Source organism: Eumetopias jubatus, unplaced genomic scaffold (genome assembly GCF_037043125.1).
Source record: "Eumetopias jubatus isolate StellerSeaLion01/CBP00866 unplaced genomic scaffold, mEumJub1_p1.0 scaffold_2, whole genome shotgun sequence".
Taxonomy (NCBI): domain Eukaryota; kingdom Metazoa; phylum Chordata; class Mammalia; order Carnivora; family Otariidae; genus Eumetopias; species Eumetopias jubatus.
This window is the reverse complement of record NW_028274808.1, coordinates 50,026,312-50,148,207: the sequence shown is the minus strand read 5'-3', so window position 1 is coordinate 50,148,207 and position 121,896 is coordinate 50,026,312. Positions and strand designations below refer to the sequence as shown.

The window sequence follows — 121,896 nt, the reverse complement described above, 5'->3', positions numbered from 1 at the left end:
TATAGCAGGATTTCTCAACAGTGGTACTCCTGACATTTTAGACCAAGTAATTTGTTGTGTGGGGCTGTCTTGGGCATTGCAGGATGTTTTTAGCAGCATAGTTAGATACTAGTAGCACTTCTCCCCTCCTCTGTAAACCACCGCCCCCCCCTTGTGTCCAGACGTTGCTAATGTCTCCTGGGGGCAAAATCGCCCCCAGTTGAAAACGTTATGTCCTATAAGAATTTGGTTCTATTTTGATATTCTTCTTATGTAACTAATGGTGAGAGAAGAGGGAAAGGAAACAATATTTATTGCTTATTTGGTATGAGCTAGGCACTATACCTATGCTTTCTATTTCATCTTACAGATAAAGAAGCTGAGGTTCAGAGAGATAAAAATCTGCTAGCACAAAGATAAGGCAGTAAAATCAGGATTGCAAACCAGGCTTGTCTGACTGCAAAGTTTAGTCCTTTCCAGAACACACCCCACTGCCTCTCTGCAAGAAAAACAGCATACCTCAAGTTGAAGAAGTGCAACAAGTATGTCCAAAACTATTTAAAACTTTTGGGGGGAGGGGAATTATTGCTTCTATTCCTTACATTTACTTGAATATAAATGTATATTACCCATACCTATAGACACTGGGGCCCCTCACTACCGTTGTAACTCTGTGGTCTTATCTCTGAAAAACATAGAGCAACACAATGGAACAGCTTCAATTCTCCTTGTTACAAATTATACAAAAGCCAGAGCCTAACGGTGCCAAAAGCAACTGGTATCGTTTACATAAGGGCTGAAAGCTAATAGTTAACTTTCTTTCATTTAATTCCAGAAAGAGTAAATAACACCTCACTTTACAACTACGAACGGGTAAAAATCGAGTAAAATGTCATAAAATGGAGAAGAAAACATTAACCCAAAAAGAAGATGGAAAGGTTGGTTCCAACGCTCCCTCCCTCTCGCGCTTTCGCTTGCGCTCGGAGCGGGTGCCGGCTGCGCGGCCTGGGTCTCTATCGCCCCCGCCAAACTCCCGTCCTTGGCGCCCAGAGCTCTCTGGCTTCTTTTCCCGCCCTGGGGCGAGCTCGGCCTCTCTCGGAGAAGCCCATCCCAGAGCCAGGCCTGGAAGAACAACAGCAAGAAACTTTGGCTCGGTTTGCGGGTCAGTGAAAAAAGGCAAACACTCAAGTTTGGTTTGGGGCTGCAGCCACCGGTTCCGATTTTGGGGTGGGGGTGGGGGAGTGTCACAACTCGGTCAGGTTCAAGTGCGCATGTGCGTGAGGAGTCGCTCGGGCACTTATTGAGCGCCCACTGTCTACGAGCGGCCGGGGGTGTGTATCCCCGGCGCGCGGTGGGTGTGTGAGGAGGCCGCGGGGGCGCGAGGCGGGCGGGGGCGCGCAGGCCGCGTGCGCGCGCGGCGCCTGTGGCTGGGGAGGGGGCCGGGCGGGCGGGGGTGTGTCCCCGAGGCTCGCTCGTTCGCTCGCTGGCTGGCGCGCTCCTCCGCTCCCTTCCCGGGCGGGGAATCCGGGCCGGGTTGTGGCCGCGGCCGCGTACGTGAGCGCAGTGTCCCGGAGAGGGAGGGCAGGCCGGCCAGGTGGGCGCGAACGGAGCCTCGGCGGGCGGGCGGCCGGAGCGGAGCGGGGCGGTGGGCCGCGCCGGGTGGGCGGGCAGGGGCCGCGGCAGCTGCAGCCCCGAGCCAAGCCGAGCTGTCCGAGCGGGAGCTGCCCGGCCCGCGCTGCTGCTCGTGGCGGGGCGAGGTGAGCTGCGCGGGGACCTCGCGGCGCTGCAGCCCGGGGACGGGGGCGGCCCGGGAACTTCCCACGCTCCGCACGCCCGCGGGGGCCGGACCGGCGGCCTGAGGGCCCGGGAGGCGGGCGCCGCCGGGTTAGCGGCCGGTCGGGGCGCGGGGGTGCTGCGGCAGTGCCAGTGCCCGCGCTGGCTGGGTGGGGGGTGGCCGCCCGCTCTCCCGTGCGCCGCCTTGTTTATCTTGCCCGCCGCGGGCGCTCGCAGAGGCACCCCCTCCCCAACTTCGAGCGCTTGTCCGGAGTCGCCTCTCCGACGGAGACTGACCTGCCCCCTCCCTGACCTTTTCCGGCTGGGCCGGCAGCCCAGCCCTCCCGGCGCCCCGCGCGTTCCTGCCCACTCCACCGAGCGAGCGAGCGAGCGAGTGCCGGGCTCCGGGACGCGCGGCGCGACACACCCTCCATCTCGGGGGGCTGCCCCCCCCACCCTTTCTGCCCCTTTTGTCCACCCCCACTTCCTTCCAGGCGGTTTAATCCTGCCTTTCCTCACTGGTGGCCCCTGGCCCTCCTTGGAAGCGGCACTGTGGGCATGTGGGGTGCTCGGGTGGGGGGCCTGGATGGGAGTTTGTCATGTGCAAACAATTTCAAAGGCAGAATCTTCTTCCCTGTTTTGGAGTTAAGGGCTCAGCGCCTTCACTTTAGGATTGACTCCGAAATCTAAAGCCCACCTGCCAGGCGGTGGGGGTGCCACTGCCTCCTTGATTTCAGGCAGTCCTGGGCACTTCTCCGTGGCTTTGGAACATTTCCACCAGGCAGGCGTTTTCGTGATGTCAGGCCTCCAGGCGCAGGGTTACCTACAGGCCACCACTCTCTTCTTTACACTCTTCTTTCTAGAAAAGTGTCTCTGGTGCAGTTTGCCTGAAAGTGAGTGATCAACAGGTATTGAAGGCTTTTTTGACACCCTCCTGAGGTGTTGTGTAAACAGAGGTTCCGGGTCTCAAGGAACTTGAAACACAGGGAAACTGCAGTTAAGTTCAACTCCACAGGTACTTTTGAGGGGCTGCTGCGTTCTCAGCACCGTGCCGGGCTCTCAGGGAGAGATGATAAGAGGCACACAAGAAATCTAAGGCCTCAGAAATCCTACCGACCGGGTGGAAGTGATTTGAGAGCTCAAGTTCAAATTAATGTGCTATGGCTGCATTAATTACTGTAAATGCTGGGGGGGGGGGGAGGAGGAGGAATATCAAAGGAAAGGTTAGAATTGGGGAATGGATTGAGGGTACTAAGTTACGAAATAAGTTAGGCACTTGGAGAATAACTCACTGGCCAAGGCCCAAAGGCAAGAGAGGGAGAATTGACAGGTGCCAGAGGAGACTGGTTCCAACAGTTTATCTCGGTGAGGGAGGATGCAAAAGATACCTGAAATGATTCCTTCCAGGGTTTATAATCTCGTGAAGGAGACAGAAAGCCTTGCGCATGTGAAATAAGACCTCAAGATAAGGCACAATTAACTGTCAGAATTCGAGGTGTAGAAGAGATGCTGTTGAAACTCAGAGAAGAGGTCTATGGGCAGGAATCACCAGCACTGTATTCCTGGAGGATGAGACCCTCGAGATGGGTCCTGAGGTGCGATTTGAACATGGCTTTCCTGAGAGACAGGAGATGGGCTTAGCCAGGCGAGGGAACGTTTCCTGAGCAGGAGATAAAGATGGAGAGGAACAATGGCTAAGATTGTGAAAGTCCTAGAAAGCCAGACTGGGGAATTGCACTTTACCCTGTGTGTACTGGGGAGACATGAAAGGTTTTTGAGCCAGAGAGTGACGTAAGGAAAGGGTGTTTGGAAAGGTTTGTAAAAGTAATGTTCGGAGACAGATCAGTCGACTGTTAGAATTGTGGAGTGCTCAGAGCTTGGACTGGGATAACTGGAAATGGAAAAGAGGGTGGATTTTAGAAGCATTACTGTTGAAATAATCTGTTGACAGGGGCAGGGTGAAGGAAGGAGATGAATGGAAATTAATTCTTTGTGGAAATTGATTACACGCCAGGGCCCTGGAACTGCTGTAGTTGGTAACCCGAGAAATCGGAAATGTGTGTTTTGGAGAGAAGCAATTGACAAGCTGCAGAGGTTTCTCTGTATTTGCCAAGACGTCCAAACATAGGTGTCTTGCAAGCAGCTGAAGCTCTGAGATTGGTGGGAAACCGGGCTGCCAAAGCTGGGAGAGGGAAGGCACTCTGCGTGGGATGATTTCTTGGTCATAGGTCCTAGCAGTAGAGGACGCTAGTGAGTGGCACCGAGGGTCTGAATTGGAAGACTCTGTTCTGTATTGCCGTTCAGATGACATTGCCAGGTCCTGAACCTGAAGTTGGCAAAGCAACTGGGGATTTGGAGATGGGAGGGAAGAACGGAATTTGCTAAATGCAGAAATTGTTGGGCTTTGAAACAAGTTGAATGATGCTCTCCACTGAGACCTGCAAGCTAGTCCTGGTGTCCCTTTATAGGTGTGCGGGGAGGAAGCCACAAGATGGGGGAGCAGCAAGGTGACCAGCAAGGAGGGTATTTGGGACCTAGCGAGACTGCCTGTCCCAGGGCGAGGTCTGTCCTAACCCGTGCCATTGCTGGTTCCCAGGAACCAAGCGACCTGCAGTGGGGAGCTGGCGCCGGTTTCTTCCTGAGCTCTGAATTCCGCTTTCTTGTTGCAAGGGTGACTTAGGGTGACTTGCTGAGCAAATTCCCCAAGCCTCAACTTGCAACATCTGAGGGCTGGTGAATTTGGAGGATGATTGCAAAAAGTTGCAGTATGGAGTGGAGAATGTACTTAACAGTTCCTGAGCCTCCTTGTTTCTCTGAGGTGCAGGATCAGTGAACTAGCAGGGGAAGCTGCCTTGCATGGGCAGAGGCGTCCATCAGATATTTTTCCTTTATAGGGAATATATGACTGTCAAAAAAATTCCACGGAGCAGTGGTTGAGCTAATAATTTACTCTTTAAAAAGTAGTTTTTGTTTTTTGTTTTTTTGCACTGTTTTTGTGACCTATATTAAGAAATAAAATTTACATCATGACCTAGGTACATTAAATCGTGTATATAAAAATCTAATTTAAATTCCTGAAGTATTCCTTTCTTTTGCTTGGTGCAGTCTCCTTTGGTTCTTTATTTTCCATTCTTTTATTTTTCATTTAAAAGTGCTTACTGTCTCTTGCTAAGTTGACTTAACCACTCTGTCATGGATGTAACCCACAGTTTGAAAAACACAGTTACAGTTTTCACATCTAGTAAGTGTTTATTAAGCTGCTTGTGTGCAGGGCTCCCCTTACCAGTGCTGTAAGTGGTAGTAAGCATAAGGCAGAGATTGAACATTTACAGGCTAGTTGGAGAGAGAAGGTATACCTATGATTAAGGAACAGGCAAGATGATTAAATGCCAAAGTGAAAAATAAGTTCCTGTAGGACTCATAGGAGGGGGCAAGCAGCTTGTGCTGGAGTGGCTTGGGAACACTTTTGGGGATAGGGAAGGAAGTCTGGGATGAACTCGGGGTGTCACATGGTGCCGCACAGGTCGGGGGTGTGTGTACCATGTGCACAGTGTGTGTAAGAGTGAATAAAAGAGGGTTCTTATTAAGAGAGTGGGGAGAAGCTGGTCTGGAAAGGTGGGTTAGGATCAAAGTGTAGGGGTTGTAAACCAGTGACCCAAAGAATGTGTTCTGCCTACAGCAATGTTACAATTTGGAGTACACAAGGGTTTTAAAAAATTGGGAACAATCCAGAAAACCTCTGGATTGGGGACTCTTAAAGAATCAGATCAGGCAGTGAGTAGTGGTGGCCCCCTGTGGACAGGAGACAGGCCTTGTGGTCCCGTTATCATAGCCCCGGCACTCGCTCTGCATGAGTGCAGTCTCTTTACATTCCCTGTTTAGTCTGCAGGCCTTTGGGTTTGTGACCCGATCTTTGAAGAGACTTAAATGCCAACCGAGGGAATTTGGGATGGCTGTCCTGGCTCTGGGTGGCTGGGAGTGTGACATGATGGAATCTGAGGTATTTGTGTGCGAGTGATTTGTTTTAGGCAAGTCAGCGGCACTTTCTGAGTTGCTGCTGGTTAGGACTTTGAAATATTTTTTCTGATTGGACTGGTACTAACTAGGGAGGGCTTTGAGGCTCTATTCTGTATCGTGAGGCCAATTTCTAGTGACCCCAAGATCTCTCAAGCGCTCCTGTTTTCTGCTTCTGGCTGGCATGGGTAGATGGTGGCTCCTGGCACGTATCTTCTGAGAATGATGTTGGGGTAATAATTTGGTAAGATGTGAGTCACTACTGTCAAATGCCATATGACATTAGAGTCTCAGGATCTTTGGTTATATGAGTCAGTAATAAAGGAACAGCAAAGAGAGGGGCTCTGTCATTTCTTACTTCCCTATTCCTAGGATACCCCCAAGGGGGAGGCCTCTAGGGTCCAGAGATTCATAATCCAGGATTCAAAATGACCACAGAATTATTGGTTCAAACCCAGGTGTTAGTGCAAACGACCCCTGGAAAACTAGGCTTATTTTGGGACCAGCTGAAATGAGTAAATTCAGGTCTGTGTGGTCTAGGGACAGTTTGGTTTACCCTGCAAGACCATAACCACCAGTGATTCCGAGCATTTCCCCAGGTGAGCTACAGGTGAGCGGGACCGAATAGTCGTCACCCTGCTTTATGCAGCTTGCACAAGCTGATTACTTAAAATGTTGCTGTTATGACATTAACAGAAGTCAAAGGTGAAGGGCTCTTTGCTTAAAAACGTGTGGCTGTAGGATGTCAGGATAAACCAGAAGTCAGCCTAATGGTATCAAATTGAACTCATTTCCTGTTTTATAGGGTGGTTCATTACTAGAACAGAGAGATGAGGGAATAGCTATGGTGCACTATGGCTTTAGTGAAGTATTTAACAGTTTCTTAAGATATGATGGTCCATATTAAATAAGCAGTGGAATGTGGGCTGGATGGTGTTATTAATTTGACAGTCATATGCAGAAGCTGTTAATTAGTGGCACTGAGTCAGCTTGGAAGAGGGTCTGAAGAGTGTCACAGGGTTCTATTCTTGGCCTTGAGCTGTTCAGGCTTTTCTCCAGTGTTGTGGACGGCGGCACAGAGGTGTGTCAGCTTTGTTGATGGTACAGAGGTGGGATGGATTGCTTATTTAGTAGCTAGATCAAGGTTCACAGTCCTTCAGAATGAAGGCCCAAATTAAAGAAATTCAGTAAGGGATAAATATAAAGTCTGATTTAGCTTTTACAATTTGAATTGTTCATACGTTCTGTAAGTTAATTCCACTTCTGGAAGTACAGCAAAGACCAGATCCAAAATGTAGATGATGTTTACGCACAGAGACTATTCGAAGTTTTTTCTTTTTTAAAACTCTAGTGAAAAATTAGAAACAGCCTAAATATCCAGGGGTGTGACTGGACTGGAAGTAATCTCTAAGTGATTCTGATGGATAGGTCTTTATGATAACGATACGATGAAGCCATTAAAAATAATGTTTAGGGGGTGCCTGGGTGGTGGGTGGCTCAATCAGTTAAGTGACCGATTCTTGCTTTTGGCTTTAAGTTGTGATCTCAGGGTCGTGAGACTGAGCCCCACATTGGGCTCAGCGCTCAATGCAGAGTCTTCTTGAGATTCTCTCCCTCTTCTTCTGCCCCTCCCGTTCACCTGCTCTCTGTCTCTGCTTAAAATAAATAAATCTTAAAAAAATAATATTTAGGAATAGCTTTAAAATAACATGGACGAATGTTTCTGCTAAAAGTTAAGGTGCCTCTACAGGAAGATTTCAAATCTTAAAGAAACAAAGTGCATAGAAAATGGCTGGAAGTAAATGTACTAATAATTCTGATACAAAATTACTAATACTGGAAGGGTGGATGGAGTTGAGTGACTTTTTTTTACATTTTAAATTTATTATTTGTATTTTCTATAATGTGTATTTATAGCACAGTGGGGGAAAACACTGCTATATATTTTTTAATGTATTTTTTTAGAGCAGTTCTGGGTTTACAGCAAAATTGAGACGGTATAGAGATTTCCCATTTACCCCCTGTCCCCCCAATGCATAACTTCCCCACCAGAGTGGTACATTTGTTGCAATTGATGAACCCATATTGACATGTCTAATCACCCAAAGAGCATAGTTTACATTAGGGTTTACTGTTGGTGTTGTAAGTTCTGTGAGTTTGGACAAATATATAATGACATGTATCCACCATTAAGTATCATACAGAGTACTTTTATGCCCTAAAATCCTCTGTGCTTTGCCTACTTATCTCTCCTTCCCCCCCAACCCACGGCAACCACGTTTACTTCTTACTATGGACAGTTTCGCTTTTTTCAGGATGTCATATAGTTGGAATCGTACAGCATATAGTCTTTTCAGATTGGCTACTTTTGCTTAGTAATATGCAATTAAACATCCTCCATGTCATTTAATGGTCTGATAGCTCATTTCTTTATAGCAGTGAAGAATACTCCATTGTCTGGATGTGCCACAGTTTATGTATCCATTCACCTCCTGAAGGGCATCTTGGTTTCTTCCAAGTTTTGGCACTTTTTATGACTAAAACTGCTGTAGACGTCTGCAGCTACTGTAGGTTTTCATGTGGACATACGTTTTGAACTCCTTTGGATAAATACCAAGGAGTGTGATTGCCAGATCATATGATAAGGGTATGTTTAGTTTTGTAAGGAACTTCCAAACTGTCTTCCAAAGTGGCTGTATCATTTTGCATTCCCACCAGCAATGCATGAGAGTTCCTATTGCTCCACATCCTCACCAGCATTTGGTGTTGTCATGGCTCTGGATTTTGGCCATTCTCATAGGTGTGTAGTGGTATCTCGTTTTAATTTGCACTTACCTAGTGACATGTCATGACATCTTTTCATGTGCTTTTTTGCCATCTGTGTATCTTCTTTGGTGAGGTGTCTGTTAAGATCTTTGATGCATTTGTTAATCGAATTGTTGGTTTTCTTATTGAGTTTTTTTTTTTTAAGATTTTATTTATTTATTTGACAGAGAGAGACAGTGAGAGAGGGAACACAAGCAGGGGGAGTGGGAGAGGGAGAAGCAGGTTTCCCACCAAGCAGGGAGCCCGATGTGCGGGGCTCGATCCCAGGACGCTGGGATCATGACCTGAGCCGAAGGCAGATGCGTAACGACTGAGCCACCCAGGCGCCCCTATTGTTGAGTTTTTAGAGTTCTTTGTATATTACGGATAACCGTCCTTTATCAGATGTGTCTTTTGCAACTATTTTTTTCCGCAGTCCGTGGTTTGTCTTTTCATTTTCTTGATCACTGCTATTAAAACAAAACAAAACATTTTGTTGTTCAAGGACAGGATAGGGTAAAGGTAGGTGGTTTATTCAGTGACTGAACTTGAGTACCTCCCTACTATATGTCAAGCACTGGTTTAGTCACTGGAGTCACAAAATAAGACTCAGCCCCTGACCTGAAGCTGGTGATCTAATTGAAAGAGAGAGATCAACAGATGAATAGACAAGCACACTGTAGCCCTCATGGTACTCCATGCCTACGGAGGAGGGGCAAATCATGTGGGAAAAAAGTTTTGAGATTGTTCTATTGTTCATGGCTTAATGTGAGCCCTGAGTGGGGTGAGGCTTTTAGAAAATTGAATCTAGTTCATAACTGGATTGGAAATTCATCAATCCAATCACAGGATCTATTTTTAATGACTTCTGGTCATTTGACCTTTGGGCCGTGAGTGGGTCGGGGAGGCATGACTTAAGGGAAGCACGAGCAAGCAAGACTGTCCTCGGGAGGGACACAAGGATGATATAGGATCAGGAATGACTGGAGTGCGTACGCTCATGCGGTGGGTACATAACAGTGCTTTCATGATTATCATCAGGTATCGGAAAGAGTAGATTTACTCACTTTTGCTCCCAGTGTTGGAATATGACCAGTGGATAGAACAATTGCTTTATCCCCTCTAGTTTCCGATCTCTCATCTGTAGAATGATTATACATTACAGAATTCCTTATCTGTACGATGATTACACCGAACCGGCTGAGCTGTAGGTTTCCTTTTAACCCTAAATACAGGGAGAACAGCCTTCAGTTCACTATGAAAACGGGTTTTGTAGCTGGCAGGGCTGTCCAGCAACGGAAATGTCTGCCCATGGAGTAGTGAGCTTCCCGTTGTCGGAGGTGTTCATTTTGGGCTGAATGCTGTTGAATGCTGTAAGAGAGAAGGACAGGAATTAGGCTGACCTCCAAAGTCCTTTCCAGTTCTTAGGGCTATTATGTGACTTGTCAACGCTGAAAGATAATGTGGAATAGGGGATATACCTCTAGTTGCATAGTATTTGAGTCAGCGTCATCATGTAAGCTCTTTTAAAAATGTTTATAAATGAGGGACGCCTGGGTGGCTCAGTCGTTAAGCGTCTGCCTTTGGCTCAGGTCATGATCCCAGGGTCCTGGGATCGAGTCCCACATTGGGCTCCTTGCTCGGCGGGGAGCCTGCTTCTCCCTCTCCCTCTCCCCCTGCTTGTGCTCTCTCTCTTTCTCTGACAAATAAAATCTTGTTAAAAAAATGTTTATAAATGAGTCCCCACACTTTTGAGAGACCCTTCTGGGGTCATTTTTAGAAAAGATGAGGAGAACTATTTCATGGTTGGTCAGGGTTGTGGGCCCAGGGCTGTTGAAAACTGAATTTGGTCTTTCAGAAAAGCAAGAAAGTGGGGGCGGGGTGGAAGTGGCAAATAATAAAATAGATGAACGTGTCGAAGACCAGTGTGTTTATTGGCCAGTTTTATTCAGTGTAACAAATGAATGAAGATGGGGCTCTTTAATTGAATGATGGATCCTCCGCTTGGCTGTGGAGGACCTGGGAATGCCCTTGATCACATCATCTCCTTTCTGTTTCATCTCCCATATCACCAGCTAGAGCACATTAAAAACTATCCTGACAGCAGGGATAAGACTGAGCCTCGTGATGGCTCTCTAGGTTTAGGGACAAAGAACAAGGGGCAAATTTAAAGAAACTTTGGAGTGGGGTCTTCCAGGAATGCACATATTTGGTTTACATCAGACCATAAGTTTGTGGTTTGAGTTAAAAATGTTTACTTTTTCAATTTATTAATAGCTTACACATAGAAAATAAAATTTCTATTTCTATAAAATTGGATTTAGTTTACTTTTGCCTAAATTTTACTTGCCTGTTTGGAATCTACTGTGATTATTTAAAATTTTTAGATTTTCTTCCTGATATTTTTGGATTACTTTTTGTTAGCTGGGGGCAGGGGGTGGGGTGGGCAGTGCTAGGGCTAAATCCCGTAGCACAATTTCTTAGTTCTGCAGAGAGAATGGAGACTTATCTTTGGAGAATGTCACAAGATGATTTCTGTGTCCCCGTGATCCAGCCTTACATTTTGGCACATGAAAAATCAGTATTTGGCAAGAAAGTGCTCTCTTTACATGGAGTAAAGCAATTTGGGGGTGCAGGAAGTAGGGAACGACAGCTTTAGATGTATGTAAAAATACAGGCAGAACTTAGTTATTTAGAACTATAGTTGGAAATGTTTGTGCCCTTAATGATGAAGAAGGGCCCGGGTCTCCTTTATCTCAGTATCATTTGGGCCTCATAGAGTATGGCCCATCAGCTGGGTTTGTTGAATTGGTCTGTCCTGGTTCCTTGGGCCACTTACCGGAGGTATGGGAAACACTTAGACTATCATACGCTTTTTTTTTGTTTTAAAGCAAAGTGTGATAAGAAATAACCGTTCACAGCCTTTTTTGTCCTTTTGAGTATAGGGAAGCCATAAAACTCTTTTAGTAAAACAACCACTTTCAGTGGCTGTTTTTTTCAGTGCTGGCGGAATGAAAAACTCCCTCTCCTCTTTCTATTTTTCTTCTGCTGGAAATGAATTGCTCTTGGTGTGCCGTTCTTAAATTCATGTGTCCTCTATCCATTTTAATCTTGTTATCTATTTTTATGGTGACTGTCGCCATGGTACTCGAGCTCTTTACATAGCACAACAGAGATTTCAGATGTCTGATAGGACAGCTCGAAGTTCTGCTGCAGCCAGCAGAGAAACAGTGTTTGAGTACCTTTTTTTTTTAATTGAGGTATAATTTGCATACAGTGGAATGCTTAGATCTTAAGTAAAGCTTAAGATCTTTAATCAGTTTTGACACAGAACATTTCTATCACCCCAGACATGTTCCTTGTGACCATCTCCAGTTTATCACCCTCCCGCTCCCAGAAGTACTACAACTCTGATTTCTATCACCCCAGGTTCGTTTTGCCTCCTAGGTTCTTAATTTTAAAATGTTGTGTTTCTGAGTAGGGCTTTGAAGAGGCGGAAATTAGTATTCTATATGGTTAGGTGGCCTTGGTAAGTAAATAATTTTTGGTGCTTGTCTGCTCGTGTGGACAGATTTTTCCTTCTCTTTAGTCCATGGGATCCAGATTAATGTTAGGAATTCTGATACGAAGAGCCTGAGGCACAGACACCTAGGCCTAGGGTGGGATACATGTAGTTGGGTAAAGGCTGCCCCTCTTGGCAGGTGTGTGTGAGCTGGTTGGGTTGGAGAGCTAGAACGCTCAACGAGAAGAACTGCAGTTGCTCCTAGCACATCCCGTTGGATTTCCCAGAAAGCCCCCTGACATACTTTTCTCTTCCTGCCTCTTCCTTCAACTAGCATATAAACTTAATGATCCACAGAGTTACAGTGTTGGGCTTGTAATATTGTAACACGATCTGTGTTGCAAAGCCCCCTCTCTGCACTGCTGAGCTCTCAGCCTCCTGGAAAGCATGTGTCAGATTCAGCTAGAAATTGCCCCCAACGCGTTTTTGAAACATATTGAACAGGGTCAATTCCTTCCGTCCTTCCTTCCTTCCTTCCTTCCTTCCTTCCTAAAAAACTTAAAACAGTTAAATGAAATTTTCATTACCAAAGTAGTGCATGAATACATTCTCTGTAGGAAAAAAAAAATCCAAGCGCAAACTTTCCAGAGGAAACAAAATCTTCCTTGACAACCACTCCTAATCCCAGTCCTTCTCCAGAGGTTAATTTCTGTTAGGAGTTTGTTGGTATTCAGGTGCTTTACATACTTGTGTTTATACCTATAGAACTTGGAACAGGTTCAGTGCATTGTACTGCGTATGTGCTGTTCCTACCCTGGCCCCCCACAACGGGACATCTTGGTGATTGCTTCCTGTCTGTACGCCTGGGACTTCTTGATTCTAACTCCTGCATGGCCTTCCTGAGAACTTTCCCCTAATTGATGGGCATTTAAGTTATTTCTAAATCCTCTACTGTTACAAAAGCTGTTACAGTAAACTTGGCTGCACATGCCTCTTTGCAGTGCATGTGAGTATTTCTCGAGGGTAGATACTGAGCAGAAGCAATGGCTGGGTAATAGGGTGGTACGATTTGAAATCTTCAGGAAGATACATTACAAGGTCAGTTCCTAGCTTAGACCTAATGTAGGCCAGAGCACACTTGAAGTGTGCTCAGACATGAAGCAATTGTTCCCTCCCTCCCTCCCCCCCCATTCTCTCCTTTTCCCTTCTTATTGATGACAATGTTAAATTAGTTTCAGGTATGCAACATAGTGATTCAGCAACTCTATAAAGTGTAGCTGCCGTCTGTCACCATACATTGCCATTACAGTACCATCAACTCTATGCCCTTTGCCGTACCTTTCATCCCCATGACTTCTTCATTCCATAGCTGGAAGCCTCTGTCTCTCACTCCCCTTCATTCATTGTGCCTGTCCCCCTGCCCCTGTCCCCTCTGGCAACCAGCAGTTCCACATTTTTATGAGTCTGATTCTGAGTGCTTTTTGTTTATTTGCTTTGTTTCTTAGATTCCACGGAGGAATCATATGGTGTTTGTCTCATATAGCATAATACCCTCTAGGTCTGTCCATGTTGTCACAAATGGCAAGATCTGATATATATATATATATATATATATATTTTAAATATTTTATTTATTTATTCATGAGAGACAGAGAGAGAGAGAAGCAGAGGGAGAAGCAGGCTCCCCGCAGGGAGCCCGATGTGGGACTCGATCCCAGGACCCTGGAACCATGACCTGAGCCGAAGGCAGATGCTTAACTATCTGAGCCACCCAGGCGCCCTGATATATATATTTTTAATGGCTGAGTAATATTCCATTGTATATGTACCCTGCATCATTTTTATCCATCTGTGGACACTGGGTTGCTTCCATATGTTGACTACTATAAATCATGCTGCAGTGAATATAGGGGTGCACATATCTTTTCTAATTAGTGTTTTCATTTTCTTTGGGTAAATACCCAGTAGTGGAATCAGATGGTATTTCTATTTTTAATTGTTTTGAGGAACCTCCATACTGTTTTCACAGTGGCTGCACCAGTTTGCCTTCCTACCCACAGTGCATGAGAGTTCCTTTTTCTCCACATCCTTGCCAACATTTGTGATTTCTTATTTTAAATTTTTAAAATTTCTTTTTGATTTTAGCCATTCTGACAGGTGCGAAGTGATAGCTCATCGTGGTTTTGATTAGCATTTCCCTGATGATTCGTGGTATTGAGCATCTTTTCATGTGTCTGTTGGTCAGCTGTATGTCTTCTTGGGGAAATGTCTATTCAGTTTCTCTGCCCAATTTTAATCAGATTATTTATTTTGGGGTGTTGAGTTATATAAATTCTTCATATATTTTGGATACTAACCCCTAATTGGCTATGTCATTTGCAAATATTTTCTCCCATTCAGTAGAGTTGCCTTTCTATTTTGTCGATGGTTTCCTTCATTGTGCAAAAACATTTATTTTGATGTAGTCCCAATAGTTTATTTTTGCTTTTGTTTCCCTTGCCTCAGGAGACAAATCTAGAAAAATGTTGCTAAGGCCAATGTCAAGGAAATTACTGCCCATGTTCTCTTCTAGGACTTTTATGGCTTCAGGTCTCACATTTAGGTCTTTAATGCTTTTTGAGTTTCTTTTTGTGTTTGGTGTAAGACAGTGGTCATTCTTTTACATATAGCTGTCCCTTCTTCCCAGCACCATTTATTGAAGAGATGGTCTCTTTTCCCTATTATGTATTCTTGCCTCCTTTGTCATAGATTGACCATATAAGCATGGGTTTATTTCTGGGCTCTCTTCTGTTCTACTGATCTATGTGTGTGTTTTTGTGTCAGTACCATACTGTTTTGTCTATTGCAGCTTTGTAGCATATCTTGAAATCTGGGATTATGATACATCCAACTTTGTTCTTTCTCAAGACTGCTTTGGTGTTCACGGCCTTTTATGGTTCCATACAAATTTTAGTATTGTTTGTTTTAGGTGTGTGAAAAATGCTGTTGGTATTTTGATAGGGTTTGCATCAGACCTGCAGATTGCTTTGGGTAGTATGGGCATTTTAACAATATTAATTCTTCCAATCCATGAGCATGGAATATCTTTCCATTTGTTTGTGTCATCCTCAATTTCTTTGATTGATATTTTATAGTTTTCATTGTACAGGCCTTTCACATCCTTGGTTAAGTTTATACCTAGGTATTTCACTCTTTTTGGTATGGCTGTAAATGGAATTGTTTTCTTAATTTTTCTCTCTACTTCATTATTGGTGTGTAGAAATACACCTGATTTCTGGGTATTAATTTTGTATCCTGCAACTGTACTGAATCCATTTATAACTTCTAATAGTTTTTTGATGGAGTCTTAAGGGTTTTCTGTGTATAGTATTATGTCCTGCAAATAGTGACAGTTTAACCTCTTTCTTACCAGTATGGGTGCTTTTTTTCCCTCTCATGTCTGATTGCTCTGGCTCAGATGAAGCAGTTGTTTTCTAATACTAGGGCAGGGTTTAGGTTGTGCTAGGTGTGTGCCCCCCATAAGTCAGGGCTGATTGGCTACAACAGTTGGTATCGGGAAGAGCCCCTCTGAGCCCCATCATTCATTCTGTCTGGTCACCCTAAGGACTTTGGTCTGCATGTTGGTGGTGATGTGGAGAAGAATCACAGGATAGATGAGTAGCACATTGAGGACTCTGGATGGCAAATTCTAAATCCAGTTCACTTCCAAACTGGAGACCTTTAGTGCATCTGTAATTGTTCTCTGTGACATCTTTAGAATTCCAAGTGTGGCTTAAATGCTCAAGCCAAGGGTGAGGCACATTTGGAAGCATTTTAGTGTTCTTAAAAAAAAAAAATCTAGAGCACTGTCATGTTACTTTTATTAACAGTTTCATTTTATTTGGAGAAGGATGATGTGTGTCTCTCTGTATTTACACTTCTTGCCATCATCTCTGGATTTCCGAGAACTCCTAGAAATCATGAAAATTCATCATGTCAGGCCAAATCCATACCTTTAGGAGCCAGTGTGGCAAGGAAGCACTTGGCTGTGTCTCTCTTGAAGGCACATGCTGGGGCTGCTGGTCACTTCACTGGTGAGAGAGGCAGGGCCCTTTTGCAGCCATAATTATTACACATGTATTTGCCTTCAGATCCCTTATGTAGACGTTAATGCAGACTGTTCTGGTTCTGACCCCAGGGGGACCCCCCTGCCGCCCCGGTTGCATTAAAACTCTTGTCTGAACCCGGTGATGCATTTACATAGCCTTCTTTTGGGGCTGTTGAGGCATCTCCTCCTCTGGTCTCCCTTGAGCATCAACAGACGGTACCTCTTCTGTCATTTCAGGATTTGGTGACAAAGTTGGCACCCTGCCTTATCTCCGGGCCCTCCTGGCCTTGGTCTTTCTGGCCTTCTTAGCATGCCCTGCCCATCACACAACCCATTTAGGTGGCTGACCTCTGGTTTTACAAGTTGTCTTTCTTGGTGGACAGCAGCCAGTGTTCTCAGTGTAGACGAATCTCTAATTTTATGGGGGGCGGGGGATAGGTGGGCAGTGTGTTCGTTTTTAGTACTCTTGCAGTGGTGCTGGACAAAACGGTTTGTCCGTCTTGTCTTTTGGCCTTTGTGACCACAGCAGTATGACAGTCTGACATACAGTGACATCGAGGTCCTTTTATGGGGTTCTGACTGTTGCCCCAGGGCTTTGACATGGTTTTGATTGTTTCTCCTTAAATGTATTATATTGCCCATGCTATTGTTACAATTTACTGGCTGCTTTTCCTCCTGTTTGTTCAGTTTCCCTTGTAGTCTTCCCATAAGTTTAGCTTATCACTACTCAGAGTTTAGTCCCTTTTTTCTTTTTTTAAGATATTTACTTATTTATTTATTTATTTAAAAGATTTTATTTATTTGAGAGAGAGAATGAGAGATAGAGAGCACGAGAGGGAAGAGGGTCAGAGGGAGAAGCAGACTCCCTGCCGAGCAGGGAGCCCGATGCGGGACTCGATCCCGGAGCTCCAGGATCATGACCTGAGCCGAAGGCAGTCGCTTAACCAACTGAGCCACCCAGGCGCCCTAAATAAGAACAATTTTAGTCCTGACCCTGGGTGAGCCCCACGCTTGATACTTTGCTCTCACAATGCCCATTTCATTTCCTCTTCCGTGCCCAAACCACCACCACCACCACCACATTAACCTCTCGATGACTCGAGTTTTCACTAACAAGGAGCCTGTGAAAGGTCATTTAGTTTAGCCTCTTCCTCCTCTTCCTCGATGCATAGGTTTCCTGCATAATATAGTAGAAAGAGTGTATAGCTTCTGGAATCAGATCTGAGCTCACGTCTCAGTTCTGTCACTTTCTGCTCTGTGGCCTCGGGTATATGACTCAATGTCTGTGAGCCTGAGTGTCCTCCTCTATAAAATGGGGAAGATGATGGTCCTCCTCTCGTGGGATTATTGTGAGGGATGAAATGTGCTATTGTACGTGAAATGCTCAGCAAGTGATGGGCACATAAGTCTTTGGCAAATAATGGCTATTGGAACTTTCCTGAAGGAACATCAGTCTTTGAAAGGCTGTTTTTTACAGAGAAGATCCCCTATTTTTCTCTTGGTTTATTCTGTAGCAGTTCTAATGAAGTAGTTAGATGCAGTTTTGTTTCCTGTGCACACGGAAGTGCCTTTTTCCTCAAAAGGTTCTAGTCTGCTGTTGGCCCCAAACTAAGTACAGTCTACCTGCCAGCCTGACACGTGGGCGGCCTCCTTGATTGTCCTTGAGGCCGGCAGGAGCTCACTGGTGCCGGGTAACCATGGCCTGTGTGTCTTGGCCTACTGAGCGCTGATTTCATCCTTCACTTCTCTCCAAACTCAGGAGCGTGAGCCATCTGGTCTCTGTGATTGATCCACATTTATTTTGTCACTTTGGCTTAGAACATCCTCACCAGTGAGCACTCTCTGCCCGATGCCATTAGCCTGTCCATTTCAGGGAAGACATTCAAGAGTGGACACCCTTATGTCCTGGGCCAAGACTGGGGTAATTCATTCAGCCAGTTCCCCGTCGCTGTTTTGTCTTTGAACTCAGCCTCGGCCGCACAAGCCTCGGCCGCACAATTGTTGGGGCATGAAGATTCCCAAAACAGCCTTCTCCTGAGAAAGGTACTTACTCCCTTAGTGGCTGTGCTTAGGGCCAGCCCCTCCCCCACGGTGTTCGTTTTTCACTGTATATTTAAACAGTCTTCCTTTAAGGTGTCTCCACTCTCTTCACTTAGGCAGACTTTCTGTTTTCTGGGGAAATGTGTCTGTCTCTCTCACCCTCCAGTCACCCAGCAGATTTTTTTTTTTTTTTTAGATTCACAACATACTTTATTTCGGCTTAATTAACTTATGTCAAACACTTAAAAATTTTAACATGCATATTCATTTAGTTTTGTGAGCTTCATCCTGAAAACCATCTTTTTATCAGGCTTCCGTGTCAGAGTGCTGGATGTTTTTTTGCCTTTTCCTGAAAGAAGCAAATTCTGATTCATTCATCTAATTATACAGCACAAATACATAAATGTAGCTCTGGAGCATATTAAGTGCTTTTAGAAGCATGTGCTGGATGTGTAATCCAGGTGGGAGCTCAGTTCGGCCTGACGTTCTTTAAAGGCAGGGGCTGAAGCTTAGCCTTCTTAATTATTCTGGTCAGTTCGTCGGTAAGAGCCTGGCACCTGTGTGGGAATATCAGCAGGTTTTTAAAAACTCTGTTTTTGTTCTGGGGTACCCCTCTCTTTGGGTCTCTGGTGAGTCAGTGCCGAATTGTTTCCCGTGAGGGCTGCGCTATTTGGGCCTGGTTCGGATCTGGGATAGCTGGAATCTGAGACCGAGGTGTCTGTGGGTGGGGTACAGATTTGGGAGGCTGCCACTGGAGGGTGCTCACAGAGGCTGGTCAGGTTCCGCCTCAGGGAGCCTTGGCAGCAGGCCGTGAACCACCCTGGGCAGGGCACCAAGGGAGATTTTGGCCTGGGGGAGCGGAGCAGGATTGGGGCCTGTGTGCGAGCAGGGCCCAGGTCAGGTGGGCGACGGGCAGTGGCCCGGGGCCTGACTTTGAACTGCAGGGGTAGAGCTGTCTGGCTGGGTGTTGAACTCTAAGCACTGATCCCTGGGGTTGATTCACTGTGGCCAACAGGCCTCCAAATGGATTCACTGTTGGACTTCTCAGTTCCCCTGATCCTGCTGAAATCAGTTTTGTTGTGATTTCCATTAATTAGTGGCTCACCCGTGGTTTACTTGTTGATTTCCTTCGGAGTCAGTAGTTGTGTTACTGGTTCTGGTTGAATATCCTTTGCTAAGTGGGATTCCCAGATGCCAGGGTGACAGTGGCCACTGAGCATTCAGAGTGACCTATTGTGTTACGTAGAGATCTGGCACCCATCTAGAGTAAGGGAATAGGGCAAGGGAACACATCTGTCGAGTGCCTTCCAGACGCTGGGTATGTTTCTCATTTTTCACAGGTGAGGCAGGAAATTGAGGCTCCAGTATGGTGGCTGAGTGTCACAAGTCACACAGGTGGAGGGGACCGGCTCACATCCCTATCTACAGTCTGTTCTTTCCCTAGAGAAGTGCCCTCTGCACGGAGTGTGCCATGGCTTAGCTTCTCCTGCATGGGCTGGCTGTCCGTTTTCAGCCAGGTTCAGCCCCCTTCCCATCATCCAGCCTTTCCCCCTCTCAGCCATGGCATTCCTGGGGGATTGGAAGCATTCCCGTTGGTTTTGGAGGACTGCTACCCTCTCAGAGCAGAGTCTCCCAGGAGAAGATGATAGAGCGACAGGGTGAGGGACTGCCCCCCATCTGGAAACAGAAAACACCCTGGTCCCTTTGCTCACCTGTTTACCTTTCTTGGTTAGGTGTCTCCAAGTTGACCAATCTTGTCTGCATGTGCATGGTTTCTTATCTTTAATTTGGGGTCTCACACTGCTGGCCCACCCCCCTGACCAGGTGGCACCTCTCTTGGGCACCCGAAGCCCTGTGTGCTCTGATTACCCACCACAGGAGGGGTCTGCTGCCCTTTTATTAACCTGCTGATTCCAGCCAGGCAAGCCAGCAGATGGCTCTCACCTTCCTTACAAGTCCCACTGTCTGTTTATTTAGCATTGTCAAAAAATGTGATTATTATTTTTTCCAGTTTTATTGAGAAACAGTTGACGTACATCACTGCATAAGTTTAAAGCATACAGCGTGTTTGGTTGATTTACATATTTTGTGAAATGATTATTACAACAGATTCAGCTAACATCTATCTTCTCATACTGGTTCAATAAAAAGAAAGAAGAAAGGGAGAAAAGTGTTCTTGTGGTGAGTACTCTCAGGATTTACTCTCTTCATGCCTTTGCTATAGACCACACAGCAGTGGTAGCTCTAGTCATCATGTTGGACATCACATCCCGCATACTTATTTGTCTTATCACTGGAACTGTGTGTCTTTTGGCCACCTTCCTCTGATTCTCCGCCCTGCCATCCCCCTGCCCCTGGTAGCCACAGGTCTGATCTCTTTCTATGAGTTTTTGTTTGCTTGTTTGTTTTGCTTTTGTTTTTGTTTGTTTTTTAGATTCCACATGTGAGATCGTGCAGTATTTATCTTTCTCTGACTTATTTCACTTAGCAGAATGCCTTCAGGGTCTGTCCATATTGTTGTGGGGGATTTCCTTGTTTTTCATGGCTGAATAATATTCCACGGTATACACATAACTCTCCTTTATTCATCAGTCGATGGACACTTAGGCTGTTTCCATGTCTTAACTATTATAAAATATTGCTGCTGTGAACATGAGGGTGCAGATATCTGTTTGAGTTAATGTTTTCTTGACCTTTGGATACATTCCCAGCAGTGGAATTCCTGGATCATAGGGTAGTTCTGTTTGTAATTTGTGAGGATCCTCCACAGGGTCTTCCGCAGCGGCTACACCAGTTTGCATTCCCACCAACAGTGCACGAGGACTCCCTTTTCTCCCCATCCTGGCCAGCACTTGTTACCTCTTGTCATTTTGAGGCTGGCTCTTCTGACAGGAGTGAGGTGATATCTCATCGTGGTTTTACTTTGCATTTCCTTGATGATGAGCAACGTTGAGCATCTTTTCATGTACCCATTGGCCTTCCAGATACCTTCTTTGGAGAAATGTCTATTTGGATCCTTTGCTCATTTTTAATTGGGTAATTTGAGGATTTATTTTGTTTGCTTGTTCTTGAGTTGTATGAGTTCTTTTTTTTTTCTTTTTTTGACAGAAAGAGAGAGGGAGCACAAGCAGTGGGGAGGGGCAGAGGGAGAGGGAGAAGCAGGTGCCCTGCTGAGCAGGGAGCCCAACTTGGGTGGGGCTCGATTCCAGGACCCTGGGATCATGACCTGAGCCGAAGACAGACGCTTAACCGACTGAGCCACCCAGGCCCCCGAGTTGTATGAGTTCTTTATATGTTTTGGATATTAACCCCTTATCTGATACATGGTTTGCAAATTTTTTTTTCCCATTCTGTAGGACTTTAGGGAGTATAATTATTCATTCAAATGACTGTTGAATTCCAAATAGTTTCTACTTTAACCACTTAAATGAAAAAAAAATATAGAGAGTATATTTCTCTGCCGTCCTAAGGGAGAACATCAGAAAGCCTTTTTTGTTGTTGTTGTTGTTGTTTTTTGTTTCAGGATTGGCACCTTGGGCATCATTACTGCACAGACTTACCTTTCTGGCATGTGTGCTACTCAGGGCCTTATGCTGATGGATTGTTAGGCTTTTTAAATTCTCACCTCCATGTTTTATATTTTTGGAGATGGTTGTTTTGTTGCCAGCTTTGTGCTTTTCGTTACCGTAAGTGCTTCTGATAGATCCCTTCTTCCCAATGAAACTCACACTTTCTTCCTCACAGTCCTTGGAGGATCAGACAAGGCCATGGGAAGGTACGGGGGCTGTAAACTCCAGAGCCCTCCATCCTGAGCCCCCGTCCTGCTGCTGGGTCTCCACTTGTGGAAAAAACATAACTACTTCAGAGAGGATCCAGGAAAACTGCAAATGCCACAGCTTGTTAGCTTGGGTAAAAAAATGACCTTGAGGAACCTCAGTTTTCTTAGCTGTAAAATGGGGATTATATTGTCCCTCCATATTTTCTCGAGTTGCCATGAGGTCAGGAGGAAAAGGAAGTCCCCAAATGTGTGTATTAAAGTGAGTGTGTAAACCTAAGTGCCATTCAAACAGCCTTTGGTGGTGTGAGTTAATGAGTAGGTCTCTTGTGTGCTTTCTTTAAAAAACTGCTGGAGAGAACTGTTAGTTCTCTGGGCTCGATCTCCGGGAGATACTCAGTTCCTGGTTTCCTCCCTCCACTGGGCTCTGGGTAAAATGCCGAGTCAGCAATCACTCATCTCCCCACCTCCTTCTGGAACGCTCGCATAGTTTGAGCACAGTTCAGATCAGGTTTAACCACAGTGCACGCACATATGTACACATGTGTATGCATGCTCTCCCTTCCCCCCGTGCATATACAAAAACATGCTCCACAAACTCTACCTCACACGGCACATTTGTAACCATATTTTTACCTCTGCCTGCTTCCTTATATAGAATTCCCTGCCTGTTTTCATGAAAACACTACAGTCTCAGAACTGAGTTTGAACACTGAAACTCTACCTTTGCTTTTGATAACCTATCTTCATTTTAGGGCAAGCAGCAGGTATTATTTCTTAGAACACATTATTTTTGGAATCTGGGGCTCTCTTCCCCATAGGGATATCATCATTTAAAATCCTAAATCTAAAAAAAAAAAAAAAATCCTCAATCTGATGGGAGAAGCAAGATTTGGTCTGTGTCCTCAAAGGGCTTACAGTCTAAGGGAGATGCAGTCCTCCTGGCACGAGTGGACCCATGTGCCAAGCACTGGCCTAAGAATTGTCTTGCTTACTGCAAGAGCAGCGTATGCAGGATAGAGCAATGCATAAAGGGCACCGCAGTGGCTTTGAAAGCAAATGGGGAGCTAGGTGCTAAGGAAGGGGAAGTGCACTTGTTCCTGGGTAGAACTGTGAAAGCAGCCTTCCTTCCCTGCCGGCAGTGCAAACAGAGTGGTTTCTTTTACTTGACTGAGTGTTGGTTGTGCAGTCAGACCAACAAACGTGTTTGCTGATCAGGGTCATTGAGTATTTGCTGGAGAAAACTCACTGTAACCAGATCAGATGACCTATTTCTATGGCCCCCGTCTGCTGAAATATGAAAGTAGCACTGCTATTTGGGACCTTTATTTTTTCCTTCCATTACTCTGTTACATCTATTACTCCCAGTAGTGGGAAGGCTGGGTGCTCACTGATAGGGGGTGCTGAGGAGAGGGTTCCAGCCCTGGATGGCAGATGGGCAATCGTTAAGGTCCCTGTGGATCTTGATAGTCAGTAATTCTAATTTTACTGGTAGCCTAAACCATTATACATGGATGCAGCGTAATCCAGCTTTTAAAAACCTACAGAAAAAGATGATAATTAGAAGGCCTGAGAATCCAAATAGTCATTTTTCGAACAGCTGAATAAGAAAGGTTGGTATTGAGTCAATCACCAACATGCTCAGTGCTGTATATCTTGAGCTTGTATTGCGAAAATCTAAAACGCACACCATACATTTTGAAATGGTGTAATAGGGCCTGGTAAATAATTTGATGTTTTGTCCTTGGCCACTCTTCAGGGGTTTCTGTCAAAAGCCAGGCTGGGCAGAGGCTTCTGGGAAGAAAGGTCAATGTATGCCCAGTGAAGTGAGTACTTTTTTACTTTTTCTGAAGCAGGCATTCCAGAAAAAAGAAAAAATAATAAAGCTTGAGAACCACCAGGCAGCACTGGGTGGTGATAACATATGGGTATGGCAACTTGCTTCTGCCAGGGTTGAAATGGTGACCTGCAAACTAAGAGGACCACAGACATATTTGCATATAATCATAAATATAATGTAAATACACATGGCATCTCTCAAGAGAGATCATCCCTGGCTAAGCATTGCTGAAAAATGAATTATTTGGGAATCCTATACCCTGATGAGTTCTGTTGTAAAATAATAGATGTGGTTCGCTACAATATTTTGACCTTTGGATGAGCTTAGACAATCACACTGAAAAAATTTTTCAGGTTAAAACTTTTATAGATTTATGGGATGCCTGGATAGCTCAGCCAGTTGGGCGGCTGCCTTTGGCTCAGGTCATGATCCTGAGGTCCTGGGCTGAGTCCCACATCGGGCTCCTTGCTCAGCAGGGAGCCTGCTTCTCCCTCTGCCTGCCACTCCCCTGCTTGTGCTCTCTCTCTCTCTCTGATTAAAAAATAAAAATAAAAAAATAAAAAAACTTTATAGATTTAAAAGAAAAAATTAGCTTTTTTAAAAAAGATTTTATTTTTATTTATTTATTTGAGAGAGAGAATGAGAGAGAGAGCGCACATGAGAGGAGAGAGGGTTAGAGGGAGAAGCAGACTCCCCGCTGAGCAGGGAGCCCGATGCGGGACTCGATCCCGGAACTCCAGGATCATGACCTGAGCCGAAGGCAGTCGCTTAACCAACTGAGCCACCCAGGCGCCCCAGATTTTATTTATTTTTTGACAGAGACACAGCGAGAGAGGGAACACAAGCAGGGGGAGTGGGAGAGGGAGAAGCAGGCTTCCCGCGGAGCAGGGAGCCCGACGTGGGGCTCGATCCCAGGACCCCGGGATCATGACCTGAGCCGAAGGCAGACGCTTAACGACTGAGCCACCCAGGCGCCCCAAAATTAGCTTTCTGATAAGAGATTAAGAAGGGTATGTAAGGGGTGCCTGGGTGGCTCAGACGGTTAAGTGTCTGCCTTCGGCTCAGGTCATGGTCCCAGGGTCGTGGGATCGAGCCCCACGTCAGGCTCCCTGCTCAGTGGGGAGGCTGCTTCTCCCTCTCACTTTGCCTGCTGCTCCCCCTGCTTATACTCTCTCTCTATCTCTGTCAAATAAAAAAAAAAAATCTTAAAAAAAAGGATATGCAAAATATTAGCCAAAGAACTAAAAACTCAAAACTGTCGTTCTATGTAGTAGTTACCCAGTGGAGATCATAAAATGGAAAGCTGAGGTTCAGTAGGGGACCCGAAACTCCTCGCAGAGGGTTGGTGTCTCTCCCCATGATCCATAAATTGTTCATTAGAGAGGCAGCAACCCAAGATTTAGCAAATGGGAGTCTTATTCCAAACTTCACTCTCCTTCAACGACAACAACACCCCCCAAGAAACCTCATTAGGTGTGTATTGAATCAGGTTGACTTATGACCTGCCTCCTGGAAGTGCTGCTAGGTGATGTCCTGGCTTGCTGCTGTGTCCTTGGGTGGGAGGAGAGAGCAGCCATTGTGCATGAGCACGTGCGCGCTAAGACAGGTGGTTGTCCAGCAATAGTCACATGTCACATAGCAATTTGCAACTCAGAACCACAGAAAGGGGTTGTTTTCCTATTCTGTCTGTTCCAGTTACTTAACTGATGACAGATGTCCTCATGAAGGGCTATTAGTACATCAGAAGATGTTTGCTGAGGTTAACCCCTTTTGGACATTGACCAAAATACAAGGGCAGCCACCCCACCTATTAGTGACAACAGCAGGGGTGAGAAGAACAGGAAGAAGGCTCAGGATCCCCTTAAAACTGTCCATCAGCTGGGAAGGCTTTTTTAGCCTAGTTTGTGCTTCGATCAAGGAATTCCATAAGTGAGTTCCTAAAGTGGGATTGGGCTACATGTTGAAACACTGTTACTGTTACCCTGAAATAGAGGTTTCTTGATTTCTCTTGGCTGCACTGGAATGCTGTAGCAAATTAGGGCATGGCTGTTTATATGGACCACTGAGAGCTCCCAAGAAAGAAACCAAATGGGGAATGCATAGAAGTAGAGATGAGGAAAGAGGGGTTTGAAGGAGGCTATAGTAAGACTGATAGAAGCATGCTAGGAGGGAGGGTGGGACCCTCCACCGGAGATGTAAATTAACAGGCGATCCTGGCAAGTCACTCTGGGTTCGGAGTTACCCTGGTCCCTTCACACCTGCGTGACAGACGTCTGTGGGTGCTAGGTTCATTTCTGAATCCCTGAAGGACTCTGTTGATTATGTTGTGCATTAAGCCATGTCCATAAAATAATGAGTATACCGATGAACACAAGAGAGGCATCAGCTCACCCCTGGCGATGCTGCCCAGTCTATATTGTCTGGATTTGTATTCTTCACGTCCATGCTAGCAGTCCCCAGTATAAACTTAGCTAAAATTTTCCTTAACTTTTGGGATTGCCACGTTATCTCTTTGTGCCCCCTGAGAGGGCAATATATGTGTAAAGGTCTTCCTGAACCACTAAATGATTAACAGTGGCTTGGACTGTTTAACAGGGTCGTGCTAAGGCATTGACCTTTATTTTGTAGGTCAGAGGCTAAGTGGAGAAGAGATTTTCAAGTAAAGAAAGTGCACAAAGAAATGGAAAAGAGACTTGTAGGATTGGGAGCTAGTTTTTTCTATTGAGGTTCATTGACATAGGAAAAAAAATAACCATGTAGATAAAAAGCAGCTTAATTGTTATATTTTGAGAGATCCCACACATACTAGAAATCCCCCACCTGGAACGCTGGTTCCTATTTGTGTAGCCTCCCCAAGCTAACCTCCCTGGGGCTCAGTTTCCTCCTCAGAAATAGAAGATTTGTTGCTCTCAAGTCGTTTCTGAGGATTTCATTAAGTACAATCTATGAAAGCTGGTGCCTGCTCAGTACTTAATAAAGGCAGTTTCCCTTCCTTTTTTCTCTTCTGCTTTTAAAAATTAAGATGTGGGCATCCTATAAATAAATCAAATAATAAAATGCATTTCAGTGGAATTGGGCCAATTATAGGAGAAGGGCCAGAGAATGAAAGCAAATGCATGTGAGGACGAGCTGGGAGTTCACCAACTTCGCACAGATCCAGCAGGCTTTGGAGGGCGTGGGATTCACAGACCAAGGGAAAAGTATTTAAATTTAAAAAGAGGGTGCCTGGGTGGCTCAGTGGGTCAAGTGTCTGCCTTTGGCTCAGGTCGTGGTCCCAGGGTCCTGAGATCAAGTCCCGCATTGGGCTCTGTACTCAGTGGGGAGCCTGCTTCTCCCTCTCCCACTCCCACTGCTTGTGCTCGTGCTCTCTGTCAAATAAGTAAATAAAATCTTAAAAAAAAAAGTCTTGCAAAAACACCGTCAGAGTCTGTTAGCCAAATATTTCAGGCCCCATCTGAAGACTGGAAGCCCAGGAATTTTGGAAAATTATCCTTTCTTCATTTTCTGTGGTAGAAACCTCAAACTTCCTGCTGTGGAAAGTGGGAGTGGCCACTGTTTTTTTTGGTCAAGAAAAGGGGTGGTTTTCTCCTTTTCTTCTCTGGATGAGTGCTGCCATCTGATGTCTTCAAGTGGCATTGCAGCTTCGCCTCTAGCTCTTAGGAGCCCACTGAAATTAACCTGAAAGTCCCAGGTCTTGTTTCTGGCTGGAGGCTCCAAGGATGAAGGTAGGCGACTGAGTTTCTGAAACTGAGTTAGCTTGGAGATATATATATATATATATATATATATATATATATATATATATATTTTTTTTTTTTTTTTAGTGGTAAAGAATTTACTCCTTACATGTTTCTTCCTTTTTTGTGTTAAAGCTTCCCAATAGTGTTACTGAATGTAAAGTCACCAGACAGCTGAACAGGAACTCAATAGGATGCTGTTACTCTGACCTTTTCTTATCTGTTCTTTGCTTTCTAGGGAAATCACGGTGAGGATACCATGCTATCTGATTTCCATCTGATTCTGATACCATGCTATCTGAAGCTTGGAGTAAAAAATACTTGTAAAAACGAGCCAAACACTTTTTCTCAATATTTGCAACTCTAAAGATTTTACTTATTTATTTAGAGTTGGGGGAGGGGCAAAGGGAGAGAATCTGAAGCAGACTCTGTGCTGAGTGTGAAGCCTGACGCGGGGCTGCATCCCTGAGATCACGACCTGAGCCAAAATCAAGAGTCGGATGTTCAGCGGACTGAGCCCCCCAATATTTGCAACTTTATTATTATCTTTTAAGTTTATTTTCCCTGTTTGTATTTTGTTACTGTAGAGATGTTTGCTTAGCATAATTTGCAGGAATGGTTGAAAAGAGGCCAGGATTGAGAGATGTGGAGATAGCATGAGACCCAAACAAAGCCCCAAGGCACTTTGGGACAAGGGTTAAAAAGCAGAGAAAGTTTGTGGAACAGTTCAAAACAAGTCTGAATTCATAGCTATGGTTTTCTTGTGGTGTGAGGGTGGCCGGGGGAAAAGAGGTGGGAGGGAGGAGAAATGTGACTGGAAAAGTCTCTTGAAATGACAAGCTTAATAGACAGGGGTGGAGGTAGCCTGGTGGGACATTCCAGGTGGAGAAATGGCATTGGTATAGAGGTACATGAATATCTTTGTATTTTATACTTATCACAGCACTGGGGAATGTGCTTTGTACATTTCAATTCCTCAGCTAGATACTAACTAAATCAATGAGTAGGAGGGAACAGAGGACCTAGAACAGTGGAGATTAGGAATGTGCTAGGCGCCCCAAAGGATATGAACCACAGGATGGCTGAAGAATCAGTGCTGTAGAGAAGGAGGGCAGCGTGAGTTTGCAAAGTGCTGGGTCTGATTCTTCCTCTTCTGCCAGGAGATGGGAGGCCTGAGAGCAGCTAGGCCCCCTGGTAGGCACCTGCCCCTAGAACCCTGTGCAGGAGCAAAGGATTCATGTTTGTGGTGATGAAGGGACTGCAAAGGTCTGCCATTTGTTAGGTGACTAATGGAAGTCAGTTCTCGGGAGTTGGTGAGAAGGGCAGCTGGTAGGCTGGGGGAGCCAAGAAGGAGGATGTGGTTGGGGACTGTGAGCACAAAGCTTGCCCCTTTGGAATTGGACAGTACCTTCTGAAGCCAGTTCATGACATAGGTGGTGGAGATGGAGGTCAGTGGAGTCAAAGGAGATGAGGAATAGAGAGGTAGAGGCTCTAGGTCATGGGTCCTACCCAAAGTATATTTGGAAACAGGAGGGGGAGCATGGTGTACTCCTAAGAAACAGACTTTGAAGTCGGCAGGTTCTGGGATCTCTGACTTGGCCTTAACCCCCTTTGACCTTGGTGATACCTCAATCTCTCTGAGCCTTTGGGTTTTTTTTGAGAGCAGAACAGGGATGATGAAAATGGTACCTGCAGAGAAAAGAATGCCAGTACAGCACCTAGGATAGGGTCCAGCACATGGGAAGTGCTCATAAGCACTAGGTATGAATGTAATGTCTATGTATATACGAGAGGTATTCAGAGGTGAGCTGTCCAGATGACCTAGGGGTTTAGGACTTGTTACCCAATGGGAAAAAAATGGGACCATTCATCATCATTTTAAGAATATGAAAGTTAAGTCTATTACAGAATTACGTAGACGTCTGTGTCCAAAATGTTCATTTCCCTGAATCTGGAACTAGCCCAGACTTCATCATCATAACAATGCTACTTTGTATTTCTGTCACACTTTGGGCACAGACTTCATCATAACAATGCTACTTTGTATTTCTGTCACACTTTGCAGGTTGTGAAAAGCTTCTACAGGAACATTCTCATGTGCTCCTCCAAGATGTTGGTGAGGGGAGTATTAGTGTTATGATTTGTAGATGAGGACCCACAGGCTCTGAGTGGGTACTGCCCGTGGGGCCTGAGGGCAGCTCTGTGTTTTCCCTGCATCTCACTTAGCAGGGAGGCTGCAGGTCAGGGGAAGGATTTCCTGACTCAGCTTGTTGACTGATGCTGCTTACTGAGGGATCTGGAAGATAGAGTTCTTGTTTTCTGGAATGGTGTAGGTGCATCAAGGTCAAGGAGTGGCCCAAAGAACTCCTGAGGGTCTCCCCCCAGCCCTGGGGCTCACTGAGGGCCAGGGTGTGTAGAACCCCTCCTCTCACGCAGGAGGATTTTGACTAGTGAAACATGAGTTTCAATCTCCTTCCTAGCTTTTCCCTCTCTAAAGTGCCAAAGGCAGGTGCTACCCAGTTCCCTGCTTTCTGCAGTGTGATAAATGGGGGTACAGGGATGCCTCGGAGTATCCTGAAATGACACGTGCCATTTTTCACAACAGCTCCTGTTTATCCTGGGATGAACCTGCCAAGGCCTGGAATAGTCTTCCTCGGTCCGTGTCAGGGGTGTGGTCCTACGGTTCCATCACCTCTTAGCGCATTAGTAGTCTGACACCAGGTGCTGTTGCAGAGAGTGTGCAGGCCACTCTGATTGAGTGAGGAGACCTGGATTTGGAGTTGGGAAACCAGATCTCCTTCAGGCTCTGGCACCGACCACTTTTCCTGCTGCGAACAAGTCACTTAAGCTCTCAGCGTTAGTTTCTTCAAGTGTAAAATGAGGAGAGGAGAGTTGGCGTTTCATTTCTGTGACTCTTTGCAACTTTGAAGCCAACTAAGCTAGAGAATCTGCAAGTCTCTGACAAATGTCATCATGCTCTGACTTAGCGATGTCATATATAGGAACCTGACCTAAGGAAGCATCCTTGGTATGTGTGTGCAGAGGTTGAGCTCAGAGGATGCTCCCTGCAGGCAGAGCAGCTTAAACAGCACCACGAGGAACCTAGCCCTCAGGTACAATAATAAAGGATTTGTTAAGTTAGCAATGATGCATCTGCCTAGGAAAATACTGCATGGTTTCTAAAAGGGTTTTTATTGTTTTTACTGAATAACATTTAGTGATAGAGTAAAACTTACACATGCTGTTGAGAATTCAGTTTACCTAACCATGATCCCATTTTTGTATAAATAGAAGTATGTAAATATATACATATTGAAGAAAGCATGGACTGTTCTGTAGGAAGATTGGGTAGCTCTGGGAGGCAGCATCGTGAGTGATTTGTTTTTCTTTGTGCTTACCAGTATTTTGTAAATGTCCTACTAGGAATGGCTGTTACTTGTGTAAAAAGAAAAGGAATTGTAGAAGTTACTTTAAAATTGTTTCATCTACGTTAATGGATACTTACAGACTCCTGCTGCAGGGCCTTGTAGTAAAAACTTCCTGATCCCTCCAGATAATAGGTAAAGGACTCTCTGTCCCCTTTGCCTCCCCAGGAAAGGCAGCAGCATGGCCAGCGTCCTGTCCCGGCGCCTTGGGAAGCGGTCCCTCCTGGGAGCCCGGGTGTTGGGGCCCCCCGGGGCTGCCCCACCCTCAGAGCCTCAGACTGAGCTGCTGGAAGGGGCGGCTCCCCAGCACTTCCTCGCCTCCAAGGACACATCCTGTCAGGAGCAGCCCAAGGAAATCCTCAAGCCTCCTGGCACCTCAGGCCTCCAGCAAGTGGCCTTTCAGCCTGGGCAGAAGGTAGGTTGATCCCTGTGTGGACAGGTGTCTGATCTCTCCAGGCTTGGGGCTGGCAGGCCAGCAGTGCCCTGAGTGGCAGACCAGAAACTCACTGGGCACCAGTTTGTGCACAGACCTTTTACTTGCAGCTGTGGGGCCATTGGGAAGCAGGCTTCCCTAGAGTGTGAGCCATCATTAGCAGACCCAGGGTTCCTCCATGACAGTGCTGTCTGGCATCTGTTAATTCAGACTTAGGCCTACTCAAAGCCTCAGTTCCAAGCGTGACAAGGGCTCAGTTTCTCAATCTGCCTCCGTTTCCAGCTTGACCAAACAAGAATCTTAGGCTTGTAAGAGACAGATAATATTGCGTCTTTGAATTGCCTTTATTTTTTTTAAAAGATTTTATTTATTTATTTGAGAGAGAGAGAATGAGAGAGAGAGAAAGCACATGAGATGGGGGGAGGGTCAGAGGGAGAAACAGACTCCCCGCCGAGCAGGGAGCCCGATGCGGGACTCGATCCAGGGACTCCAGGATCATGACCTGAGCCGAAGGCAGTCGCTTAACCAACTGAGCCACCCAGGCGCCCCTTGAATTGCCTTTAGACATTTTCAAGAGACAAAGGTGTTTAGTCAGAATGACATTTGGATTTCCTTTTCCAGTGTTCCCTCCCCTTGTGGCAGGGCCCAGTCGTCCCCTGTACCTGATCTAATCACTAGGTCCAAGTGCATTGCCTTCTCAAGGGCCCATAGAGACTCTACTTTCTGTCTCCTGCTGAGGCTTGTGTTGTCCAGGCCTTTATTCCCATGATATAAGGTGACCTGACAATTGCTAGGCACCCCTTGAGAGTAGGCAGCTTACTTCTCCACCCCTACCGTCTTGGCCCCAGGTAGACTTTAGAATTCTCTGAAGGGAAAAATGCAGGGTTAATCTATTCAGGGTCATAGTCGGGGATATATACAGGCAGCCGATACATAGGACTTCAAGGGCAAGACAGAGCAAGTCATCAGGAGGGTGGATATAGATTCCAAATTCATTTGGTTAGAGAATTTAATCCATTTACATTTAAAGTAATTATTGACAGGTAAGTACTTCCTATTTTGCTAATTGTTTTCTGACTGTTTTGTAGTTCCTTTGTTCCTTTCTTCCTCTCTTACTGTCTTTCCTTGTGAGTTGTTGATTTTTTTTTTTTGGTAGTCCTATGCTTTGATTTTTTTCTCTTTATCTTTTGTGTATCTGCTAGAGGTTTTTTCTCTCTGGTTACCATGAAGCTTACAGAAAACATCTTTTGATTGTAACAGTCTGTTTCAAGATGTTAACAGCTTAACTTTAATTGTACACAGATTCCAAGATGACTGGCACGTTTGCTCTGTCTAGAGAGTTTATAAGGCTCTGTTTTGGGAAGAACTGATCCACTGTGGCTAATTTGGGTGCTCAGGTGGGAAGCAGGTACCTGGGAGCATCTGCTTGAATCAAAAATGAGTCAGAGACGCAGGTGGATCCTGGCTCTCAGAACTGGGGCATATGATGTAAGAACTACCACGTACTGACCACTGGTTGCTCTTTTTCTCCCCCACAGGTTTATGTGTGGTATGGGGGTCAGGAGAGCACAGGACTGGTGGAGCAGCATAGTTGGGCGGAGGATAAGGTGACTGTCTGGCTTTTGGATCAGAAGTTACAAATCTGCTGTAAAGCGGAGGAGGTGTGGCTGGCCGAGCTGCAGGGCCCTGTGCCCCAGGCACCTCCTCCTGAGCAGGGAACCCAGGCACCAGCCTACAGGCCTGTTTCCAGGAACATCGATGTCCCAAAGAGGTTTGTGTGGGAGCACCTGGGCTCTGGGCTCTGAAAGTTGTGTCGGTGGTGAGGTATGGGGTTGTGGGCTGGCTTGTGATGGAGAAGGAACATGAAGGACCTAGGTGTCTAGTTGTCAAGATACTGGGCAAATGGGATACAGAGAGGGGGGCATCCTTTAAAAACAAAAAACCCAGAATGGGATCTTTTCTTCCCTGTAGCTCTATTATGGGTGGTACATCTTTGGTGTGGCCAAGGGCTATTATCCCTTTCATCCTTAAATTAAAATTAGTAGTTTTTCATGATGAGAGACAGGAAGAAATGGCTTCGATCAGGAGTCCGCAAACTTGTTCTGAGCAGGCCAGACAGTAAGTCACGTTGTTTCGTGAGCTAGTCAGTCTTTGTCCTGGCAGCTCAGCTCCGCCGTGGCAGTGTCAGAGCCACAGACGACACATAAACACGGGGCACGCTTGCGCCCCAACAAAACGTTCCTTATGGACACGTAGATTGTAATTTTATATAATATTCACGTGTCATGTATCAAGAGATTCTTTTTGATTTTTAAAACCATATAAAAATCATGCCGTTCTTCGCTTATGAGCCATGTAAAAACGGGCAGCAGGGCGTGTTGGCCCACAACCCACAGATTGCTGACCCCTGACTTAGGTATTCAAAACCGTCGATGATTGAAGAATGTATATATTGCTTTAGAATTTTATGATACAATGTTTCCCTGAGAATATATATCTGCCTCCTAATTTCTATATTATGTACTATAGTGTACATTGATCTTTTTAGATCAAGAGGGAAAATGAGGATGTGCAAGCAGTTAGGCCCCATTCCACCTCTCCTTCTGTGTTCATGGGTACTACTGATACAGTATATCCAGGGTCTTCAGACCAGACCGGACCAGAGCAATGATTTTTGATTGTGAATTCAGTGGAGTGCCGGCAAAGAAATTGTTTTGCTGTTCTATGGAAATAAGTATTCAAAGGTCACACAAAAAAGGGGATGCTAATTTGTTTAGTATATTACTAGTCTTGGTTTAACTTCTTCCGACCCAGTCGCATATTTCAGTGGATCTGAATAGTGAAGAATGAATTAATACAACCCTTTGAAGTAGATGAGCCACCTAGAAATTTATTTCAGAACAACTTTTCATACTTTAGTGGTAATTTACAGACAGCTCTAAGTTTACGTCCACATAATGTAACTTTATATGGGTTTAAAAAAAATTATATGTAAAATTTTATAGAACTCTGCTGTGGAAAGCATTAAGATTTACACCAGGAGATTTATTTTAGTGTTTCTGGTTTACTTGCTCATTGGCTTGTGTACTAGGTTCAGAAGCCATCAGAATACCTCATCATTTTTCTTAGGGGAGGGGAAAGGAACTGGTTAGTGTAATTGCTCCCTCTTCAATTTAAATAGAAGACGGGGAAAGGAAGGTAATTTTAGTGCTTTTGAATTCCAGCAGGCATCTTTTATGCCCATGGTTGATTTTATGGCTTCTGCTCTTCTTTTCCCCTGAATAAAGTTCTGACTTTAAGCCCCAGTGAGAGGTCCGATGTGAATGTAGGGGAGAATGGAGCTGCCTCCAGGTGTCCGCAGTGGCCTGGGACTGACCTGCTTGCACCCGGGTTGACTGATAGTAGAAACGCAATTCCGAATGGGTATTTTTCATGAAGAACGAGGAGAGACCTTCATGCTTTATTTAGCACGCACACTAGCTGATTGGAGTGGGGGCATGGAGGGGACAGTCCAGAAGTGTGAGCCGATCATGTGCCCCGCTGTGTCAGGAAGTAACTTTTGGCACTCACCCACTTGAATCCAGGAAGTCCGACGCAGTGGAAATGGATGAGATGATGGCGGCCATGGTGCTGACGTCCCTGTCCTGCAGCCCCGTCGTGCAGAGCCCTCCTGGGGCCGAGGCCAACTTCTCTGGTGAGGAAGGGGGCCCCCTGGCGGCTACTGGGTGTGGCGCAGGCCCACCCCTCGCGGCCTCTGCTTTGACCAGCCCGTTGCCTGGCAGTAGGATTGCCGGGGTCTCTTCTCACTAGCTCCTCAGACTGGCTGAGTGACACTGAGTTAGAGGCTTCCATTCTTTTTCTTCAGCTTCCTCAGCTGGAGAGGAGTTTCCTGGTGCATTGTGAAGATGATTGAGCACGAGGCTGAGCCACACTGGCCGCTCGAGTAAGTTCTTCTATGGGAGTAAGTGAGCGAGGCACTTTGGTGGGGGCCTGAACAAGGCCAGTCGAGGAATATTTAGTTCATGAAGGGGAAGCTAACAAATGGTCCCCTGGTGGCCTCGGAAGATTCATGCCCCCGTTCCAAGTGCCTACTTCAGCCTTGTAAATCAGTGCGGGCCTACAGGCCAAGGACCTGGAATGCACGAGCTGAAGTCTGTCTAACAAATCGAACTGCTTAATGCAAAGCGATAGTACGACTTCACAGCAGACTTCTCAATTAAAAGAAAATCCTTCTGGCGCGATGCCCAAAATACATTATCCGTAACACAGGAGGAAGAGGGGTTGCTGGATGCCAGTAGTTTGACGAGACCGGTAGTGAACCTGAAGTTCTTTCAAAATTCATTACAGGGCTGGCCTAACTTACTCCCAGGGAATAACTTTGTCTCCATTGGTGACGTCTAACTGAATTGCGAGCTACCTAAAAGCTTAGGGGAAAATACGAGTTCGCTCAGAGCACGTGCCAGGAGGAAGGTGGCCTTTGCAGGTTTCCCTCATGAGGAATTGCCCTGGATGGATGGTGAATTTAAAGGAGCAATGAGGCAGGCTTCCTGTCTTCACCCAGAGCCTGTGGTCAGTGCCAAGGCTGCTCGGGTGAGTTGAGGCAGTTGGGCGGCACCGAGTTGGCAGAGCTCAGCATCGCACGCCTGCTCCAGTTAGTGCTTGGGAGCTGCACAAGTAGAACGGGGAGGGAAAGAGTCAGTTTTATGTTTTCAGGAAATTCTACAAGTTTAGAAGACCCAGGAGGTTTGTCAGCAGGAGGAAGGTCAGGAAAGTGTCATAAAGGGAAAATCATTGACTCCAGTTCGCATCAGGGTGTGTGCGATACATGTATGTGTCATACATAAATACTTGTTCACACACAGCCCGACACCAGCATATGCACAGCTGACTGATAATATGCCTGATCCTGATAGCATAGGTCCCTGTTGGACAAGCATTTTTAATCATCTATTAAAGATTTTTTTCCTATGACAGTATATTTCCGATCTTATGGTCGAAGTCAGTGGAAAAATAAGGCTTTCTTGGCCGCTAATGGTATTGAAGTATTTTGCAAGGTGAGGTCTGTACCTTGCTGTAGTCTTGGGTACTGTTTGCACAGAAACCACCTATTTTCTTTGTTCTCTGTATTGTTAGGCTGGCTGTGTGTGTGTGTGTGTGTGTGTGTGTGTAGAACAGGGGAGATTATAAATATTTCTTAGAAATTCACTGTAAACTCTCATAGCTCTGCATTTGCAGTACGAATGGTGTAGAATACCATTTAACCTTGCCGTAGAAGATCTTGTTGATCTAAGGTAGAGTCATTTATGTTTATCTTATAACTTAGAGATTAACTTACGATACTAAGTGTTTCGTTTTTTTAAATTTTTCTTCCTTTGTAAGTCAGTTTGCCAGTTTCAGCATTTGAGCCATTCGAACGGTTCTTCTGTGGAAGGCTGCTGTATTGTAGGGTTGGCCTGCTGTTTGACCTACCCTTTTTCTCTAGAGTCCTGATCGCACTAGGTGTAGCATTCTGCTCCCTGACCCTTCTTTCCCCAAAGGGTTTCCTGAGTAGATGTGTGTGGGCCCTGGACCCGTTGGCCTGTTGGTGACTCCTGAGTTCTTCTCTGAAGGGCTACCCTGTTTTTTATCTTTCCCTTAAGATTTATTTATTTGTTTTAGAGAGCGAGAAAGAGAGTGAGCTCGGGGGGTGGGGAGGGGCCGAGGGAGGCGGGGAGAGAGAATCTCAAGCAGACTCCCCGTCAAGCATGGAGCCTGACATGGGGCTTGATCCCAGGACCCTGAGATCATGACCTGAGCTGAAACCAAGAGTCGGACGCTTAACTGACTGAGCCATCCAGGCGCCCCGAAGGGCTCTCCTGTGTTAAGCCCTATGTGTACATATTGAAATTGTGGGTTAAGAAGTCTGAGCTTTGAGACTTGACAGTGATACTTAGGGAGGGAAGAGTTCCTCCATCCCATTCTGTTTGGGTGGGCTTCTCCTCACATGGAGGAGAGCCTGCGTTGGAAACCTGTAATGCTCAGAGTCTATTTCAGATGTCTAGATGGGCCTAGAAGCAGTTGGGGATCTGGAGCAGGATGAGAGAAAAGCAGTAGGATTTTTATGCTGCCTCGGGGGATGTGGTAGTCGGTCTCAGAATCCAGGGTAGGGCAGCTCCTTGGAACACCTGTCCTTGTTGGCAGTTGGGGCTTCGGGGGATGTGGCCACCATACCTACATATGTCACAGGCTTTGCCCGCCCTTCTCTTGCATCAGAATTTCAGATTACTATCAATCTGGATTTATGGCCTAGGCAGGGAGAGTCTGGGTCAGGCCTAAAGCAGCCTGGAGACAGGCTGTATAGAAGCTGAGAATTTCACCCGTGTCCTTGTCCAGACGCACTTCTGGGAGCAGGGTGGTGGGTGCAGGGCCGTGTCGGGTGGAAGGGCCTCCACGTCAGCTCGTGATCAGTCCAAGTTACTCTCAGAGTTTGTCTTGCCTTCTCCGGCTGCGGGACTTGTGGGTGAGGGCAGGACTCACCGGGCTGTAGCTAGCTAGTGGGATTGTCTTCCACACGCAGGTTTTGATGTCCTTGCCTGGGTTTTAATTACCAAAAGGCATTTTTCAAGAAAGCCTGGCCACGGAGCCCTCAAGTCGGCCTTTCCACCTGACTCTGCTGTTGGGAAAGGGTCCCAAGGGAGACGCCACACGCTCCTCTGTGCAAGTTCTCACCTACGCTCTAGGCCCAGATGCAGGTGGAGGGACTTTCCCCTCCCTACACCCCACACCCCACACCCCACACCCTACTCTCCCCTGCTTGTTTGTTTGTTTTTTTTTGTAGCATACAAAGTGAGAAATACATTTCAATGAGGTTGTCTTTCTATTAATAATCTATAAAACAAAGTTGCAGTGTGTGTGTGTGTTGGTTAATGATCATCAGCGTGGCTGTGGTGGGAAGTGTCTGCTAGCGCAGAGCAGGGCTACTTCAGGGAAGCTCAGAAAGGAGAGGTTTTGGGGGGGGTCTTACCCCCTCTGCCGCCCACCATGGAGTGGCAGAGCCAGGCAGAGCCAGAGCCAGGGATTGGATTCAGGAACCCAGACTCCAGACTTGCACTTCATGGTTCCCGACGGGGGCTGCTGGTTCGAATCTGGCGGCCGGGGGACGGCCTGTGAGCGCCGCCTGTCTTCTCTCCGCTCAGCTTCACGAGCCGCCTGTGACCCGTGGAAGGAGAGCGGGGACGTGTCTGACAGCGGCAGCAGCACCACCAGCGGGCACTGGAGCGCCGGCAGTGGCCTCTCCACTCCCTCGCCCCCCCATCCTCAGGCCAGCCCCAAGTATTTGGGGGATGCCTTCGGTTCTCCCCAGACTGATAATGGATTTGAGACCGACCCGGATGCTTTCCTGTTGGATGAACCGGCTCCACGCAAAAGAAAGGTATGTGGTAGGGTGCGGGGCCGACTTCAGCTTGCGGCCGGCGGTGGCACGGCGGGGACCCCACAGGTCGTCCGTGCTCCCAGGCTCCATCCCATTTTCATTTCCCGGTGCTCCCGCGTTCGCGCGTGCTGTCCGCAGGGGCCCGCTCGTCCCCGCTGTCGTGCCCGTTCTGCTCACCTCTGCCCCATCCCTGCCTTCCTCGCGGCACTCCCATAGGGAGCCCATAAGACCTCCCGTGGGGTCTTAACCGTAGCACCACGTGCTGCTGCTGACGCCAGGACCATCTCCTGGGTCCCGGCTCTCTGCCCCTGCCTGTCCGTGTCTCTGGTCCCAGACAGTCCCTTCCCTAGAGCCTTTTGTTGGGCTCTGTTGGAAGGCAGCCGAGGTCCCCGCGGGGTGAGGCTGAAGAGCCTCTCCCAACGATCCCATCTTCCTTTCTCCTAGAACTCTGTGAAGGTGATGTACAAGTGCCTGTGGCCAAACTGTGGCAAAGTTCTGCGCTCAATTGTGGGCATCAAACGACACGTCAAAGCCCTCCACCTGGGGTAGGTCTTGGGCCCAGGGCCCGTTTGCCTGGGACCCACTCAGGCGTTCCTCCGCCCTTCCCCATGACCTGGAGCCGAGAATGGTTCGAAGAAAATGACTTGCTGAGAACACCACCTGGTGCCTCTCCCGACCCCTGTCTGTGCCCGGCAGAAGAGTGTGTTGGAAAGGGATCTTTGCTGGGAAGGAAGGGCCCTCCTCTTGTGGTGAATGGTGATGCTGTTCCTGGGAAGGGTGCTCTGTCCATCTTGTGGACATGTCTTCCCGCCTCACCATAGGAAGCAAGAGGTTTTAGCTCTGGGTAGAATTTGGGTAGTCTGGGGAGACCTCACTGTGGGCTCTGCACCTGCTTCCCCTCAGGGAGCTGGGGCTCCATTAGCTCTGACTCCCTGGAGCCAGGGCTGCTCATGGCCGTGGAAACGGACCCACAGGACAGAGAGGTGTGACCACAAGCGGAGTGGGGGGGGCCCAGAGAGGACCCGTGGCAGAGCCAGATGACTGCGGCAGGAGGGGGTGTGCACGTGTCATGTGCGAGGAGGAGCCTTCGGTGCCGGGAAAGACAATGCCCATTGATGTGCAGGCATACCCTCTTCTGTGACGCCGCACCGGCAGTGGGGCCCCTGGGTGAACGTTCTCGTGGGCCCCTTCCCTGACGCGGCCGGGTTGGCCTGGGCAAGCACTGTCCCTCTTGGGCCACGGTGTCCCCTGTGTCAGAACTGACCATCACCGCATCTCCCTCCCTCACAGGGACACTGTAGACTCGGACCAGTTCAAGCGGGAGGAGGATTTCTACTACACGGAGGTGCAGATGAAGGAGGAAGCTGCTGCTGCCGGCGTGCCTACAGCTGACCCAGCTCCCGCCCCCGGCATGACCAGCCCGCCCCTTGCTCTCCTTCCGCCTCCTCCTCCCAAAACCCAGTCCTCAGGCCCAGAACACCCTGGCCTGGAGTCTTACCTGCCTTCGGGTGCAGCTCTCAGCAAGTCAGCTCCTGGCTCCTTCTGGCACATTCAGGCCGACCATGCGTACCAGGTATGGGGCTCGGGCACACCTGGGGGCTCAGCCTTGTGGCCGTGAGGTTGTTCCGTGTCTGACCTGTCACTGGCCAGCCTGATCACAGGCCACCGACCGCCCTGGTTGGAGGCTGAGGCCTTCCGCTGAAATGCTAATCTCTAACTTCTACAGAGAAGAAAAGGAAAATGACTTCACAATAAATGTGGGAATTCCAGAGTTCTACATCGGTGGCTGTCATGAGTAGTGACTAGAAATCTGGCTGAATCCCTGAGTAGCCGGGCGAATTGTTATGTCACTGGTTGTACGAGGGCATGGAGTCGTGTAGTTGGGCTTCCCACAGTAAATCCTAGCTCCTAAAGTTGCGTGACATTAACAAACAACCTGGCTCCCATTTTTTTTTTTTTTTTGAATGCCTACTGTGTGTCAGGCATTGGGCTTAGCTTTTCAAATAGAATAAGACATAGTTCCTGACCTTGTGAAGTGCGTGGTTTAGCTGGAGAGAGAAATGAATATATAAGTCTGATTAATTACAATAGAGCACCTTACGAGAGGCAGGAGAAATTGTTGTGGGTACAGGAAGAACCAAGCTGTTGTGCCCGTGTGGCTGGGCACGTCATGGAGGGGGTGACCTGTAGGGTGACCTTGACCACACATAGGTGGTACTCAGGGAACGCACAGCCCGCTTTGTGCCATTTTTTAAAAAAGAAATCCTTTTCTGCCTACAGCTTGGTTTTATCAGATTCTAGGCAGACTTACAAGCCAGTAAGTAAAAAGCAGTGCTTTCAGTCAGAAAGCCTTTACACGATGAGCCAGCTCTCCTTCTCATTAGAATGAGTGGCTGTGGGCTAGTTCACGTGTGGCCAACTTCAGGGGGCCGTTGGTGCAGCTGGCTGAGCCTCGAGCTGGGACCTAGAGAGGGCGGCTGGTGCTTTCACGAACAGACCTAAACCCGGACATCCAGGAGCGTGTTGCTCCTTCCGGGGACACCATAAACTTTGTGCGGCAATACCGCCCATGCTCAGAAAGCGTGCAGACTTCTTTTGGGCACTCCTATAGCGTGTTCTTGGTGGGTGAGCCAGCGGAGACGCTGGTCCACGCTGATGATTCAGTCCTGAGGCCGGCACAAAGACCCGCTCTGAGAGAAGGGATCCAAAAAGAGCTTGGAGCCTGGGACTAAGGAGAGTAGCTCTCAGACTTGGGCTTGCTAGTATCTCTCTCTCTCGGGCAGAACGTTCGAGTGCGTCCCGGTATCATCTGCTCGGAGGCCGGTACTCTGCTGTGGCCCGTGAAGTTAGAGGGAGTGTGGGTGGACTTGAACGCTGCCCAAGTGGGCCCGAGGCTGACCTGTTCTTGTCTCCGACAGGCCCTGCCGTCCTTCCAGATCCCCGTGTCGCCACACATCTACACCAGTATTAGCTGGGCTGCCGCCCCCTCCACGGCCTCCTCCCTCTCCCCGGTGAGTGTGCCTGTCTCTGAGCACGTGGGCACCCTTGGGGGTCCCGGAGCAAGCCTGAGGCTCTTCCACACAGTACCGGTGCTGGAGGCCATCCCCTCTCTGCGCCCCCCCCACCTCCCCCCTTGCCTCCAGCGCCCAGACTTCTTGAAGGCCTCCTCTTCCCCTGCCTCGCACTCCCCAGCTGCTCACGGCCCCTCTTAGGAGGTGCAAGGCTGGTGTGTGCACAGGAGAACCCAGATCAAGCACCGTTCACTGCTAGGGAAGTCACTGGGCGAGTCTGGGGTCAGTGCCCTGCTGAGCCCTGGGTATCTGTGGGTGCTTGTTAAAGTTTCCGTGTGCAGGGGAGAAGAAGGGAGAGAATGTGGGGAAGCTGGGGAGGATGAAGGTAACCAAGACAGAAGATGAGAGCTTGTAGGAGCCCTGCGTGGGGTGGACTGTGGCCTTAGGTTCCTTGCCTCTGAGCTAGTATCAATCCCAAGTCCTTCTGGGCCTCCCCTAGTGGGTCGTGGTCTTCAGTTATCTCCTACGGGAAGGTCTTACACACTGTGGAACCTGAGTGCCTGAAAGTGCCTCGGAAGCAGTGCAGTCCCTCCTTTGTTCTTCGTGTGGTGACTCCATCTAAATCTGCAGGGAGCAGCCCGCCAGGTGGCCAGTAAAGAGGCTCCCCTGCCCAGGGCACCTACTCTATCGAAAAAGACCTGCCCCTCACTCTGCCCACCTCCACCTGGAATATCTTACCAGAGAAGGCGTCCTGCCCTCTGGGCACCAAGAAGGGCTCGGCAGGTGTGGCTGACTGCCTTGCGGGATGGTTCTCTCCCCTTTCACTCCTGCCCTCCGGTCCCGGGCCTGTGCTTACGGCCCCTCTCGCTGTGCCCAGGTCCGGAGCCGCTCGTTAAGCTTCAGCGAGCCCCAGCAGCCGCCGCCCGCAGGGAAATCTCACCTGATGGTTACTTCCCCGCCTCGGGCCCAGAGCGGTGCCAGGTGAGTGAGACCGTTGGATCCCGAGGCCTCCCCGCTGGCTTTCGTCCTCACCCTGCCCGCTGCCAGTGCAGGCCCTGAGCCCACCGACCGACCGGAGTCTCCAGGGTTCCTTCCCTGTGTAGGGGAGGCGGCGGGGCGGGGGGGAGGACACACTGGGTGCGGGGGAGGCTTTGGCTTCTCCCAGCTTTCCAGCCCCTGCCCGGTTCGCTCAGTCTCACACCGCCGGCCGGCCACGCCCCAAGCCCCCCCCCTCCCCCCGCCAGGGCGTGTCTGTACCCTCCTGACTCTTGTGTGACAGGAAAGCCCGCGGGGAGGCTAAGAAGTGCCGGAAGGTGTACGGCATCGAGCACCGGGACCAGTGGTGCACGGCCTGCCGCTGGAAGAAGGCCTGTCAGCGCTTCCTGGACTGAACCTGTCCCGCCGGCCCGTCCTCTTCGCGCCCCGCCCTGCAGCCAGATGACAAGACAGCCGCGGCACAAGCCCTCCGCAGAAACCTAAAAGATAAAGAGTGGACATTGGCAGTTTGGGCTCTGTTGGCTAACGTTCAATAGTTAAAGCATTTCCCCCTCCCTTTTGGGGAACATTTTAGTTCTTAAAAGAAGAAAGGAAAATACTCCCCCCCACCCCCGAAAAATAGGAGAGAGCCAAAACTGACCAAGGGTATTCTGCAGTGAACCAGAGACCAAAGAATTAACTACCCTCCCTTTCCCACGTCTCTCTCTAGGGGATTAGTTTGCATGTATCAAAAGACGGAACAGCTCGTTCTGTTTCCTGCTGAGTTGGTGAATTCTTTGCTTTCTCAACTCTTCCAGAAGGGACTGTGAGCAAGATGAATTTACTTAAAAAAAAAAAAAAAGTTTCTGGCTGATGAGTCCGAGAGCAGGACCTGCCTTGGGTAGGGTGGGAAGAGTGGGGGGGATCTGTGCACTTTTTAAGGTGCAGCCGGCCCCTCTTCTCCACCCGAATCCAGGAGAAGGGAGAGCCTGTTCTCACCGTGCAGCTTCTGTGGAAGTAAAAGGAAAGCCCTTTCTTGATGACAACGATTTGTACCTGGGGTCCCTCAGCTGTTGGGTTGCATCCCAACAAATATTGTATGGCTTCTTCTCAAAGCCCAGACTAGTAGGTTTTTAAAGACTGTCCCCAAATAGCTGAGCCAAAAGGCTATATGAATTCACTTTTTGAAAATGTGGCAGTTAAACACTACCTTGACCATTTCCCCCTCTTTCTTTGAGGAAAAGCTGGAGGGTTTTAGTCTCTGTGGAAGCCCTCTGCTGTTACCTGAGTAAATAAACTCCCTCTTGATGTTCCTCCCTCCAGTTATGGACATGACACCTCTAAAACACTTTGTGTTCTTTCCCCGTGTTTTCAGAGAAGCCTTTTATGGAAGTTCCCTTCCACTTGGGTGAGAGCCCCCCCTCGGCGCGCCCTGCGCAGGTCCCTCTGTCTCTAGTTTTACCAGTCCCTTTCCCTCCTGAGGCTGCAGTTAGGGCTGGTGCGGGGGAACCGGGGAGAGAGAGGCAAGAAGAGATAGAAAGGTAAGTGGGAGCTTGTCCCTGTGATGGAGATGGAGTTGGCAGGTTCCCCATTGTTCTGTTGGCTCTGAGGGTCCCGGGAGAATCCGGTCTTCCTACTGAGGTGACCGGTAAGACAGGACTCTTCCATCAGTGTCAGTGGCCTCTGGGTTTTTATCCGTGTCAGTCTGGTCCCCGTGATGGGAAGGTCAGTTTGATGCTGAGGAACCTTCTCAGGGATCTGCTGAGCAGCGTTTCCGGCCTGCAGGCAGCCGGGGGCGGGGGGGGGGGGGGCAGGGTGCGGTGTAAGAGAGCCATGAGGAGCTCCTGTGAGGAGGGGTCAGATCAGCAGCTCCTGGCACTTCAGCCCTTGTTGTTTCTGGAGCCCTCAGGGATCAAGGGGGGCCGGGAGTGGGGATTGAGTTGCTCGGGAAGGAAATCAGCAAAGTTATTCTGGCTGATGAGAAGGGAGATGTGGGTGGGTTGTTTAGTGCCCTGCCCATCTGTGCTGAATTGAGACCAGGCCAGCTGAGCCCTCAGGGGAGGGCACGTCTTGTTTTGGAGCTGCCCTTCATTTTAAGACTTGTTTGGGAGTTCCTCAGGCCTGCAGGAGCATGGCCGAGTGTCCACCTGGGCACCAGCGCTGCGCCTACATCCCAGAGGTCGGGGGCTCAGGAATCCCACCAAGCCCCCTACCCTGGGGCTGGGCAGCAGCGTCCACCCCCTGGCTGTCACTGAGGCCGCCCTCTTATTCCCAGGTGGAAATGCCGGGCTCTCGAGGCTCCTTTGGCCACTTTGTGTGGGAATTGTGCAGGTGCTTGTCAATCTATGACACCCTGAGTGTAAGAAAACCCACCAGCCTTAGATGTGTGTGACGGGTGATCGTGCCCTGGTTTGGTGACGGAGGGAAGGTGGTGATGGGGTGTATTTTTATAACTTAGTTAAAAAAAAAATACGTGGGATCTGTCCCTAAAGCCCAAAACCAGGCCAGCAAGAGGTGGCCCAGGGTTCTCCTTCCGCTCCCTTCCACCTCCGCGAGCATTAAAAGCTGACAGCAGGTTGTTGCTTCCCTCATTGTCCATCTTCAGATCTTATTGGGGGAGGGGAGGGAGCTTTTGAGATGGGAGGACTCTGCCTAGCAGCGTCTTCCGCTCCCTTCTTAATCACAGCTCTTGCTGAATCTCTAGAAAAGCCGTTTTCATTTTCCCCCTCAGTTTGTACCATGGAGCTCTAACTGGCTATAAAGATTTCCTCTAAGTGAGGTAGGCTTCTCCTGTCATTGGTACCCAGGGCAGCAAAGGAAGAGAGAAAGAAGAAGTGGATGAAACAGTTTAAAAACTGAGGGTTTTTTTTTTTTTAATGTTTTTAATGTTTTATTTTGGCGCAGCTTTCCCTCTATCTGCTCCTCGCTCCTTTTTGGTGGTGGTGGCCGCCTCTGGCCTCCGCCCTCCCGCTCCTTCATCTTGTGGCCGTTGTGTTGGTCCTTGACACGTGGTCTGTCCTTGGGGTTGCCCCAGTTGTTTCTTTTTGGAGGGTGGGGGTGCCTTGTGAACTGATCAGCGATTTTGCCTGTTTTCTTCATCTCCGTGTCTCTCCCTACTTCCCAGCCCACCTGGGCAGCAGAATCCGACAGGAGGGAAGGTGCCCCACAGGTGAGCATTTGAAACTAACAGGACTGATTTTCAAAAGAAGTGGTTTGGGGAAACCGTTTATTCCAGGGATGTTACCCCTATTCAAAGTATTTCTTGGAATGACCTTTGGAGTCTGTGGTGCCTGTTTTGGACAGCTGAACCCATGCTCATTCAGTGCAGAGACCGGTGAGTGATGTCTCTGGTCAAGTGAGATCACAGGGGCAAAGCTCATGGACTGACTAGCGAGGAAAATAGCTTGGATTGAATTATGTGGCTTTTAAGCTGGCTGTGAAAGCAATTTTGTAATTTCAGAGAGTGTCTTGTGCGATATCCACATTGTGGTAGTAAGCCTATAGCTTGACTCCTTGGAGGACATTATTAATTTGGATGTGGAAAACTTTCATTTGCTGGAAGAAATCTGTCCTGTTACTTTCTGGGCCTCCCAGGTTCTGACCTTACCAGGCCCCCCCCCCGCCCCCCCAAAAAAGGAGAAGAGGGAGATAAATCCCATCTGTGAATTTGTCTTATTGGCGCCTTTTCCCCCAGCTGTCTTCCAAGTATTATTTTTACTGTTAAGAAAATTTTTTTAAAAATGTGAAATGTAATGTTTTTACAGCAACAATATGAAATATATTTTATAAGGAATAAAATGGTACATTGTCTCATTTAATGTGTGCCTGTCCCTCTACCCCCTCCCCCTATAAAGGATAAGATTACTGTTGGTGGTGGTGATAAACAAATGATGGCATTTGGGCCAGGCGTACACATTCATTAGCTTATAATAATAGGGACCATTACCGGGGGGCCAGGCCGAGTCCTCACATGAATAACCAAGTGCTTACCTAAATAACCTCATGAAAGAGTTACTACTATTATTCCCATTTTACAGATGAGAAGAGGGAGGCACAGAGGTTAAAGAACTTACCTGAGGTCATAGACTGGGAGATGAGGGCCCTAAGATTTGTAAGCCAGGCAGTAAGCATTTTTCTGTACTGTATATGGACAGTGGGGAGCATGTTCTTGGCTATATTCCTGAATTTGCTGAGGAGTTGGCAGATGATTTAGGAAAAAGTCATACTCTGCTTATGGGATGGGTTCTGACTACAGGGAGCGACACGGGGCACTCCCTGAGTTCATTGATTCCATGTCCCGTGACGGCCCAAAGGGCTAGATAAAGCTGGTCTGGGTGGGAAGCAGGAAGTAACACCCTATTCTTGCTGTACCAGAACTGCTGTATGCAATTTTAGCTTCCGGGACCGCAGGCATCTCTGGGAGTGGGACCTAGGGACCCCTAACGGAGCCTGGCGGAGAGAGTGATACGCCCCCGGACCCCAGGGCTGGATTACATCCACTCAAGCCCAGCAGCTGGTAAAGCTGGCATGGGGGTGCTCTTCTGGCCTTTTCCGTTACCTTGTGGTAGAGCAGAGGGCTTCTTTCTGCCCCTTTTTCCTTGCCCCCATCCCCCGCCCCCGCCCCCAAGAAAAGTCCCAGTAGAATCCACGGCTAAGCTACAGTCTGCCCAAGCCGTTCTACGTCGGTTGTGACTTCGGGCTGCACATTCTCCATTTGCACCTCCCAGGCTCACCTCAGTGGCTGCATGCATGCACCCTTAACTTGCCAGCTTCCAGTTGGATCTGATCAACAGGTGAGACCAGATTGGGGTCTAAAGGGCCGGAGGAGAGAGAAGTTGGGATATTGTGTCTCCTGGCCCTTCCTGCACCACACAGTGTCTGAATGGCTACCGTTTCCCTACTGAGAGCTACGGGGCCGGGGGGGGGGGGGAGCTACAGTTCTCCCTGGGTTCCAGTAGTAACTCCCCCTCACCAGGACTCCCCGGAAGAGCTCCTTACCCTCTCTTACTGATTTCCCATCATCCCGTCTACACTGTAGACGGTTGACTCTCCTCATTTACCCTGTCTGGGTGCACCATATGTTTCTTGGCCTGACAATTACACCTTAACGTGTTTCATGTTAAATTGGGAGATAAGAATGACACTGCCCTTTTCCTCATGTCTCCATCCAGTGGTTCCAAACCAGCAAGATCTGCGTCACCTGGAACTTGTTAAAAATGCAAATTCCTCCAGAGTCAGAAACTGGGGGTGGAGCCCAGCGAGCTGCCCAAGCTGGGGTGCTGATGGGCACTGGGAGGTTCCGAGCACCCTGCCCGCCCCCTCATCCATTCACACACTTGGATCTGGAGACATAGCACAATCGGGGTATTTATGCTCACATATTCTTTTTTTTTTTTTTTTTTTAGATTTTATTTATTTATTTGAGAGAGAGAATGAGAGAGAGCACGAGAAGGAAGAGGGTCAGAGGGAGAAGCAGACTCCCTGCTGAGCAGGGAGCCCAATGTGGGACTCGATCCCCGGACTCCAGAATCATGACCTGAGCCGAAGGCAGTCGCTTAACCAACTGAGCCATCCAGGCGCCCTATGCTCACATATTCTTGCCTGTCGTGCTTTATAGCAAGCAGAGCCATGTGCTTTTTGCCTCTGCTTCCCAAGAGAGCAGCTCTGATGGCCCAGTTCTCAGTTACCTCACTTAAAAATAGCCAACCAGTTTATTAACCATTTGCTCAGTAGAAGTTTAATGGAGAAATATCTGTTTAAAACAATCAGTCCAAAAGAACAGCTCTTTTACAAACAAGTTATGGCAGTGACAAGTCAAAACCCCAGGCTTGGTTTCCTGTTGCTTTGACCCCCCCCCAAGAAGAAAGGGGAGTGAGAAGGAAAAATGGGGCTGTTTCTATGTTAGCTGGAGGAATTACAAAAATACACTCTGATGTAGCAACAAGGTTGTCATGAAACATGCCATGGGGGTGGGGCGGGGGAATGGGGAGGGAAAGACAATTGGACAGGGAGCGTCTCTGCCCTGGGGGGCAGAGACCTGGAGGCAAAGCCTGCCTCAGTGCCTTGGGGAAGAAGGAGTCCCGATTCCCAGCCGGCAGGTCTGGGGCTGGAGACATGCTGTTTTGGGGATCACCCGGACACCTGGGGAGACAGAAATGATTAAAATGGCAAACCCAATAATTTTTCTGACCTTTCAATCCCGTTTGCCTGAGCAACAGTAGGGAGGCAATGACAAGCTTATCAACTGCATGAAGAGCTCCTGAAGCCGCAAGTAGGGTTCCCTAACGTCCCCTATGTCCCTGCTCTTTCTGGCCTCAAGTCTACTGGCAGGACTCGGAATAAAGAGGAGGTCTGTGGGCTGAGACTTGAGAGGCATAATAGGCCCTGTGCCCAGAAACAGCTCTCTTAGCCCTAATATTTGGAATCCATGTGCAATAATTCATTTCTTGAGGCTAAATAGTGTCCTCATTTATGGCTCTCTTATATATCTCTTTAAACCTGATTTCACCAATTCCTCACGATGAATGAATCTGCTCACACTTTGCACCGTCGGGAAGGGTCAAGGCGTGGGGCAGAAGATAGAGAAGAATAGGGACAGGGAAAGGGACAGGAGGTGGACACCCCTTTGCACAGTTCTGTCGAGGACTGTCCCTGCACCTCAATGTCCCTCCTTCCTAACACATTACACCTTCTAAATAGGGTTCTTACCCATTTTGGTGTTAGGAAGCCCCACTTCCTGCAGCCTTGCAAGTATAGTTTGGTATTGGGTATCTCAGAAGTCCAGAACAGCCCGGCAACAGGATCCGCCCCCCGCCCCCCGCCCATGGAGACACCTCGGGAGTGTGTGGGGCTGGTTGGGGTGTGTGTAGGTGAGTGAAGACAGGGTTTAAGCTGCTTGGGGTGGACTCGTAAGTACACATCCCTACTGGAACTCAGCCACCATGAACGTGTGCAAAAAAGGAAACAGAGAGATGGTTGCAGAAAGAGGAAGGAGAGCAATCAATAATACACCCAAATGAGCTGGTTAACGTTTCCAATGGTTCCATCAAGAACTTTATGTCTTGAGCAAAGCAGCAGACAGAAGCTAGTTACCAGTTATGTTTCAGTGCCTCTCAGCTGGAAGCTTAATAGAAAACTAGCAGAATCAATTGTCTCAATAGGGGCCCAAATAGTTTTGTTTTTTTTTTTTTAATGAATTGATTCCTGCTAATGTGACTGATTTTAAACTGTCTTAAGGTAAAGAAAATAATTGTGGTTCAGAATTAGACAAGAGCCTCAGTGTCCCTTAAGAGCCACTTTAAGAATAAATGTCTAAGATTTGAAAGAATTCAGTCCATGCCACTTCTGAAAGATATACTGTATTAGGTACTGTGCAAATATGGCTTAGGAAGAAATAGGATGCTTGTTAAGGATCCAAGAGTATGACTTCAAAAACGGTGCGGGTTAATTCAGGGCCTTTGGAGATTAGTCATTCTGCTAAAATACACATGGCAGCCTTCTCCTCACAAGTTAATACCGACGTCTGTATTTGGCAATGGGCCTTTTGCAAACCCGCTTACCGGCAAAGAGCTACGTGGGCTGCCCCCATGCTGAAGTGTGGCTGCCAAAGATTAACCTTTGTATTAACACGCTTTGAATGAATATTATTAATGATCTGGCTACCTTTGACATATGGAAAGCAAAATAAAACAGCACATGTAGACTTTTTTCTTTTTTTTTTTTTAATGCCCCTGAGTTAGATTTCGGAAAAGTCCCGCTTGGGTAATGTTTGGGGAATGTTTCTGGCCAACTGATTAGTTCTTTCCGTTAAGGTGAGTTTCTAGACTGTTAAAGAAGAGGTACGAGGCTTTGTAGATAGTCAGATTCCCATACATGAATTAAGGCACATATGCCTGATGGGTGAGATTTTCTTAGATTTTCAGAAAATTCCACTGTGCTAGTGGAATAGGAATTCCTATGCCACTTGAAGTTCTGTACAGGTTGATGGGCTGCGGAGAGTGGAGTTTGTAACGACTGGGCAATAAATTAGGGGTTTTGATTGTTTATTATCTGATTTGTAATATAGTACGTGTATAAGCATTCCCACGGGGGGAAGGACAGGAGGGAGAGAGGAGTAAAAGCAAGCAAGCGAGCAAACAAAAACAAAAATGGCTCTCAGGAAGAAGCGGAAGTGAGGAAAGATGATGATCTGTTAGTCTCTATTCTAAAACTACTTGGTCAGGTGGGCCAGATTCTCCAAGCCTTGCTCAGGGATGATGCCATTGACTTCAGGGAATCAGTCCATCTCTGGCAAAGTGGCAGGATGGACAAATGAGGAGTGGAAGGAAGAAGGGCTGAAAGTGTAACTCCTGGTCCTAACAAGAACTCCTTGACGGGGAGAGTGGGAAAGGGTTTCTGTGCAATCCAGTCCCCTCGAGATACAGAGGGTAGGGGAGGAGAGAGCTAAGCTGTCTTCGAAGGTGAAATAGCAACATCATGGCCACAGAAATCAGACTGCAAATGGCTAGAGGTAGGTCCAGCTATGGGTTCTTAGAGACAGACTCTGAGGAAAGGTGAACTGAATGGTTGCTATGGCAACTGGTTAGGCAGATTGGTCCACTTAACTGTCCCCATAGTAACTGAGCTCCTGGAGAGCTATAGAGGAATTAGTTATCTTAACATGCTACTATTATCCCCATGGTAACCAATCTCTAAATGGCAGTGGTCAGCCTTAAGGAACAAGCCTAGGAAAATCTTTGCTCCCTAGAGAAAGGGTGGGTAGGAGGTGGGGGAGGTGAATATATACCTCCCCGGCCTCCCAGGAGCTGAACACCTTGAGGTGGTGTGGGGTGTGTGTTTATGTATTTGGGGGCTAATGTGCTTCCAGGCCCAGGAGGAAGGCTAAGACAGTTGGGTATATAAGGTTTCTTTTCACCCCCAGCTCATTTGTGCCCAACTCACTCATGGGTTGAAGTGGACGGTGCAGCTGGGAGGGGCTCCCCTTCCAGCTACACATTACCATTCTGATGCAAGGTGCGCCGGCGCTGGCTGGACTGCATGCTCAGGACCAGGTACTGCCTCATAAACTCACTGAACCGCTTCTGGTTGGCCAACTTCCGGGCCGACTTCCGGGCCCCGGTGAAGCCACCGAACCTCTTCTGCAGCTGCTTCTGCTCCATCTCTCCAGCCTCATCCATGCCAGGCTCTGTCCCTTTCTGGGCTTGGATTAGGCTCCTGATGCGAGGCATGCGCTTCAGTTGCATCTCGGAGGCGCTTGGCTGGTAAAGGGCAGCTGCCACGTGCTCTGGGTCAGCAGGGCTGAGCTGCCAGGAGCCCCTGGTCATGACCTTGGTGCACGGAGTCCAGAGAGGCCTGCTGAAGACCTTCCCTTCACACTCAAGGATGCACACCTGCAAAGATAGAGGCCGGAGAAAGGAGAAGGATTGGGAATGTCTGTTAGTCCAAGGCAATGACATAAAGTCTTTCTATTGGATACCAAATCCACATCGGTACCAATGCAAGTGACTCTGAAGCATCTCTTTATTAAGGACCATGTAGCAGTTTTACATGTAGTTACTCAGGTTCATAGAATTTCAGAGTTGCAGAGACACAGAAAACTATCTGTCCCAGCTCCGTCATTTCACAAATGAAGAAACTCAGGGCTCAGAGGTGAGATTAATTTACCCCAGGTGACGCAGAAAGTCAACGCAGAATGAGTGCCCTAAACTACACCCAGTTAGAGCCCTAGCTGAGTTTTTGGAGCCAAACACAACTCACGAGGGTCACCCATAAAGAAGGATTTTATTTTGTTCTCTTATCAGGCTTGAGAGAGGTCAGATTGGTTTAAGAAGTTGCAGACGTCAAAGCATGTACTTATATCTGCGTGGCCATTTTAAGGTCACCATGTTAAGAGGAACCTTAGTGGTGTTCATTTTTCATCCCACATACACTAGTTATCACTATCTGTGCATCAGTTATAGAAAACGAGGGTCAAGACCCTTTGGAATGTAGGCAGACTGGCAATCGGGTTCAGGTGGGGAAGAGGGACCATCAGATGCTATCCAGTGGACCTGCCAGCCCCTGGGAACTTCTGATGCTGCTCTGTCTCTTCAGGTGTCTCCCACTTCTAGTCTAGACTGAGAGCCTGGCCATGATGTTTCCACAGCCCTCCTGAATGGTCCTGGCCTTGCCCCTACCTCCCACTTTCCTATCTCTGATTGGGTCTTTTGGAAGTGTCTAACCTCCAACTTCTCTTACTATCTGCTGTTTTGGCTTCACCCCGACTGCTTCTCTGTGTTTCTGTGCTCAGCCAGATGAAAATCCCTCTTCAACCTGGCCTTGCCATCATGGTCAGTGGGCAGCCGTGGAGCCCTTCATCAAACTTGGAGATCTTGCCTGGCTAATGGGGCATCAAGAGTTACTGCTCTGTCTGGACAGCTGCAGGACATCAGAAGACTGGTGTGTGTGCCCGATATCCCCTTTCTGGGGATTGAAACCCTGCCCCCCGTGTTCAGAGTGGAAAAGATACCAATATGGGCAAAGTTCCCAACCTGAACCCTAACCAAGGAGTGCGATGTGCATGCAGCTAAATCACACACCTTACAGCTGTCCCACCAGACCTGAAAAAATGGTTCTTCCAGTCCTGCTTCTCCTGCAACCCTCTGCCACCCCTGACCCTGACCCTCTTTTGTCCCCGCCAAGCTTCTCCAAGATGTGGTCTGCATTCATGCCACCATCTCAGCATCTTCCATTTTTGCCTCATCTCCTTGAAATCTGCTTCCCGCCCTCATCTTCCACGAACTGCCTTCTCGAGGACCACCGGTGAATTCCCGGTCACCGGATCCAATCAGCCCTCATTCTCACAGACTGTGCCGCCTTTGGCAATGCAGACCACACCCTCCTGAAAATTCTCTGATGTTGCACTTGCCTCTCAGACTGTTTGTGCTCCTTCCTCCCGTGTTCCTAAGGTTCTATCTTTAAGATTCTTCTCATCTCTCTTTACAATCTGCCCCTTGGTGACTGTTCATTTCTGTGATTTTGGTCATTTCTTTCAGGGCATCCCATGTCTGTATGTCCAGCACCTGACACGGAACTCCCAACACTTCTCTGACCTCTGGTATCTCCATCAAAGTGTCTGACTAGCACTTTAAATGCAATTTGTTAAGAATTCCCTCTGGGGCAGAGACTGCCAGTTGTCCATTCCATACTCATCTCCCCTCTTCCTTCCTAACAGAACACTTGTTTTCTTCCTTCAGGAAGAAAGGCCACACATATGTTTCTCAAACTCCTTTGTAGCCAGAGACAGCCAATGACATATAAACGGAAGTAACCAGGTGGGGCTTCCAGGAAAGCAGGAGGCTGACTTATCTGGGGAGAGCATCTTTTTTTCCCTTCTTTCTCCCCTTCCTCCAGCCTCCTGCTTAGAATGTGGGCATTTTGGCTGGTGCTCAATTGGCTATCTTGAAGCTGTGAAGTGACTGAGGGGACGGAAGCCGTGTGAGAGTGGCACCCGTATACAGGTAAAGTAGAAAGAGAAGGAGCCTGGGACATTGGTGATGTGGCAGAACTGCCATACCGGCCCCGTACTGTCTACCTCCCAACTTCCTTATGAGGAATCAAATCTCTGTCTTATTTAAGCCGCTGTTCCTTTAGGTCTTTCTTACTGGCAGGTGAATTTAATTATCTAATATACTTTCCCCACCTTAAGTCTGCTCTTCTGCTTGGTCTGGGTGTGAATCCAGATCATCTCAGGAATTATTTGAGAGTGAGAGTGAGAGCGAGAGTGAGAGAGAGAGAGCAGGGGCAGGGAGGGACAGAGGGAGAGAAGAAGAGCCCGACATGGGGCTCGATCCCATGACCCTGAGATCATGAGTCGGACGCTTAACCAACTGAGCCACCCAGGTGCCCCTCAGAACTTTTAAAAAGACAGAATTCAAAAGCTGGTTAAATTCCCGAGGAATAGAATCAGGATTTAAACTTACTTTTACAAAGCTCAGGTAATTCTGGTATCTGCCTAGGTTTGGTAACCACTGACATAGTCCATGTTCCCATGTTATGATGAGGTTCAGTAATGTGTCCAAAACTGCACCATTAGACAAGATATTACCTGAACAAGAACCCAAATGTCTCAAGTTCCAACCCAGGACATCTCCTATTCAATGAGCTCTGTGTGTTGCAATGCAAATTGGTGCAAGTGAGTACAAGAGTAGGTAAGGATCTTTCGAGACTAAAAGGTAAAGTTCTGATGAGAAAATTGCTCATTTTCGGCTGGGCCAGAGAGGAGAAAGAGACAGTAGCCAGTGGGAGTGCCGCTCATCTTCACTGATGCAGTTTCCGAGGTGCAGCCTTTGCCGAGTCCGCCCCCTCCCCCACCCCTACTGGCCAGAGGTAGTTACGGTGGTCCCTGCTGATACACAAGTCACGGGCATGTCTTTTTCATTTAGATTTTCTGCAGAGATGCTGATAGAACTAATATTATCGGTGCCAACTCAGCAGAGATACATAGAGAAATCACTTTTTCACACCCCAGTGTCACTGGGTATGAAAGCAACTTCTACATAGGTGGGAAGGGCAGATTTTAACACACTAGTAGCTACAAACCTGAGTGTTCTTTAAGACTTGCTACTGGTTTGTTAGAATGCAGGTCCTTAGCCTTTACTCCTGGAGATGTTCATCTAGTAAGTCAAGGGTGAGGCCTCGGAATCTGCATTTTTAGCAAACACCCAGGTGATTCTGAGGCTGGACTGTACTTTGAGAAATCCTGCTTTGGAACTTGCCCTGAGGAGGAAGGTGTCATCACGGAATACAGTGGTCAGAGCATCCCTCAGAGAAAGGGTTACTTGGGTCTGTATTTAGCTTGCTCCTGAAATACTTTGAAGTAAACCAGGTAGAAAAACTTGTAGTACGATCTTTCAGATCGTAGTCCTATTGGGTGATTCCTCTATAGCAGTGGGTGTCTAGTGGGGGCAATTTTGTCCCCAGGGGACATTGGGCAATGTCTGGAGACATTTATGGTTGTTACACGGTGGTGGGGGGCGGGGAGATGCCACTGCTAACCTATGAGCAGAGGCCAGGGAGGCTGGCAAACACCCCACAATGCACCGGACAGCCCCCCATGACAAATAATTTCCCAGCCTAAAATGTCCACAGTGGTGAGTGTGAGGAATCCTACTCTGCAGGGTCAGGGGAAAACAGGAAAGCATGGGGAGTACTGGGAAATCCAGCAGAAATGTACAACTTTGGAGCTAACATGGACTTGGAGCAGACTTGGTCCACTCCTCGCAGAATAGGAGCCCCAAATGCTTTTTGAATGATTCTGCTCCTTCCATTTACAAGAACAGGTGGAGGTTGTTAAACCTAGAGGCTATTAGATCTTCTGTGAGCCCCTGGGTTGCTATGCCCAGATGGTAATTAGATTAGGTGTCAATCAGACAAAATACAATTCTATGATCAAACCAGATGCATAGGCTGTACAGAGACTCAACATACTGTTAGATGAATTAGCTACTAACAAAATCATCTCAACTCTCGATTTAGGAGAAGGTTTTGGGCAAATGTGAGGAATCCAAATTCACAACAGCATTTGTAGCACCAGATGGGCAGATGAGCTTAATGCCTAACGCTCTGGTCTAAGGGACCCACTGGCCTCTTTCCAGAGATTGGTTAATGGCCTATTAAGTGAGTTGGACACATTTTCACAGCCCATGCTGATGACATTGCTATAGTAAGCCAGAGTGTGAATGAGCATCTGGAAAGTCTCAGACTGGCGCCAAATTGATCTGTAAAGCTGGGTTTGTGGGGAAACTGAGCAAAGGGCCATTTGGAGGTCTGGGATCAAACATTAGGGAAATAGAGGCACATGAACCCATTGGAAGGAAAATAAGAGGCTCATTGAGATTGTCAAGTTTCTGCCACTAAAGAATCAAATCACCTCTGACCAAGAGACATTTGGGAGCTACTTGCTTTAGGAGGTTCTGCTAGAATATCTGAGGGCTAACACTAGTAGGCAAGCAGACGAATAGTGCAAGAGAAAAACATATTAGGAACTCTTACTGCAAATCAACGAGTAAGAGTTTTCATGTATTGAAGGATAGAAAGCACTGGAAGTTAGTTTCTTTTGCTATTAATCAAGTTTCAGGAGGTTGTAAATAAATTTCCCCAGACCTTGAGGGTTACCTTCTTGTTTGTCTCTGAAACAACTCAGTGAATCTAGTTTTTTCTTTTTTCCTTTTTTTTAAGATCTTATTTCTTTATTTGAGAGAGAGAGAGAATGAGAGGTAGAAAGCACGAGAGGGAAGAGGGTCAGAGGGAGAAGCAGACTCCCTGCTGAGCAGGAAGCCCGATGTGGGACTTGATCCCGGGACTCCAGGATCATGACCCGAGCCGAAGGCAGTCGCTTAACCAGCTGAGCCACCCGGGTGCCCGAATCCAGTTTTTTCTATGTAAGCTGATGGAGTAAGTACCATTCATAATTAGGTGGAAGCGCAAGACATTGCATTGGGTTTGGGTGTAGAGTCATTTACTGACCCAAATTATAGTCTAACAAAAAGCCAGCCACATTTGGACCATTGATCTGGAGTGAGAAATACAGAACTTCTTGATAAAGCTGAGGATTTAGGGAGTCCTGAGAATAGCTCAGTATTACATAATTTAGTGTAGGAATTGGGAAGATGATCCTTGCTGAAATATCTAAGTTCCCCCAGCCCCCATTAATTCACAGAGTTGGAAAAGGGTTGCAAGATTTGGAATGAGATGTGGTTGCCAACATTCTAGGCATTTCACCAAACTTTTCAAAATAGGTTAAACGTGAATACAAACTAGAAACACAACAACCAGGCAGTCAGGTCCTCTGAGGGTCAGGAAGCACTTTGAAAGATTTATCCCTCACTGTGAGGCTCTAACTGGCCATATTCTAACTTGTTTCAAAGAAGTATCTAGCAGCGTCGTCTGGACCCCAGAGATTTAAGATGCAAGGGAGGGATGGAAGCGTGCTCCAAATTCTTTACTGGCTTTGGAAGACACCAGTGTAAAAACTCTGCAGCCTCTGCAGGGGATAGACCCACCAGGAGACTAAGGATCTTGCAGTCTTACAATTACCATGGACCAGGTTCTCCGAGTACGGCTCTGTGCCGCACTCTGGCATCCCCAGCACAATCAGAAACACCTTATGGTGAGACACTAGCAGACACAAGTAACTGTCAGGACATAAAGGAGCGAGGGGCTGGCTCTGCTGGGGACAGGTGGGGAATCAGCACAGTGTTCTCATAGGTGAAGTTTAATCTGAGTTTTGAAGTAGGAGTATTGGATGAAGGAGGAGGGAGAGACATGCACAGAATGGTGGGGTGAGTTCCTGAAGCCTTGGGAAGGCCAGGAAGGGAAAGAGGGATTTGTCAGGAACCATGAAAAATGACTGAGGTGAGGAGTGTACCGTGGGGAGTCACCTGAAGCCTGGGGAGAGCCGAAGGCGTGGGATCCAGGGATGGCATGTCAGAAGGAGAGGGCATGGGGAGATAAGCCCCGAATCTTGGGGGTCACTTGGGTTTATAGAGTGGGGAGGGGAGTAGGAGCCCAACGGGAAGTAGAAAAAGAGGAGTCGGAATGGGGAAGAGACCCAAGGAGGAGGAAGCCTGCGAACCAGCCCCGGACTTCGGAGACAGCAGCTAAGGAGTGAGGCAGCACAAGGGGGTCAAAGCTGCAAGTGCAGATCCCTCTCTGGGTGCACAAATATCTGTTTAAGTCCTAATGCTTTTTTTGAGTGGGAAATAAAGGGCTGCCATGAAAGCTAGAGATTCCAGAATTGTGCATGACTTTCCGTCTTGTCTAGACTGTAAATTGAGAGTTGAGCAGGGTGGTGATTATCGGATTATCAACTCGTCACTGGTGTACATGTAAACTAAGTTGTCTGGCTCTGTTTACTAAGATCAGGGGAAAGTGTTTTGTAGATGAACTTCTAAACCTCTCTGGGCTGCACCGCAGAGGCCTGTGGGCCTCCTGGGTTCTAAACTCAGTTTTCTCGGTTCCTTACATGCCACTTACCATCCGGGTACAGGCATTGTCTTGGGTGCTCCTCCCCGACTCCTCCCCCTGGAGCACTCTCCCTGCCTCTTTGCTCCCACTCTTTAGGTCTCCCTAGATACTTCTGTTCCTCCAAAAGCCCCCTCTGTCTTTCTAGTCTAGGTTGGGGGCCACTGCTCTGTGCTTCCCCAGCACCCAATAATTAATCCCTCTTGGAGGGATTGTGGGATCTTCTCTCCCACTGGTTGCAAACTCCATCCATCTGCTTACCTTTGGATCCCTTGGCCTGGCCCTGGGCTCAGCATATAGTAAATGCTCAGAAAAACCCTCAACGGACGAATGAGAAGGATGGATAAACATTGGATGGGTTATCTGGGGCTGCTCTTCGTGATGCCGTAGTTATTACTGTTCGAGAAAACAGGCTCGAAAACCACTGAGCAGGTGCGGGAAGAGCTTGGTGTTTGGGTCTGTAGGGGCTGTGTCTGCTCATCGTTAGTGAACTAGCCCAGTGTGAATATATGTTCTATACTTGCACACTCGCCTTAAGGGACAGTAGTTACTTTTGGTTGTTTTTAAAGGTTGAGCAATTTGAGGGGCGCCTGGGTGGGTGGCTCAGTCAGTTAAAGTGGCTGACTCTTGATTTAAGCTCAGATCATGATTTCAGTGTCCTGGGATCAAGCCCCGAGTCAGGCTCCACAGTCAGTGGGGAGACCGTTTCGGGATTCTCTCCCTCTCTCCCTCCCCCCAATCTCTCTCTCTCTTTAAAATAAATAAAGAAGGGGTGCCTGGGTGGCCCAGTCAGTTAACCGTCTGTCTTGGGCTCGGGTCATGATCCCAGGGTCCTGGGATTGAACCCTGCTTTGGGCTTCTCGCTCAGCAAGGAGTCTGCTTCTTTCTCTCCCCCGACCCTCCCCCTGCTCGTGCTTGTGCTCTCACTCTCTTTCAAATGAATAAATTAAAAAAAAAACTTAAAAATAAATAAATAAATCTTAAAAAAATAAAGGTTGAGGGGTTTGAAATATGACATCTTATGAAAGAAGTCTGACTGCAAAGAAAAAAATAATTGAGTGATATTGGATTTACTAGAGGAATAACTATTGAGACTGACATGAAAGCAGTTGAGAAGGCAGTTTATTTAATGAAAAGAAACTTAATGCCAGATCTGCACCTCAAATTCAAAACTTAAAGTATAAGGGCGCATTTAGGTATTCATTGTAGAATTACCTATAACAACAAAAACGGAGGGCAATGTAGATGTTCAACAGGAGGGGAATAGTTAAACAAATGATACTGTATTCGTAGAAAGAAGGAACTTAAAATAATGTTTAATAACATGGGGAAATTATGCTGGTATAATATAGCAAGTGAAAAAACTAGGGTTCTTTCTCTGACAGGTGGGATTAAAGGTAATTTTCTTTTTTTCTTTTTTTTCTTTTTAGATTTCTCGGAATTTGCCAAGTTCTCCAAGATGAGTATGCATTATTTTAATAACGGGAACACGATGGCAGCACAGGCAGGCCTTTATCTGAGTGTGGGAAAGTGGGAAGATGACAGGGTTTGCCCTTAGAAGATGGGAACGCCCTGCACCTGTTTCCTGTGGACCATGTGACACCAGGCGAGTCACATGACCTCTGGGCAAGACCATGACTTCTCATTCTGGGTCTGGAGGAAGGAGGGAGGAGAAGACAGGGATGCTCCAGGGCCTACCTCAAGGTTGAAGGGGTCGAGAGCTGGGCGGAGCTTCTCCCGGCAGGTCAGACAGTCCTTCTGGCAGCTGCTGGACACGCTGGAGAAGAGGCTGAGCAGCAGGAGATCACAAAGCAGGATTTTCATGGTGCAGGAGCAGGGAGCAGGGCGCCCAAATGCTAAAACACAAGGGAGCGTGGGTGGCAATTAGAATAGCCATTCTGTGGGGGCCTCACACAGGGGATGCCCCCGAGGGGACTGCACCAGAGCCCAAGATTCCCCTCCCAGGAGGGAGTGGGTCATCAAGGATACAAAAGGCTTGCTCCTGTCAGCCAGGCCCGCCGCTGGGGCAGGAGCTAGTGTCTGGGCTCCTAGGGCGAGCACCCTTGTGATTCCTGCCACCTAGCTGGCCACAACCTGCATGAGCGCTTCCAGGGAGCTAACGGCCTCACGTTGCAACTTACCGACGTGTGACCATTAGATGATCTCTCCAAGCTTCAGTTTTCATAGCTATAAAAGGGGAATGGCCGTACCCGTCTTGGCACGGGGCTGTTGCGAAGAGAGGAGATCCCTGAGGGAAGTTTTGCAAAGAGCCGTGCAAGAGTGAGATTTATGAATGACTTGTGTGCTTTGTCTCCTCCTCCCCAGCCTTCCCTGTCTCAGCCAGGGATGCCCCGCGTGCCAGAAGCCTCCCCCAGGCTCCTTGTCCGCTTCCCCTGCGAGGTGCGAGCTAGCTTCCTGAGCACAGGGCCTCTATGTTCACCACGCTAGTCCGTGCAAAACACAGGTCGGGGTATGTGCAGTTCTTTACTGAAAAATGAATGAAGACACGAGGATAATAGCTCCAACTATTATTAGTTAGATCAGTCATTGATATTCTTTATGTAGGATTGCCTGGACGATGTGTAGTTTTTCCTGCCCCTCTTTAAATTTATCCTGGGATCAAGCCTCCTGAATCAGAAAGCTATTTCCTTGTACTGCATCATTTTGGGTCCCTCTTTACTTGGAGGATGAAATGGAAAGGGGAACAAGGGAACTTTCTGGCAACGTTGTGAATGTTCTTGAGAGGTATGGGTCACAGGAGTGTATACATTTGTCCAAACCCATGGAATTGTACATTTAAATCCTGTGTATTTCACTGTATGTAAATTTTACCTCAACAGTCTGGTGTAGAAAAACAAAAATTATTGCTTTTATTGCTTTTTCATCAGACTATACTGAGAAAATGTATAAGCCTTGCTCTTCAAATGCAGCCTGCAGACCAGCATCAGCATCACCTGGGATCTTGTTAGAAATGCAGAATGTCAGGTCCTAACCCAGAACCACTGAAGTTGGATATGCTTTTTAAACAAGATTCTCAGGTGATCCAAACACATGCTAAAGTCTGAGAATCCCTGGTAGAAGATGGATGTGGAATGGAGCAAGTCAATAAGAGGAAGAAGGGGCTCCTGCAGTTGAACTCACCAATGGCCGTGTTGTGTGTCATCCAAGCATCTCATACCAAGAGGATCTCCACGAAAAGATGCTCAGCGTTTTTTAAGTCAATGAGGGGGCATTTGAGATGGGCTTTGAATGAGTAACAGTTTGCCAAGAGGACAAAGAAGGGGGCATCTGAGAGGCCCAGGAAACAGCCTTTGGAAAAGCCTAGAGGAGTTACAACCACAGCCTGTGAGGAGATAGCGAGCAGGCTGGTGTCCCACGGCCACCTGCCCACATGCCCTAAGTGAAGCTTCCTGCCGAAAGAGAAGCTCCGCTCAGATGGAACCGGCTCTTGCTGGCCATCCAAAGGGTTTGGGCTTTACCCTACAGGTGATGGGGGGTGTCCAGGGCTGATGAACAGTGAAGACAAATCCCTATACAAAGAAACCCATCATACGCATTTTTTCTTCTCTATCCTAAGGGCCAGTGCCTTAGTTGAGACTTATTGCCTTGGTTATTGTGATGGCCTCCTAATTAGTTCACCTAATGATCTGGCATCCCACCAAGGCATCGCCAAATCTGATGACGTCACTTCATACTTAAATCTGTAACCCCAGTGGGACTGCGTACTGCTCCTGCCTTTGTTTTCTAGCTTCGTCTCCTGTTCACACCGGCATCCGCTCTGGTCCTAGTGAATCACGTATAGTTCCCATTTCTATCCTGTCCTTAATGCCTTTGAATCTTGGCACACGCTCTTCCTGCTGCCCAGAATACCTGTCTCCAAGTCATACTTCCTACACACCTCAAGAATTATCCCCCCTGGGAAGCCAGCTCCAACCCCTGGCCTGAGTTGGATGAATCTCCTCTGCTTCCACGGCAGCGTGAAGCAGCACATCACACTGGGAGGGAAAAGAGCCTCAGGGGCCTGTCAAACAGGCACAACAGACCTTTGTCACAGAGCTGTGATGCATATTTTCTCGTCTGCTCATCACTGCAGACCAACTGGGTCCAGATCCCGTATCTGCAACTCAACCTCTCAGCTTCTCATTTGTAAAACTTGGACAATCCCAGTACCTGTCTCAGATGGCGATGAATGTGTTGAGGTTTGTAAGCAGTTAAAATAGCACCTGGCACATAACCAGTACTATATAAAAGCTCATAAAAGGAAGAGCCCAACACATAGCCTTCACTTCATAATACCGTCATTGTCCCTCCCGTGGCACTTATGACATCATACTGTAAACTCAGACTTCTCTGTCTATCTGTCCTACTGGACAGTGGCTTCTGAAGGGCAGAGACCACGTTCTATGGCTCTCTGTATTTTCAGCACACAGCACAGATTGAGGAGGCACTTAAGAGGTGCTCAGAATGTTTGATAAGTATCTCAGGAGCATTCTTCCTTCTCCTTAGCTACCGTAGAGTTGGGGAGTGTCCAGGAACATCTGCCTCACCGGGGCCCGGGAGGCTAATGGCACAGGAGCCACTTCAGGACCTGTGTGACCGATGGCATGTCTCTTAGCTAAGTGTTCCGTTCGAGGGGGGAGGAGTGGGAACGGTGCCGTTCCAGAGCGAGGCGAGATGCCATTCTCAGCTGGAGCCCCATGCACGCTCCGGTAGGAGACTGGCTACAAAGGGCTGTGAGGCATGGTTGGAATAGTGTCATATGCTAAGTTGGCAGGTTAAATAGGTGTTGGTACACAAGCTACAGAAGCTCATCACACGGGCGGGTTCTTTCGAAGAGAAAATGTGTCTTGAATTCCAAACAGCCACCATATAAGCACATGTCTTAAACTGAGGACTGCCTGAATATGTCTGTTGTTTAATTTGAGACTTGCCTTTCCATTTCTTATTCTACTCAATTTCAGCCCTTCTAGTTGGGAGACATTTTTGTAGAGTTTGTCCAGAATAGCGTGGCCGTGCCCTCTCTGGCCACAGGATGGCAGTGCCTGTATGTCACAGAGGAAAGGGAAGGGTAGGCGAAGAGGGACCGGTTCCCTCCCAATACACGATTGCAATACAGAATGTTCGCATCGGCTGAGCTGATAAGTTGTGACAGCAGTTAATGAAATGCTCTCCGGCTGAGGTTTTTCATGAACCTCATTAACTGCGGCTACTTGCACATTCAGGAAATGCCCCGTGGATTGACTGATGTTTGTTATCTCAAATCCTGGGTAAATGGGTTTTTAGGGTGAGGTGAAGAAAGAAGATGAGCCCCTGGGACATTTAGCATGTAAAATGTGTCTGATAGCCTTCCTGCATATAAAGTGTGAGCCACCCTTGGTTTGGCACTTGGCAAACCTTCTCGCATCTACGTGGCATTAGCTTGGCGCTCCCGGTGAGTCCATGGGACACCTCTCTTTCAGGCTCCAACCTCCCTACCCTCGATGCCCCCCCCACCCCTCACTCTGAACAAGTGACTCCACCTATTATTTAAAACCCATCTGTACACAAAACTATTTATTCTCTGCAATTCCAAGAATCCTTAAAGTGGGACAGACACAGGCCTGTCTCCGAGGTTGTGATATTTCAAAGAGACCAATATAAGTGAAAGCTCAAAATAAATCGAATTATCCTTACAGAGGGGGCCATATTTTGTACTTTTTGGTACTCCTCACAACACCTAGTACCATTGTGTCCTAGGTTAAGGTAGATTTTGAACTGTACTGGAAACTCAATAGAAGTTTTTCATTTTTAAGAAATTCTCAACAACATCGATGTGTTTTTTTTATAGCTTTGTGTATAAATTAATGCCAAGTAAGGTGAAGGTGGGTAATTAATTAATTCATGGGGTATATTTATATTTAATCTTTACCCTTTGTGTGACTCTGGGTGAGTTATTTTCCCTGAGAGTGTTTGTCTTCTCAACTGCAAAATGGGGATCATGACAGGTGGTGGTGGTTGTCTACTGCAAGAATATTGACCATCAGTAAATAAAACTGTCCAAAATACGTTTGGATTTTACCTGGCTTGAATTTCACTTGGTGAACCAAGCTCAATTAACACTTCCATGTGGTGCTGCTATAATCCGGACATCTCTTATTGAATAAAGAAATGCTTAATTACCTCTTATTTCGGTAATGACACCTCATAAATTTAATTGTGCCTCGTTGCTTATGAAGATAAAAAACCACTGTGTTTTAGCCTTAATCTATTTGCATGTAATCTTGCTTCCCAGGGCAATATAATTAGTTGCTTATCTGTTTGGAGGATTACGTATGAAGCTAAAAGTTAATTGAGTTTTGTCTTATGACCTCTGAGAAAGCCTGTAATTTCGGTGCTTGTAGTGGAGAAGGGGGGGAGGGGCAGTCTTCCTGCTAGAGGCACGTACGTCTCTGCGCTTTTCATCAACTATTGTTTTTTACAAGTTACAAGAGATTTTTATATTCATATACAATCCTAGAACCGAGGGTTAATAATATGCGTCTTTTTGAGAGGAACATAAGTTCATAGGGGTTAAGCAACTGCCCAAGATCATCCAGCTTATAAATAGCAGAGCCGGGACTTAAACTCCGATGTGTTGACGTCAAACTGTGTGTTCTGGGAAACCATACACTCTATATACTGCTTCTGCTTCGGAAGTGTTGGCCAATTCTGGTGGAAACTCACTGGGCCAGTCTCTATTTGTCGTTGATGGTCATCACCTTACTATTATATTTGGAATACGATGTGCCAGGCCCTGTGCTAATTGCTTTGTAAGCATCCATCCTATGGGGTAAGTGCTATTATCCCCATTTTACAGTTGAGAAGACAGAGACTTGAAGAGGAAAAAGAACTCGGAGTGGCAGAGGGGAGCCTCAAGCCCATATGATTTCCAAGCTCCTGCTCTCACTAGGTCACTCAGGGATCTCTGCAGCTGTCTGTCTCTGTGTAGGTGAGTTCATTCTAAGGACCACCTTTTATCCAGAACTCTGGGCTCCCCCTCTCTGATTGCAACATCCCTTATTGTTGCCTCTCTTTCGTAGAGGAATTTTTCATCGCCCACAGGCACAGGGGTTTGTCTTCTACGCATCTCATTTCTTTGACCCATTGTCCACAGGACTCCTACCCTGGAGTTTGGAGTTTGCTCGTTCACCGGCTATTATCGAGGAACGCCTCTTTAGTGGCTTTTCCTCCTCTCACTTACATTCAAAAAGGTCCTCCTTCTGCTCTAAATTTCCACCTGGAAGGAGGGAGTGAGCATAGAGGAGGTGGAGGGCAAAGCATGTCCCCCGCCCCACCACACGCAGACCAAGTGTGGCTGGTGCTGGTGAGCAAGGAATGAGCCAGAGCCCTGTGCTTAGAAACGGGAGAGTGCTGGGCTCCAGCCTCAGCTCTGTCTCTACCCGTGGGATCTGGAGCAAGGCCCTTTCTTCTCTGGGCCTCAGTTTCCCCTTCTCCGGAAAGAGGCAGCAGGGTTAGATGGCTAGTAGTTTTTATTTTATAAGTGGCCAGATATTTGTGCTCTCCTGGGAAGGGGAAGCAAGAAGGGAGGAGGGAAGGAGGGGGGATGAAGAGGGTTTCATGAGGCTGAACAGCCCAGCCCGGGCTCAGGAAGGGCCTGGAGAGGGGCAACAGACAATTCCTATCATGGCTGCCACAAAGCTGGGAAGGTATCACTTTGAACTTTGATCTTCCTGATTCTGGCCCACGGTTCCAGATAGGCTGTCAAAATGACTTAAATGGATTTTTAAAAAATTTTTTCATTTCGTTTTATTTTATTTTATTTAAATTTTATTTATTTATTTGACAGAGAGAGACCCAGCGAGAGAGGGAACACAAGCAGGGGGAGTGGGAGAGGGAGAAGCAGGCTTCCCGCCGAGGAGGGAGCCTGATGCGGGACTCAATCCCAGGGCCCTGGGATCATGACCTGAGCCGAAGGTAGACGCTTAACGACTGAGCCACCCAGGCGCCTCTCATTTAGTTTTATATTAAAATCACTGAATGTTCTTTCAAAAAGATTTGAAAATACATGTAAGCCAAAGAGCAATGAATCTAGACCAACAAACTTCAGACTTCTTTAGCCTTATACCTCCGGCAATCAAAGAGCTCTGAGCACCCGTTCCCAATTGACTAACAGTTATATACATTCTAAAACCCACTAAAATGCCAATTAAGAAAGATAACAAGAAATAAGGCTTCAGTTTCCCAAAGCCCAGTGGAGCGCGGGGGCACCCAGGCCCCTTTGGAAGACCACTGGCCTAAACTCTTTAGGGTTCAGCTGCATGGATGTGAGTTCCTATGGAGCGGAGCACTACAAGGCTCCAACCACCACGAATGTCACACACATTTCTTGGACTAAACGAATGAAATGATGAATGGGGAAGGGGGTGGGGAGGGGGAGCACAGGGCAAATATGGGAAGAGGGGAGCTTGGCTCTGAGCTTTGGCTGTATGGTGAGTCACTGACATTTTCACCGAGACTTAGACTCCGCAGGAGCAAATTTTACACTTCATCTGCCAAGCCAGGCCCTTCAGAGCTTGGCAGGCCTTGTTTCTGCAATGCTGAGGTAGCAGCTAATAGTTGAAAAACCACAAGATCACAGAAAGTCAAGACTGAACATGATTGGAGCCTATCTAGGGAGATGCCCAGAAAATCGGCTCACCCCCAAAGTTGATGTGCTCCAAATCTCAAGGTTTGTGGTTAGTAGGAAACCCTCATGGTAGAGAGTGGGAGCACCTGTAGGCATTGAAATAAAAGCGTTGAGAAAATCCAGTTTGCTTAATGAGCTCTCAGCCATTGAAACCACAGCAAGATGCTGTTGGGAGGACTTCTGTTTTCTGAGAAGGGTCCATCCCCTCCCTGTGATGCCTGATGAGCAGCTCCGCGCCCCCACCCCATGCAGTTGCCAAGTTTCCGTCATAGGCTTCCGGAGCTGTGGGGCTATGGGGTGGGGCTCACTGAACCCATAGAACACTCCCCCTAAACCTCACATCCCCACCGCGTGTATGTGTTGGGGGTGTGTTAGTGGGCAATAAGCATGTAGATTAGTTTAGTTCACTTCCTGACACATAGTAGGTTTCAATCAAGGTTAATTCCCTTGCCCTCCTTTTGTGGCTTTGCCCTGGCTGCCACCTCCGTCCCCGAAGCCCTCAAAACCCAATTCGAATCCCTGGAATCTCGGGAGCAAGTGCCCCTTCTTCCAAATTCCTCCAGCACTCGCTGTCCGGACCGTGCAGTTTAGGACTTGATTACAGCTGGCCTTGCATTGTCCTCTAATTGTTTCCCTGTGTTTGTGTTGTCCCACCCTCGCCCCTGTTAATTGCTGAGTACCGTTGGCCCTGAGGGGGTGGTGTGCCGAGGCCAGGAAGGCTGGACTCAGTCCTCCCAGGGCTCGGTCCATTTCAGTTCCGGACACGGTGTGTAGCTGAGCTCTCAGCTTCAGTTTCACCAACTGCAACGTGGAGACAATGACACCAACTCACCCGGCAGTTGCTGGGGATAATGGTGGGGAAGCGCGAAGATGTAAATCGTTGCACAGGGCTGTTATCATCACCTCTGTTGAATCCACCAGAGCACACCCCCCCCCCCCCGCCCCCCCGGCCCACTTCCCCTGCCTGGTGGAGTGTAGATGATAAATACCTGATGGATTGAATACGGAATGGCTTTGTGACCACTCCTGCCATCAGCTCCAGAGAGCACGGGTTTGAGCCTAATCCTGCAATTACTCCCTTCATTGACAATGCAAAATCTCCTGCATTCTCTAAATCCCCCGAGAACCCTCAGCCTTCAGCTGATAGAGCAGGGGCTGCCGCCTCGGGGAGAACAGAACTGCACCCGGAAGCCCCAGGCTGCACCACAGCGCCCTCAATGGGGCAGCACCCACGGCCCGGGGGAAGCTGTTCCTTTCGCCGAGGTGGTGGTGAAGGACAGTCTTTCCAGGCACCCTCGCTGCAGAGGACTCAGCAAGCCCAAAGGAACACCGATCCTTTCAGTTCAAGGTATCACAGCATCAGTGGGGGTGTACTGAATATTCCCCGGCCTCACTTTATAAATGCGAAAAAGGAGTGTGCGCACAGCCACCACCCACAGGCGGTGAGAAAGGGGAGCAATTTCTTTGGGAGGCTTTGATAAGCCAGGCAGTTACTTTCCCCCCACCTATGTGGAAAACTCTGGCTTAGGCTTGCTGGCAAATGCCATGCAAAGCTCAGCTTTTGTTAGTCTGCTGAACAATGTTATTGGTTATAATTGGGGCAATTATGGGCTGCTCGAGGAAGTGAAACACAGATGTTTAAGCCCAGGATCAGGGTATTCAAGTCCAAAGCAGCTTGCTTTAAATAGTCCATTTCCCGAATCATCCTGCTTTACTTGAAATTCCCCCAGAACTTACCCATGTTCAGAGTGAGATGGGGGGAGGAAGGGATGGGAAGCGAGATATGCAGAGAGAGAGAGAGAGAGAGAGAGTGTGTGGGAGAGAGAGAGGGAGAGAGAGACGCACAAAGGAGACAGAAAAGGAAGCTGAGAAAGAGCAAGAGTTTGGAGGACTTCTGAACGTCATATTCAGCAGGTCTCAGCGGAGACCGTTAAGTGGGAGAGATGGGCAGGAGGAGAAACATGCAAAGAAAGAGAAGAAACCACCACGTAATTCAGGGTCTGGGAGTCCAAGGTCATCCCTGCAGAAATCTACGTGGGTCTCACACACAGTGGCTGCGTTCAGCACTGTACTGGTTGAGGACAACGCCCCGGTTCCCACTTTCCCCCACATCATTACTAGCAATTTCTATTCAGTGCATAAGGGAGAAGGGTTCCCTCAGGGCGGAAAAACCCAAATCCAAATCAAGTTCGGTGGTATGTTGAAAACCAGCCTGAATGCACTCCGAGGGAAGGAAAGAAAGGAAGTCAGCCACATAGAGGACTCGCTCCCAAGGGTGCCCTGAAAGGCGAGCCCCCTGCCCTCGTGCCTGCTTCTCACCTAATCTCACTCCTGCATCCACCTTTTCTCAGCAGATCACAACGACATAGTCGGGGCCACATCTGGGGAATCGAAACTTTTCCTCATTTCCAAGTTCAGCTCTTTCTTCTTCTGCATCTCTCTTCAGGATAAAAACCTCAGCCCTCCCCTCCCACCCCCTATCTGAGCACTGAAAGTAAGATGAATGGAGAAATCCTCTTCCAGGAGGGCCAGCAGCGTCCACCCTGGACAAAGGCAAGAGGGTGAGGAGAGAGCCCCTGGCCGTTGCGCTCCTCCCCGGGCTCCCAGCTGCTGGTCTTGGGGCTGGGGTTCGCATGCAGCTGCCTACCTGAGAGCTGTCAGTAGCCTGGCTCCTTCGGATGTGAGGCTCGGTTCCGCCGTATCAGCCACACCAGCATATATGTATATATCCTCCCCCCCACGCACAGCCCTCCCCTTCCCTGCCCACCTCGACGACACATCCGCACGCTGACCCCCTTAATCAAGCAAGCAGCAGAACCTACAATCCTCCCTGGCTGCTCCCTGCCCGCCCCCCGGCTCTGTGCTCAGACCTGTGACACCCCAACCCCCCCCCCCCCCATCCATCCATTCTCGAGCCTGCTTTACCTGGACTCTGTTCAGCCAGGATCCCACAGCTGCCTTCCCTTTGCTTCCAGAGGCACAGCAAGGACTGATGGGGAGCTCTGGCAAGTCAGTCAGAAAAAAAAAGGCTCCTGGTGACAGTGATGAGGCGGACCCCAATCCTGGAGTCTCCTTGAACAACCTTTTTTTGCCTGAGGAGGGAAGAACAGGAAGGGGGCAGAAGGAGGGGAATCTCACGCCAAGCTCCCACCGGCACAGAGAAGCCCAGAGCTGAGCTAAGCCAAGCCCCCTCTACTGTCCCTGCCCCACAGGCAGCAACAACTGGGCCACTCAAGGGAGAGATTCTTACCTGCCCTGGGTCACGTCAGGAGGCATTTTCACAGGCGCCCACAGCACTACACGATGTAAAACGCTGAGCCTTGACACTCAGAAGGAAGTGTCTGAAATTCTGGCTCTACTGTCAGAGCAAGTTACTTCTCTTGGGGAACCTCGGGTCCTCTTCCTGTAAAATGGGTATGATACCTCCCAGGACCGTTGTGAGTAGAAAAACGAGATTCTGTTTGTATTTGGAACATAGGAGACCTTTAATAAATGAGTTCCGCATCCCCTTCGTCATTTTCACATTAAATAATACTCACTGAATCTAAAAATCCCCTGTCAACATCTAGTGTCAAAACAGAGTACTTTCAAAGCTGCTGCTGAACCTTAGGGTGTCACCCCCCCCCCCACGTGCCTTGGAGTCTCAGAAGCTGTTGAAGATGCCCTCGCCACTCAGGGCGGAACCCCCTTCCCTTCCCCGTGGGGAGGTAGTTCACAGTCAGTCCAGGCAGGCAATGTTTAGATCCCCAGCATCCTTGTGGGCTCCTTTCTTTGCCCTAGGCAAATCGCAACATGACCTCCTCCTCGGCTCTCCCAAGAAGATGTAAAAATATTCCAGAGTCCCAAGATTTGACTCTATGTCATGCAAGGAGTTCAAGTACCCTCTTGTGTGGCAAGTCTGGCTCTCTCGTGGACCTGAGAACGGCGGGGGTGGGGGGGGCGGGGATGAAAGAAAGCATCTGCTTTGACTGCTAATGGCATGGGCTTTTTGTTTGTTTTTTCTGGGAGGGGGAGGTGATGGAAATGTTCTGGAATTAGTGCTGAGGGTTGCACAACGTAGTGGATATACTAAAAACCACTGAATTATATCCTTTAAATAGATAATTTTATGTTATGTAAATTACATCTCAATAAAAAAATAGAAAGCAAGCAAGTAAGCACCTGCCTCAAGTGAAGAGCAACAAGTTCTAAGAATAAAACTTCCCTCCCATCTGTATTCACAGCAAAAGGGTCCAGGAGACCAGCACACCCATGATTTTCCACTTAGACCTTGATTGCCCAAAGCTTACACTTTGTTATTATAGGTCAAAGCCACCACTGTGAACTCAGAAATTAGCATGACATGTGGACAGTTTTGCATCCTGATGTGTGTGGGGATCCTAGGCCTAGAGCTTGTTTTCACACATGCTGGGGCAGATATTCCGGGTTGCTTTCCCAATCGTCCTTCCTTACTGAACAGTACCCTAGGTGGCAACGTGTTCTGCTAAAGTCTCCATTTCGCAGCCTTCCTCACAGCTAAAGGTAGCCAGTGAGAATCAAGCCGCTGGTCATTGGGTGGGACTTCCAGGAAAGATCTTCTAAAGGGAGCCAATTCAATTAGAAGAAGCCTCTTTTTTGTCCTCCTTCCTGTCTGCCTGGAACAGGAATGTGATGGCTGGAGCTCTAGTAGCTATCTTGGGTCATAAGACAATTTTGAGGCTGAAAGCCATGGACTAAAGATAATGAAGCATAAAGACAGAATGATTCTGGTTCCCTCATAAGTATGGAGATGCCATGCCAATCCTGGATTTCCAACCTCCAACTTTTTTTTTTTTTTTTTTAAAGAGAAAACCCTCAGCTATCTATTTCAAATATCAGGGTTCAGTTAGCTGTTGCTATATAACAAGCCACACCAAAGCCAGAGGCTTGAACAACAAATCCTTTATTTGGCTCGTGATACTGCAAATTGGCAATTTAGGCTGGGGTCAGGAGGGTGATTCTCTTGGCTCAGTATGGCTTCCTCGTGCATCTGCAGTCAGCTGCATGTTGGCTTCAAGAAGTTGCTGCTGTCAGCTGGGGGCACCTTGGTTCTCCATGGGTCTTATCCTTTGCCTTCACATGTCTCTTGTATCCCTTCAACAGGCATGGTCTCATAGCAAGGCCGGGGGCAAGCCCCAGCAAGTTCAGTGAAGCGAGGAAACAAGGTAGTATCCTTTGAGGCCCAAACTCAGCGCTGGCGTCCCATTGCTTTTGCCACATTTACTGGCTCAAGGCAGTCACAAGGGCAGTCCAGAGCCAGGTTGGGTGGAGACTACAAAGTCACAGGACAGAGAGGGTGGCTCTACAGGGGCTGTTTACTGGAGCCATTGATAACTTTATTATTTTTAAAGATTTTATTTATTTGAGAGAGAGGGAGAGAGAGGGAGAGAGTGAGCACAAGCTGGGGGGAGGGGCAGAGGGAGAGGGAGAAGCAGACTTCCCTCTGGCCAGGGAGCCCAACACAGGGTTCGATCCCTGGATCCCGGGGTCATGACCTGAGCTGAAGGCAGACGCTTAACGGACTGAGGCACCCAGGTGCCCCTGACCCATTGATAACTTTAATCTTCCATGTTTTAAGCCACTGATTTGAATTTTTTGTTACATCCAGTAAGGAAATCATCTGAAATGATATACCTGACTTTGAGCACCTAGTCATTCCCAGAGTGTTTGGTAGCCAGGTGCTTTGCTCCCCATGCAGTTGAGGGAAAGAAAAAGCAAGGGCCAAAAGTCACAACTTCTCTGAACTTTTCTTTCCTCATTTACCAAAAGAAAGAGTTGAACCAATTGACCTGGGAGTTCTCTTTGGGTTCAATGAAGCTACATATTCTGATAGGCTGTCTCCTGTAAGGCATGGAGGGGAAGGGCATGGATGAATCTAGGGAGGGACTTTACAACCATTGCTGTGTGGGAGGTGTAAGAACCTTGCCTCTTCGAAAAGCCAGAGCGAATTAGAAAGGGTGCAAATTGCGTGGTCCTTGCAATCACATAAAGGCTTTCTCCTGGGCACTTTGCCCCTGAATCACGGCACCTGCAGGTCCATGGGCTTCCCTCAGGTATGATAACTGGTCCTAGGGAAGCAAGCTGCCCTCTGTTCTTCTGACAGTATGCATGAATTAAAATCGTTGGAGAGGAGAGGTGACACAGCCTATTTCTAGTGATTAGGATGCCAACGTTGTTCCCTTCTGCTCATGCCAGCTTGCTGTCCTCTGGCAAGAGAGACACCCAAGCTAAGGTGGCTGCAAGAATTAGACTCCATTCCATTCATATGGGTAAGTTTTGAGGCAGCCTTAGAAGCTCTTAAAACAGTCACCAGAAGATTTCAGTAGGGGGAGTATAAGGGGAAGAAGGCAGTCGGAGCTGGGCTCCCACATTGAACTCCTGGAGCTCCCCCCACCGCCGGCAATTTTCCCCTCATAGTAAATAGCCTGTCACCATCAGGTATTTGGCTGCTCAGAATTTACTGATTAACCTGCTGTCCGGACCCTGGTTGACCATGCTGTCCCGGGTGGTTTTTTCTGTGGCCGCTGCAGCGGCCCCCGCAGCGGCCCCCTGTCTGAAGAACGCAGCTCTCCTCGGTCCAGGGGTATTGCAGGCAACAAGGATCTTCCACACAGGGCAGCCAAGTCTTGCCCCTGTACCACCTCTTCCTGAACATGGAGGAAAAGTTCGTTTGGGGCTGATCCCCGAAGAATTCTTCCAGTTCCTTTATCCCAAAACTGGCGTAACAGGACCCTATGTGCTTGGAACTGGACTTATCCTATATTTTCTGTCCAAAGAAATATATGTGATTACTGCAGAGACCTTCTCTGCCATATCAACAATAAGGTTGCTTATCTATGTAGTTAAAAAATATGGTGCCTCTATTGGAGAATTTGCTGATAAACTCAATGAGCAAAAAATTGCCCAACTAGAAGAGGTGAAGCAGGCTTCCATCAAACAAATCCAGGATGCAATTGATATGGAGAAGTCACAGCAGGCCCTGGTTCACACGCGCCATTACCCTTTTGATGTCCAGAGGAATAACATTGCTATGGCACTGGAACTTACTTACCGGGAACGGCTGCACAGAGTATACAAGGAGGTGAAGAACCGCCTGGACTGTCACATCTCTGTGCAGAACATGATGCGCCAAAAGGAACAAGAGCACATGATAAACTGGGTGGAGAAGCATGTGGTGCAGAGCATCTCTGCACAGCAGGAAAAGGAGACAATTGCCAAGTGCACTGCAGATCTAAAGCTGCTTGCAAAGAAGGCTCAAGCACAGCCAGTTCTGTAAATGCATCTATCCTGGTGGAGACAGCTAGAAGCATTTGACTAAAGAAACTAGTCCATGGAACAAAATCTTTCTGTATTGATGTCTACTGAAGTTACACTTAACCTTTCCTAAAAATGAAAAGTTTGTTTCATATAGAGAATTAAAACAATCTATTGGCCAATGAGATGTTTTTCATCCTTCTTGCTCCGTATTTTGAGTTCCATGATCACTTTTGAATGAGCAGTTTGCTATTAATAAAATTCGTTGGCTGAAAAAAAAAAAGAATTTACTGATTAATTACAGCACCTACAGCCAACTGGTCTCCTTAGTAACCACGGGAGCAGGGTCCCAGCTGGAAAAGCTGCTTCTTATTTCCCTCTTCACATTTTAAAACACCTCCAATCTGGACAAACAGACTTTTATTTATTTGTTTTTTTTTTTAAAGAGAAAAACAGTGTCTCCATTGGTACACAGAAATTTAAAGTATTAAGTCTACATTTTTCTTTTTCTTTTTTTTTAATTAAAGTTGACACACAATGTTACATTAGTTTCACGTGTCCAACACAGTGATTGGACAACTCTGTACGTTATGCTGGGCTCACAATGTAGCTAGCGTCTGTCTATTACAACACCATTGACTATATTCCCAGGCTGTACCTTTCATCTCCGAGACTTATTCATTCTGTAACTGGAAGCCTATACCTCCCACTTCCCTTCACCTATTTGCCCATCCCCCCCCCGCCCCCGGGAACCGCCAGTTTGTTCCCTGTATTTATAGGTCTGTTTCTGCTTTTTGTTAGTTTATTCATTTGTTTTTTTAAGATTCCACTTATAAGTGAAATCGTAGGGTATTTGTCTTTCTCCGTCTGGCTTATTTCACTTAGCATAATACCCTCTAGGTCCACTCATGTTGTTGCAAATGGCAAGATCTCATTCTTTTTTGTGGCTGAGTAATATTCCAGTGTATATAAATCCCACATCTTCTTTAACCATTCATCTATGGATGGACACTTGGGTTGCTTCCATATCTTGACTATGGTAAATAATGCTGCAATAAACATAGGGTGCATATATATTTGTGAATTAGTGTTTTTGTTTTCTTTGGGTAAATACTCAGTGAAATTACTGAATCATAGGGTAATTCTATTTTTAATTTTCTCCACAGTGGCTGTACCAGTTTGCATTCCCACCAATGTGGGTTCCTTTTTTCTACACATCCTCACCAACCTTGTTATTTCTCATCTTTTTGATTCTAGTCGTTCTGTTAAGTGTAAGGTGATATCTCATTGTGGTTTTGAATGCATTTCCCTGATGATTAGTGATATTGAGCATCTTTTCATGTGTCTGTTGGCCATCAGTCTTCTTTGGAAAACTGTCTGTTCAGGTTCTCTATTTTTTTAAAAAGATTTTATTTATTTATTTTGACACAGAGAGAGAGACAGTGAGAGAAGGAACAGAAGCAGGGGGAGTGGGAGAGGGAGAAGCAAGCTTCCCGCCAAGCAGAGAGCCTGATGCGGGGCTCAATCCCAGGACCCCGGGATCATGACCTGAGCCGAAGGCAGACGCCCAAAGACTGAGCCACCCAGGCACCCCCAGGTTCTCTATTTTTAACTGGATTATTATTATTTTTTGGTGTTGAGTTGTATAAGTTCTTCATATACTTTGGATACTAACCCCTTATTGGATATATCATTTGCAAATATCTTCTCCCATTCAATAGGTTGCCTTTTCATTTGTTGATGATTTCCTTTGTTGTGCAAAAGCTTTGTATTTTGGTGGGGTTTTTTTGTTTGTTTGTTTATTTTTGCTTCTGTTTCTTTTCCCTTAGGAGACACATCTAGAAAAATGTTGCTATGGACAAATGGACTTTTAAAATTTATTTATTTGAGAGAGGGGTGGGAGGAGCAGAGGGAGAGGGGGAGAGAAACTTAAGCAGACTCTTTGCTGAGCACGGAGCCCGACTCAGGGCTCAATCTCACGACCCTGAGATCACGACTGAGACAAAACCAAGAGTTGGATGCTTAACCGACTGCATCATCCAGGTGCCCCTGGACAAACAGATTTTTAAAATAAAGAGGCACTCATATTTCTCCACAACTTTGCTTCCAATCATGAATGGGCTTTTGAGCTATTGAGGGAAAGTTGAATTTTAGTGATCAGTAAGAGATAAGTTTTAAGTGAAGAGTTAGTCAAATATAATTTCAAGGCAAACAACCAATTATACCTTCACAAGCATAGGTTGTGAAGTACCAGTATGTGAAGTATTCAGAGTACCCAGGTGAATGCTGTGTTCGGTGAGGTGAGAATAAGAGAAGGACCTGGAGGTAGGTGTCCTTGCCATCAAGAGCTGTCCTGGGGGACAAGACATGTACTAATGAACAGTGGCCTGGACAGTGCCTACTATCGTGGTCCAGACAACTGAGGAATTAGAAAGCACACAATAAGGTACGAATTGTAGTTTAGACTGGAGGTTAAAGAGAAGGTCAAGTGAGGAGGGAAAGATGCCATGAGGTTTATCTTCTTTTTTGAATGAAATGTTAATTAAGATGCTGAGGATCACTAACAGGATCTGAGTGGGCAGAAAAGTGAAAGCAGGGCTTCAATAAGGCTGAGTATGAGGATTGGGGGATAGCAGTCTGCTCAGGCTGCCATAGCAAAGTGCCACGGACTGGGGGGGGTGGGGAAGGGGCTTCAGTAACAGACACTTATTTTTTCATGATTCTGGAAGCTGGAAATCTAAAATCAAGGTGTCAGCGGGGTTGGTTCCTCCCAAGCCCTCTCTCAGCTTGCAGGTGGCCGTTTCCTCCCTGTGTCCTCCACGGTCTTCCCTCTGTGTGTGTCTGTGTTCTACTGTCCTCTTCTTATAAGGACACCAGCCCTATTGGATTAGGGCCCATCCTAGTGACTTTATTTAACCTTAATCACCTCTGGAAAGACCCGATCTCCAAATACAGCCACATTCTGAAGTACTGGGGGTTAGGACTTCAACATACAAATGTTTTTTTCTTGGTGGGGAGAGCCTGATTCAGCCTATCACAGGAGGAAAATGATACTGTGCCCATCAGATAATGGGGACAAAAACCCAGAAAGGGAACTAAAGATCACTATGGGTTGGTGGGTGACTAGTGAGCATCCTCTAGCCCCCAGGTCCGGGCACTGGTATCCCCAGACACCAAGCTGACAATGTCCATCCTGCTTTGCCACGTCAGAGTGTGCCTGGAACACCCAGGCAGTTTTTATGGCTAGGTCTCAAGAGTCTCTGCACTGCTGGAGGGTGTATCCTAACAGTTGGGATGTGAAGAGTAGAGCAAATTCAGACATGCCACACTCGGAGTAAGAAGGCATCTAGCCACTTCAAACACTTTGGATCATGGTTCCTGAGAAGTTTGTAGAATGGTGCAGTTCTTCTCTGTGAGGTCAGTATCTGAATGCCAGGGGTGACTCCAATAGTCTTGCATTCCACTAACTCCCCATAAATAAGTGAGTGTTCTACATTGTGGACACAACCCTCTCCAGCTTGTTTCTCTGTTGGATTGATTAGGCACAAGCTTCATATGTGAGCTCATTTCCTTCCACAGCTCCACTTCGTGGGGGAACTCTTAGATTCCCCTCCAACCCAAATCTCCCCTTGAGTTTTGGGCACCATATTTCTAGTACTTTCAGGAGGTTGGTACTCAGATGTCACCTCGGTGCCCCTAAGGATATTATCATATCTCCATTAACTAGCCCCTGCCCGGGGTTTCCAGGGTCAGCAATAACATTCTCACAGCCACCTAATGTTATAACCTGAGTGGTCTTCCATCTTGCTCTTTCTCTATCCTTTGTGTTCAGGGTGTTATCGAGTATAATCATTTCCTCTTTACTGCCATTTGTCAGAGCCCCAGCTCTCCCTCTCTCTTCAATCTATCCTATATACAGCAGCTTGCATAATATTTTCTACTGGGCTAACCCATCCCCCCACCCCCCTCCCCTCTAAAACCCTCAGTTTGTTTCTCAGAGTCCATAGCTTCTCATGGTTCGTCTCCCCCTAATATTTTCTAAATGGCATTTTCATTTTGCTTCGATCACTTGCTCTAAAATTCTAATTTAAAGGCAAAGAGTGATAGGGTTGGAAGATAGTGGAGGGGCACTGCACAGCCCTTTGGACTCTAAAGACCTGGGTTTGAGTCCCAACTTAGTCCCTTTTCTGCCATTATGACTTTGGCCAAGTCACGCCTGCTTCCAAGACCTTGTACTCTTACTCTTTAAAATGGGCATAGTAGGGGCACCTGGGTGGCTCAGTCGTTAAGCGTCTGCCTTCGGCTTAGGTCATGATCCCAGGGTCCTGGGATCGAGCCCCGCATCGGGCTCCCTGTTCCGTGGGAAGCCTGCTTCTCCCTCTCCCACTCCCCCTGCTTGTGTTCCCTCTCTCTCTGTGTCTCTCTCTGTCAAATAAATAAAAATTATAAAAAAAATAAAATAAAATGGGCATAGTAATACTTAACAACGTTGCTGTGAAATTTATACAGTTAATGTAAATGAAGGGGCTTTGAAAACTCTTAAGTTACCTCACCAATACAAAATATAATGATCATCCCTCAGGACCATCTCAAGTACAACTACCTCTTTTAAAAAGAAGTTTATTTGAGAGAGAAAAAGAGAGAGAGAAAGAGCGAGAGCGGGGGGGCGGGGCAGAGGGAGAATCCTCAGACAGACTCCCCACTGAGTGCGGAGCCCGACTCTTCCAACTCCGGGCTCAATCCCGGGACCCTGAAATCATGACCTGAGCCAAAATCAAGAGTCGGAAGCTGGATGCTCAACTGACTGAGCCACCCAGGTACCCCCACTAGCTCTTATAACTAATTAAAAATTGGCCTTTTCCTTTCTTGAACTTCCATAGCACTTTTCTGGACAGTTGCTTATATTCAGATTTGCAGTTTGTGTTTCATAGTGTGTATCCCTCCCCCTCCCTATTCTCTGTGGGGGTGGGGGTGGCGGTTCACATCTTGCCTGTCCAGGAGGACTGTAAACCACCCGAAGGAAGCAATTTATATTCTCTCCTATTTCTCTCTGATTGAGCACAGTGCCAAGGACTCTGAGCTCAACCAGAGCACCAGTTATTTGTTGATACACACAAGGAACATATTAATAGGCAAGAGACTGAATGAAATATAATAAAAATCCCAGCACCCAAAGAGCTTGCAGTCTAGCTTGGAAGATGAGCTGCAAGAACTAAAAAGGATGTACAGTTGACCCTTGAACAATGTGGGGACTAGGGGGTGCCAGCCATCCCCCTTCGTAGAATTGAAAATCCACATGTAACTTTCAACTCTCTCAAAACTACTGATGGCCTCCTGTTGACCAGAAGCCTTACTGATAGCATAAACAGCACATATTTTACATGTGATATGGATTACATACAGTATTCTTTTCAATAGAGTAGGCTATAGAAAAAGGAAAATTTTTTTCATCCACCCAGGCTTTTAATTATTATTATTATTATTTTTATTAACATAATGTATTATTTGTTTCAGGGGTACAGGTCTGTGATTCATCAGTCTTACACAATTCACAGCGCTCACCATAGCACATACCCTCCCCAATGTCCATCAGCCAGCCACCCCATCCTCCCATCCCCCTCCACTCTAGCAACCCTCAGTTTGTTTCCTGAGATTAAGAGTCTCTTATGGTTTGTCTCCCTCTCTGGTTTTGTTTTGTTTCATTTTTCCCTCCCTTCCCTTATGATCCTCTGTCTTGTTTCTCAAATTCCTCATATCAGTGAGATCATATCATAATTGTCTTTCTCTGATTGACTTATTTCACTTAGCATAATGCCCTCTAGTTCCATCCATATCGTTGCAAGTGGATTTCATTTTTTTTTTGATGGCTGCATAATATTCCATTGTATGTACATACCACATCTTCTTTATCCATTCGTCTGTTGATGGACATCTAGGCTCTTTCCATAGTTTGGCTGTTGTGGACATTGCTGCTATAAACATTGGGAGAAAAAGGAAATATTTTAAAGAAAATCATAAAGAAGAGAAAAATATATTTATGGTACTGTACTGTAAAAAAAATCCACATATAAGTGGACCCATGTATTAGTGGACCTATACAATTCAAATCTGTATTGTTCAAGGGTGAACTGTATAAGGCTGTTAGAGTGTCAGCAAAAGATACGTGGACATTTATGGGTGATGGACTCCCCTCTGGCTGGGATGGCTTGAAAGGCTTGGCCAACAGGAAAGATTTGAGCTGGGACTTGAAAGATGGCTGGTATCTGGATAGGTAGAGACGGGGGACAGGTGGGGTGAACTAGAGCAGAGAAGCCTTTGCAGAAGGGAGTGGTAGGAGACAGGGCTGGACATGCAGCCCAGGTGGGACAGTAGGAGGCCTTGAATGGTGGTCTCAGTGATTGGTACCTTGGCTGTCAGAAGAGATTGAAGATTTTTGTACAAGGGGTAATATGCTCAGGGCAGTCTTTTGGGAGTGTGAAGCGAGGGCTGACACTAAATATGTACTGATTGGAGAAAGCAGGAGAGTGTCTATCTCTGTAGGTGTTCATCTGTCTCTGGTTCTGTGTGGATGACTGCAGCCTCAGAATCCCACTAGAAGTAGACAAATAGTCAAGCTACTGCACTGAAAGCTTCTGATTTCTTCAGCAAATAATGCCACGTGAAAATCTGCTAATCTCTTGATATTTCCAGTTTCTAGACCAACTCACCTCCCTCTTCACTACCACCACCACCATCAGAGCCCTAACAGCCAGTCTGAGCCTGTGCCTACTGGAGAAGGGCCCCTTCTTCCTCTCTCTCTCCAAACAGTTGCTGGCTTAAGGATTGTAGAATGTTATTTCATGAAATTGTGTTGTTCATGCAAGACGACTATCTTTCCAAAGCCATTTTGTGGTTCTGGAAGGGGAAAATATGAAACAGATTTTTTTTTTTGGAGAAAGAAAATTGTTTTAGTCCTTTGTAAAATAAAATAATGGATCTCCAAGTCCAATTTTTCTGCGTCAATTAAAAGACATTTCCTAAGAACCTTGTTGCAAACTTCTTCCTCCTGCATGCCCTCTACCCACCTGGGTCTCTGCTGGCCATACACATACACACATGCACACACACACACACACACACACACACACACACACAAACTGGTACTTCCAGCTCTGTCTACCACCATTACAAATCAAAGAGCTTTTACCAGCACCCACATGAGCTGGTGCTAATAGAATTGCTTGCAAAATGTATCTTGTTGAATCACAAGAGCACAGTGCCTAAAAAAAATCCAAATCCACTTGGCCCCTTAGGATAATGAAATTTTTCTCTGAGGGAAAGGTAGGTGATTAACCTCTTGTGTCACATAATAGCAAAACTGAGAGCCGACTGCCAGGAGAGGAACTTTTTCAGAAGCTAACTGGTGCTTGCCAAACCTTGGCTCTGCGGGTTTTTTTGTTGCGTTGCCCACCAATGTGAAAGAGTTATCCAGGCCTAGACCCCAGGAGTTCAGGCTCCTATCCTAATGACAGATAAGACTAAATGAGAATGGGACGCCCCCCTGATGTAGCACATCTGTATTCCAGGCTGCCACGTGGCCTCCATGGGGCTGCATCCAGGACCTGAATGTTTTATTGAAGCATTAATAGTGAATTTTCTGCTTGGATTCCTTGCTGCTTGGAGACAAAAGGCACCAGAGAGCTCTGAGTCAGGGCTCAGGGTTGGGGTGGAAACATGCTTATTTGCATTCCATAGCTCCGTGTGTGTGCATGGTCTAAACACACATGGACCATGCCCTCCCCACCAACATAACTGTGCATAGTCTGATTCGTTCATTCAACAAACATGGACTCAGTGCCAAGCACTGTGCTAGGGGCTGGGCACACAGACGGGAATAAGATAGGATCCTGGCTACAGTGCACTGTAGCCCTTGAAGCTTGAAAAAGGCATGTAGGATTAATGCAAAGCAGTGTATGTGCCAAATATTCATAGATTGCAGAGGGTTTTAACTTAATGAACAGAAGATTCAGAGGAGAGAAGTCAAAGGAAGGCCAGATGATTACAACTGGGTAAATGACATGGATACAGATTGGTGGGAAAGAAGAAAGAAGGAAATCGTTGACATGGTGATTATTCCTTCTTTTCAAAATTTTGTTTCATGCTGTTATAATATTGTTTACATAGTAAAATAGGAAGAAAACACTTAAGGTTAGGTGAGAAGACCTTCAAGATCTATCCAGAGTCTTTGCAAGCAACACAGTATTCTCTCATACTGAAATATTTGCTAAATGAATGTTTCATCACACAAACAATGATCTCAATCATTTCCAGAGGTGGAAAGACAACTTATGGAATAGAAAGTGGTATTTTCGGGGCGCCTGGGTGGCTCAGTCGTTGAGCGTCTGCCTTCAGCTCAGGTCGTGATCCCGGGGTCCTGGGATGGAGTCCTGCATCCGGCTCCCTGCTCAGCGGGAAGCCTGCTTCTCCCTCTCCCACTCCCCCTGCTTGTGTTCCCTCTCTCACTGTGTCTCTCTCTGTCAAATATATAAATAAAATAAAAAAGTGGTATTTCCCCCCAAAATGAACATTGTCATTTTTCTGACTCTACAAGCAATGTGTGCTCAAAAAATAGACTATACCCAAAAAAAGCATAAAAACGAAAGTAAAAATACATCTGGAAACCCACATAGATATAAGTCAACTGATCTTTGACAAAGAAGCAAAGGTGATACAATGGAACAAAGATAGTCTTTTCAACAAATGGTGCTGGAACAACTTGACATCTGCACACAAAAGATAAATGTAGACATAGACCTTACACCCTTTACAAAAATTAACTCAAAATCCATTGTAGACCTAAATGTAAAACACAGAACTATAAAACTCCAAGAAAATAACATAGGAGAAAACTTAGATGACCTTTAGTATGGAGATGACATTTTAGCTAGGGTACCAAAGGAACGGTCCTTGAAAAAAAGAATTGGTAAACTGGACTTCATTACAATTGAAACCTTCTTTTCTGCAAAAGACAATCTCAACACAACGAGAAGACAAGCAACAGACTGGAAGGAAATATTTGCAAAAGACACATCAGATAAAGGACTATTACCCATAACATATGAAAAACTCTTAAAACTCAACATAAGAAAACAAACAATCTGATTAAAAAATAAGCCAAAAATTTTAAAAGATACCTCGCCAAGAAGATATATAGATGACAAACAGGCACATGAAAAGATGCTCCACACCATCTGTCATCAATGAAATGCAGATTAAAATAACAATGAGATGCCACTACATACTTACTGGAATGGTCAAAATCCAGAACACTGACACCACCAAATGCTGGTGAGGACATGGAGCAACAGGAACTCTCATTCATTGCTGGTGGGAATACAAAATGATACAGCCACTTGGGAAGACAAGTTGGTGGTTTCTTACAAAACTAAACATACTCTTACCATTATGATGTAGCAGTTGTGCTCTTTGGTATTTATTCAAAGAAACTGAAAACTTACGTCCACACAGAAACCTGCACACAGATGTTTATAGCAGCTTTATTCATGATTGCCAAAACCTGAAGCAGTCAAGATGCCCTTCAGTAGGTGAATGAATAAATAAACTGTGGTACATCCAGACAATAGAATATTATTCAGAGCTTTATAAAAAGAGCTATCAAGCCATGAAAAGACATGGAGGAAGCTTAAATACCTAATACTAAGCGAAAGAAGCCAATCTGAAAAGGCTATTTACTTTATGAGTCCAACTACAAGACATTCTGGAAAAGGCAAAACTGTGGGGGCAGTGAAAAGGTCAGTGGTTGTTAGAGGTTGGGAAGGAGGAGGAGGGATGGATAGGTGGAGCATGGAGGATTTTAGGACAGTGAAGATACTCTGTATGATACTATAATAACAGATGCATGGCATTTACGTGTCTAAACCCATAAAATATGCAACACCAAGAGTGAACCTTAAAGTGAACTTTAGATAATTATGACGTGTCTGTGTAGTAGGTTCATTGATTATACCAAAGGTACCGCTCTGGTGGGGGATGTTGATAGTGGGGGAGGCTATGTATGTGGTCAAATTCATGTTACGTATATTTTACCACAATAAAAATATGTTCCATTAATATAAAACTCTACCGCATCCTCCCTATCACATACACACACATACCTTGGTTGCAAATGACAGACAAACTCACTCAAATTGGTTTTAACAAAGAGAAGGCCTGGGTGGCTCAGATCGTTAAGTGTCTGCCTTCAGCTCAGGTCATGATCCCAGGGTTCTGGGATCCAGCCCCACATCGGGCTCCTGGCTCAGTGAGGAGCCTGCTTCTCCCTCTCCCTCTGCCTCTCTCTCTGCTCATGCTTTCTCTCTCCCTCTCTCTCTCAGTATCTCTGTGTCTCAAATGAATAAATAAAATCTTAAAAAAATTTTTTTTTAAAAAAAGAGAAGGACTTCAGATACAGGAACATCTCCCATAGCCTAATGGTAAGCATGCTGCTAGCTTTCTAGGGGACTGGGACCAAGAACCAAACCTTCAGAAACAAGGAGCCGCTCTCTCAGGCTCTCTGTCTCTTCTGCATTTGGGGTTGCATGGCCTCTCTCTTTTCTGCATCATTCTGGGCATCTGTTTCTTCCATCTTTTGATCTGGGCTCATTTTCTTTGCTTTTCCAAGCATGTGGTAGAAGGTGGCTGCCCTCAGTTTCTGGGTTGACTTGTCCTTTAAAATTTTTTTCTTAAAACAAACAAACGAACTCAGATTTTTAGGTTTGAGTGACCAATCTAGAATGGCTTAACATTTCCAACTCCCAGTTGCAAATTCCCAAGAGATTATTTGTTCTCAAGTTTATTATAAAAAAATTTCAAACCCATAGAAGAGTTGAAAGAACAGAATAATAAATCTTCCATGAAATTAATCAATTGTTAACATTTTTCCATGTTCATGTGCTTTCTCTCTCCCCATACACATGCACACTGTTTTTTTGGCTGAAACCTTTGTGAGTAGGCACATTCAGGGTGGTATGCCTGGAGAGGTCTGTGACTTGCTGAACCATTTTAAAGTAAGTTGTAGATATTGTGATACTTCTCCCCTGAATCCTTCAGCATGATCTCCTAAGGTAGAGATGGTCTTTTGAATCACTATACCCTTGTTGCACCTAAGAAAATTAACCATGATTCAACAACATCATTTAATGTCAAGTATATATTCAAATTTCCCAAGAGTCCCACATTTTCCTTTATAATTTTTAAAAATATTTATTTATTTATTTATTTTAGAGGAAGAAAGAGAGAGCAAGGGGAGGGGCAGAGGGAGAGAGAGAATCCTGAAAGCAGACTCCCCACTGAGCACAGAGCCCAATGCGGGGCTCAATCCCAGGACCCCGAGCTCATGACCTGAGCCAAAATCGAGAGTCAGATGCTTAAACAACTGAGCCACCCAGGCGCCCCTATAATTTTTTTTATCAAGGATCCAATCAAAGTTTTTATATTGTATATCTTTGGTCATTTAAAAATCTAGAACAGTCATCCTGCCTTCTTTTGTGTTTCTTGATATTGATTGCCTTGAATCATTCTGGCCAGTTGTCATATAGAATGTCCTTCATTCTGGATTTGACTGGTGGTTGTTCATGATTAGATTCAGATTAAACATGTTTTTTTTGGTAAAACAGTTATCTGGGTGATGTTGTGCACTCCTTATTTCATCACATCAGGAGGAAACTTCTGGTGTTACTAAGTTTGATTACTTAGTTAATATAGTAACCACCAAGTCTTTCCATGGTAATGATGCATTTATACTTTCTAATCAATAAGAAATCTGTGGGGTGATAACTTTGAGATTGTCTCCCTACAAGTTTTAGCCAATATTTTTTGATGAACTTTGCCTGAATCAATTATTATTTTGGAGGTTGCAAAATAATAATTTCCTATCATTCTTTCTTTCTTTCTTTTCTTTCTTTCTTTCTTTCTTTCTTTCTTTCTTTCTTTCTTTCTTTCTTTCTTTCTTTCTTTCTTTCTTTCAGATTTTTATTTATTTGACAGAGAGAGACACAGTGAGAGAGGGAACACAGCGAGAGGGAAAACAGCAGGAGAGGGAGTGAGAGAGTGAGAAGCAGGCTTCCTGCTGAGCAGGGAGCCTGATGTGGGGCTCCATCCCAGGACACTGGGATCATGACCTGAGCCGAAGGCAGACGCTTAACGACTGAGCCACCCAGGCACCCCTTCTTCTTTATTTTTAAATGGCATTCTTTTTTTTTTAAAGATTTTATTTATTTATTTGAGAGAGAGAGAATGAGAGATAGCACGAGAGGGAAGAGGGTCAGACAGAGAAGCAGACTCCCCGCTGAGCAGGGAGCCAGATGTGGGACTCGATCCTGGGACTCCAGGATCATGACCTGAGCCGAAGGCAGTCGCTTAACCAACTGAGCCACCCAGGCGCCCTTTAAATGGCATTCTTATAAAGAAGAGCTTTCCTCTATTTTCCTTCCCTCTGCCTACCCCTGCCCAACCCCCACTCCCGCCTCTTCTTTAGGAGTGCTATAGAATGTATATCTTAAAAAAAAAAAAACCCAACCTCAAAGTATTGTAAACACTTACCATAATTTTTCTTTTTTGATACTCAGATTGCTTCCAAATTTGGCCAGTGAGAGTCCTTTAAGTTGGCTCCTGTGTCCTGAGCTGATGCTGTTAATCTTTGAACACTGTGTTGTCTGGCACAAAATGTTCCAGAATTATTTTGCAGTTCCTTGCCCCAGATCTGGAATAAACCAAAAGAGAGAATGTAAATGGGCTTAACATGAATGTTACCCCTCACCTTTGGCCCCAGTGGCTACAGAAGGCATGGGCTATGGGGTAAGGGTCCCATAGAAACAATCTTCCTGTCTATATATGTGTGAGTGTGTTGAATGTGTGTGTGTGTGTGTGTGTGTGTGTGAGTGTATGTGTGTGTCTAGTGGGAGTGGGGATGCCCCCTTGGGTGCTGGAAAAATCTGAAGGTTTAATATTCCAGGATACCAAGATTGAGATCAGTGCCTATCCCAAGCTTTCCTCATGTTATCCTTTTGGGACATCTCCATCCCATTTTCCATTTCAAACCTACTTTTGATGTACATCTGAACCAAGTTTTACCTGTTTGAAAATGCTGTTGGAAGCACAACAGTTTTACTTATTTGGGTCCCTCACCTCCCTAGGGATCTGCATTCAGACAGACTCTCATAAATTCAGCTAATATTTACTGATCTCCTGCTACATTCCAAGTTGGCTGATTTCACAGACATCATCTCATTTAGACTTGAAAGCAACAATGCCAAATATATACCATTATTCTCATTTTACTTATGAGGAAATGAGTGTCAGGTTAAGTAACATGCTTAAGGTCACATAATATTAAGTGGGAGAGTCTTGACTCGAACCCATTCTTCAGACCGCAAATGTGGGGATCTCCTGTTCCTTATAACCCTGTATGTGAAAACAACCTGGTACCCTGATATAGTCAGTCACCAAGTATGTCCTGAGTACCTACTATGTGTTTACCCATGTATCAGGCACATTCAAGGATATATCATTTATTAAGCACTACTGTGTGCACACTGTTAAATTCATTGATGTAGCAAATGAATGGAAGTTGTGATTCTCATTATTCAGGACTTTATACTCTTACTTAGGAGTGAGGGAAGGCAAACATGGAAAGATTCATATAAAGAAATAAATGCAGGTTAGCTCAGACAAAGTGTCGTAAGAATGTCTAATGAGTAGATTCTGTAACAACCGTGATGTATTATTTCAACTTGTTTGAAGATTTTGAAAAAAAATACTGACCTATGAGCCAAAAGACTTTAATGATAATTAGTTTATCCCCCTCTTTTTAATTGAAATATAATTAACATACAATGTAATGCTAGCTTTAGGTGTACAACGTATTGGTTCCACAATTCTATACATTACTCAATGCTCACCATGGTAAGTGTAGCCACCATGCAACGTTATTACAATATTATTGACTCTATTTCCTATGCTGTACCTTTCATCTCTGACTTATTTATTTTATAAGTGGAAATTTCTACCTCTTAACTCTCTTTATCTATTTTGCTCATCCCCTCAGTTACTTCTCTGGCAACCTCCAGTTCGTTTTCTGTATTTAAGAGTCTGTTTTTTGTTTGTTTGTTCATTTTTTTTTTTTTTAGATTCCACATATGAGTGAAATCATATGGTATTTGTCTTTCTCTGTCTGACTTATTTCACTTAGCTTAATACCCTGTAGGTCCTCCATGTTGTCACAAATGGCAAGATCTCATTCTTTTTTTTTTTTTTTTTACAGCTGAGTAATATTCCACTATATATACAGCATATCTTTTTTACCCATTCATGTATAGATGGACACCTGGGTTGCTTCCATATCTTATCTGTTGTAAATAACACCACCCCCAAATGTCCATCCTTAGATGAATGGATAAAGAAGATATGGTATATAAATTAGATACTTTGTTTATTTACTTATTTATTTATATACTTATTTATTTATTTTTAGATGCTTTTTTTTAAAGATTTTATTTATTTATTTGAGAGAGAGAGAATGAGAGACAGAGAGCATGAGAGGGAAGAGGGTCAGAGGGAGAAGCAGACTCCCTGCTGAGCAGGGAGCCCGATGCGGGACTCGATCCCGGGACTCCAGGATCATGACCTGAGCCGAAGGCGGTCACTTAACCAACTGAGCCACCCAGGCGCCCTATTTTTAGATGCTTTTAAATTGAGCATCTTCTGTGTACCAGTGTTGTGTGCCAATCTCAGCCTATCAATAACCAGTGTTGTGGCTGGACCAGCCCTTGTGGTTATTATTATGATTGCAAGATGCTCTTCAGCAATAGCCATCAGGAAACTTAAAAAAAATAAAGATTTATTGTTTACAGGACCTGGAAATTACATAGCACACCCGAGTGCACAAAATGAGGTCATAGGTAGAGAAAGTGAGAGGAAGACAGTACCTGGGGCCTGGGCTTCAGCTTTCACTCGTGTCAAGGGTGGGTTTCACAGGCTTACTCTCGATTGATTTTAAAATATAAAGAATGGGAATTTAAAGTGAGAGAAGAGAAAAAAGCAAGTGGCCCAAATGGCCAGTTATTGAAAGCAACCTAAATCTCTAAAACAAAGTAGCCTCAGTTGAAGGAGGTGGCCTGGTCCTTCCTCTACTCATGTGGCCGGTGATGTGTTTATCTGAGCTAGCCCTCTTCTGAAGATGCTTCCAAAAATCAAAGCTTAAGTCAGGCACTTGCATTACAAAAAAAGAAAAACCTGTTGGTCCAGGGCTTACACTACAACCAGGTATGTTATATATGGCATATATTCTAATCCTCATGGCACCCTGCTCTGGACAGTGTTGTGTCTTTCCAGAGTTCATATGTTGAAGCCTTAACCCATAACGTAACTATATTTGGAGGTAGGGTCTTTGAAGAGATCATTAAAGTTAAATGAGGTTGAAAGGGTGGGGTCCTAATCTAACATGACTGGTATCCCCATAAGAAGAGGAAGAGACATCAGGGATGCATGTGCTTGGAGGAAAGGCCATGTGAGGATGCAGGGAGAAGGTGGTTGTCTGCAAGGTGAGAAGAGAGGCCTCCGGAGAAATCAGCCCTGCTGCCACCTTGCTCTTGCACTTCCAACCTCCAGAGCTGTTAGACAATCAATTTCTGTTTTTCAAGGCATCCAGTCTGTGGTATTTTGTTACGGCAGCCCTAGCAAGCTAATGCAGACCTGTTCAGGGAAAGCAATAGGACCTCCACTTCTCAGACTAAGAGAACAAGGTGCAGAGGGGCAAAGAAACTTCCCTAAGTTCCTGCAAATGGGAAGTAGTGATAGCAGAATTCAAATCCAGGTCTGTCTCACCCTGAAGCTATGACTTTTTTCACTGCGCTCTCCTTCAGTCATGTTTGGGCACTGCCACTGCTGAAGGACATGCCATGAAGGGAAGGATGATGCCAAGTTTGCCTACTATTGTGTTCCTGGGGCCTGCTACAGTACCAGCCATGGCAGTCAAGTGTTTGTGGACTAAATAGCCTTGTCCTAGAGAGATTTATGATTTGGTTTGGATAAGAAACAAAGTAAATACATAACTCACAACGAACTGCTGTTATGGAGGAGCTTCTTGGAAAAGTAATTCTGGGGAGGGAAAGTTCAGGGTAGGTTGGAACAGAAGGGGAGGTTCCAGGTGGTAGGTGGAGCTCCAGCTGGACCTGAACTCTCAGGACACAAGGAAAAACAGTCATTGTCAAGAAGGCTCGATGGCTTATTTATTTATCTTTTATATTTTAAGTCATTCTGTGAATGCAGAAGTGAAAATAAAGGGATAGTGAGAAACAACTTTATTAGGTTTTTAATAAGAATCCAAACATAGTAAACCTCTTCATAGCAAGTAAATTTTGAGGCACAAGCATCATCAAAAATGAAACAATGCTATCACATGTCCTTTTAGCAAAATGGGATAGGCCAGATTCTTTTCACAAATTATTGCATGAGGAAGTCCTTCCTTTGACTGACTAACTGGATAAAAATACTGTATTCCCTTCTTGTCTTTAAAAATACATTGTTCAGGTGTGCCTGGGTGGCTCAGTCAGTTAAGCACGGGACTCTTGATTTCAGCTCAGGTCATGATCTCAGGGTCCTGGGATGGAGCCCTGCATCGGGCTCCGTGCTTAGCATGGAGTCTGATTGAGATGCTCACTCTCCCTCTGCCCCTCCCTCCACTCTCTCTCTCTCTCAAATAAATAAATCTTAAAAAAAATACATTGTTCGTATGTTGATTCTTAAATTTGAGTAAGATCATTAGAATACTGTCATCTGAGGACTCACTGTCTGATTTTTCACTTATAGGATAAATTTTACCATCATTGTTAGAGTCTAGAGTGCTACTGTCTGTCTCTTTTCATTTCATCTTCTGGTTGTCTAATAATTTGAAGTGTCTTCCCCTGTGCGTTTTCTTTTCTTTGCCTTTAAGAGTAGAGAATGAAAAATTCTAAATTGTCATTTGTTTTCAGTGAAGGCTAAATGCAGACTACAAAGATGGTGTGTACTACCTTCTTTTATGCCCCTTGAAAGATAATATATTTCTTTTAGCAGTAAGAAAAATTGAAAGATGGTGATTTCTTCCCTACTGGGTTCATCTTTCTAGACAATTCCATCATGCTTCCACTTAAAAATTCCGATTATTTATTTTTAGTATAGTTGGGAACAATTGATGAGTAATGATGAGGGATGATGAGTAACAATAATTCCAGGTAATGGAATAGTAATGTGGTCGAAGATATAGGAAAAAATAAGATCATTAAGATCCCACATTGGATCTTAGACACATTGCCCTTAGGTAAAATGGTTCATATGGTAATTGCAAGCTACAATAAGTTTTGTGTAATTAAAAAATATGTAAATTACATTTTTATTCTTTGGAAGACCTCTAGGAAAGAAGAAAGGCATAAAATATCAGTCCTCATAGATAGTTAGAATTCAGAAAAGAAACACGAAAGGGGACTTCCAACTGTGTGGGGCAGGGCTAGGAAACACAACAGGGAGAGGCAACACAGCATTGTGTAATGGGAGTCGGTGAGTAGATCGGATTTATCACAGCTGACGTTTTGTTGGAAAGTAGGGGGCTGATGATGGCTACCATCCACTTGAGAAATGTGGACTCTATTCTGTAAGGCATGGCACAGTAATTCTGAAAGGTTTTGAGCAGGGGTGGCAAGATGCCTACAAACATTCTCTGGCTGTTTTCTACTATAATTGTGAAGCTATATTCCCAAGGGGGGAAAAAAGTTTTTGACATGTAATAAAAATCATACAAAAGAATCTTAATATTCAGTTCAGAGCATTATGTATTTATTTTCTAGTCCTTCAATATGTATTTCATTCTTTTAAACAAAGTAAAAACCCACGTGCTGTCTTCAAAGCCAATTAAAACCATACACATATTAACAAGTAAATTTCTAAGCTATACCCCATTTCTTTGGGAGTTTGCACTGACTCCACAGGCCTTGAATGTTTCAGGTGCCAAACTGGTTTGCCAGTAGGGGATGTGATAAGGGATTCTAGACTTTTCGGCCCACAAAGGTGATGTTTAAGAGTGAATGTGATTGTAAGTTCTGAAATGGTAAGATAAATTGAACACGCATTTGGTTTTCCAGTTCTGGAAGAGTTTCATAGGGAAGAAGCTTATGGAACCATTATGCCAAGAGGTGGTAGTGCCTGACAAAGTAATTTCAAAGATTAAGATAAATGTGGAGATGATAGTCATAATTGGCTATTAAAGAAACCCAAGTGCCTTGAGTGGCACTCCCCTAGAAGTTATTGTCAGGGCCATCATTTCCAGCTGCTTAGGCAGAGTCATACCTACTATGGCCCTTCTTACACTCTTGGGAGTCAGTCTACACCAAGAGGAGCAACTCAAAACACATGCCCCTTCCTTCCTTCCTTCCTTCCTTCCCTCTCTCTCTTCTTTCCTCCCTTCCTCCCTCCCTCTTCCTTCCTTTCTTTTTCTTTCTCTTTCTTTCTTTCTTTCTTTCTTTCTTTCTTTCTTTCTTTCTTTCTTTCTTTCTTTCTTCCTTTCTTTCTTCTTTCCTTCCTTCCTTCCTTCCTTCCTTCCTTCCTTCCTTTCTTCCTTCCTTCCTTCCTTCCTTCCTTCCTTCCTTCCTTCCTTCCTTCCTTCCTGTCCAAAACAATAATTTATTGTTAACTGGTCTTAGGAGGTGGTTCTCACTTGGGGTACCTCATAAGGTTGCAATCAGACAGTGACTGGAGCTGGAGTTATCTCAAAGGATGTTAATGCTCTCTGTTAGGACCTAGATTGGGGCTGAAGACTTGGCCTCTCCATTTTTCCTGGGCTTTCTTATATTACAGTGGCTGGGATTGAAGAGCATCCTAAGAGTGGAAGAGCCAGGCTAAAGCACCTTTTATGACCTAGCCTTGGAAGTCACACAATGCTACTTCTGCCCATCTCTTCATTAGAAGTGAATCCCTAAGTCCAACCCCATTCAAGGACAGGGATCATGTTCTTTCCCCTTAGCACCACCATATTCCTTTCTCTCAGCATGTCTAAGACTGGGGAGGAGGACAGACTGCTAGACAGACTTGCACTGAAGTCACATGTCCTATGTACTGGGTGACCACATTATCACCAAACAGGGACACTTGAGAGTGAAATGCAATGCTACTAATAATTATACTGTGATGACAGGCATAGATCAGAAATGTTCCAGGTAATCAGGACATATGGTCACCCTAGCCACATAGTCAAACTTCATTGGGACCCAAGCGTCCTGTGTTTTTCCACCAAAATCCTGTCTTAATTTTTAAACTTCTCATCTCTTAAAGCAAACCCCACAACTGCTAAGAGAACCATCAATACATAAGTGATCTACAGCCTCCCAGGATAAAGCACAGGAGCACCTACACACTTACATGCAGCTGCTTGACCAGCTCCCAGGACCTGGCTTATCCCATGTGAGTGGAGGCCCCAGTACGGGTTTGGGTCAATGGGCAGAGGTCTGTAGGGAGATTGTCTAGTTGTCCTAGGCTTCTCTTCTGCTTTGCTGCATTGTTGGCTGGGAAGGCAGGAAGACCATAATTTCAAGAGCTGGAGTCGAGGATGAAGGGGGTGACTTGGGGTAAGGGTGGGAAAAGAAAGCCTGCCCTGAATGGGTGGCCTATAGCTCAAGCCTAGAATTAGGGTGGGCAGTTGAGGGATGAACAAAAATTGAGGACAAGGTGGTTGCCAATTGGGTGTGAGTGTGGCATAGCCTGGACAGGGAGGTGTGGCAGTTTGGGTGCTCCAGAAGCAGACGCTGAGGAGGAGCCAGGGGTGTGAGATGTTTGTTAGGAACCAGCGTCTGTGAAAGAGAAGGAAGGAGACCAGATTGGGCAGAGGAAGAAGTTACAGTGTAACGCAGGTGTGCTTTATAAAACCCTGACTAGCCCACTGGGAAGCTCTGGAGTGAATCCTGCCCACCAACATTGCCCCTATTAGGCAGAAGTGTCTAGGTCTTTATACCCTGCCTCATTTTGTCAATGGATACAGGCTGCCTGGGAAGGGTGTGACCTTAGGTGGCATGGACTTCTACAGTTGAGGCAGACCCTGAAGGCACTGAGAGCTGTAGGCTGTGTGCTGACCATGCTTCCCACAATTGGACTGCAGTCCTTCCTGAAAGGGAGTCCAGACGGCGCATGTCCATGACCAACCTGGGCTGTTCTAGGAGGCAACAGAAAAAGAGGGAGAAGTTTTTATTTTAAATTAGATGTGATGTCAGGTTTAAGAGACCCAGATCTGGTGCAGATCCTGGTGCAGACTTGCTGCTAATTAGTTGTGTGACCCCAGGCATATCTTTGCCTCTCCCCAGACTCATCATTCCCACCTGTAAGAGTGAGAAAGTCCAATAAGAGTTGGAGCCAGCCTCCAAGCAAAGCACTTCCCGACTCAAAGTTACCTGGGCTAGGCAGACTTTTCTGCCTCCTACAGTGAGTTGAATTAAGCATTTTTGCTTTTGGTTGGGGGTATTTGTCACCGGCTGTTCAAAGTAAACTAGAATACCCCCTGGAGAATAATGTGGTAAATGGAACTACAGAAAATTTATTGTGACTGTTAAGTGGCTAAAGAACAGAGAATCCCTAGGGAGCGATCAGATGCCACTTGTCACACTTGGAAAAGATTTAGCCTTTCCATTAATGGGAAAGAGTGTAGAGTTGTGGTTAATAACTGCAGTGTGCCATCCTTAGCATTTACAGGGAACGTTTTTGTGTCTTTCCTACACTTTGGATTTTACTTCCTTCCTGAATATCTGTCCCTGGCCTCTTTTGTGTCTTGTAAGCATCAACTTTAAATTGCCCATTTGTCGCGGAACGTTTTTTGAAACAAACGGATTATCTGTAGCTTTCCATTATTCTTATCTCCTGTTCCCAAGGTAATTAAAAGACGGCTGTGCCATTGAGTGATTTCAAGCGCTTCATCCAGTTATCTACAGTTCTTCTCTTTCTCTGCATGGCTGAATATGCTCTTTCCTCTAGCTGAAGAAACACTGGCATCTTCACTATTTCTGGCAGATTGCTGGTAGGAAGGATGGCAGGTCATTCTGGGACCTGTGAGTTCTCTGGGCAGTCAGGTTGAAATGAGGTTGAGGTGGGGGCCTTGGCTGGCGTCCTAGAACATTCTGTGCCCCCGACTCCCCTGAGAACAGGTGGAAGATAAAGGGGAAACCAGGGACTTTGGGATGTGGAAGTCTGCAGCATGTGGAGTTCTGCAGGGGAGAGATTCAGGGAGCTGTGATTCCTCCCAGGTTGGGGAGAGCAGAAAGGCTCCCTTTTGGTGGAGGGGTTACCTCTAGCGCTGCTGGTCTTCAGCGATGGGAGCGGAGATAGGGAGCCACAAGTGGGGGCATGTCCAGTTGATAAAGGTCATCTGTATGCTAAGCCTAGGTTTCCTGGAGGTGAGTTGCAGGCTGGATTTTGAAGAAGAGCGGTAGAGATGAATAGAGGGGAGGGAGGCAAATGACATAAAGACACGCCAGCAGCAGGACCTAGCCATTTACTCGTATACGTCGGAAAACGGTCCTTGGCTGGCAGCAAGACACAAAGGGGCACAGAACATAGATGAAATCGGGTAACCATTAGTAATCAGAAGTCTTTCCTCTCCATTTTCTGCCAGGAATCTGAAGGGGTGAAGTGGGAACCACTTCAGGCTCTTGAGCGAGTGGGAACATGCATTCGCAGTGTGATTCTAGTAGCCTCTTGGGAACGGATCGCCGTGTGGAAAAGACTGACAGGTAGGGGAGTAGCACCCGAGGGAGACTGGTGGAGTCCAGGTATGAGAAAAGGGAGGGGGAGGTGCTGCACAAATCTGTTCTCTCTTGCTTAATGTCATCAATACCTCCAGAAACCTGGACCTCAAACCCTGGTAATATCCCGAAGAGCTCCATAATGAACCATTTCCAATGTCACTGCCCTGCCTCTAATTGAGTCCATTAATAATGTGATTTGGACTTTTCTACGAGATTCCTACCTGGGTTTCCTGCTTCAGTTCCTTCTTCTGATTATGAGTCCTTCCCCGTGTCTGGAGCAGTCTTACTAAAACACAGCTGTGAATCCCCCCTCTGGCTGACAACCTTTTCGTGTCCCCCCAACTCCTCCAAGTGTGGCTGATACCCTTAGCAAGCACTAAGCCCTCCAGCTTGCTTTTTTATTCTTATGTCCTATATCCCTTCCCCCCTGATCTTACAGGAAGTCACAATTTTAATTTTGCTGCGTCTGTGTCCTTATTTATAGCTTGTCCTCTCGATTAGAACCTCCTTTTCCCTCCCCACCCCCAACCTCAGCTACAGAACTCTTACAATCCCTAAGACCAAGTTCTGATGCCACTTTGTCCAAAAAGCTGACCAGATTCTCCGGGCAGAATTCATCTTATTTTTGCCTCCTCTGCTGCCATAGCACTATTACTGCATGTAACGCAGTTTGCCTTGTTTATTGGTTCTTTTCTGTCTGCTTCATGAAGTGCTGGTAATTGAGGGCAGGGATGGTATCTGAGTGATCGCTATATGCTGCACAGTACCTGGGGACTCAGGGACAAATCTTTATAACTCTTACTACTCTCTCCTTTGAACCTCGGGCATCATGTATTCTTGTCCTACATGGTATTCTCTTGGGGACCAAGGTCCCTTCCCCAACATCCTGATTTTGATTCTCCATAGGGCCAATGCTACTGTGCTTCTAATGTTCCCTTATATGTGTGGTAACAGACGATATCTTCAGCCCCACTCCGTGGCGGAAGCTGTGATCTCATACAAGATTGGTTTGCGCTGTCTTTGAAGTCCAACATGGTAACCCACCAGGGTCAGAAGGGCTGAATCATTGGACAAGGTCCCTATCCCCATTTTGCAGATGTTAAAAATTGACATAGATAACTACTTCTCAAGGGGTATTAAGAATAACAATAAAATCGTGGGCAAACAAGCACTTACAAATAAAAGTTTAAACCTCAAGATAAAACATTTAGATGTTCTTTTGCTCATCATTTGATTTGGATGCTGTTGAAAGTATTAGTTCACTTCCATTTATCATCTATAATGTTAGAACTCGGGATCCTCAGAAGAATTGTCTGACCCTCTGGAGAGGGTGAGGGGTAGACAGAAGTTAGCAGACTGGCCCAAGGTCACACAGCTAGTGGGTGTTGCATTATCTACAGGACACAGCATTAACCCAAATATAGAGAGAAGGAAGTTCTGATTGAAGCTAGCAGTGCTAAAGGCAAGATTTCCTTCCTGAACAGTTAGACCTGGCATCTTCTCAACAGGTTATTAAGTTGATTGCTGAGGCCATGGCTATTGACTAAATGGGGCACCTGACTCACCTGTACCTCTTCCCAAACTGACACAACTATATCAGATTCAGCCTTTGGGGTATCATGCTGCAGCTAGCTTACAAATGTTGCCGCTATGGACAACAGCAGTGTGAAAAGGCATGGCCAGGAAGACATAAGCTCTCGTGTTGAGCCAGCTTGAAGAGTTGTTGAAAGGTTAAGAGATGGTGCAAAATGCACTCGGCAGCTCCCAACACAGAGTAAGCATTAAATGAATGTTACCCACTGTTGTGTTTATTCACTCCACATTCCAGAACTGTAGCATGAGCTACTTTTCTATCATCTCAGAATATGCAGCTGGAAGAAACTTTCGAGATCTAGTTTAACTTCTTCAAAGAGGAATTCCTGACAGATGGTCTAGACTAGAGTCTTGCTATCCATTGAATCAGACCTACTGCATTTTAATAGGATTTCTAAAAATAGGAGATCCCGTTAAAACAATCTAGATACCCTTAAGTAGGGCAGGGGTTCTAACTACTCCCCCATTGGTTGGCTTTGTTAGTTCTTCCTTATGCTGAGTCTAAGTCTTCATCTAGTGATGTGCACCCCTTGGTTAAAGTTTGGCCTTTTGGTGCCACACAAGCATGGTCTTCTCTGCTTTCTAAAGGGCAATCCTTCAGTTATTTGAAGACAACCACTGTCTCTCTTCTGAGTCATATTTCTGCCTAAAGGAGCCTGATCCCTTCAGTTGTTCATTGTGACCCATGACTTCCTGAGCCTGCACTATCTTGCTTCCCTGCCTTTGGACAATTTTCAGGTCCATAATTAATGCAGAGCATCCTTCCTAAAAGGATTAAAGGTGGTTTATGACCACAACAGCAAGAAAATGCAACAAGGTTAGGTTTCCTTCCTTATATTAAAGGGAAACCAGGATAAGGGGAGATGAAGAAAACAATATGAGAACTCTAAAGATTAATGCAGTTGATGTAATCCAGCATAGAATTTGGCTTTGAGCATCTGAACTGCAAAAGTAAAAACAAAAGGACAATAAATTGTGGGCACTTACTGTTAAAAAAGAAGGAAGCATACACAACTCCCTTGGGAGGTGTGTTTTTTTTTAAACTGAAAGCTTCTCAGCCAAGTCTTTTCTTTTTAAATAAACTTAATTTTGGAATAATTTTAGTTTTACAGAAAAATTGCGGAGATAGTACAGTGTTCCTGCAAACTCCTCACTCAATTTCTTCTAATGTTAACATTTTACATAATCATGGTACATTTGCCCAAAGTAAGGAATTAACATTGGTACTATTGTCCTTAGAAGTAAAACAGCCAGTTATTTTACCAGGAAAATGGGCTTATTTGGGAATAGCAAAGGAACTGCAATTTGGGACAAGCGATCTATAGCCAAAGCAGGGAGTTGGGAGGGGCTATTAGAAACAAAAATTCCATTGGCATAAACTAGAAGTCTGAAGGGTAGTGACTTTTCATTGGCTGAGTTGTGATAGTTTCTCATTGCCTGGGCTGTTGCTGGGCAAGGAGAAAATCTTTCCTTCTTCTGGGGTAGTAGAGTAGCAGCTGAATATCAGTTGAAGATTTTGCCCATAAAGAGGATAGTAGCTGATCCAGAAGGGACAAATGACCAGTACCTCCAGACTCAGCCATAATGCTGTCGGAGATGGAGCAAATAAAAGATGTCAAGGGGTCATTTAACTCACCTGGTTGGCTATTTTGATTATTACCGTCAAATTCTAGAATTGTTACCCCCTTTTGGAAGAAAGAAATTCCAGCATAATATTTTTCTAAGAAATCTGGACCCAATAAGTGAATAGTGGCAGAAGAACTAAGGAGAAGAAGACGGGTATCTCTCAAAGGGCCTACACCAAAGGGAATAGGTTCAGAGATGGGAACCTGTTGTTACTAGAGACCCCCAATATTTGGATCATTTTAGTACTCCAAGGGAGGGGCTGCTTTGTAGAAGTTGCGTTGAGCACTGAGAGTATAGCTCCAGTGTCAATAAGACACCGAGAGATAAGAGAAAGGTTAATTCCGGATCTGGAGAGTTGTTTCTCCAAAATGATTAAGAGGGAAGATTGGGAAAACTCCTATTGTTCCTCAAGCCCCATCATCGGGAATTAGGAGGATGTTGGAAAGGCTGGTTAGAGGGCTGGAGGCTCCTGGAGCACTTAAGTTTGTAAAAATCTTTTTCCCAGTGTGCTGGCTTTTTGCAATAATAGTGGAGACTATGAGGTTTTTGGTTTTATTTGGGGGCTCCATTTGCTAGAATTGAAAACTAAGAATTTTGGGGAGTCTCCCTTTTAGTTGAATCATCTAGGGTGTGGGTGAACTGATTTGCCAAATTAACTAAATCTGGAGTGATACAGTTTCCCATTCTCTCCTGGTCCTTTTAACTAGAAGACAAAGATCCTGGTTTAGCCTCTCAATAAACATAGAGTTAAATGCTACCAGAGTGGATTCAACATCGAAAGGAGGACCAGATTTGTAATAGTCATGAAAGGTTCATCAGGCTTTTGTGTGCAAGCCTGAATTTTGTTTCAATCAACAGGCTTAGGGAAAGGTACTGTTAATTGCTTGGTGGAGATTTCCAGTGAGTGTTCTAGCAGCTTGCCAAAAATCAGGGGTCCTTTTCTCTAAATCCCTCTGAGGATGTTCCCACTGGGGCTAATTTCATCCGATGTTTGGCCTGACCCTTACAAACAAGCATGTAATTAATATACTCTAAGAAACCATGTTGGTAAGTTTGAATGACTATGTTGAATTCTTCAGCAAACCTGTGGGGGCCCTCAGTTACTTGAGGACACTTTTTATGGATTATAGTTCAGCTTTAGTCCAGGGAGTGTGAGAAGTTTGGGATTTGTTTGGATCCTCGGAAGACTTAACTCTAAAGGGACACGTTTTAATAGGTTCAGGAAAGGAGGGAGGAGGGCGAGTTTTGGAGGAAAAGGAAAGTTTGGCGAGAAGATCAGAATGAGGGAGTGGGGTTATAGAGGAAGTGGGACAGTGCAGAGGGAACAGAGAAAATGGCACCAGAGGTGGGGCCTGAGTACAGGATGACTGCTGCAAGGGAAGGGGGGGAGGCCTCAGAAGCCATTTTGACATTTTTTTTTTAAAACATTTATTTATTTATTTTAGAGAGAGAGAGCAGGAGTAGGGGCAGAAGGAGAGAAAAGAGAGTCTCAAGCAGACTACCCACTGAACATGGAGCCCAACACAGGGCTCAGTCTCAGGGCCCTGAGATCATGCCTGGAGCTGAAATCAAGAGTCAGATGCTTAACCAACTGAACCACCCAGATCCCCCTTGACTTCTTTTGACTGTTTATTTGCTTCAGTCAATTTAGAAATAGTATTTTGCAAAGAGGCAATTTTAGAATCCTGAAAATATTTGGAAGCCTCAATGTACCAATTAAAATAGGCATCCCATTCAGTTTGTGTGCGTGTGTGTGTGTGTTTTAATTTTGGAGCTTTCTAAATTAATTTTGAGAAAAACAAGTTTGGGGAGATCAAAAGTTCCCCATAATGGCCATTTAAGTTCTAAATCATCTTTAGCCAAGTTGTTCCATTTAGTTAAGAATGAACATGAGGAGGGACCATAGTTTTCAAACATAAAGCCGGCCATTGTCCCTGAAGGGGGATGCCCTAAGAGCATTTATATGATTGGGATATTCTCTAGGGTTTCCCAGGGTTTTTCTCTAGAGCAAAAGAAAAACTAAACAGCCTGGTTCCAAGGGAGTAAAGCCAAATATCAGCACAGTTCCAATAGGAACAGCCTGATTCCAAAGCAGCTGGGCCAAATGCTAGCACAGTTCTATTGGGAACAGCCTGATTCCAAAGGAGTCAGGCCAATGCCAAATGAGTACTCACAAAAAGGACAAAGTCTTTAATTCTGCACCTCCCCTGCCCCCAAAACAGGTCCCAGAATAAAACCTGGAGAGCTCAAGATGCAAAGAGGCTTGAGTCCAGGAGAAAAATTATCCTCAAATTCAAGAGTCTGTGAGAAAGAAGTAAGCTCAATGGGTTCAGTGGGTACTGACACCTGTTTGCTCACTGGCCTCAGAGTTGTTGGGGGGGGGGTCGTCTTTTCTGGAGTCCCTGGTACCAAATAATGTTGATCTTAAAAGCAAAACATCCAGTTATTTTACCAGCAAAATGGGTTTATTTGGGAATAATAGAGGAATTGCAATTCAGGAAAAGCAAGCTATAGCAAAAGCCATAGGCAAGTCCAAAGAACAAAAGAGGAATGCCCTTCTATAGAGGGAAGGGGGATGTTGGGAGGGACTGCTATAAACAAAAAAATCCTTTGGCATAAACTAGGAGCTTGAAGTATAGCGGCTTCTCATTGGCGGAGTTGTGAGAGTTCCTCATTGGCTAGGCTGTTGCTGGGCCAGGAGAAAATCTTCCTTCCTCCTGCTGGGATAGTAAAACACAGACTTCTTCCTGTTGGGTCTGCAAAGGGCTACAACATGTGGAAAGGTGTGAGAGCTCCCCTTCCTGGCCTCTTGACTCCATTTTAAATGAGGTTTCCCATATTCATTTTCATAGTACATAACTATTAATTAAAGTCCAGAGTTTATTTGGATTTCGCCAGGTTTCCCACTAATATCTTTTTTTCTGTTCTACGGTTCAATCCTGAATATCACATTAAATTTGGGCATCTGGTTTCTCTAATTTCCTCTTGTTTGTGAATTTCTCAGGCTTTACAGAGGGTTTTTATGGTTGTCCTTGTTATTGGAAATGTGGAATAATTTCCTTAATAACAAGATTTTAGCAAAAGCAGAATCACATTTCATATAACACCTTTGTAACGATGCTCAATAAGAGTTGATGTTAAAACACTTAAGTGCACTTCAGTGAAGATGATTCTGTGGCTCAGGCTAATGGGTGGCAAGTATAAAGCCTTTTGGTGGTTTGACCTGAACAATAGGTAGATTGAAGTTAGCAGTGGATGTCTCTAAGCTTTCTTTAAACATCACGTCTCTTAACAAGGCTTTCTAAAAGAGCCAGAGTATGTGATTCAAGGTTATATTCTCTGACTATGGCCTGCAGTGGTGATGTCTATATTGCTGATTAAGGTGGTGTCTATATTGCTGAATCCTCACCTTTTGAAAAACCAGAGAATAATGTGGTGACTCTTTGTAATGCTGATGTAAAATCTATACTCTTGGTTAAGTTTTAAAATTTACTCTATGCTGCTTTTCTCTTTCTTTCTTTCTTTCTTTCTTTCTTTCTTTCTTTCTTTCTTTCTTTCTTTCTTTCTTTCTTTCTTTCTTTCTTTCTTTCTTTCTCTCTCTCTCTCTCCTTCAAACTTAGGAAATGAATATCCTCTTCCAAAGTGTTTTTTTTTTCTTCTCAAGTTGCTTTCACCTCAGCATGAGTGAACAATGAGAATTAATGGCAAATCTAATTCCCTATAGGAGATAGGTCATGGATATTATATGGTGGTGATATGGCAGTTGTTAATCAGGCTGGAAAAAAAGGGGTTTCAAAAATAATGTGTTGCAAGGGACCGGAAAATGCAGAATATTCAAAGAGAAACCGACACTGTGGTCTGGTTGAAGGAATCCTCTGGCAAAGCAGCCAAGTCTTTTGCCAGAGTGAGAATCATTCACTGCTGATAGCACATAGTGGCCTACTTCACATGGTTTATTGTAGAATTTTGTGACATTTACAATATGAATAAGTTCTGGTCTAGATGAACAAAATGTCAAGTATTGGATAGGCAGTGTGGTATCATTTTGGCCAAAATAGTCACGTGCAGAAACCCAAGTAATATTCCAATCTCAAATAGCTCTTGAAATCCAATATTACATGTAAAATAATATAAAATTCTTTATTTTCATGTGAGTTACACATTAAATACTTTAATTTAATTCATTAAGTAATTGTTTTAGTCCTGTAGGGCTGCTATAACAGAATATCATAGACTGGATGGCTTGTAAACAACAGAAATTTATTTTTCACAGTCCTGGAAGCTAGAAGTCCAAGATCAAAGCACCAATAGATTTAGTGTCTTGTGAGAGCCAGTTACCTGCTTAATAGGTGACCATCTTCTGGCTGTGTCCTCATATGGCAGAAGGGGCAAGGAAACTCATAGGGATCTCTCTAATAATGGTGCTAATACATGGGTATTCATGAGTACTCCACCTTTATGAGTACTCCACTTTCATCATCTAATCCCTTCCCAAAGGCCCCACCTCCTAATGCTATTTTATTGGGGATCAGGTTTCAAATATATGAATTTTGGGAGACATAAACATTCAATCTATAGCAGTAATCATGGAACATTTGTGGAAGGATTGTAAAAAAAAAGTAGAGGGGTGCCTGGGTGGCTCAGTCAGTTAAGCGTCTGCCTTCGGCTCAGGTCATGATCTCAGGGTCCTGGGATCGAGTCCCACGTCGGGTTCCTTCCTCAGCAGGGAGTCTGCTTCTCCCTCTCCCTCAGCCTATCTCCCCCAACTTGTGCTCTCTCTCTGAAATAAATAAATAAAATCTTAAAAAAAAAATAAGTAGAAATTTCAGCTCAGTTGGAAACTGTTTAACTCAACAAATAATATTTTGTGGACATGCCAAGTGGCCAGCATTATTCTAGGCACAGGAAATACATAAATGAATAAGTCAAAGTCCTCCACCTTGAGGAGCTAATGGCTTAGAAGGAGACAATGCAAAAGAAGTTCAATACAGTGTGTGGGAAACATTATGAGAGAGGCATTCACAAAGTGCCTGAGAGTACTGATGAAGAGTATTCAGCCCAATCTGGAGCTTTATGGACAGCTTCTTAGAGGTGACACCTGAGCTAATCTTGAGGTAAAAGAAAACTTGGAAGTGAGATGTAGTAACATTGGCAAGAATACATCGGTGTTGGAACTATAAGCAGTTCTAACCTATTCAGGTGTAAAACGTGCATCTGTAATTGGTAGAATGAAACTAGTAAACTGTGGTATAGAGCTTGCACCTTGTCTTTGGCTGATGGAATATCAGGAAGGGTTCTCATCAGGGTGTGTTTTTATGTGTTAGACAAATCTCTCTGGAGACCATTTGAAAAGTAAATTCAATGGAAATAAAACTGGTTGCGGAGGACTCTGGAAAGATGTTGGCTGGAGTGCACTTTTATGACCCCCTGTCCCCTTCTCTCTGTTGGGATCATCAACTAATAAGAAAATTGTGTTTCATTACTGGAGCCTGGAGGGGAATCCCAAACACATCTGGAGCTCTGAGTATGGGAAAAAGGGTGGGTATGGGCACTATTATTTGCAATATTGAGGAGAAGCTGAAGGGTTTGGGAGAAAGCCAGACTTTCCAGCCAAGGCTAACCCTGAGCCCACTGATCCAAAGGGCATGGACTTCTGGTTCCATCAATCCTTGTCTACCTCAAAGGGAACTTTTTTACTGGTTGAACTTCTTTCTTTCCATGTAGTTGTGAGGGGACTCTTCCTCCTGTAGTTTCTAAGAAATTGGGTACCTCCTCAGGTGCCTCAATCAAGAGGTGCCTGGGTGTCTCAGTCGGTTGAGCATCTGACTCTTGGTTTTGGCTCAGGTCATGGTCTCAGGGTGGTGAAATTGAGCCCTGAGTCAGGCTCCATGCTCAGCAGGAAGTCTGCTTGAAATTCTCTCTCTCCCTCTGCCCTTCCCCCCACTCATGCGCTCTCTCTCTCTCTCTCTCCAAATAAATAAATAAATAAAATCTTTTTTTTTTTTTAAAGAGGTCCCAGCATGCTAGGCCATTTGGCTCTGACATACGGAAGAACTGGTTCCTTCCTAAGCAGCCAGCTCCCCACTGCCTACAAGAGCCCAATATCCTAACCTGCATTAAGTGATGCAAGTAGGCAAAGAAAGCCCCTAAATTACTTAAGGGACTCAGTAGCTTGAAGACAAATCTAAGCCAAACCTGATTTGGTTCTGATTAAAACTCAGGAAGAAACAAGAGTTTAAAAAAAAAATAATATAAATCTTACGGAGATATTAGACTATTATTTCAAAAGAATGGTCAAAGAGCCAAAAAAAAAAGTTTCTGGAAATATAAAATTATTCTAAACTGAAAAAAGTGAACAGAATACCTGAAAAAATGGAACAAACATAATCGATTTAGTAATCTGGAAGATCAAAAGGGGAACTAGGTCTGTAGATTCTTGTGATTCCTACTCAGCTATCATGTGATTAACAGGGATTTTCAAAGGGAAAAACAGTGGGCCATATTATGCATATGCCTTTTACACATTTATAAGGCCAATTATGATTTTAACTGAAATCTTACTGCATTATTGTTCACCTTATCAAAGGTTGTGTGTGGATTGCATTTTGTGATGTCATCTCCTGTAACATTTCAGTGAATAGATTTCAGTTCTTCTAGGTCTATATATTTACATGTCATTTGTATGTTATTGTATACATTTGTTGGATTTTGCATTCATCATAGTTAGTTTGTATTGTAATGTCTGGAAAACCAGAGGAATGGAGAATAGGAGAACATTTTATATCAAAACCAATTGGAAACAGTGAAACCAATATTCAAAGGAATATTTGTATTTTAAAATGTGTTGTAGTATTTTCCCAGTTTACAAAGAAGGATGGATGACTTGGAAGCGGTTCGATGAAGCATAAAAATAGAGGTGAAAACAATAATGTAAACACTACAATTCGAATGTAGAATGTCCGAGAACAAGTAAAACTGCACAATTTGTTACAAGGGAGGTGCAAATAAGAAGTATGACAATAAATCAGGAATTGGATTTTGTTGGACGGGTAATCCATTTCCCCCCTGGTCTCTAATATGTTGTCTGCTATGAAACATTGTCAAGCAATGGTACAGAGCCACTAAAGTTCTTCCAAATGAAAATCAGAAATCTCTTTAATAAACCTCCAACTGATTGATTTTGATGCAAAAGACAGAAGAGAGACCAAATCTAGAGGCATCTTTCAGAATTGCAATCCGCATAGCAAAAAAAAAAAAAAAAAAAAAATGGTATTAGTTACATTATTGGTGGGACACTTGTAAAACCAGCCAAAAGCTGATGATAAATATGCTTGGAGAGAAACCATAACAAGTTATTGAAAAATTCATTTAAAAAAATCCTGCTGTTGAAAAAAATGTTGCTGTTGGACATCACAGGCAATGTGAAAAAGCAATTACCATCATGTATGGGTGGATGAAACTAGTGATGTATAGAATGTGTAATAGCTCTTGGTATAGGAGTGATATACACATAAGGGAGAAGTGCTCTGAGACTTTTTGTCTTCTGAAAAGCACATACTGCCAAAGAGATTTTTCATTTCATTGCTAATTAGTTCATGAGTGATGGTTTAGATTGGAAATGAAACGTTGAGATCTTCTCTGAACATAGTTAACTAGGAATAAAGCAAGAAGGGGCATTCATTGCTCTGCAAAGAAAGAGTTTGCTGGGTATTATCATCCACACATTGCCCTAGTCACTGAGAACAGTTGATGACCAGCAGTCTGCATCCAGTGTTAAGCATGTCTTTTATTTTTTGTTTGCTGATGCTTTGACCTCTGAGGCCTTGCTAACACTGGAGGGATTGCCCCTCCCAGGGCTAGCCAATTCCTAGAGATAGAAAATGACTCCCGCCTCGAGCATGACTTTCATATGCAAACCAACCAATCCGAAGTCCTTACTCCCAACCACCTCCCTAACCAGGCTCTCACACCCTGGGGCCACTATCCACCTGCTAATCACTCTAGGACCAGATAGCAGACAACTAAGGACAGCCCCCTATGCCCCAGAGCCCAATGAAATTATTCAAACTAGCCAATCCTTGTCTGGTTTACCCTGCCTCACCTCTTCCTTCCCTTGCAAGCCACAATAAAGGCTCTTGCCCACATTTTTCCCCCTTCGCCTTTGTGTCATGACCAACTCTGGTGCTTCTGCACCGCCCCCCACCCCCGTAACTATATAACAGTCTGTCTTTTCAACGGCAATTTTCTCCTGATCTGTTGGCTTCACCATACCTGAATACTCATAAAGCCTACATTTTCAAACACAGCCTGACCTTGATTCAAGGTTAATAGAAATAGGGAAAATGGTAAATCCATACAAATTATGCCCACTGGCAGCATATCTTATTAATGTGCTATGTCAAGAAATAGGCTTCTAGTACAAGACTTTTTCCACACTGAAGTACCCCAGCTGTCAGAGAAAGCAGCTCTCAAGAGTTTTTGAAATCAGGAATAAAATAAAAACATTTCTTCAGGACACCGATAATGTCATAAACTCCATTTCTAAGACTTCAAGTGTTTTGCTCCAACTGTGTTTCTCAGCAACGTATTTATTGTCTTTAAAGCCTGAGCCTATTGCCTAAGGGCTGAATGATCATGAATTTTAATATTGAGAATAAGATATCAGAACTTGTCCGTGGTGCAAATAGCTCAGTTGCAGAAAGTTTGTCTTTTTTCCAGCACTTGCTGATTTTCTTCTCAGGGAGAGAGAAATCAATGATATATTATTGGGCATATTTTAAAAATTACCTCCAAGGACTGCAATGGGGCATGAAACGCTACTTTCCAAAGAGTAGATTGGGAATCCATTCAGCACCAATTCCCAAGCTGAGAGTCATCCTCCAGCTTTTGAGTGTGATGTGCTTATTGACTTAGCATCTGATGGAGATCTGAAAGACTTCAGTGAGTCATCTTTTCATGATTTCTGTGTCCCTATTCAACCCAAATATCTAGCACTATCTGACAGAGCCAAACTCTTGCTTCCATGCTCAATAACATCACTGAAACTTAGAATTTTATAATTAGGTGGGAAAAGAGAGAAGAAACCAATTAGATGTAGAATCTGGTGGTACCAACTATGTCATCAAACCAAAAGGTGAAAGATTTCAAGTTGTTATCATTTTCAATTGATCTGAATAAACAGTATTGATTTTAAAGGTTTAATAATAATTTTTATTATTAAAATTATGCTGACTCTCTTTAGAAATGACCTAAAATTTGGCCTATTGAGTGGTGTGTGGATTCCCAAAGTCAGAGAAATCCCGATTTAGTGTTACAGCTCCTAAAGAATTGCCCTTGCATTCCTTACTGGGTCAAGTACATTTCATTATTCCCCTAGGATCATTTCTCTTTCAAGTGGGTCTGTATCAGGGTTCTCCAGAGAAAAAGAATATTTATTTATTTATTTAGGAATTGGCTCACATGATTATGGAGGCCCAGAAGTCCCTATATCTACAGTCTGAAGGCGTGAGAACCAGGAGAGTCAGTGATATAAATTCTAATCTGAGTCCAAAGGTTGGAGAAGGCTGATGTCCCAGACTGAAGACCATCAGATAGAAAGCAAATTCTATCTTACTAAGCCTTTTGTTCCATTCAGGCCCTCAATGGATTAGATGAGACCCCCCACACTGGGGAGGGCAATCTGCTTTACTCAGTCTGCTGATTCGGATGCTAATTTTTTTTTTTTAAAGATTTTATTTATTTATTTGAGAGAGAGAAAGAGAGAGAGCACATGAGAGGGGATAGGGTCAGAGGGAGAAGCAGACTCCCTGCCGAGCAGGGAGCCCGATGTGGGACTCGATCCTGGGACTCCAGGATCATGACCTGAGCCGAAGGCAGTCACTTAACCAACTGAGCCACCCAGGTGCCTCGGATGCTAATTTTATCCCCATACACCCTCATAGACAAATTTAGAATAATATTTAACCAAATATCAGGGTACCCCATGACTCAGTGAGGTTGACACATAAAATTAAGCAACACAAGGTCCTCAACCCTCCTGAACAGAGGATTATGTGTGGCCATTCCATTAGTCTGCCATAGAAGATATGATGAAATCCAGCAGGGAATAGAGCTTAAATTTTCTTTCCAAGAGGCACCAGAGCCCATATAATCCCTGTACTAATAGGCTTCTGGCATTACTGTGCCATCAGCTTCCTAGGTGTGCCTAGAGTCTAGATGTTTCCGGATCTCTCCTCAGGAAAGGACTTATATATCAAGGTGCTTAATTGCAATCAGTAGAAATTGGTTTTGATTGATGTTAATGGCAAAGTCACCTATTAAAATGATATTGGGAGGGGAATTCTTGTGTACTGTTGGTGGGTATGTAAATTGGTGCAGTCACTATGGAAGACAGTATGGAGGTTTCTCAAAAAATTAAAAATAGATCTACCATATGATTCAGCAATTCTACTTCTGGGTGTTTATCCAAAGAAAACGGTCACTATCTCAAAAAGATACCTGCACATCCATGTTCATCATAGCATTGTTTACAATAGCCAAGACACGGAAGCAACCTAAATGTCCATCAATGGGTGAATGGAGAAAGAAGATGTGATATATATATAATGGAATATTATTCAGCTTTAAAAAGGAGGTCCTGCCATTTGTGAAAACATGGATGGAACTTGAGGGCATTATGCTAATTGAAATAATTCAGACAGAGTCAGACAGTACTATTTGATCTCACTTGTATGTGGAATCTGAAAAACAAACCAACCAGAACTCACAGATAGAGAACAGGTGGTAGTTGCCAGAAGCAAAGGGTTGGGGTGGGGGTGGGGGAAATGGGTAAATGTTGTTGAAAGGTACAAACTTCCAGTTATAAGATAAATAAGTCCTGGGAAGGTAATCTACTGCATAGTGACTATAATTAATAATACTGTATTGCATATTTGAATATACTGCTGAGATAGTAGATCTTAAAAGTTCTCATCACAAGAAAAAATTATATGTGGTGATGGATGTTAACTAAACTTATTATGGTGATCATTTTGCAGTATATACATATATCAAATCATTATGTTGTATATCTAAAACTAATATAATATAATATGTCAGTTATGTCTCAAAAAAGAAAGAAAAGAAAACATAAAGAATAAGATAATAATTCTAAAAAAAAAAGATATTAGGTAGCTCACAGAAGCCTTGGGCAAGGAGGGCTTGGAAAACTAGGCTTGGAGGCTATACAACCAGGAGTCATGATCAAAATTATGGCTTAGATCTACCTGTGACTATCACTGCTGACTTCACCATCAGGCACTGATGCATAGGTAGCACTACTAACACTCTTGACCTTGGGCAGAGCAATAGCACTGCTGCCATGTGGCTCAGGAGCTCAATAGATACAACACCACTGCATCCAGACAGAATTCCCCTTGGTTTTTACTTCTTCGCAAAGTGCCCCTGGCTCAAAGTCTGCGGCAGGTGCTTCAAATTGGTAGAGTCTAGATTCTGTGCCTATGACTATGGGGGGGGGGGCGGTTCTGGGAAGTAAATTTCTGGAATTTTCGAAATGCTCCTAAAATGGCAGTTGGGTTCAGCCTTCCAACAGAAACCACAAGACGGCAAATATTCTGAACATAGTTACTATAATGAGGACAATATAGAGTAGTAGTTAAGGGTGTGGACTCTGGGGCCAAACCCTCCAGGTACAAATTCAGGGTCTGCCACTTACCAACTGTATGACTTTGGTTAAATTATGTAACATCCCTGTAACTGAGTTTCCTTCATCTCTAAAAGGTGGAGAGTAATAGAACCTATCTCATAGGGTTGCCATGAGGATTTTATTAGTTAATATAAGTAAAATATTTGAAACAGTGCCTGACATATGATAAGCACTTAATGAATGTTAGCTATAAAGATGGGGAGTTCAAAGCTGTGTGGCCAAAAAGTTGGATGTCCATCAGGGTCCACCAGTTTGGTTGTCCAATGTCACATACACACCCTTCTTCCTGTATTTATATTTCCAAATGTAAGTTTAAGAGCTCTAGGCTCACATAATACAGCATTAGTACAATAGAAAATGCATCCATCAAAGAGGGTTGACTCAAATACTCATCCATGATCACATCTGATTCCATTATAGGATCTTGGGATAAGAGCCATTCTTATAGTCCACCTACTATTAATCCTATATAGTTGGTGAGGGAAAGGAAGAGGGACACCAGGATAAATTAGTTAAAACATAGTAATGTTTATTTGACATGTCAGAAAATAAGATATGGAGAGATGTTAGAGTTCTTGTTTCTAAATTACTCATGAAGCTGTGCTTGATAGTTATGACTATCCTTCTACTGCACTATCCATTCCTTCTTCTCTTTGTTGTGAGCCAGCACCTCAGTTGATTGGGATTTGTCAATCAGCAGACTGACCCAAATCTTCATTCCTGAGAGCCTAAGGTTTTGGTAGTCCTGCCTGTTTAGGGTGGCTCTGGCCCTCCATTAACTTAAACCACTGTACATGTGTATTAGGATGCTTTTGTCTGCAAGTAATAGAAAACCCACTTAAGTGGCTTAAAAGAAGATGACATTCATTCATTCAGTCATTTGAAAAATGTTGATTGGGTGCTAACTGTATATTAGGTACCCATCCAGGTGCTGAGGATTTAGCAGTGAACAACATTTCCTGCCTTCATTAAAAATTCTGGTTGGAGGAGGTGGGGAGGAAGAAAATAAACCAATAAACTATATACAGGTTATTAAGTAGTGATAAGTGCCAGGGAGAAAAACAAAACAGGTTAGAGTAACTAAAGGAGGTAGGCATTTTTTGTAGTTATTTTTACTTGCTATTTTTAATAGTGTGGTCAAGGAAAGATTCTGGGAAGTAAATTTGATTTTGTGACATGTGAGCAGAGACCTGAAGGCAATGGGGGGAATGAGTTATGTGAATATCTGGGGGAAGGGTGAATTAAATTATTCTGACAAACCCTGTTTTTGAAAATATCTAAAAATGTTGAATTTTTTTAAAATAAACTTTTCATTTTAAAATCATTTTAGGCTTACAGAAAAATTGCCAAGCTAGTACAGAGAGTTCATGTTTGCCCCTCATCCAATTTCCCTTATTGTTAACATCTTACACAAGAATGGAACATTTGCCCAAACTAGGAATCCAGCATTGGCACATTACTATTAAATAAAGCCTAGATATTATTCAGATCTCATTAGTCTTAAACTAATATCTTCTTTCTGTTCCAGGATCCAATCCAGGATACAACATTGCATTTAGTTTTTATGTCTCCTTCTGCTCTTGTCTCATTCTGTTGGGTTGCTTTAACAGATTACTATAGACTGGGTAACATAATGTAAATAACAGAAATTAATTTTCACAGTTCTGGAGGCTGGGATTTCCAAGGTCAAGGCACTGGCAGATTTGACGTCTGGTTAGGACTTAGTTCCTTGCCCATAGATGGCTGTTTTTTGTTTTTTTTTTTTTTTTTGCTGTGTCCTCACATGGTGGAAAGGCAAGGGAGCTCTGTGGTGTCTCTTCCTAAGGGTGCTAATCCCATTCATAGGGGCTCCACTCATGACCTAGTCACTTCTCAAAGACCCCATCCTCTAGTACTGTCTCTATGGGGGTTAGGATTTCAACATATGAATGGGGGGGGACATAAACATTTAGTCTATAGCAGATCTGTAAAAGTCTTTGTTTTTCATCACCTTGACAGTTTTGAGGAATACTGGTTAGGTATTTTGCAGAATGCTGTTTGATTTGATTTTGTCTGATGTTTTTGTTATGATTAGGCTGGGCTATTGGTTTTGGGGAAGAATACCAAAGAGGTAAGGCATTCTTCTTGTCACATCATATCACAGGGTACACAATATCAACATGACTTATCCCTGGTGGTGTTAACCTTGATCAAGGTAATGTCTGCCAGGTTTCTTCAGTATTGATTTGCCTTTCCTGTCCCCCTTTCCACACTCTGATCCTTAGACTCAAGTTGTAAATCCAGTCCACAGTGGGGTCCAGGAGATGGGGGCAAAGATGAGAGTGGTTGATTAAACTCCACCTCCTGAAGGGGATATCATCTAAGCAAATTATTTGGAATTCTTCGGTAAGGAAGATTTTCTTCTTCTTCCCCAATTATTTATTTATGAAATGACTTTATTTATTTATTTATTTATTTTAAAGATTTTATTTATTTATTTGAGAGAGAAGGACAGAGCTAGTGAGAGAGAACACAAGCTGGGAGGAGAGGGAAAAGCAGCCTCCCCGCTGAGCAAGGGAGCCCAACATGGGGCTCAATCCCAGGACCCCCCAGATCATGACCTGAGCCAAAAGCAGATGCTTAACTGACTGAATCACCCAGGCGCCCCTGTAATGATTTATTTTAGATTATAATCCAGTACTATGATTGCTCCAGCTTTGGCCATTGGGAACTCCTTCAGCTTGGCTCTTGTGTCCCTTTGACATGTCCTCTTCTCTTATTTTTTGGACATTTTCTTCCTTTTTTGGCACTACAAGATACTCCAGATTCATCTGGTGTTTTCATTGCCTCAGCCTTAGAATAAGCCATTTTACTAAGGAATCCTGGTTCCTTTTATTGGAGAATGGTATTTAGGAAACAAGATTTGGGTGCTGGGTGATCTTGTTGCTAGTTGGGTGTTACTGTTTTTGGGCTCTTCCACAGACAGAGCCAGGAAATATATGTATATATATTAGCTAATGTGTGCACATATAATTGTTTCTGTATATGTAATATATATCTGTATCCGTAATAAGGTTGACATGAGTTCTACTGTTGTCTTCAACTTTAATCCAGTATCTTTATTCTAGTCTTCCTTTCTTATCTGTAACTTCCCAACGTAACATCAAGAAATCCAGCTCCCAGTGACTTAGTCCAGTCCTGCATTTACTGCTTTCCTCTAATGGAGCTGGGCTTACCCAAGGTCACTGCCAGGTGGTTCAGAGAATGTCTATTTCATAGGCACTTCAGCTGTCATGGCCTCCTGGGGCCCCATGGCAGGTGTTTTATTCCTCAAAAAGAAGTGTTAGGTACTAAAGAGGGGACTATGGCTTTGCCCCATGACTGCTGCTGATAAGATTCTCCATCTTGGGAGAATAATCCTGCTGTACACTGGCCTATCATGTGCTTAATTTAAAAATTTTAAATAGCTAATAGATTCATATGGCTCAAATACGAAAGAATGGGTACACAGTGAAGAGTCTTGCTCCCACCTATGCTTGCAGCCACCCAGTTCCCTTCTCCTTTGCCATCTTTGTTGTCAGTTTATGTGTCCTTCCAGAGATAGATGACTTTCCTTCTGACACAAATGACACTTAGCATCCTATATGCACTGTTCTGCACCTGTTTTTGAAATTTTGCATTTCTTTGAGTCCTAAATTAAGGGCCTTTTCATTCTTTTTTAATAGTCACATAGGGTATCACTGTATGGGCATATCAGACTTTATTTAACTACTCTTTATTGATTGTCATTTAGGTGGTTTCCAATCTTGTGTCTCAGAAACACAGCTGCAATGAATAATCTTGTACAAATGACATTTTGTGTATATGAGTACATTTGTATGATAAATTCCTAGAAGTGGAATTAGTCAACAGATATTGCATGAGTAATGTATGTGTATATAACCGAATGGATATAGAAAGATATCTATATATATCTCAAAATTACTTGTATCTATATATGAGCAATATATTTAGTCAAATTGCCCTCCAGGGAAGTAGTTCAAGTTTATGCTCCCATCAGCATATATATGAGAGTGCCTGCCTGCATAGCCTTGCCACACATTATGTTATCAAAATTTTTGATTTCTTCTTCTAGGCTGTTGGGTGAAAAATGGTTTCTGATAACCACAGAAAGACTTGTATAAGAATGTACATAGTAGTCTTACTCGTAATAGTAAAAACCACATGGATCAGTTTAAAAAGGCCGTGAAAGCCATGTAGCTCCCAGAAGGCCATCTTCCTCAGTGCCTACCTCAGAGAGGGCTGTAGAGGAGAATGGGCAGGGGAAGTTTCTCTCAGAGGCCAGGACAAGGGGTCATAGCAGCCAATGGACAAAGAGGACCATTCTAAGAGCAGAACCATGGATTTCCAGGTTAGCTGACCAAGGAAGTCACTCTTCTGCCAATGAGTGTCTATTCTATTCATCTTCAGGGGAATATGGCACTTGTGATGGACAAGTGACTGCTTTATGTTTTCCATTCTCCTCTTTTCAGGAAAATGTTATTCACTTATCCTATTCCCCCTTTATCACTGTTTATTGGGTGAATTCAATAATGTGTTTTTTAGCTCACAGGTCATTAGACCTTGAGAAGGCACATTTGGGTTTAAGATCCTGGACTTGGAGCCAGTAACTGGATCACATATTGGGAAGGTGCCTGGTCTTATGCGTAGACTGTGGCAGACATTGTTGGATCCTTGATAAACATTTACTCCACTTTCCTTTGGCCTTTTCTTTCTTGCTTACAGAACTCTAATTTTGCTGAGGAGGTTGGGGAGATAGGGGGAGATTGCCCAACTGTAAATATGAATCATGATGGATTCACTCCAATCCAGAGAACCTCAGGAAAATGTTTTGCTTTTCTAATAAATAGAAGAGATGCACTGATGCAGTCCTTTCCCTCTTTCTCCTCCCTTGATGCAGACAAGATGCCTAGAGCTACAGTAGCTACCTAGTGACAATGAGGTGATGAATAAGGATGATGCAGCAGAACATGATAAAGAAACCTGGGTCTTTGGCCTCACTGGACTTCTACATCAGCCCTGTAATGTTTTTTTTTAAAGATTTTATTTATTTATCTGACAGGGAGAGAGAGCACAAGCAGGGGAGCAGCAGAGGGAAATGGAGAAGCAGGCTCTCCGCTGAGCAGGGAGCCCAATGTGGGACTCGATCCCAGGACCCTGGGATCATGACATGAGCCAAAGGCAGATGCTTAACTGACTGAGCCACCCAGGCACCCATCCCTGTAATTCTTATTTCCAGATTTCTTTTTACATGATATAATTAAAGCCTTTATTGTTTAAGCTATTATTGACATGGATATTCTATAACTTTCAGCTGAAAGCATTCCTAATGGATACACATGACTGCCAAAGTCCCATTCATTAACAGTAGTGGGATTTTTTTTTTTTCAGAGCAGTACACAGCCAAATATACTTATTTTATTTTATTTTATTTTTTTAATTTTTTAATTGTTATGTTAATCACCATATATTACATAATTTGTTTTGGTGTAGTGTTCCATGATTCATTGTTTGTTCATAACACCCAGTGCTCCATGCAGAATGTGCCCTCCTCAATACCCATCACCAGGCTAACCCATCCCCCCACCCTCCTCCCCTCCAGAAACCTCAGTTTGTTTTTCAGAGTCCATCGTCTCTCCTGGTTCGTCTCCCCCTCTGACTTACTCCCCTTCATTCTTCCTCTCCTGCTATCTTCTTCTTTTTCTTTTTTCTTAAAATATGTTGCATTATTTGTTTCAGAAGTACAGATCTGTGATTCAACAGTCTTACACAATTCACAGCACTCACCGTAGCACATATCTTCCCCAATGTCCATCACCCAGCCACCCCATCCCTCCCACCCCCGACCACTCCAGCAACCCTCAGTTTGTTCCTGAGATTAAGAATTCCTCATATCAGTGAGGTCATATGATACATGTCTTTCTCTGATTGACTTATTTCACTCAGCATAACACCCTCCAGTTCCATCCACGTCGTTGCAAATGGCAAGATCTCATTCCTTTTGATGGCTGCATAATATTCCATTGTGTATATATACCACATCTTCTTTATCCATTCATCTGTCAATGGGCATCTTGGCTCTTTCCACAGTTTGGCTATTGTGGACATTGCTGCTATAAACACTGGGGTACACGTACCCCTTCGGGTCCCTACATTTGTATCTTTGTGGTAAATACCCAGTAGTGCAATTGCTGGATCGAATGGTAGCTCTAATTTCAACTGTTTGAGGAACCTCCATACTGTTTTCCAGAGGGGTTGCACCAGCTTGCATTCCCACCAACAGTGTAGGAGGGTTCCCCTTTCTCCACATCCCCGCCAACATCTGTCGTTCCCTGACTTGTTAATTTTAGCCATTCTGACGGGTGTGAGGTGGTATCTCATTGAGGTTTTGATTTGGATTTCCCTGATGCCGAGCGATGTTGAGCACTTTTTCATGTGCCTGTTGGCCATTTGGATGTCTTCTTTGGAGAAATGTCTGTTCATGTCTTCTGCCCATTTCTTGATTGGATTATTTGTTCTTTGGATGTTGAGTTTGATAAGTTCTTTATAGATTTTGGATACTAGCCCTTTATCTGATATGTCGTTTGCAAATATTTTCTCCCATTCTGTCGGTTGTCTTTTGGTTTTGTGGACTGTTTCTTTTGCTGTGCAAAAGCTTTTTATCTTGATGAAATCCCAATAGTTCATTTTTGCCCTGGCTTCCTGTGCCTTTGGTGATGTTTCTAGGAAGAAGTTGCTGCGGCTGAGGTCGAAGAGGTTGCTACCTGTGTTGTCCTTTAGGATTTGGATGGACTCCTGTCTCACGTTTAGGTCTTTCAACCATTTGGAGTCTATTTTTGTGTGTGGTGTAAGGAAATGGTCCAGTTTCATTCTTCTGCATGTGGCTGTCCAATTTTCCCAACATCATTTGTTGAAGAGACTGTCTTTTTTCCACTGGACATTCTTTCCTGCTTTGTCAAAGATAAGTTGACCATAGAGTTGAGGGTCCATTTCTGGGCTCTCGATTCTGTTCCATTGATCTATGTGTCTGTTTTTGTGCCAGTACCATACTGTCTTGATGATGACAGCTTTGTAATAGAGCTGGAAGTCCGGAATTGTGATGCCGCCAGCTTTGCTTTTCTTTTTCAATATTCCTCTGGCTATTCGGGGTCTCTTCTGGTTCCATACAAATTTTAGGATTATTTGTTCCATTTCTTTGAAAAAAGTGGATGGTATTTTGATGGGGATTGCACTGAATGTGTAGATTGCTCTAGGTAGCATTGACATCTTCACAATGTTGGTTCTTCCAATCCATGAGCATGGAACGTTTTTCCATTTCTTTGTGTCTTCTTCAATTTCTTTCCTGAGTATTTTATAGTTTTCTGAGTACAGCTCCTTTGCCTCTTTGGTTAAATTTATTCCTAGGTATCTTATGGTTTTGGGTGCAATTGTGAATGGGATCGACTCCTTGATTTGTCTCTCTTCTGTCTTGTTGTTGGTGTATAGGAATGCCACTGATTTCTGTGCATTGATTTTATAGCCTGCTACTTGACTGAATTCCTGTATGAGTTCTAGCAGTTTTGGGGTGGAGTCTTTTGGGTTTTCCACATAAAGTATCATATCATCTGCAAAGAGTGAGAGTTTGACTTCCTCTTTGCCGATTTGGATGCCTTTGATTTCTTTTTGTTGTCTGATTGCTGTGGCTAGGACTTCTAATACTATGTTGAATAGCAGTGGTGAGAGTGGACATCCCTGCCGCATTCCTGACCTTAGGGGAAAAGCTCTCAGCTTTTCCCCATTGAGAATGATATTCGCTGTAGGTTTTTCGTAGATGGCTTTTATGATATTGAGGTATGTACCCTCTATCCCTATACTCTGAAGAGTTTTGATCAAGAAAGGATGCTGTACTTTGTCAAATGCTTTTTCTGCATCTATTGAGAGGATCATATGATTCTTGTTCTTTCTTTTGTTAATGTATTGTATCACGTTGATTGATTTGCTGATGTTGAACCAAACTTGCAGCCCAGGGATAAATCCCACTTGGTCGTGGTGAATAATCCTTTTAATGTACTGTTGGATCCTATTGGCTAGTGTTTTGGTGAGAATTTTTGCATCCATGTTCATCAAGGATATTGGTCTGTAATTCTCCTTTTTGACAGAATCTTTGTCTGGTTTTGGGATCAAGGTAATGGTGGCCTCATAAAATGAATTTGGAATTTTTCCTTCCGTTTCTATTTTTTGGAACAGTTTCAGGAGAATAGGTATTAATTCTTCTTTAAATGTCTGATAGAATTCCCCTGGGAAGCCATCTGGCCCTGGGCTTTTGTTTCTTGGGAGATTTTTGATGACTGCTTCAATTTCCTTAGTGGTTATAGGTCTGTTCAGGTTTTCTATTTCTTCCTGGTTCAGTTTTGGTAGTTGATACATCTCTAGGAATGCACCCATTTCTTCCAGGTTATCTAATTTGCTGGCATAGAGTTGCTCATAATATGTTCTTATAATTGTTTGTATTTCTTTGGTGTTGGTTGTGATCTCTCCTCTTGCATTCATGATTTTGTTGATTTGGGTCATTTCTCTTTTCTTTTTGATCAGTCTGGCCAGGGGTTTATCAATCTTGTTAATTCTTTCAAAGAACCAGCTCCTAGTTTCGTTGATCTGTTCTACTGTTCTTTTGGTTTCTAGTTCATTGATTTCTGCTCTGCTTTTTATTATTTCTCTTCTCCTGCTGGGTTTAGGCTTTATTTGCTGTTCTTTCTCCAGCTCCTTTAGGTGTAGGGTTAGATTGTGTATTTGAGACCTTTCTTGTTTCTTGAGAAAGGCTTGTATTGCTATATACTTTCCTCTCAGGACTGCCTTTGCTGTATCCCAAAGATTTTGGACAGTTGTGTTTTCATTTTCATTGGTTTCCATGAATTTTTTAAATTCTTCTTTAATTTCCTGGTTGACCCATTCATTCTTTAGTAGGATGCTCTTTAGCCTCCATGTATTTGAGTTCTTTCCGACTTTCCTCTTGTGATTGAGTTCTAGTTTCAAAGCCTTGTGGTCTGAAAATATGCAGGGAATGATCCCAATCTTTTGGTACCGGTTGAGACCTGATTTGTGACCTAGGATGTGATCAATTCTGGAGAATGTTCCATGGGCACTAGAGAAGAATGTGTATTCCATTGCTTTGGGATGTAATGTTCTGAATAAGTCTGTGAAGTCCATTTGGTCCAGTGTGTCATTTAAAGTCTTTATTTCCTTGTTGATCTTTTGCTTAGATGATCTGTCCATTTCAGTCGGGGGGTGTTAAAGTCCCCCACTATTATTGTATTGTTGTCAATGTGTTTCTTTGCTTTTGTTATTAATTGCCTTATATAATTGGCTGCTCCCATGTTAGGGACATAGATATTTACAATTGTTAGATCTTCTTGTTGGATAGACACTTTAAGTAGGATATAGTGTCCTTCCTCATCTCTTATTACAGTCTTTGTTTTAAAATCTAGTTTGTCTGATATAAGGATTGCCACCCCAGCTTTCTTTTGGTGTCCATTAGCATGGTAAATGGTTTTCCACCCCCTCACTTTCAATCTGGGGGTGTCTTTGGGTCTAAAATGAGTCTCTTGCAGACAGCATATGGATGGGTCTTGTTTTTTAATCCAATCTGATAGCCTGTGTCTTTTGATTGGGGCATTGAGCCCATTTACATTCAGGGTAACTATTGAAAGGTATGAATTTAGTGCCATTGTATTGCCTGTAAGGTGACTGTTACTGTATGTTGTCTGTGTTCCTTTCTGATCTTTGCTGCTTTTAGGCTCTCTCTTTGCTTAGAGGACCCCTTTCAATATTTCTTGGAGGGCTGGTTTCGTGTTTGCAAATTCCTTTAGTTTTTGTTTGTTCTGGAAGCTTTTTATCTCTCCTTCCATTTTCAGTGACAGCCTAGCTGGATATAGTATTCTTGGCTGCATATTTTTCTCGTGTAGCGCTCTGAAGATATCTTGCCAGTCCTTTCTGGCCTGCCAGGTCTCTGTGGATAGGTCTGTTGCCAATCTAATGTTTCTACCATTGTAGGTTACATATCTCTTCTCCCGAGCTGCTTTCAGGATTTTCTCTTTGTCTCTGAGACTCGTAAGTTTTACTATTAGATGTCGGGGTGTTGACCTATTTTTATTGATTTTGAGAGGGGTTCTCTGTGCCTCCTGGATTTTGATGCCTATTTCCTTCCTCACATTAGGGAAGTTCTCTGCTATAATTTGCTCCAATATACCTTCTGCCCCTCTCTCTCTTTCTTCTTCTTCTGGGATCCCAATTATTCTAATGTTGTTTCGTCTTATCGAATCACTTATCTCTCGAATTCTGCCCTCCTGATCCTGTAGTTGTTTCTCCCTCTTTTTCTCAGCCTCTTTACTTTCCATCATTTGGTCTTCTATATCACT

The 121,896-nt window shown here is 45.2% G+C and overlaps 2 protein-coding genes and 1 pseudogene across 5 annotated transcripts; 2 read left to right on the top strand and 1 right to left on the bottom strand.

The window, feature by feature from the left end:
- The first annotated feature begins 457 nt into the window (after positions 1–457).
- Positions 458–44,617, top strand: ZNF395 (zinc finger protein 395). 3 transcript variants are annotated; one of them, XM_028114304.2, is made up of 11 exons: positions 458–521; positions 815–917; positions 31,146–31,392; positions 32,949–33,181; positions 34,995–35,104; positions 38,586–38,821; positions 39,266–39,366; positions 40,112–40,394; positions 41,740–41,832; positions 42,710–42,813; positions 43,112–44,617. In XM_028114304.2, exons 2-11 carry the CDS (start codon positions 910–912, stop codon positions 43,221–43,223), a joined length of 1,527 nt encoding a protein of 508 aa, XP_027970105.1. In that variant the 5' UTR covers positions 458–521; positions 815–909; the 3' UTR covers positions 43,224–44,617. The 3 variants fall into 3 exon arrangements, with proteins under 3 accessions (XP_027970105.1, XP_027970107.1, XP_027970106.1); XM_028114306.2 differs by lacking the exons at positions 458–521; positions 815–917 and adding an exon at positions 1,514–1,573; XM_028114305.2 differs by lacking the exons at positions 458–521; positions 815–917 and adding an exon at positions 1,630–1,736.
- Positions 44,618–48,862: 4,245 nt separating this feature from the next.
- Positions 48,863–75,116, bottom strand: PNOC (prepronociceptin). Of its 2 annotated transcripts, XM_088021436.1 has the most exons (5): positions 75,054–75,116; positions 73,926–73,975; positions 60,508–60,658; positions 51,806–52,196; positions 48,863–48,948 (listed from the first exon to the last, which is right to left on the bottom strand). In XM_088021436.1, coding segments are annotated over exons 2-5 (630 nt in total). In that variant the 5' UTR covers positions 73,928–73,975; positions 75,054–75,116. The 2 variants fall into 2 exon arrangements, with proteins under 2 accessions (XP_087877562.1, XP_027970030.2); XM_028114229.2 differs by lacking the exons at positions 73,926–73,975; positions 75,054–75,116 and adding an exon at positions 70,118–70,254 and having other exon boundaries at positions 60,508–60,665.
- On the top strand, positions 73,986–74,768 carry LOC114217496 (ATP synthase peripheral stalk subunit b, mitochondrial pseudogene; annotated as a pseudogene).
- Positions 75,117–121,896: the final 46,780 nt, after the last annotated feature.

Bases quoted from the DNA above. Each gene is read 5' to 3' on its own strand.
- PNOC (XM_088021436.1), bottom strand. The intron at 52,197-60,507 runs GTAGGCCCTGGA...CTATCTTTGCAG, and splicing joins TCGACCCCTTCAACCTTGAG to GTGTGCATCCTTGAGTGTGA. The intron at 48,949-51,805 runs GTAATGTGTAGC...CTGTCTCCCCAG, and splicing joins GCGCACCTTGCATCAGAATG to GTGTCCGGGTGATCCCCAAA.
- ZNF395 (XM_028114304.2), top strand. The intron at 41,833-42,709 runs GTGAGTGTGCCT...CGCTGTGCCCAG, and splicing joins CGGCCTCCTCCCTCTCCCCG to GTCCGGAGCCGCTCGTTAAG. The intron at 42,814-43,111 runs GTGAGTGAGACC...CTTGTGTGACAG, and splicing joins CGGGCCCAGAGCGGTGCCAG to GAAAGCCCGCGGGGAGGCTA.